Source organism: Hesperophylax consimilis, chromosome 7 (genome assembly GCF_061612785.1).
Source record: "Hesperophylax consimilis isolate HC1 chromosome 7, BYU_Hcon_1.0, whole genome shotgun sequence".
Classification (NCBI taxonomy): Eukaryota; Metazoa; Arthropoda; class Insecta; order Trichoptera; family Limnephilidae; genus Hesperophylax; species Hesperophylax consimilis.
In genome coordinates this window covers 22,470,801-22,595,774 of record NC_142842.1, presented here as the reverse complement: position 1 = coordinate 22,595,774, position 124,974 = coordinate 22,470,801, and the positions used below count along the sequence as shown (strand labels likewise).

Sequence of the window (124,974 nt, the reverse complement as noted above, 5' to 3'; positions counted from 1 at the left end):
TCACTTAGGACAGGTCTACTAATATTCATATGTCTATGACATTTAGTACATTTTCATCACACAGGAACACAGGATTCAGCACACTTTTTGAAGATTTTTTTATTATTTTTTAATTCTTTATATTAGCTTTCACCCATTAAGAGTGATCTTGGCCATACATCACAACATTTTTCTTATTAATAAATACAACAAATTACAGGATAAAATTGATTACACAACATGACATAACATAACGTAACATAAATAAACCAAACATAACATAACATAACATAACATAACATAACATAACATAACATAACATAACATAACATAACATAACATAACATAACATAACATAACATAACATAACATAACATAACATAACATAACATAAACATAACATAAACACAACAAAAACATAAACATAACATAAACATAACATAAACATAACATAAACATAAACATAACATAAACATAACATAAACATAACATAAACATAACATAAACATAACATAAACATAACATAAACATAACATAAACATAACATAAACATAACATAAACATAACATAAACATAACATAAACATAACATAAACATAACATAAACATAACATAAACATAACATAAACATAACACAAACATAACATAAACATAACATAAACATAACATAAACATAACATAAACATAACATAAACATAACATAAACATAACATAAACATAACATAAACATAACATAAACATAACATAAACATAACATAAACATAACATAAACATAACATTAACATAACACAAACAATAACAATAACAATAATAACAGAAACAATAGATAGAAAAAGAGTTATTAAAAATTAAAAAAATATGGAATAAAAGGGAAAGAACTGGAATGGTTTAAAAACTACTTAAGCAACAGACAACAAACAACAAAGATAAGAAACAATATATCAAATCCGATTGAAAATAAGCTGGGTGTACCGCAAGGATCTGTATTGGGTCCGATATTGTTTATACTCTACATAAATGATATGGTAAAAATATTAAAACATTGCAAAATAAGACTGTTTGCAGACGACGCACTAATTTATATTGCAGAAGATAATTATGAGAAAGCAATCAAAAAGATAAATAGTGACTTAGAAACATTGTCAAAATGGCTCAAACTAAATAAATTAAAACTAAATGTAAATAAGACAAAATACATGCATATATGCAGAACAAATACGCATGAGGAACCAAAGGTTTCTATGAATGGAGAAATCATAAAAAAAGTGGAAGAAATTAAATATCTAGGTGTTATTATAGACTCAAAATTGAACTTCTCAAAAAATGCAGACTATACAATTAAAAAAATTGCAAAAAAAATATCATTTCTTGGTAGAATGCGAAACAAAGTAAATAAAGAAACATGCCAGATAATATACAATACAATTATATCACCATACTTTAATTACTGTTCAAGTATTCTTTTTCTCTGCAATAAAGAGAAAATGAAAAAAATGCAAATACTGCAAAATAAAGCAAAGCAAGCGCAACAGATACACATGGATAAGAGACATGTTAAAGGAGCTGAATATTTTGACGGTGAAGCAAACTGTGTATTTGAATGTACTTATTTTTATACATAAAATTAACATAGGGATGATGTCTAAGGAACTGAAAAGAAAAATAAATTACAATAACGAGATACACGGACACGGGACGAGAAATTCTAAGAAAATTAGATTGCCAACAAGAAAAAACACAAGCACCCAAAAATCTCTGATGTACCAGGCCGTTCAACTCTATAACAAAATCCCGAAGGAAATTGCTGTGATAGAAAATATTAATAAGTTCAAACATGAATTAAGAAAATATGTCTATCTCAATTATTAATGTTTCTTTTTTGTGACTTTATTGAAATATTTAAATAAAGATTATGTTTGCCAAACAATGTACATGTTTATATGTTTATAAAACTATTAGCACACACGAAGATGTGAGCTAACTTAAGATTAAAATTAATAACTAAATAAATAAAAACATAACATAAACATAACATAAACATAACATAAACATAACATAACATAAACATAACATAAACATAAACATAAACATAAACATAACATAACATAACATAAACACATCACAAAATTATAAAAATAGGAACCTGTCTACAATATAAGTGGGCGCTTTTCGTTATTTAACCAAAGATTTTTCTAAAATTAGAAGCGTTTTTTTTTAAACAGAATTATGAAATTGGCATTCTTATAAACAAACACAGCATATGGAAGTAAACAAATGTGATTATAAAACATAAAGATAAACATAACACAAACATACCATGAACATAACATAAACATATCATAACATAACGTGAACATAACATATCATAAACATAAACCTACCATAAACATAACATGCGTGTGCATGGGTGTAACCAAAAACAAGGGAATCGCTATATGCACAGCGACTAGTCGACAGGGGGCGTGGCCAACATATCCGAGCATACCCGAACTGTTCCAAGTTTTTTTAAATGTTAAATTCCGTCAAATTAGTATTTACCTAATATGCATGCATTGTGTGCGTTGTGATTGAAATTTATTAGCTGGATTTTATTATTTTACTTTCAAATTTTATTTAAGTTAACTATTTCTGCGATGTTGAGCGGCTACGCTAAGTTTGTGTAACATGGTTTATGATGAAAAAGAAAATGTCCCTTTTTTACCGCCTGCTCGCGTCAAGGCAAGAAAAACATCCTAGTTTTCAATTAGTTTAGCGGCTACGCTAGGTTTGTGTAACATGGTTTGTGATTCAAAAGAAAGTGTCCCTTTTATACCGCCTGCTCACGTCAAGGCAAGAAAAACATCCCAGTTTTCAAATAGTTTAGCGGCTACGCTAGGTTTGTGTAACATGGTTTGTGATTCAAAAGAAATTCAGGCTTGTTGAAGCTGGAGTTTCCTCAGTACGAGATATGTCTATTGTTGGAGCAATTTATTAAACATAAATTTCAGGATGAGGCAGAACCTGATCGGCTCAATTCAGGGTTTATCTGTCATGTTATTAAAGGGGTTTGTTCCCTCAATGGTTATATTTTCTTTGTGTCTTCTTCTTCCTAGCACTATCCCAACTCATTGCCTAGGTAGGCTGTTGGGGTCGGCTCTTCTCGTTCTCAGGTTATAGCTTCTTCGGTTCTGAGTGTCGCTTTCATCTAGGCCGTTTCTTTGTAGGATTTTGGAGCATTGGGTCATCCAGGAGTTCTTTGGTCTACCTCTGGATGACTGTCTTTGAAGCTCCATAGACATTGCCTGCTTCACTGTGTGGTCTGGTGGTCTCCGTCTTATGTGCCCATACCATCTTAACTGTCGTTCCTCTAGCTTACTGTTTATGTCAGTGACACCCAGGCTACCACGAATGCGTGAGCTTTTAATTTTATCTTTTAATGATACTCCTGCCATCCATCTAAGCATTCGCATTTCTGCTGATTCGAGTTGCCTAGAGTAGGAGTTGTACATAGTCCAGCATTCGGAGCCATGCATTATCGCGGGTCTAACAATAGTCTGGTATGTCTTTCCTTTAAGTTTTATTGGCATTTTCGTGTCGCACAAAATTCCTGTTACGGATCTAAATTTCATCCATCCCACTCCTATCCTATGGTTGACATCCGCTGCACATCCTCCGTCTCTGTGGATGAGTGAGCCCAGATACTTAAATGAGTCACAGTTGGCTAATGTTACTCCATCCAATTGCATCGAAGGAGTTACAGCATTTGGGTCTTCAAATGGTAAATACGAATATTCCGTCTTTTTCCTGCTAATGTTTAGTCCATTATCCTCCAGGATCTTTCTCCACCTTTCCAGGCTATTTTGTAGATCACAATGATTTTCTTCTATTAGTACTACATCATCTGCAAAAAGCAAAGTCTTGAGAATACTGTTCATTTCTTGACTCGTTAGGTTATATTTTCTTTGTGTGGTGTAATGTATTATTTTCCATTAGTAAAATAATGTCAAATATCAAATATGCAGCTTATATGTATCAAATTAAATTCAGTTTTTTTGAAATATTTATATTTTTGTAATACCTGCATCAACTGTAAAGCGCCCCTGAGGTGATATCTCACAAAAGCGGCGCTATACAAATTGTCCAATAAATAAATGTATCAATGAATTTCCCAACTTCCTTCATTGCTTACTTATCCTTCAACATGCTATATGGCATCCAAATTTTCACATTGACTCCAAATAATGCTAGTTTTACTTTCCCATAGGTGTACTGTTTTGTAATGTAAAAAGATTAGATACTTTGAGTATATATAGGCCTAATACGAATCTGTACAAAAGTTGAACATAGGACCTACCACAAGTCTTTTATTGTCCAAAAGTTAATTATATTTGCAGGAATTAGAATGTGGTTGCCATACCAAACAGTCTTTATTAAGGCTTTGGAATCGACTTTATGATATTGGCCCTATAGTAATGTAATCTAACCAAATGAAATCAAGGTGCAAGAATCGTGTGAAATGAAAGATGAAAATTAGCTATCGGCTGCTCGGCAATATTCCGAAATGCTCGGCCGTGACGTCACAAAAAAAATCTGAACGGAGAACCAATTTCAAATAAAGCGCCGAAACACTTCACTTCGGGTATGCTCGGAAATGTTGGCCACGCCCCCTGTCGATTAGTCGCTGTGCATATAGCGACTCCCCAAAAACAATACAGAGACTGTTACCAATAGACACGCGCCAAAACTTGCCTTCCATTTTATGGCTGTTCAAGCTTGTCAAAACCATTCACAATAAATATTTAAAATGTACCTATTTATAATACAAGAATTTCGCCTGAAAAATGCGCATTTCGCGTTATTTGCGTGAAAATGGCAAAATTTACGTAGGTATTTCGCGTAAAATTGACGAATTTCGCATAAAAATTCTCGTTACAACGATCTCATATTATTATCCTGGATGCCAATTTCATTGGAAGGGGGGAGGTTTCGATGTAGGCGGAGAAGTAAGAAAGAATTTTGATGTTACTTTTAGCTTTTAACTTTGTACTTTACAATATTAGCTAGATATGCATTTGTTTGTGGCTCCCATTGCTCTATCAGAAACAAAAAGCTGATTGCATCTAACTTTGTAGTTATTATTATTAAATAAAACGTCTCTGAATGTTTAAAAAAACGAACACTTCTTTTATAAACAATGATATTAAGTTTTTCGGAACTCTGTACACATAAGCCAGACTTAAAAAAGAATCTCTAGTTGCTGGGTATCTTAGCGTGATTTGTAATATATGGTTTTTGCTAGGACAGCCGCGCGCATAACTGTGTCCTGTTTTTGGATTTAAAAAAAATATATTTTAGCCAACAGTCCATCAAATTGTTCTTCCGAAATTTGCAAACCATTGCGATAGAATTCAGTATCTTCTAACGCCATCTCTCAATATAGTGTTAGAAGCATCCAATTCGTTTCTCTTTATAATCCATTATCTGGCCCACGCACAGATTTTTTGCGCTTTTTCATATTCTTAAGTTCGTTCGGTAAAAGGTCAGAAATTATAGGGACGCACGCAGCGATAACTTCACTTGACGTCATCTTAATTGGTTCGAGTTAGATTGAAACGTCTGAAAGATATCTTGTTCAATTTTTGTCGTTCAATAAAAGTCCAACTAAAATCGCTCTGTCTGTGGAGTATTAGTTACGATCGTTCTTAAACATAACCGTTCTTATTTATTACCGTGATTAATTTTCTTATGATGAAGATGTATATTGTGTTGAAAATGCTTTTTTTGAGTTATGGTCACCGAGAGATTCATAGAGATTTGCGTATGACATTTCTACTCTACTTTTTGTTTCTGACCTCTTTAAAAACGCGTCTTTTGCCAAGCCGGGTGTGCATTTTCGTATTTTACCTATTTTTGAGTATCCAAATCTAAACAAGTAAGGATTTTTACATTTATGGCGCTATTTTTTATTAACAATAAATGTTTTAGGTCCATTGTTTTGTTTCTATTTATATTCTATACTATAGTTTGGGTAACACCGTTATCATATTTTTTGCCTCTTTTTCTTATTGAGTGCAAACAAAATCGGTTTTAATTTACACTCGTGTGTAAATTAAAACCGATAATTCTTATTAAACCGATTATTCGATTATGTTCTCATTAATATGGTTATAAAATTAAACTGTGTTGATATGCTTACCTTAATATTTTGTTAGTGTGTATTTGAGGTTAAAATCGTTTCGTTGCCTTTTGTTACAATATTATAAGCTGTATTGCCCGTGTTCTATGACAATTACAAGGGTATATTGGCATTTTAACAAATCTAATGTATGAACTTTTCTTTACAGAATGGATATCCGACCAAATCACACAATATACATCAACAATTTGAACGAAAAGATTAAAAAAGAGGAACTGAAGAAATCCTTATACGCCATCTTTTCCCAGTTTGGTCAGATATTAGAAATAGTTGCACTGAAAACATTCAAAATGAGAGGTCAGGCGTTTGTGATATTCAAAGAAATCTCCAGTGCAACCATTGCCCTGAGAAGTATGCAAGGTTTCCCCTTCTATGATAAACCCATGGTAAGTATTTGATTAACCTCTAGTGTGCCAATAAATCCACCATGGATTTCTGACGTTTGTACCTCATCGTGTGCCGGTAAATCCACCGTGGATTTGCTTGTAGCTCACCGCACTTGCCTCATTTTTATGGTATTTATATCCTTAAAAAATACACAAAAATATATTTTATTTGCTTGGCAAGGAAATAATTGTATCTTAATATTATTCTAGCTTGTTGTTTCTTCACTTGCAATATATTTATTTTGTCAATGAAAAAGCGCATCACAAATTTCCATGTTAGATGTCATAATTGAGGTTTTCAAAACCTGTAGTACTGTATTCATTTACAGGAGGAGAGCCTCTTATGAAAAACACTTATGTAGCTGGAAAATATAATAATACTAGAATATTTTCATTAAGCCTGTGACAGACCACGCTATAAGCGTGCTATATTCTCGTGACTTGGCATATTTCAGCATATCGCTCGCCATAAATTCCCATTGGTAGTGTATGGCGAGCAAATGATTAAAGAAAATACCTTAATACCACTAAAAATTCTGTCCAAACGGTTGGCAAAAATGGCTGCCCAGATGGCGGCAACGCCAGACCGTTTCCATGGTTATTATTCAGTGGCTTGACATTTTATTGACATTTGTAGGAAACAACAATTATTTCTCACTTATCATATCATAACCCATTCCATTGAAATAAAACACATTTTTGTTTGTACAATACTGTATTTAAGTATATTATTTTTTTCTGGCAAGCCTAGAACTCATGTCAAGTAAATCATAATAATAATCAATTTTCAAACTGTGGATACATTTTGCATACTATGTATTTTTTTGTACTCGATAACCTAATAAACTTAATTATACAATGTTGCGGGCACTGCTTCATCCATCGAGTTACATTCAATGTTCTGTTAACAAGACGTTCTTCAAAATGTTTTGAACACATAAGAGTTCTTGAACGACTTTAGATGACTTGGATGACCTCAGGTCGCATAGCTTTGAAGCACCTTTTTTTTCACTGCTACAGAAACCGCTTGGAGACTTGAAAGGTGCACTTAAACCACAAACATGTTACATATTCCAATGAAAATGGAAGGTACCAAACAAAACAAATCATAACGCAACTTGGGTAGGAACTTTCACACATAGTTGGAACAGATTTCTTAATTTTGCCAAGTGTAACCAAAGAAAAGAAAAGAATTTCCTTTGTTTAGGCCAAGATCTTAAATATTAATTGCCGGTACAGGACAAAGCATTGAATGGTGCTTAATTAAATTTTCTGCGAATATAAATATCAAGGTGTTATAATAAATATTATCATTGACAAGGTTAAAATAAATATTAAACCAAAATATATAGCGGCTGCGCTGCATCTTCGCTGAGCCTCTGTATTTTTTTGTTCATTGCAAATATTTGTACGACAGTAGCCCGTTTAATTGGTGAAATATAAAATTTGGCGAGTTTTATTGCCGTAAAGAATAAACTCCTCGGTGATACGATATTAACTAACAACGTACTTAAATATCGTACACCAAAATATGTCTAAACAATCACATAAATTGAAAAAATGTTTGATAGGAATGCGTTCCCAACCTGCCACTTGCCTTGAAATGATACTCCTGTCGTTTTTTAATGGAAGAAACACTTTATACTCGTTGGTTGAACACTTTGCGGCATCTTGAATGTTTATTTATTAAACTTTATATGGTTTTTAAGCTAATATTTTATAATTAGCCGACTGACAGTTTGAAAGAAATAGCCTATCAACAATGTCGTCACCACGTAATACTGGACAAACAATTGAAATTTGGCAATGTAGTTTAAAAAAGTGTAAGATAAGTGTAAAATTTTGATTGCAAAAAATTACTAGCTGTTTTAAAAAACATTGGTAATGAATAAACTGCATTATTCCAGCACATCCAATACTGCAAGACTGACTCCGACGTCATTGCCAGGAGCAAGGGCACCTTCCAGGAGCGTCCCAAGAAGTTGAAGCTGCCCAAGGTTCCCAATGAGGATGGGGCCACCAAGAAGAAGAAGTCCAAGGAGAACCGGCAGAACGCCGCCCAGCTGGCCCCCAACAACCTGCCCGTTGGAGCCACGGTTCCCCCTCTGGCTACCTTCGGGTTGAGTGGGCCCCCGGCGGAGCAGCCGCCTAACCAGATCCTGTTCCTCACCAACCTACCCGATGAGACATCAGAGATGATGTTGTCTATGTTGTTCAATCAGTGAGTATCTAACTTAAAATATGCACGTAAAACTATGTCAAACTCCGGAGTACTTAAAACACATTCAACTTGTAGCTAGACCGCAAGCAAAATGATATGTGCTGATAGGCGTTTCTTGCCAAGCGCGGAAAGTGTGTGATTTATAAGAAGTTTGCTAGCTTTCATTGGTGGTTTGTCATGCTGCACTTTGCCTCCCACACCGCACTTCACTCCAGACGATGCTATGGATCAGTCTTTTGTATTCGGTCCTAGTGGAGTAAATAAAAAATATTTTAAAATTGGCACGGAAAAAACACATTCGTACGAGCAAGCCATACTCAATAATTCATTACCCCTTGATGAAATATGACTTTTCGTGCTGTCTCTTGATTTAAATTTGTTCTTAGTTTAATTTTGAATAACTATGTAAAATGATAACAATATACTAAAACCAATTTAATCTTAGGTTCCCTGGATTCAAAGAGGTCCGACTGGTGCCCAACCGACACGACATTGCGTTCGTGGAGTTTGCCAATGAAGTGCAGTCAGCTGCCGCTAAGGAGGCTCTTCAGGGCTTCAAGATCACCCCCACGCACGCTATGAAGATCTCCTTTGCCAAGAAGTGAACCCTGAATCAAGTTTATATTGTGAAAGTGCTAAAAACATTGAAAACTTTTGGGAGTATGCTTACCGATGTGTATCAGAGAGAGACAAACCAAATTATCATTGTTTTGCTAAATAACTTATGTTTATTTAAATCAACTCAGATGAAATACAAATAAGTCATACATATTATATATATACACGTTGTTGTATTAAGATTACAAAATAAATTACTTCACAAATAAAAAGTTCTCTTGACATTGCACTAGGTCCAAGTAGAACTTTACTAGTTTGTATATATTTATTATAAAAGATTTGTTTCTATTCATAAAAATGATTTTTTAAACATCATTCAATCAAATTTTACACCTATGTTTACTAAGGATGGGTTGTTTCGGAGAATTTGAACAATTCATCAAATTTCAACGTTCATTTTCAAGTTCTGTGAAAGATTTTCTCAAGTTCTGTTTTTGATTCAGTTTTGTCAAGCAACTAGCCTACAATGATATAATAACAGAACTTGAATAAGTCTTTCACAGAACCCGAAAATGAACGTTGAAATTTGATGAATTGTTCAAATTCTCCGAAACAACCCGTCCTAAGAATAATAAATATTTGGTAAATGGAAAATTCAGAGCAACGAAAGTAAGCCGTAAAATAATGATCTTTAGAAAAGGATTACAAAAGTTTTTCATCGTAATATATAAATCATATAATCTACCTTGTTTATATAATAATATAAAATGTAGTTCATTATTTTACACTGGAAAAGTGCTCAATGAACTGATTTATTATAATGATTTGAGTTTACACTCGTTAAATGGAAAGTATTATAAACAATATTTGATATGTTTAGATTACTTAACATACAAGACTAGCAAATACGTACATCCCCTTTCCTCTCAAAAATCACCTCCTAGAAGATATTTAATATTTGCGGAATGTGAGAAACGTCAATTTATCACCGACACTTGAACATTAAATGCGATTAAAAGTACTGTAATGCACGCTTTCTGCTTGACTGTCAATTCTATCGGCACTCCAATCAATTCTAAGTCCACGTTCATAATCTCGATTGTATGCGAGGAAGAAATTTTAACTGTTGAAATAATAATATCATTTATACTCTCGTTTCAAATTTGTAGGCAATCCAATTTTTTTTTAGGTTTTTTCTCAAATTTTGTCACTTTGAATGGAGATGAGAGTATGGAAACCAGGTTTAAAAACAACAAAAAATCCTAAGAAAATAACATTATGGTTATAAAAATATTACAATATGGTTAAGATTTCAAATTAAAAAAAAACGATATGTAATAAATTAATAGGTTTTGACACGGCGGAAGAAAAATAGAAATGACAAACCTAAAAGGACTGTGCAAAAAACATTGATACACATCAATTTACGAAAATAGTGGACTCTAAATTCTACAGGGTCTATTACACATAATACATTTCAGTAGACAGTGAACACACCCTGCCGAAAGCTTTGTTCAAAACACCGAGTCAGTGTCTCCATCGTTGTGGGAGATGTTCACAGATCCAAACTGCTGCTGCCTGTGGAGTATTCCTAGGCATTGGAGTAGGCACTGCATGCTTGCTGCGGATGTGGCCTACAAGGGTAAAAAAACAATATCTAAGTATGGCAACATTGTACAGGTAAATCGTTAGAGATCCTTGCTTGTGTAGTGGTGTAATGGACGAATAAAAAACTAAATGATTATTTACCTTATTAACGTTTGACATTTGGATGCAAATTCAAATTTAAAAAATTTATTGTATAAATAAAATACAAAGGTTGTAGCTTCTAGGTACATCATATTTCTTATAATTAACCCAATAGAGTAAAAAATACATAATTTTTAATGTGTACATTATAAAGTGTAAACATGTACACCTAAACCGTGAGTCTAAATTTAAATGGTTTCTATAAGTTTAGTTCATCATGATTTGATTGCCTGTACACAGTACAGAAAAACAATCCTTGTTACATGCATGTAGTGTAAGTATGCAGGGGAATTAAATAATAATTAATTCATTCCAATTTGTTGTACTTAGAATAAAGAACACTAGGAATGCCTTCTATATAGAATTGAATGGAAACTAACACAATCTTTATTCATAGAGCAATGAACACCACTATACAGTAGGTACCTGAAGTCATCTTTTCTTTAGATAAAAGAACAAAACCATGATTTATGAAGATATAAATAATCACCTTTAGTAAAAGTAAATCTGGATCAGTGTGAGAGAATGGGCTGGTAACAGACTCAATGGCACGAGCTAATGCTGCATCACTGGAATTCAAACTCAAATATTATAAGCTATGTTCTGAAGACAGTAATATTAATACATTAACATTATAAGACATGAAAACAAAAATTGACACCATCGCTGTTTTTGTGCAGATTCATTCTAATTACGTGCCGTACATCCGACTACATTCACAGCAAAAATCGTTTTAAAATCTCAACCACAGATGACACTACTAGGCCCATGGTGACTGCCGGTAGAACGCTCTCAATTATTTAACAACCATTTTAAATGAAACTGATGGTTGTGCAATCGGCACTTGGCATAATTGTCATTATTATGGTGATAAGGTTTTATTTCTGCTAGAGTTATTTGTTAATATGTTGGGAATTTTTAATTTTAAAATAAAAATCCAATTAAATGGAATATTTCTCAATGTATCCGAAAACTAAAAACTGTTTTTGAAAGGTGATGAAATATGCTTTCAAATTTTATTATTATAAATAAACATAATTTTCTAAATATAGAAATTTTGAAATCAACATAAAAAAATGGCTCACCTTACGTTTTTTTTCATCTAAACACTGAACTAAAATTACTGATAACGTTAATTCACAAAGTTTCATAAATCTCTAAATTTTCTCAAAACGCGGTCGGAAACTTTAGTTTCGTAAAGGTGAACATTTTAATTCTTCTGTGGTTAACTTCTAGATTTGAATATTAAGCGTGGTGTTTTCTCTTTCTAACACCGTTTAGATCACATGAGCTGTTCTGAAAAGTGAAAAAATTGACTCTACGGGTGATAGCTGTTGGTTGCCTGAGGAGTTAATGAATTGATTAAAATACATAAAACATGTTGTCCATTAATTGAAATACCTTATTACATATAAATTTATTTGAATTTCAATGTGTATATGATCACTCCAGTCAAATGAAATGTTTAACAGTCTCAGAACTGACTTTTTCACATAAATCTATTTTTCAGCATAAGAGCTCCATCTATCTTCTATATAAATACAAATGTAAATGTTCGTTTGTTCAAAATCTTAAATCTCGGAAAGTTCTTCACTGATTGCTTTGATATTTTGAAACAATGTTGCATTTGAATACGCTTGTGTTTTTATTTACCTATATTATATAGATGTCAACTGTGACAGGCAAAAACATGCTTGTTTTGAAAAACAGCGCCATCTGTTGGAAGCAAAAACAACACGCGCTATTGTTTGTCTGTCTGCACAGACAGACAGCAAAGCATGGAGGGGTACAGCTAGTTATAAAATAAAAATCAGATTTTTTTTGTAATAACTGTATTGACACTACTTTCTCATCTAAGTATGTATGTACACATCCTGCGCTTTATATAATCCATCGGTAATGTTTCGTTTTTAAGCTTACAACATAATATTTGAATATTACTTTCCGGCCTGGTGGTTAGGTTAAGTTTGTTAGGTATATATGAACGATTATAATGTTTGTAGTAAATTATAATTTTACTAGAAACATATTATTGTAATTCAAACACCGAACTCACAATCTTGCTGGTTCATTTTAGCACAACAAATTATAATATTACTAGTTGATGTGTTCTCGGCGTTGCTCGGATATAATATGCATGTGTTATATATATAAACCCTCCGGAAGAAATTCTCTAAATCATAGCGAAAACCCTATCAAAATCCCTTGCGCAGTTTAGAAGAGCTAAGTGCACTAACAGACAGACGTGGATAGCGACTTAGTTTTATACTATTTAGAGATTCGGCTGCGTTAAAAGATTGTAAGATGCTATGTTTACCACAATTTTACTGGTTTTTCTTGTTAATACCTAGCACAATTATAATTTTACTAACTGTGGGTAGTAAGATTGTAGGAAAATGAATAGCGTGCGCTGATTGGTCGGTAGATTAATTGGTTTGGCGAGAAATCAGCCAATCACTGCAAGCATTATCACCCGTCCCCCACGCTTCCGTGGAGTACAATCTTGCTAACCACAGTCAGTAAAATAACAGTTTTATTAGATATCAACGCGAGGAAGCGATAAAATTGTGAAAAATCATAACATCTTACAATCTTCTCATGCATCCTAGTAAAATTATAATTGTGCTAATCTTGCAATATTTCTGGAAAATATATAAATTACCTACTCTACCTATTTAATCAATACGCACCTTAGTTCTGTTTGTTGCAATTGTTGCCTAACAGATGTCATTGCAACTTGCACGGCCAAATGTTCTCTTATTGGTAATGGCGGGCACTGCACTCCAATTGCCTGAAAGTAAATAATATATACATACACATACTTAGTATATAACACCTACACTGCATATAATTGGGGCGGACACAAAATTTGAATATTTTGGGGGCAATGCACAAATCATTGATTATTAACATATTTTACATTTTTTTTTTTTAAATCGCAACTGATGAAAAAAATGGCAACAATAGCGCAAATACCAACACGACAAATATAGAGTTAATTTGTGTGTTTTGCGTGGTGAGCTTCTCCTTGCAAACATGCAACTTTTCCATTAAAGATATTTTTGTCTCAACCAAGAAAAAACAAAATGGGTGCGCGCCGCCTTTCCCATTAGTGCAGATTTTTACTTTATGAGGGGGGAGCATGGAAATTTTTGAAGCGTTGGAAGTGGGTTATGGCGCAAATAAGGTTGAGAAACACTGCTGTATATAAATCTCGCAGTTGTATGTATTTTTAAGATCACTGCATAATATGAAGTTAAATAAGTTAGCCTGAGAATAACTTTAGCTAAAACAATAGACCCGATCAGCAACAGAAAAACTAAATAAGCCAGAGGTTCCCAAAGTAGGTGCCGTGGCACCTTGGGTTGCCACGGAGAGAAATCAGGGTGGCCGCGAGACGCCTGAGATTTGGGAGCAGTCGAAAATGAGTATCCGATTCTAAGTGCAAAGCTGAAAGGGTCTTTATTTCCTTTGCAACTTCATATCTGTGCGAAGCGGGATTTTCAGCGGTTGCTGTTATAAAGAGCAAATATCGCTCGAAAATAAATGTGGAAAAAGAAATGATAGTAGCTGTATCAAGACTTATTCCCCAATTCCACTCACCCGTTGCACTAAATACACACACCTCAAGAGTATGTGGAAGGTTTTTGTAATTATATTTGTGCAGTGAGCAGCAGGCTCACCCGTCGCACTAAATACACACACCTCAAGAGTATGTGGAAGGATTTTGTAATTATATTTGTGCAGTGAGCAGCAGGCTCACCCGTCGCACTAAATACACACACCTCAAGAGTATGTGGAAGGTTTTAGTAATTATATTTGTGCAGTGAGCAGCAGGCTCACCCGTCGCACTAAATACACACACCTCAAGAGTATGTGGAAGGATTTTGTAATTATATTTGTGCAGTGAGCAGCAGGCTCACCCGTCGCACTAAATACACACACCTCAAGAGTATGTGGAAGGTTTTTGTTATTATATTTGTGCAGTGAGCAGCAGGCTCACCCGTCGCACTAAATACACACACCTCAAGAGTATATGGAAGGATTTTGTAATTATATTTGTGCAGTGAGCAGCAGGCTCACCCGTCGCACTAAATACACACACCTCAAGAGTATGTGGAAGGTTTTTGTAATTATATTTGTGCAGTGAGCAGCAGGCTCACCCGTCGCACTAAATACACACACCTCAAGAGTATGTGGAACGTTTTTGTAATTTTTTTTTATTTTTTTTTTTTTTATTATCAATATAAAGTTTCTTTTACAGGTTTTTTTTTTCGATGTCTGTCTCACTAGGATAAACCTGTGTCGAGACAGACGTATTTGATACATTAAAAATGTTTACATATTTTTTGATACATTAAATATTTCACTACATTAAATGACATTGTGAAAAAGATAGAAAATAATAAATAATAATAATAAATGATACATTTGTTAATCAGCATCTAGTTGGAGTACATACTTATGTAGGGATTTTTATAAAACAATTTATCATGGATCTGTCTTGGCTGATGATCCAAGATTTGATGTCTGTTTTATATTTCAGAAAAAAATCGTTCAGTCTAATGGCTAGTGGGAGAGCATTATATAGCCTTGTTGCAAAATATCTAAAGTTTCTCTGGCCAAAAGTTGTTTTAGCGAAAGGGATTTGTAAGAAATTATGTCCTTTTGTTCTAGTATCACGAGCAGTTTGGATATTGTCAAAAGTAGTTTTGTGTTTGAAGAGGTATGTTAGTATGTTTTTGGCATAAAGTTGCCTAATGTCCATAACACAGATTTTCCTAAAGATTTCATCCGAACTGCTTGTGATTGGTAGTTTGAGGATAATCTTTATTATAAGTTTCTGAGCTTTAGATATTGGATCAATGGCGGCAGCGTTTGCTCCTCCCCATGCTATGATACCATACTCTATTAAAGATTGACAAAGTGCATAGTTTGTGCAGTGCAATTATATTTGTGCAGTGAGCAGCAGGCTCACCCGTCGCACTAAATACACACACCTCAAGAGTAGGTGGAAGGTTTTTGTAATTATATTTGTGCAGTGAGCAGCAGGCTCACCCGTCGCACTAAATACACACACCTCAAGAGTATGTGGAAGGTTTTTGTAATTATATTTGTGCAGTGAGCAGCAGGCTCACCCGTCGCACTAAATACACACACCTCAAGAGATGTGGAAGGTTTTTGTAATTATATTTGTGCAGTGAGCAGCAGGCTCACCCGTCGCACTAAATACACACACCTCAAGAGATGTGGAAGGTTTTTGTAATTATATTTGTGCAGTGAGCAGCAGGCTCACCCGTCGCACTAAATACACACACCTCAAGAGTATGTGGAAGGTTTTTGTAATTATATTTGTGCAGCGAGCAGCAGGCTCACCCGTCGCACTAAATACACACACCTCAAGAGTATGTGGAAGGTTTTTGTAATTATATTTGTGCAGTGAGCAGCAGGCTCACCCGTCGCACTAAATACACACACCTCAAGAGATGTGGAAGGTTTTTGTAATTATATTTGTGCAGTGAGCAGCAGGCTCACCCGTCGCACTAAATACACACACCTCAAGAGTATGTGGAAGGTTTTTGTAATTATATTTGTGCAGTGAGCAGCAGGCTAACCCGTCGCACTAAATACACACACCTCAAGAGTATGTGGAAGGTTTTTGTAATTATATTTGTGCAGTGAGCAGCAGGCTCACCCGTCGCACTAAATACACACACCTCAAGAGATGTGGAAGGTTTTTGTAATTATATTTGTGCAGTGAGCAGCAGGCTCACCCGTCGCACTAAATACACACACCTCAAGAGTATGTGGAAGGTTTTTGTAATTATATTTGTGCAGTGAGCAGCAGGCTAACCCGTCGCACTAAATACACACACCTCAAGAGTATGTGGAAGGTTTTTGTAATTATATTTGTGCAGTGAGCAGCAGGCTCACCCGTCGCACTAAATACACACACCTCAAGAGATGTGGAAGGTTTTTGTAATTATATTTGTGCAGTGAGCAGCAGGCTCACCCGTCGCACTAAATACACACACCTCAAGAGTATGTGGAAGGTTTTTATAATTATATTTGTGCAGTGAGCAGCAGGCTAACCCGTCGCACTAAATACACACACCTCAAGAGTATGTGGAAGGTTTTTGTAATTATATTTGTGCAGTGAGCAGCAGGCTCACCCGTCGCACTAAATACACACACCTCAAGAGATGTGGAAGGTTTTTGTAATTATATTTGTGCAGTGAGCAGCAGGCTCACCCGTCGCACAAATACACACACCTCAAGAGTATGTGGAAGGTTTTTGTAATTATATTTGTGCAGTGAGCAGCAGGCTAACCCGTCGCACTAAATAGACACACCTCAAGAGTATGTGGAAGGTTTTTGTAATTATATTTGTGCAGTGAGCAGCAGGCTCACCCGTCGCACTAAATACACACACCTCAAGAGATGTGGAAGGTTTTTGTAATTATATTTGTGCAGTGAGCAGCAGGCTCACCCGTCGCACTAAATACACACACCTCAAGAGTATGTGGAAGGTTTTTGTAATTATATTTGTGCAGTGAGCAGCAGGCTAACCCGTCGCACTAAATACACACACCTCAAGAGTATGTGGAAGGTTTTTGTAATTATATTTGTGCAGTGAGCAGCAGGCTCACCCGTCGCACTAAATACACACACCTCAAGAGTAGGTGGAAGGTTTTTGTAATTATATTTGTGCAGTGAGCAGCAGGCTCACCCGTCGCACTAAATACACACACCTCAAGAGATGTGGAAGGTTTTTGTAATTATATTTGTGCAGTGAGCAGCAGGCTCACCCGTCGCACTAAATACACACACCTCAAGAGTATGTGGAAGGTTTTTGTAATTATATTTGTGCAGTGAGCAGCAGGCTAACCCGTCGCACTAAATACACACACCTCAAGAGTATGTGGAAGGTTTTTGTAATTATATTTGTGCAGTGAGCAGCAGGCTCACCCGTCGCACTAAATACACACACCTCAAGAGATGTGGAAGGTTTTTGTAATTATATTTGTGCAGTGAGCAGCAGGCTCACCCGCCGCACTAAATACACACACCTCAAGAGTATGTGGAAGGTTTTTATAATTATATTTGTGCAGTGAGCAGCAGGCTAACCCGTCGCACTAAATACACACACCTCAAGAGTATGTGGAAGGTTTTTGTAATTATATTTGTGCAGTGAGCAGCAGGCTCACCCGTCGCACTAAATACACACACCTCAAGAGATGTGGAAGGTTTTTGTAATTATATTTGTGCAGTGAGCAGCAGGCTCACCCGTCGCACTAAATACACACACCTCAAGAGTATGTGGAAGGTTTTTGTAATTATATTTGTGCAGTGAGCAGCAGGCTCACCCGTCGCACTAAATACACACACCTCAAGAGTATGTGGAAGGTTTTTGTAATTATATTTGTGCAGTGAGCATCAGGCTCACCCGTCGCACTAAATACACACACCTCAAGAGATGTGGAAGGTTTTTGTAATTATATTTGTGCAGTGAGCAGCAGGCTCACCCGTCGCACTAAATACACACACCTCAAGAGTATGTGGAAGGTTTTTGTAATTATATTTGTGCAGTGAGCAGCAGGCTCACCCGTCGCACTAAATACACACACCTCAAGAGTATGTGGAAGGTTTTTGTAATTATATTTGTGCAGTGAGCAGCAGGCTCACCCGTCGCACTAAATACACACACCTCAAGAGATGTGGAAGGTTTTTGTAATTATATTTGTGCAGTGAGCAGCAGGCTCACCCGTCGCACTAAATACACACACCTCAAGAGATGTGGAAGGTTTTTGTAATTATATTTGTGCAGTGAGCAGCAGGCTCACCCGTCGCACTAAATACACACACCTCAAGAGTATGTGGAAGGTTTTGTAATTATATTTGTGCAGTGAGCAGCAGGCTCACCCGTCGCACTAAATACACACACCTCAAGAGTATGTGGAAGGTTTTTGTAATTATATTTGTGCAGTGAGCAGCAGGCTCACCCGTCGCACTAAATACACACACCTCAAGAGTATGTGGAAGGTTTTTGTAATTATATTTGTGCAGCGAGCAGCAGGCTCACCCGTCGCACTAAATACACACACCTCAAGAGTATGTGGAAGGTTTTTGTAATTATATTTGTGCAGTGAGCAGCAGGCTCACCCGTCGCACTAAATACACACACCTCAAGAGATGTGGAAGGTTTTTGTAATTATATTTGTGCAGTGAGCAGCAGGCTCACCCGTCGCACTAAATACACACACCTCAAGAGTATGTGGAAGGTTTTTGTAATTATATTTGTGCAGTGAGCAGCAGGCTAACCCGTCGCACTAAATACACACACCTCAAGAGTATGTGGAAGGTTTTTGTAATTATATTTGTGCAGTGAGCAGCAGGCTCACCCGTCGCACTAAATACACACACCTCAAGAGATGTGGAAGGTTTTTGTAATTATATTTGTGCAGTGAGCAGCAGGCTCACCCGTCGCACTAAATACACACACCTCAAGAGTATGTGGAAGGTTTTTGTAATTATATTTGTGCAGTGAGCAGCAGGCTAACCCGTCGCACTAAATACACACACCTCAAGAGTATGTGGAAGGTTTTTGTAATTATATTTGTGCAGTGAGCAGCAGGCTCACCCGTCGCACTAAATACACACACCTCAAGAGTAGGTGGAAGGTTTTTGTAATTATATTTGTGCAGTGAGCAGCAGGCTCACCCGTCGCACTAAATACACACACCTCAAGAGATGTGGAAGGTTTTTGTAATTATATTTGTGCAGTGAGCAGCAGGCTCACCCGTCGCACTAAATACACACACCTCAAGAGTATGTGGAAGGTTTTTGTAATTATATTTGTGCAGTGAGCAGCAGGCTAACCCGTCGCACTAAATACACACACCTCAAGAGTATGTGGAAGGTTTTTGTAATTATATTTGTGCAGTGAGCAGCAGGCTCACCCGTCGCACTAAATACACACACCTCAAGAGTATGTGGAAGGTTTTTGTAATTATATTTGTGCAGTGAGCAGCAGGCTCACCCGTCGCACTAAATACACACACCTCAAGAGTATGTGGAAGGTTTTTGTAATTATATTTGTGCAGTGAGCATCAGGCTCACCCGTCGCACTAAATACACACACCTCAAGAGATGTGGAAGGTTTTTGTAATTATATTTGTGCAGTGAGCAGCAGGCTCACCCGTCGCACTAAATACACACACCTCAAGAGTATGTGGAAGGTTTTGTAATTATATTTGTGCAGTGAGCAGCAGGCTCACCCGTCGCACTAAATACACACACCTCAAGAGTATGTGGAAGGTTTTTGTAATTATATTTGTGCAGTGAGCAGCAGGCTCACCCGTCGCACTAAATACACACACCTCAAGAGTATGTGGAAGGTTTTTGTAATTATATTTGTGCAGCGAGCAGCAGGCTCACCCGTCGCACTAAATACACACACCTCAAGAGTATGTGGAAGGTTTTTGTAATTATATTTGTGCAGTGAGCAGCAGGCTCACCCGTCGCACTAAATACACACACCTCAAGAGATGTGGAAGGTTTTTGTAATTATATTTGTGCAGTGAGCAGCAGGCTCACCCGTCGCACTAAATACACACACCTCAAGAGTATGTGGAAGGTTTTTGTAATTATATTTGTGCAGTGAGCAGCAGGCTAACCCGTCGCACTAAATACACACACCTCAAGAGTATGTGGAAGGTTTTTGTAATTATATTTGTGCAGTGAGCAGCAGGCTCACCCGTCGCACTAAATACACACACCTCAAGAGATGTGGAAGGTTTTTGTAATTATATTTGTGCAGTGAGCAGCAGGCTCACCCGTCGCACTAAATACACACACCTCAAGAGTATGTGGAAGGTTTTTGTAATTATATTTGTGCAGTGAGCAGCAGGCTAACCCGTCGCACTAAATACACACACCTCAAGAGTATGTGGAAGGTTTTTGTAATTATATTTGTGCAGTGAGCAGCAGGCTCACCCGTCGCACTAAATACACACACCTCAAGAGTAGGTGGAAGGTTTTTGTAATTATATTTGTGCAGTGAGCAGCAGGCTCACCCGTCGCACTAAATACACACACCTCAAGAGATGTGGAAGGTTTTTGTAATTATATTTGTGCAGTGAGCAGCAGGCTCACCCGTCGCACTAAATACACACACCTCAAGAGTATGTGGAAGGTTTTTGTAATTATATTTGTGCAGTGAGCAGCAGGCTAACCCGTCGCACTAAATACACACACCTCAAGAGTATGTGGAAGGTTTTTGTAATTATATTTGTGCAGTGAGCAGCAGGCTCACCCGTCGCACTAAATACACACACCTCAAGAGATGTGGAAGGTTTTTGTAATTATATTTGTGCAGTGAGCAGCAGGCTCACCCGTCGCACTAAATACACACACCTCAAGAGTATGTGGAAGGTTTTTATAATTATATTTGTGCAGTGAGCAGCAGGCTCACCCGTCGCACTAAATACACACACCTCAAGAGTATGTGGAAGGTTTTTGTAATTATATTTGTGCAGTGAGCAGCAGGCTCACCCGTCGCACTAAATACACACACCTCAAGAGTATGTGGAAGGTTTTTGTAATTATATTTGTGCAGTGAGCAGCAGGCTCACCCGTCGCACTAAATACACACACCTCAAGAGTATGTGGAAGGTTTTTGTAATTATATTTGTGCAGTGAGCAGCAGGCTCACCCGTCGCACTAAATACACACACCTCAAGAGTATGTGGAAGGTTTTTGTAATTATATTTGTGCAGTGAGCAGCAGGCTCACCCGTCGCACTAAATACACACACCTCAAGAGTATGTGGAAGGTTTTTGTAATTATATTTGTGCAGTGAGCATCAGGCTCACCCGTCGCACTAAATACACACACCTCAAGAGATGTGGAAGGTTTTTGTAATTATATTTGTGCAGTGAGCAGCAGGCTCACCCGTCGCACTAAATACACACACCTCAAGAGTATGTGGAAGGTTTTGTAATTATATTTGTGCAGTGAGCAGCAGGCTCACCCGTCGCACTAAATACACACACCTCAAGAGTATGTGGAAGGTTTTTGTAATTATATTTGTGCAGTGAGCAGCAGGCTCACCCGTCGCACTAAATACACACACCTCAAGAGTATGTGGAAGGTTTTTGTAATTATATTTGTGCAGCGAGCAGCAGGCTCACCCGTCGCACTAAATACACACACCTCAAGAGTATGTGGAAGGTTTTTGTAATTATATTTGTGCAGTGAGCAGCAGGCTAACCCGTCGCACTAAATACACACACCTCAAGAGTATGTGGAAGGTTTTTGTAATTATATTTGTGCAGTGAGCAGCAGGCTCACCCGTCGCACTAAATACACACACCTCAAGAGATGTGGAAGGTTTTTGTAATTATATTTGTGCAGTGAGCAGCAGGCTCACCCGTCGCACTAAATACACACACCTCAAGAGTATGTGGAAGGTTTTTGTAATTATATTTGTGCAGTGAGCAGCAGGCTAACCCGTCGCACTAAATACACACACCTCAAGAGTATGTGGAAGGTTTTTGTAATTATATTTGTGCAGTGAGCAGCAGGCTCACCCGTCGCACTAAATACACACACCTCAAGAGTAGGTGGAAGGTTTTTGTAATTATATTTGTGCAGTGAGCAGCAGGCTCACCCGTCGCACTAAATACACACACCTCAAGAGATGTGGAAGGTTTTTGTAATTATATTTGTGCAGTGAGCAGCAGGCTCACCCGTCGCACCAAATACACACACCTCAAGAGTATGTGGAAGGTTTTTGTAATTATATTTGTGCAGTGTGCAGCAGGCTAACCCGTCGCACTAAATACACACACCTCAAGAGTATGTGGAAGGTTTTTGTAATTATATTTGTGCAGTGAGCAGCAGGCTCACCCGTCGCACTAAATACACACACCTCAAGAGATGTGGAAGGTTTTTGTAATTATATTTGTGCAGTGAGCAGCAGGCTCACCCGTCGCACTAAATACACACACCTCAAGAGTATGTGGAAGGTTTTTATAATTATATTTGTGCAGTGAGCAGCAGGCTCACCCGTCGCACTAAATACACACACCTCAAGAGTATGTGGAAGGTTTTTGTAATTATATTTGTGCAGTGAGCAGCAGGCTCACCCGTCGCACTAAATACACACACCTCAAGAGTATGTGGAAGGTTTTTGTAATTATATTTGTGCAGTGAGCAGCAGGCTCACCCGTCGCACTAAATACACACACCTCAAGAGATGTGGAAGGTTTTTGTAATTATATTTGTGCAGTGAGCAGCAGGCTCACCCGTCGCACTAAATACACACACCTCAAGAGATGTGGAAGGTTTTTGTAATTATATTTGTGCAGTGAGCAGCAGGCTCACCCGTCGCACTAAATACACACACCTCAAGAGTATGTGGAAGGTTTTGTAATTATATTTGTGCAGTGAGCAGCAGGCTCACCCGTCGCACTAAATACACACACCTCAAGAGTATGTGGAAGGTTTTTGTAATTATATTTGTGCAGTGAGCAGCAGGCTCACCCGTCGCACTAAATACACACACCTCAAGAGATGTGGAAGGTTTTTGTAATTATATTTGTGCAGTGAGCAGCAGGCTCACCCGTCGCACTAAATACACACACCTCAAGAGTATGTGGAAGGTTTTTGTAATTATATTTGTGCAGTGAGCAGCAGGCTCACCCGTCGCACTAAATACACACACCTCAAGAGTATGTGGAAGGTTTTTGTAATTATATTTGTGCAGTGAGCAGCAGGCTCACCCGTCGCACTAAATACACACACCTCAAGAGTATGTGGAAGGATTTTGTAATTATATTTGTGCAGTGAGCAGCAGGCTCACCCGTCGCACTAAATACACACACCTCAAGAGTATGTGGAAGGTTTTAGTAATTATATTTGTGCAGTGAGCAGCAGGCTCACCCGTCGCACTAAATACACACACCTCAAGAGTATGTGGAAGGATTTTGTAATTATATTTGTGCAGTGAGCAGCAGGCTCACCCGTCGCACTAAATACACACACCTCAAGAGTATGTGGAAGGTTTTTGTTATTATATTTGTGCAGTGAGCAGCAGGCTCACCCGTCGCACTAAATACACACACCTCAAGAGTATATGGAAGGATTTTGTAATTATATTTGTGCAGTGAGCAGCAGGCTCACCCGTCGCACTAAATACACACACCTCAAGAGTATGTGGAAGGTTTTTGTAATTATATTTGTGCAGTGAGCAGCAGGCTCACCCGTCGCACTAAATACACACACCTCAAGAGTATGTGGAACGTTTTTGTAATTTTTTTTTATTTTTTATTTTTTTATTATCAATATAAAGTTTCTTTTACAGGTTTTTTTTTTCGATGTCTGTCTCACTAGGATAAACCTGTGTCGAGACAGACGTATTTGATACATTAAAAATGTTTACATATTTTTTGATACATTAAATATTTCACTACATTAAATGACATTGTGAAAAAGATAGAAAATAATAAATAATAATAATAAATGATACATTTGTTAATCAGCATCTAGTTGGAGTACATACTTATGTAGGGATTTTTATAAAACAATTTATCATGGATCTGTCTTGGCTGATGATCCAAGATTTGATGTCTGTTTTATATTTCAGAAAAAAATCGTTCAGTCTAATGGCTAGTGGGAGAGCATTATATAGCCTTGTTGCAAAATATCTAAAGTTTCTCTGGCCAAAAGTTGTTTTAGCGAAAGGGATTTGTAAGAAATTATGTCCTTTTGTTCTAGTATCACGAGCAGTTTGGATATTGTCAAAAGTAGTTTTGTGTTTGAAGAGGTATGTTAGTATGTTTTTGGCATAAAGTTGCCTAATGTCCATAACACAGATTTTCCTAAAGATTTCATCCGAACTGCTTGTGATTGGTAGTTTGAGGATAATCTTTATTATAAGTTTCTGAGCTTTAGATATTGGATCAATGGCGGCAGCGTTTGCTCCTCCCCATGCTATGATACCATACTCTATTAAAGATTGACAAAGTGCATAGTTTGTGCAGTGCAATTATATTTGTGCAGTGAGCAGCAGGCTCACCCGTCGCACTAAATACACACACCTCAAGAGTAGGTGGAAGGTTTTTGTAATTATATTTGTGCAGTGAGCAGCAGGCTCACCCGTCGCACTAAATACACACACCTCAAGAGTATGTGGAAGGTTTTTGTAATTATATTTGTGCAGTGAGCAGCAGGCTCACCCGTCGCACTAAATACACACACCTCAAGAGATGTGGAAGGTTTTTGTAATTATATTTGTGCAGTGAGCAGCAGGCTCACCCGTCGCACTAAATACACACACCTCAAGAGATGTGGAAGGTTTTTGTAATTATATTTGTGCAGTGAGCAGCAGGCTCACCCGTCGCACTAAATACACACACCTCAAGAGTATGTGGAAGGTTTTTGTAATTATATTTGTGCAGCGAGCAGCAGGCTCACCCGTCGCACTAAATACACACACCTCAAGAGTATGTGGAAGGTTTTTGTAATTATATTTGTGCAGTGAGCAGCAGGCTCACCCGTCGCACTAAATACACACACCTCAAGAGATGTGGAAGGTTTTTGTAATTATATTTGTGCAGTGAGCAGCAGGCTCACCCGTCGCACTAAATACACACACCTCAAGAGTATGTGGAAGGTTTTTGTAATTATATTTGTGCAGTGAGCAGCAGGCTAACCCGTCGCACTAAATACACACACCTCAAGAGTATGTGGAAGGTTTTTGTAATTATATTTGTGCAGTGAGCAGCAGGCTCACCCGTCGCACTAAATACACACACCTCAAGAGATGTGGAAGGTTTTTGTAATTATATTTGTGCAGTGAGCAGCAGGCTCACCCGTCGCACTAAATACACACACCTCAAGAGTATGTGGAAGGTTTTTGTAATTATATTTGTGCAGTGAGCAGCAGGCTAACCCGTCGCACTAAATACACACACCTCAAGAGTATGTGGAAGGTTTTTGTAATTATATTTGTGCAGTGAGCAGCAGGCTCACCCGTCGCACTAAATACACACACCTCAAGAGATGTGGAAGGTTTTTGTAATTATATTTGTGCAGTGAGCAGCAGGCTCACCCGTCGCACTAAATACACACACCTCAAGAGTATGTGGAAGGTTTTTATAATTATATTTGTGCAGTGAGCAGCAGGCTAACCCGTCGCACTAAATACACACACCTCAAGAGTATGTGGAAGGTTTTTGTAATTATATTTGTGCAGTGAGCAGCAGGCTCACCCGTCGCACTAAATACACACACCTCAAGAGATGTGGAAGGTTTTTGTAATTATATTTGTGCAGTGAGCAGCAGGCTCACCCGTCGCACTAAATACACACACCTCAAGAGTATGTGGAAGGTTTTTGTAATTATATTTGTGCAGTGAGCAGCAGGCTAACCCGTCGCACTAAATACACACACCTCAAGAGTATGTGGAAGGTTTTTGTAATTATATTTGTGCAGTGAGCAGCAGGCTCACCCGTCGCACTAAATACACACACCTCAAGAGATGTGGAAGGTTTTTGTAATTATATTTGTGCAGTGAGCAGCAGGCTCACCCGTCGCACTAAATACACACACCTCAAGAGTATGTGGAAGGTTTTTGTAATTATATTTGTGCAGTGAGCAGCAGGCTAACCCGTCGCACTAAATACACACACCTCAAGAGTATGTGGAAGGTTTTTGTAATTATATTTGTGCAGTGAGCAGCAGGCTCACCCGTCGCACTAAATACACACACCTCAAGAGTAGGTGGAAGGTTTTTGTAATTATATTTGTGCAGTGAGCAGCAGGCTCACCCGTCGCACTAAATACACACACCTCAAGAGATGTGGAAGGTTTTTGTAATTATATTTGTGCAGTGAGCAGCAGGCTCACCCGTCGCACTAAATACACACACCTCAAGAGTATGTGGAAGGTTTTTGTAATTATATTTGTGCAGTGAGCAGCAGGCTAACCCGTCGCACTAAATACACACACCTCAAGAGTATGTGGAAGGTTTTTGTAATTATATTTGTGCAGTGAGCAGCAGGCTCACCCGTCGCACTAAATACACACACCTCAAGAGATGTGGAAGGTTTTTGTAATTATATTTGTGCAGTGAGCAGCAGGCTCACCCGCCGCACTAAATACACACACCTCAAGAGTATGTGGAAGGTTTTTATAATTATATTTGTGCAGTGAGCAGCAGGCTAACCCGTCGCACTAAATACACACACCTCAAGAGTATGTGGAAGGTTTTTGTAATTATATTTGTGCAGTGAGCAGCAGGCTCACCCGTCGCACTAAATACACACACCTCAAGAGATGTGGAAGGTTTTTGTAATTATATTTGTGCAGTGAGCAGCAGGCTCACCCGTCGCACTAAATACACACACCTCAAGAGTATGTGGAAGGTTTTTGTAATTATATTTGTGCAGTGAGCAGCAGGCTCACCCGTCGCACTAAATACACACACCTCAAGAGTATGTGGAAGGTTTTTGTAATTATATTTGTGCAGTGAGCATCAGGCTCACCCGTCGCACTAAATACACACACCTCAAGAGATGTGGAAGGTTTTTGTAATTATATTTGTGCAGTGAGCAGCAGGCTCACCCGTCGCACTAAATACACACACCTCAAGAGTATGTGGAAGGTTTTTGTAATTATATTTGTGCAGTGAGCAGCAGGCTCACCCGTCGCACTAAATACACACACCTCAAGAGTATGTGGAAGGTTTTTGTAATTATATTTGTGCAGTGAGCAGCAGGCTCACCCGTCGCACTAAATACACACACCTCAAGAGATGTGGAAGGTTTTTGTAATTATATTTGTGCAGTGAGCAGCAGGCTCACCCGTCGCACTAAATACACACACCTCAAGAGATGTGGAAGGTTTTTGTAATTATATTTGTGCAGTGAGCAGCAGGCTCACCCGTCGCACTAAATACACACACCTCAAGAGTATGTGGAAGGTTTTGTAATTATATTTGTGCAGTGAGCAGCAGGCTCACCCGTCGCACTAAATACACACACCTCAAGAGTATGTGGAAGGTTTTTGTAATTATATTTGTGCAGTGAGCAGCAGGCTCACCCGTCGCACTAAATACACACACCTCAAGAGTATGTGGAAGGTTTTTGTAATTATATTTGTGCAGCGAGCAGCAGGCTCACCCGTCGCACTAAATACACACACCTCAAGAGTATGTGGAAGGTTTTTGTAATTATATTTGTGCAGTGAGCAGCAGGCTCACCCGTCGCACTAAATACACACACCTCAAGAGATGTGGAAGGTTTTTGTAATTATATTTGTGCAGTGAGCAGCAGGCTCACCCGTCGCACTAAATACACACACCTCAAGAGTATGTGGAAGGTTTTTGTAATTATATTTGTGCAGTGAGCAGCAGGCTAACCCGTCGCACTAAATACACACACCTCAAGAGTATGTGGAAGGTTTTTGTAATTATATTTGTGCAGTGAGCAGCAGGCTCACCCGTCGCACTAAATACACACACCTCAAGAGATGTGGAAGGTTTTTGTAATTATATTTGTGCAGTGAGCAGCAGGCTCACCCGTCGCACTAAATACACACACCTCAAGAGTATGTGGAAGGTTTTTGTAATTATATTTGTGCAGTGAGCAGCAGGCTAACCCGTCGCACTAAATACACACACCTCAAGAGTATGTGGAAGGTTTTTGTAATTATATTTGTGCAGTGAGCAGCAGGCTCACCCGTCGCACTAAATACACACACCTCAAGAGTAGGTGGAAGGTTTTTGTAATTATATTTGTGCAGTGAGCAGCAGGCTCACCCGTCGCACTAAATACACACACCTCAAGAGATGTGGAAGGTTTTTGTAATTATATTTGTGCAGTGAGCAGCAGGCTCACCCGTCGCACTAAATACACACACCTCAAGAGTATGTGGAAGGTTTTTGTAATTATATTTGTGCAGTGAGCAGCAGGCTAACCCGTCGCACTAAATACACACACCTCAAGAGTATGTGGAAGGTTTTTGTAATTATATTTGTGCAGTGAGCAGCAGGCTCACCCGTCGCACTAAATACACACACCTCAAGAGATGTGGAAGGTTTTTGTAATTATATTTGTGCAGTGAGCAGCAGGCTCACCCGTCGCACTAAATACACACACCTCAAGAGTATGTGGAAGGTTTTTATAATTATATTTGTGCAGTGAGCAGCAGGCTCACCCGTCGCACTAAATACACACACCTCAAGAGTATGTGGAAGGTTTTTGTAATTATATTTGTGCAGTGAGCAGCAGGCTCACCCGTCGCACTAAATACACACACCTCAAGAGTATGTGGAAGGTTTTTGTAATTATATTTGTGCAGTGAGCAGCAGGCTCACCCGTCGCACTAAATACACACACCTCAAGAGTATGTGGAAGGTTTTTGTAATTATATTTGTGCAGTGAGCAGCAGGCTCACCCGTCGCACTAAATACACACACCTCAAGAGATGTGGAAGGTTTTTGTAATTATATTTGTGCAGTGAGCAGCAGGCTCACCCGTCGCACTAAATACACACACCTCAAGAGATGTGGAAGGTTTTTGTAATTATATTTGTGCAGTGAGCAGCAGGCTCACCCGTCGCACTAAATACACACACCTCAAGAGTATGTGGAAGGTTTTGTAATTATATTTGTGCAGTGAGCAGCAGGCTCACCCGTCGCACTAAATACACACACCTCAAGAGATGTGGAAGGTTTTTGTAATTATATTTGTGCAGTGAGCAGCAGGCTCACCCGTCGCACTAAATACACACACCTCAAGAGTATGTGGAAGGTTTTTGTAATTATATTTGTGCAGCGAGCAGCAGGCTCACCCGTCGCACTAAATACACACACCTCAAGAGTATGTGGAAGGTTTTTGTAATTATATTTGTGCAGTGAGCAGCAGGCTCACCCGTCGCACTAAATACACACACCTCAAGAGTATGTGGAAGGTTTTTGTAATTATATTTGTGCAGTGAGCAGCAGGCTAACCCGTCGCACTAAATACACACACCTCAAGAGTATGTGGAAGGTTTTTGTAATTATATTTGTGCAGTGAGCAGCAGGCTCACCCGTCGCACTAAATACACACACCTCAAGAGATGTGGAAGGTTTTTGTAATTATATTTGTGCAGTGAGCAGCAGGCTCACCCGTCGCACTAAATACACACACCTCAAGAGTATGTGGAAGGTTTTTGTAATTATATTTGTGCAGTGAGCAGCAGGCTAACCCGTCGCACTAAATACACACACCTCAAGAGTATGTGGAAGGTTTTTGTAATTATATTTGTGCAGTGAGCAGCAGGCTCACCCGTCGCACTAAATACACACACCTCAAGAGTAGGTGGAAGGTTTTTGTAATTATATTTGTGCAGTGAGCAGCAGGCTCACCCGTCGCACTAAATACACACACCTCAAGAGATGTGGAAGGTTTTTGTAATTATATTTGTGCAGTGAGCAGCAGGCTCACCCGTCGCACCAAATACACACACCTCAAGAGTATGTGGAAGGTTTTTGTAATTATATTTGTGCAGTGAGCAGCAGGCTAACCCGTCGCACTAAATACACACACCTCAAGAGTATGTGGAAGGTTTTTGTAATTATATTTGTGCAGTGAGCAGCAGGCTCACCCGTCGCACTAAATACACACACCTCAAGAGATGTGGAAGGTTTTTGTAATTATATTTGTGCAGTGAGCAGCAGGCTCACCCGTCGCACTAAATACACACACCTCAAGAGTATGTGGAAGGTTTTTATAATTATATTTGTGCAGTGAGCAGCAGGCTCACCCGTCGCACTAAATACACACACCTCAAGAGTATGTGGAAGGTTTTTGTAATTATATTTGTGCAGTGAGCAGCAGGCTCACCCGTCGCACTAAATACACACACCTCAAGAGTATGTGGAAGGTTTTTGTAATTATATTTGTGCAGTGAGCAGCAGGCTCACCCGTCGCACTAAATACACACACCTCAAGAGATGTGGAAGGTTTTTGTAATTATATTTGTGCAGTGAGCAGCAGGCTCACCCGTCGCACTAAATACACACACCTCAAGAGATGTGGAAGGTTTTTGTAATTATATTTGTGCAGTGAGCAGCAGGCTCACCCGTCGCACTAAATACACACACCTCAAGAGTATGTGGAAGGTTTTGTAATTATATTTGTGCAGTGAGCAGCAGGCTCACCCGTCGCACTAAATACACACACCTCAAGAGTATGTGGAAGGTTTTTGTAATTATATTTGTGCAGTGAGCAGCAGGCTCACCCGTCGCACTAAATACACACACCTCAAGAGATGTGGAAGGTTTTTGTAATTATATTTGTGCAGTGAGCAGCAGGCTCACCCGTCGCACTAAATACACACACCTCAAGAGTATGTGGAAGGTTTTTGTAATTATATTTGTGCAGTGAGCAGCAGGCTCACCCGTCGCACTAAATACACACACCTCAAGAGTATGTGGAAGGTTTTTGTAATTATATTTGTGCAGTGAGCAGCAGGCTCACCCGTCGCACTAAATACACACACCTCAAGAGTATGTGGAAGGATTTTGTAATTATATTTGTGCAGTGAGCAGCAGGCTCACCCGTCGCACTAAATACACACACCTCAAGAGTATGTGGAAGGTTTTAGTAATTATATTTGTGCAGTGAGCAGCAGGCTCACCCGTCGCACTAAATACACACACCTCAAGAGTATGTGGAAGGATTTTGTAATTATATTTGTGCAGTGAGCAGCAGGCTCACCCGTCGCACTAAATACACACACCTCAAGAGTATGTGGAAGGTTTTTGTTATTATATTTGTGCAGTGAGCAGCAGGCTCACCCGTCGCACTAAATACACACACCTCAAGAGTATATGGAAGGATTTTGTAATTATATTTGTGCAGTGAGCAGCAGGCTCACCCGTCGCACTAAATACACACACCTCAAGAGTATGTGGAAGGTTTTTGTAATTATATTTGTGCAGTGAGCAGCAGGCTCACCCGTCGCACTAAATACACACACCTCAAGAGTATGTGGAACGTTTTTGTAATTTTTTTTTATTTTTTTTTTTTTTATTATCAATATAAAGTTTCTTTTACAGGTTTTTTTTTTCGATGTCTGTCTCACTAGGATAAACCTGTGTCGAGACAGACGTATTTGATACATTAAAAATGTTTACATATTTTTTGATACATTAAATATTTCACTACATTAAATGACATTGTGAAAAAGATAGAAAATAATAAATAATAATAATAAATGATACATTTGTTAATCAGCATCTAGTTGGAGTACATACTTATGTAGGGATTTTTATAAAACAATTTATCATGGATCTGTCTTGGCTGATGATCCAAGATTTGATGTCTGTTTTATATTTCAGAAAAAAATCGTTCAGTCTAATGGCTAGTGGGAGAGCATTATATAGCCTTGTTGCAAAATATCTAAAGTTTCTCTGGCCAAAAGTTGTTTTAGCGAAAGGGATTTGTAAGAAATTATGTCCTTTTGTTCTAGTATCACGAGCAGTTTGGATATTGTCAAAAGGAGTTTTGTGTTTGAAGAGGTATGTTAGTATGTTTTTGGCATAAAGTTGCCTAATGTCCATAACACAGATTTTCCTAAAGATTTCATCCGAACTGCTTGTGATTGGTAGTTTGAGGATAATCTTTATTATAAGTTTCTGAGCTTTAGATATTGGATCAATGGCGGCAGCGTTTGCTCCTCCCCATGCTATGATACCATACTCTATTAAAGATTGACAAAGTGCATAGTTTGTGCAGTGCAATTATATTTGTGCAGTGAGCAGCAGGCTCACCCGTCGCACTAAATACACACACCTCAAGAGTAGGTGGAAGGTTTTTGTAATTATATTTGTGCAGTGAGCAGCAGGCTCACCCGTCGCACTAAATACACACACCTCAAGAGTATGTGGAAGGTTTTTGTAATTATATTTGTGCAGTGAGCAGCAGGCTCACCCGTCGCACTAAATACACACACCTCAAGAGATGTGGAAGGTTTTTGTAATTATATTTGTGCAGTGAGCAGCAGGCTCACCCGTCGCACTAAATACACACACCTCAAGAGATGTGGAAGGTTTTTGTAATTATATTTGTGCAGTGAGCAGCAGGCTCACCCGTCGCACTAAATACACACACCTCAAGAGTATGTGGAAGGTTTTTGTAATTATATTTGTGCAGCGAGCAGCAGGCTCACCCGTCGCACTAAATACACACACCTCAAGAGTATGTGGAAGGTTTTTGTAATTATATTTGTGCAGTGAGCAGCAGGCTCACCCGTCGCACTAAATACACACACCTCAAGAGATGTGGAAGGTTTTTGTAATTATATTTGTGCAGTGAGCAGCAGGCTCACCCGTCGCACTAAATACACACACCTCAAGAGTATGTGGAAGGTTTTTGTAATTATATTTGTGCAGTGAGCAGCAGGCTAACCCGTCGCACTAAATACACACACCTCAAGAGTATGTGGAAGGTTTTTGTAATTATATTTGTGCAGTGAGCAGCAGGCTCACCCGTCGCACTAAATACACACACCTCAAGAGATGTGGAAGGTTTTTGTAATTATATTTGTGCAGTGAGCAGCAGGCTCACCCGTCGCACTAAATACACACACCTCAAGAGTATGTGGAAGGTTTTTGTAATTATATTTGTGCAGTGAGCAGCAGGCTAACCCGTCGCACTAAATACACACACCTCAAGAGTATGTGGAAGGTTTTTGTAATTATATTTGTGCAGTGAGCAGCAGGCTCACCCGTCGCACTAAATACACACACCTCAAGAGTAGGTGGAAGGTTTTTGTAATTATATTTGTGCAGTGAGCAGCAGGCTCACCCGTCGCACTAAATACACACACCTCAAGAGATGTGGAAGGTTTTTGTAATTATATTTGTGCAGTGAGCAGCAGGCTCACCCGTCGCACTAAATACACACACCTCAAGAGTATGTGGAAGGTTTTTGTAATTATATTTGTGCAGTGAGCAGCAGGCTAACCCGTCGCACTAAATACACACACCTCAAGAGTATGTGGAAGGTTTTTGTAATTATATTTGTGCAGTGAGCAGCAGGCTCACCCGTCGCACTAAATACACACACCTCAAGAGATGTGGAAGGTTTTTGTAATTATATTTGTGCAGTGAGCAGCAGGCTCACCCGTCGCACTAAATACACACACCTCAAGAGTATGTGGAAGGTTTTTATAATTATATTTGTGCAGTGAGCAGCAGGCTAACCCGTCGCACTAAATACACACACCTCAAGAGTATGTGGAAGGTTTTTGTAATTATATTTGTGCAGTGAGCAGCAGGCTCACCCGTCGCACTAAATACACACACCTCAAGAGATGTGGAAGGTTTTTGTAATTATATTTGTGCAGTGAGCAGCAGGCTCACCCGTCGCACTAAATACACACACCTCAAGAGTATGTGGAAGGTTTTTGTAATTATATTTGTGCAGTGAGCAGCAGGCTAACCCGTCGCACTAAATACACACACCTCAAGAGTATGTGGAAGGTTTTTGTAATTATATTTGTGCAGTGAGCAGCAGGCTCACCCGTCGCACTAAATACACACACCTCAAGAGATGTGGAAGGTTTTTGTAATTATATTTGTGCAGTGAGCAGCAGGCTCACCCGTCGCACTAAATACACACACCTCAAGAGTATGTGGAAGGTTTTTGTAATTATATTTGTGCAGTGAGCAGCAGGCTAACCCGTCGCACTAAATACACACACCTCAAGAGTATGTGGAAGGTTTTTGTAATTATATTTGTGCAGTGAGCAGCAGGCTCACCCGTCGCACTAAATACACACACCTCAAGAGTAGGTGGAAGGTTTTTGTAATTATATTTGTGCAGTGAGCAGCAGGCTCACCCGTCGCACTAAATACACACACCTCAAGAGATGTGGAAGGTTTTTGTAATTATATTTGTGCAGTGAGCAGCAGGCTCACCCGTCGCACTAAATACACACACCTCAAGAGTATGTGGAAGGTTTTTGTAATTATATTTGTGCAGTGAGCAGCAGGCTCACCCGTCGCACTAAATACACACACCTCAAGAGTATGTGGAAGGTTTTTGTAATTATATTTGTGCAGTGAGCAGCAGGCTCACCCGTCGCACTAAATACACACACCTCAAGAGATGTGGAAGGTTTTTGTAATTATATTTGTGCAGTGAGCAGCAGGCTCACCCGCCGCACTAAATACACACACCTCAAGAGTATGTGGAAGGTTTTTATAATTATATTTGTGCAGTGAGCAGCAGGCTAACCCGTCGCACTAAATACACACACCTCAAGAGTATGTGGAAGGTTTTTGTAATTATATTTGTGCAGTGAGCAGCAGGCTCACCCGTCGCACTAAATACACACACCTCAAGAGATGTGGAAGGTTTTTGTAATTATATTTGTGCAGTGAGCAGCAGGCTCACCCGTCGCACTAAATACACACACCTCAAGAGTATGTGGAAGGTTTTTGTAATTATATTTGTGCAGTGAGCAGCAGGCTCACCCGTCGCACTAAATACACACACCTCAAGAGTATGTGGAAGGTTTTTGTAATTATATTTGTGCAGTGAGCATCAGGCTCACCCGTCGCACTAAATACACACACCTCAAGAGATGTGGAAGGTTTTTGTAATTATATTTGTGCAGTGAGCAGCAGGCTCACCCGTCGCACTAAATACACACACCTCAAGAGTATGTGGAAGGTTTTTGTAATTATATTTGTGCAGTGAGCAGCAGGCTCACCCGTCGCACTAAATACACACACCTCAAGAGTATGTGGAAGGTTTTTGTAATTATATTTGTGCAGTGAGCAGCAGGCTCACCCGTCGCACTAAATACACACACCTCAAGAGATGTGGAAGGTTTTTGTAATTATATTTGTGCAGTGAGCAGCAGGCTCACCCGTCGCACTAAATACACACACCTCAAGAGATGTGGAAGGTTTTTGTAATTATATTTGTGCAGTGAGCAGCAGGCTCACCCGTCGCACTAAATACACACACCTCAAGAGTATGTGGAAGGTTTTGTAATTATATTTGTGCAGTGAGCAGCAGGCTCACCCGTCGCACTAAATACACACACCTCAAGAGTATGTGGAAGGTTTTTGTAATTATATTTGTGCAGTGAGCAGCAGGCTCACCCGTCGCACTAAATACACACACCTCAAGAGTATGTGGAAGGTTTTTGTAATTATATTTGTGCAGCGAGCAGCAGGCTCACCCGTCGCACTAAATACACACACCTCAAGAGTATGTGGAAGGTTTTTGTAATTATATTTGTGCAGTGAGCAGCAGGCTCACCCGTCGCACTAAATACACACACCTCAAGAGATGTGGAAGGTTTTTGTAATTATATTTGTGCAGTGAGCAGCAGGCTCACCCGTCGCACTAAATACACACACCTCAAGAGTATGTGGAAGGTTTTTGTAATTATATTTGTGCAGTGAGCAGCAGGCTAACCCGTCGCACTAAATACACACACCTCAAGAGTATGTGGAAGGTTTTTGTAATTATATTTGTGCAGTGAGCAGCAGGCTCACCCGTCGCACTAAATACACACACCTCAAGAGATGTGGAAGGTTTTTGTAATTATATTTGTGCAGTGAGCAGCAGGCTCACCCGTCGCACTAAATACACACACCTCAAGAGTATGTGGAAGGTTTTTGTAATTATATTTGTGCAGTGAGCAGCAGGCTAACCCGTCGCACTAAATACACACACCTCAAGAGTATGTGGAAGGTTTTTGTAATTATATTTGTGCAGTGAGCAGCAGGCTCACCCGTCGCACTAAATACACACACCTCAAGAGTAGGTGGAAGGTTTTTGTAATTATATTTGTGCAGTGAGCAGCAGGCTCACCCGTCGCACTAAATACACACACCTCAAGAGATGTGGAAGGTTTTTGTAATTATATTTGTGCAGTGAGCAGCAGGCTCACCCGTCGCACTAAATACACACACCTCAAGAGTATGTGGAAGGTTTTTGTAATTATATTTGTGCAGTGAGCAGCAGGCTAACCCGTCGCACTAAATACACACACCTCAAGAGTATGTGGAAGGTTTTTGTAATTATATTTGTGCAGTGAGCAGCAGGCTCACCCGTCGCACTAAATACACACACCTCAAGAGATGTGGAAGGTTTTTGTAATTATATTTGTGCAGTGAGCAGCAGGCTCACCCGTCGCACTAAATACACACACCTCAAGAGTATGTGGAAGGTTTTTATAATTATATTTGTGCAGTGAGCAGCAGGCTCACCCGTCGCACTAAATACACACACCTCAAGAGTATGTGGAAGGTTTTTGTAATTATATTTGTGCAGTGAGCAGCAGGCTCACCCGTCGCACTAAATACACACACCTCAAGAGTATGTGGAAGGTTTTTGTAATTATATTTGTGCAGTGAGCAGCAGGCTCACCCGTCGCACTAAATACACACACCTCAAGAGATGTGGAAGGTTTTTGTAATTATATTTGTGCAGTGAGCAGCAGGCTCACCCGTCGCACTAAATACACACACCTCAAGAGATGTGGAAGGTTTTTGTAATTATATTTGTGCAGTGAGCAGCAGGCTCACCCGTCGCACTAAATACACACACCTCAAGAGTATGTGGAAGGTTTTGTAATTATATTTGTGCAGTGAGCAGCAGGCTCACCCGTCGCACTAAATACACACACCTCAAGAGTATGTGGAAGGTTTTTGTAATTATATTTGTGCAGTGAGCAGCAGGCTCACCCGTCGCACTAAATACACACACCTCAAGAGATGTGGAAGGTTTTTGTAATTATATTTGTGCAGTGAGCAGCAGGCTCACCCGTCGCACTAAATACACACACCTCAAGAGTATGTGGAAGGTTTTTGTAATTATATTTGTGCAGTGAGCAGCAGGCTCACCCGTCGCACTAAATACACACACCTCAAGAGTATGTGGAAGGTTTTTGTAATTATATTTGTGCAGTGAGCAGCAGGCTCACCCGTCGCACTAAGCACACACACACCTCAAGAGTATGTGAAAGATTTTTGTAAATATATTTTCTTACCAATAAATGTAGTTGTTTATTTTAAATATGAGTTGTATGAGTTTCTTACCTGGTTTCTTCTTCATAGTCGCACAAATATGAAATTTAGCTACCACAGATAGATATTATATGACTAGGGTGCCGTGAGAAAATTCAAATTTTCTAAGTGTGCCACGACTTGGAAAAGTTTGGGAACCCCCGAAATAAGGTAAGTTTGCAGGCCCAGGTTTGTTAGTACGCATTAATTAGTCTGCAAGCAAATCCATGGGCCCCTTCTTTAGGTTTACAGTGTAGCTGGTAGGGCTAAGTGGTTGTAACGAATTATAAAATCCCTCGTAACCTTAACAATAAATAATATATCTCACCTTTGTGTGTGACTCCGCGATAGCTCTTAGTCCATCCACCCATTCTTGCCTGGCGCGGGCATCTGCAGCCCGCAGTTTCATCATGTCCCCTGATGCACAGTTTATTGTGAATGTCTTGGAATCCTCATCACTTGGACACACCACTGCTGCTGCCAAGTGTGCCTAAATAGTAATAAATTAACACTTTACAACCCTGGGATATGTTAGGTAGCTACTGCATTATAATATAACGCAGTATCTACCAACACTATTATAAGAAACTGCAGTGAAAAAGATTTTGACTTAAAAAAAATATTGATACTCATCAACACATGCTGATTCTGAATATATAAGTTTTTTTATTTCTTATTATATGTTTAATCTATAAATTGTCATTTAACCCATTGGCATACTAATTTTTATTTGTGACATCTGTGCACACTTGAGAAGGATTATTACTGTGCAGTATTGCATCCCATATTTCCCCAAATTAAACACTTTTTATGATTTTATATAGATTATAATTATATTGTGAACTATGTAACTATTGTGAACGTATGTGGGAAAAGTTTTAGTCGCCCCAATGGGGTGGGCAATATGCCGATGCGAAAAAGGTGCAGCCCCCAATCTTGGCGGCAGGAATGCCGATGGGTTAAAAACTATTCAAACACTGTCCCATTAAAACACACCGTTTGGTTGGTACGACTGAACCTGCAGTTTCATCACAACCTGTGAGTATTATATCTATGGTGTACATCATCCACATCAGGGTTGCTAATTCGTGGAGATTTCCCTAAATTGCGGGTAATTTCTAAGATTTTCAAGAATTGAGTTTTTTTCATGAACCTTATTGTGGGGAAAATGCGGGGATTCTGGGTGGGTATTCTTGATTATCCAACCATATTGAAAAATAATTGTGAGAACATACTATATTTCGTTTGTGTTCGCAGCAAATTTAAAAAAAAGTCTATTTCTAAGGCCTGAATGAAAGAGAAAATGACTAGATAATTAAAAAAACAACATTCATTTTAATAGAAATCGGATTGATGAGTTTTATTTTGGAGGGAAAGGAACTTCTGGGGAATTTGAAAATCTCTTCATTGTGTTCTCATTCTCTGTTGTGGGTATTTTTAGAACAACAACTCTGGCAACTTTGGTCCACATTTACATTTAAACCAATGAAAATACTTGCAGGTTTTTAAACACCCGTAAATTGTTAATCAGGTGTGGTCACAGATGCATTTTTGCACTTAGATTCAATACGTTAACATTAGTGACGAGATGCTAACATTTTACCTAATGTTCTTTAACCGCTTCTGTGCCAAGAGCGAGTTTACTCGCATTCTTGGCCGTGCCCAGCAGGCCAGCCATAGAAAAATAGCGAGTTTACTCGCTCTTCTTTGATCCTCTGTTTCATACATGTGTCCCGTTTTTTTTTTAAATATATTTATCTAAGTGAAGGGAAGCAAAAACGTCGAATATTGAATAAATTTGGTAAGTCATTTAAATATCCTTTCAAGGTGTAATGTTTTTAATTTATAAAAATAAGATTTAAAAATGATTTATTTTGATTAAAAATTCACGGCCTGCTGTGCACATCTACACTTCTACCTACTGGCATTAAAAAGGTTAATGTTAAAAGTGGGTAATCTTAAGAATAAAAACGTCTTGATTCCCGTACAAAATATAGCGCCGGTTAAAAAAACACATGGGTTTTTTGAGACTGGTGATTAGTGTCGTCACGTGTCACGTCCACAGATTTGATGCGATTTTAAGAGACCCGAAAAAATAAAACTTATTTACATGTACTATTAAAACTAACTATAACAATAAAAAATATATACAGGTATGTTAGAAGGTCACTATTGAAAAAAAAAAAAAATATATATATATACCTACTGCAGTTCCTCATTTTTATTGCCCACATTATCAAATAATGTTTTAAAATAAAATTATTGTATCAATAAATTTTTTTTTTTAAATTATCAGAGTATTATTTTTTTAGTCAATTTCAAAATTGGTTGTGAGCAAACTGATTGTGTGAAGAATTTAGATATGCGATAAAGTACATAGGTACCTATAATATAATGTTTATTATGACGAGCCACAAAGTAAATGCTTATTACAAATATGGAAATTATTTTAATTGTCATTTCAAAATTGGAACTTATCTCTCAAGAATTTAGACTATCCCGTGATTTTTCAAGGATCTGCGCCAGTAAATATATAATTAACTTGCATAAACCATCAGACTATTTATTTTAAATAAAATATGTGATACTGGCCACAACTGCGAGAAGTCATTGGGACTATGCCATCCCTATTTGGGAAATGTTGCATGGCTATTTTAATTTTACACAAATGATAACCAACCGTTTATTTCACATTAATAGTTGTTTATCAGTTGTGTAAAATTAAAAACATATTTATTAGTAAGGCTCTAGATAGATAGCCATTTTAAGCAAAATTTCGAGTCTGAAAGCTGGTTTCTCACCAGGGCGATACTGAAAGAATCTTCCATCTGGAATATGGTGCTAATATACTAAAAGTACATTATTTTTATTCCAATTCTTTGAATGTGAAATTATTACCCATTTAAAAATATTTCTGGATTTTGAACTTGCGACATTTGGGTTCAGGGCCAAGGTTATTATCATAAAAAAAAAACTTTACCATCATCCATGACCAATCCAGGTAGCAGAAATGTCAGATCATAAACTCTGCATTTGACTGATTAGACTTGGTTTGGTAGTCAATCAACCATCTGAAAAACTGTATTTTTGTATATTAACTAAATTCAAATTAAAGAACACACCTCTCCCCTTGGCGGTTGTCCTGGTATCACAGTGTCGCCAGGTCCTTCACAGAGGTAGTAACTAAGCACCCCAGCCTCAGCATCGACCGAGAACCAGCGTTGCTGCCAACCTTTTACTACATTGGTATACTTGTAGAGCTGGCCCGACAATTGACGGTTAACACCAAGACCCGACTTTGTGGTTAGATGAGATGAAGCTTCCATTTTGTAAGGATGTCAGCAACTATAAAGAATAAACGATTTACAACACAAAATACACGGGCTGATATGAATTGGCAAATGTTAATAAGATCACAATATCTACAGTTATATTCAATAAATCACCGAGTACAATACATGGTGGTTATATCACAGTTCTATGTCCAGAAACTCAAGTATTAATATTAATTGTTAAAGCCAATATAATTAAACATAATATATTAGAAACACAAGTTATGTACACATTTTTGAAAATTAGTAGAGAAATTCTTACCTTTTAGATGTTGAAAATTGCGAATTGAATATATTTACAAATAATCTAACATCGAAACATATTTTGTGTTTAAAAACAATGTACACCAGTATTTAAATGACTATTCAGAACATATTTATTTTTACTTTTGACGCAGGAAAATAATAATGTAACAAGATTTCGGAGATTTTATGACACCTAACGTCAGATTTTGTTTGATTATTTTGACGTCAGCCGTCAGCGCCGTCAGCCTTTTGAAGTTTGAAGCCACAAAGCAAAAGGGTGTTTTTCTGAACATGTTCTGAACTATTAGGGGTTAGTTGTGTAGCTGTGTCCTTCAAAATTATGTCAAAGACACATTTTTAATATTTCTATATTGTTTGTAGTAATTCGCAAAAATATTGTCTATGTTTGTTCGTGACCGATTTTGGCTAATGTTTATCATCAATAAATTGGAGGAATGGTTGCACGGTTATTGATATTGTGAAGTTGTGGAATGTGTATCTAATACGTGTATGAAATCTGGGATCTGCGTTTTACGCGACCGATACATAAACAAAGTGAGAATCAATATTATTACGTTTTACTTCGTATAGAATTATTGCTTTGTTGAAAATAGTTATTTCAAATTCGTATCAATATTTACTTAAGTTCATTTTTAGTAATTTGTGTACGCTAACCGATTTTTATTATTTTTGCAGAATGCCAAAAATACCATACAAATCTAAGAAAAAATATGACGATGACATTGTGTCTTTTGAATCCTTTTCCTACGACACTCCTAAGAGTGGAAGCTCAAAAGACGATTCCTTGACATTGAACGATAATATTAACTACCAATTGTACTATGAGAAGGGCAGAAGTGCTGGGGAATCATCCGGGGTGCAAGATAAAGTGGAACCAGAGTTGAAGGAGACTTCTCTTTCGGGAACGAGCTCCAAACACCCTCTAAACTCAAAAACGAAAGGAGAATCGAGCCAGGGAAAAGTGTATCCTCAAAATGGAAAATACGCTTTTCTCAATCGGATGAAGCACTCAGTCCCCAAGAGACCTGATTCTCCAAATAGTGATTCAGATAAGGGATTGAAGTATGAACGCTTTTCAGAGAGGAACACAAACCGGACTGGGTGGTGTAGTAAGCTTCCAGGAGTGGGTTCAGGCATCCTTGTGCTAACAGTGGTGTGTGTGTTGTGCGTTGTGGTGTGGTGGGGGGTCTGGGGGGTGGTGGGAGGTGCTTGGGGGGAGGAGCACTACCGCCGACTCTGGGAGCGTGCTCACCCGCACCACAACCACCACACACATTACTCCCCGAGTGTGATTGTCCACCAACAGCTAGAGCGCCTCGACCCTATCGCTCCATTCGAGCCCAAGTATCATGATCACAATAACCTCAGCACCAAGAACAAAAATGCCTCAGAAACCATCAAGCTAAAAAATAAATCTGATTTGAACGATCATGAATTAAAGAAGAAAGAAATGGAAACCATGACTGACTTACCATCAGTTGCTGACGATGATCAGTGTACCTCTGTGCATGATGATGGAAGGTTTGATTGTTTTCCCGAAGGAGATGCCTCTGAACAAGGCTGCAAACTGCGAGGATGTTGTTGGATTCCTCACAACCAGAGAAAACCGAACTCTAATCACTACCGAGTAAATGGCCTCAATGAAGAATCTTTCATAGGACTCCCCTACTGCTTTTACCCTCCTCAATACCGCAGCTATCACTTCACCAACATAACGGAAACCAGACATGGAATGATTGCATTCCTCGAAAGGCAATTCCAAAGTTCTTATCCTGATGACGTTAACATTATTGTCATCAATGTTAAATACCTTTCGGAAGATTCTCTTCAAGTGAAGGTTCCTAAATGAAGTATTATGTTTTCCATGATTTAATTTCTGTTACACATTTTTATTAATTTTTTCATTTTATTTTCATAGATCTATGATGCTGAGAAACAAAGATATGAACCATCATATCCTGAAATACCGACATTGGGAGGATCTTTCGCTAATTTAAAGTATCGCGTCGTGTTGGAAGCTTCAAAGTTGGGTTTCAAAATAGTTCGCACTTCGGATGAAACTGTGATGTAAGTTATTTCTTTTAAATAATATTAACACATTTCGGCCGGGAAAGGTAGTTTTACCCGTTAGGTCGATTGATGCTTAACGCCGGAAGGGTAGTTCTACCTTTTGCGCCGGCCTCATTTCAATGGCAGAAAAGATGGAATTATTCAATGTTTTTATATGAATATTATATACCAATCTCTTTGTAAAAGTCCCAACTATATGTATATAATTATCGAATCGTAATGCAAGTCTTCTTTTTATATTTATCTTCGTGCCTTTCGAGTACATCGGTATTTCTTCAAAAAGATAGTATATTATTTGTTATTGTAATAATTCAATTTCTGGAATGAGGGTTTTTATGACCGTGAAACCCGATTCGAATCTCTATATCTGTTCCGCCCCACTCAACTCCTATTTGCAAGCGAGCGAGAAATGTCGGGCGTATTTAAAGAAAGCCAGAATGGGCAAATACCGATAGGCAGACCGTAGTAAACATATTACAAGGTTAATTGAGTTGCATTTCAAATAAAATTCGATTTTCGCTTTGTACTTTTATAGCTTGGATATGCTGAGTTACTAAGTAGAAATTTTTAATAAAATATTTTCGAATATACAGCAATTTAAAACAAATTAAAGAAATTTGCGCGGGACCTTTATTTTTGCCCGGAGACAGTGTAGCGCCAGAGCAAAAAAAACCCAGCTGAAATGTGTAAATTACTCTCACCTTCAATACAATTTTATATAACATCTTTCTTTGCAGATTGAATAGTCAAGACGTTGGTGGTTTTATATTTTCAAACAAGTTTCTCCAGTTGAGCTTTTTACTTCCCTCTGCAAACATATACGGTCTTGGAGAAAACCAAGGTAGATTATTGAAACCATCCAATTGGCAACGTTACACCTTGTTCAACCATGACACTGCACCAACTGAAAATGTAAGAAAAACCCTTACCTGTATAATACCTAAATACATAGAAAATTGCAACCCAAATAATAGTACATACAAATGATCTCTTTTCATGAAATTAGTTAGCACATATTAATGGAAAATCTCTTGAATAGTTATTAATTTATCGCATTATTATTTCCTCACATTGGACTAGATAATCAATGTGTGTATTGCAAGCACCAATTTATCAAAATCTTATTAAAATTATTGCACCCTAAAGGGAAAAAAAAGATTGGCGAAAGAATTAAAATGTGTAATAATTTATTGTCAATATGTACTTTTATTCTTTCAGAAAAACTTGTATGGCAGTCATCCATTCTACATGGTAATGGAGAATTCTGGTGCCAGTCATGGAGTACTACTATTGAATTCAAATGCAATGGGTATGTATTTGTTGCATAAATAAGTATTATCTGTTTTTAATGAGATTAATAATAATTAATATTGTAAATAAATTACAAATTATTTATACAGTCACTAATCACCCATGCCTATATTACTAACAGTCAGGAGGTACAGGATTCTAAAAAGAAATAAACTGATCCGATAGATAATGTGTGTCACACTTTTGTTGTTCATTTATGAAAATTGATAACATTATTTATTTGCCTTGTGACACCAATTTTCTATGTATCAGATCAAATGACAGAGGTCAATTATTTATCATTCATATGTACACAAAATTATAATTTGAATGCTTTGACTTCCCTGCTTGTAAATATTGTGGTAGGATTATTAAGTAGTAGGTGTGTTCAATACACAATGGCTGGGATAATGACCTAATGTGAGCCAAGGTTAGATCCAAGTAGAAACATCCTCAATTCGGTATATGTAATAAGTCAATATTTTAAGGATCATTATGATGTTTTATTGAAAACACGTCTATGTTGTTGCACAAAAAACTGTAAAGTAAAGAGTCGTCTTAAATTATCTTCCTCCTATCCTTTTTTTTTACATTTGCTGGTTATGGGAAAATAATATCCCTCCGGGCCTGTGTCATTTTTGGGGTTGCTATTTGGAGGGTCTTTATAGGGAAAGGAAGGAGAAAAAGTTCTGGGAATGAAAAAGGTATGATGGGTGGCTAGGAAAGTGGGGGTAGATGTGTCCAAGAGTGACGGATGTATGAATCCATCCCTCCCACTGCAATGCAAGGCGATGGGTCAAGAGAGTCCGGTTGAAGAGGTCAAAAGGTCTCCTTCGATCAGTCTCTCCCAGTCCGACCCGCCACGCAGTTGGTTATTCAATAAATGGTTCCCCGGGCCGGCAGTACCCATACCCGCCTCCCACATTTTATATCCTAAACGTATCAGAATAAAACTAGAAAGAGTTTTCTACATCTCTTCTCTGATTTATGCCTCTTCTTGTGCTTGAGCCTTTCCATACACAATTTACCCAAAAATAACACATACCAACTGGAACTTGTACTGGGTACGGTGACTGGGCAGGACTTGTAGCAAGTATGAAAGATAGCCGACCACCAAACAAGCTTCTTTATAATAAGCCTGCAGGACGATAGTGTTGGGAGACCTACACATAGTTGACTGGATAGTGTGGAGGCCAAAACTGTATCCTTGCACGTAAGGAACCGGAGGGAGACGGTTGGGCAAAAGCAGGAGGGCTAGAGAGTTGCAGCACTGATAATGAAGATGTATAGAACATAAATTCCTAGATTAATGTGTAAAATTATTGAATTATTTATTTAATTTTTTTCAGACGTCATTCTGCAGCCTGCACCAGCCATTACATTCCGTCCCATCGGGGGCATATTTAATTTCCTGGTAATGCTGGGTCCCGAGCCGTCCCGTGTTGTTTCACAATACACAGCTTTAATCGGCCGTCCGTTTATGCCGCCATATTGGTCACTGGGTTTCCACTTGTGCAAGTATGTAGGAATATTTAATTTTAATAATAGATTGATAGATGCTTAAACTTGATTGTGGGATTATTATTGTACGTTATTAACCGGTTCGTTGACACCGTGCCCGATCGGGGACATTCGGTTTTAGTTTGTGTTGTATCTCCAGGTTTCTCACAAACATACTAAATAAAACTCCGGCTCAAAAAACACTTCAACTCTTAATGTGATAGATTAACAACGGGCTCTGATATCTTATTTAGCAGGCGGTTGGAATAGTATGGACCCCGACCTTGAGGTTCCCATCTAATTTATTACTAGCTGTCCCCGCCACGCGTTGCTGTGGCTCAGTCTGTCTGTGTAAATAGAGAAACATTAGCGCCTTTAGCTTTTACGTCCAGCAAATGGCGCTGTTTAAAAAAAAAAATATTTTTACCTGTCACAGTTGACATCATAATAAAGATATATAAAAACATGCACATTCAAATACAACATTGTGTCAAAATTTCAAAGCAATTGGTGAAGACCTTTCGGAGATTTAATATTTGAACAAACAAATATTAACATTTTTATTTATGTAGAAGATAAATTCGTTCTCTACAATGCTAGACAGCCAACGCCACCTATGAATAACCTAATAGACTAATATCTAGCGCCATCTATTTGTGAGCTCTTACACTAATACAGTAGAACCCCGTTAATTCGAACCCCGATAATTCGAAAAATCGCGTAATTCGAAATTTTCGCAAAAAAAATTTCCGCTGAAAAATTTTTTCATAAAATTTTTTTTTAATTCGAAATTCGTTAATTCGTAATTCGAAATTTATTTTTGTCCGCGCACGAAAATTTGTTCGTGTAATTCGAAAAAATTTGATTTTTGCGAAAATAAATCATAATATTTCGTAAATCTGAATCTAAAAGTCAGCCGTGGCGGTAAAACGCCGAAAAATGTATTTTTACGTGGTTATAAATCGTCCTAATTAGTATTATTATTTTGTAAATCTGAATCGATTTACACTGGAATATCGTATTTTTTCAAATTTATTTCGAATATCCGAGTTTAAAGGGCCGAGAAAATACATTTTACGCGGATATATGTCGTATTTTTACGAGTTTACGCCAAATATCTGAATTTAAAGGGTCGGCCGCCACGAAACTCGGCCGCGTAGTTTCGATTTACGCGTAAATATATCGTATTTCATCACCGCGACGGAAATCGGACGCGAAATTTCAATTTACGCGGAAATATATCGTATTTTTACTAACTTTACTTCGAATATCCGAGGTGAAAAAATACGGTGCGACGGAAATCGGCCGAAAAATTTCGATCCATGCCGAAATATGACTTATTTTTACGAATTTACTTAAAAGATCGGCCGCGACGAAAAACTGCCGACAAAATTCGATTTACGCGGAAATATATCATATTTTTACGAATTTATTTCGAATATCTGAATTTGAAGAGCCGGCCGCGACGGAATACGGCCGCGAATTCTCGTTTTACGCGGAAATATATCGTATTTTTACGAATTCAAATTCAGATATTTGAAATAAAGGGCCGGCCGCGACGGAAAATTACCGCGAAATCGCGATTTACGCGGAAATATATCGTATTTTTACGAATATCTCAATTTAAAGGGTAGGCCGCGACCGAAATCCGCAGCAAAATCTCGATTTACGCGTAAATATATAGCATTTTTACGAATATCTGAATTTAAAGGGCCGGCCGCTACGGTAATCGACCGCGAAAATAAAGAAATAATTGGTATTAATACGAATTTACAACTAAAATACCACCCGGATTTGAAGAGGCGGCCGAGAAAATCGATTTTCGGCGTTTTTTTTTTTTTTTTTTTTTCATAAAATTTCGAATTACGTGGGAATTCGTTAATTCGAAATTTGATTTTTGATGTCCGCTGGATTTCGAATTAACGAGGTTCTACTGTATCTAGGATATTACAGTTTGTTTATGTCCTCAAATTCTGTAGCAAAGAACATGTTAAATCATAGTTGCAAGAATAAATTATTATAGTTTTACCAAGAACAAAAGATCGTACCCTAGCATCGTCCGGACTAAGCTTGGTGTGGAAAGTGAATGCAGCATGTCAAGCCACTAACGAATGCTAGCAAAATATTCTGTTTGTTCTGTTGACATGTTCTATTTGTTGCTGTGGTATTTTATTTTTCGTATTTGATTACAGGTACAACTACGGGAGTTTGAATAAAACCAGAGAAGTATGGCAAAGAAACCGCAATGCTGGAATTCCATTTGTAAGTATTGTTGATTGAACATAATTGCGTGATTTATATTTATGCATTTACAAGCATCCATGTGTTAATCTGTAAACAACTGCGTTAAACAAAGTTTATCCGTTGCTGATATTTTAGTCTTTGTTTTTGCAGGATGTCCAGTGGAATGACTTAGATTACATGGATAATGCCAATGGATTTACTTATGACAAAAAGAAATTCAAAGGATTGCCTGCGTTTATCAAAGAAGTGCATGATTCAGGAATGCATTATATTCCGTTGATTGGTAAGTTGTTTTTTTTAATAATTTTTTTTTAAATTTGAATATCGCATAAGAGTCGCAACCATATGGAGCCAGTGAGACTATGGCATCCCCAATTGGGGTATAGGCTGAAACTAGTGGGGAGGGAAATAAGATGAGTAAGAGGAAGTTGGGGAAGTACCTAGCTCTTCAGATTTAGTTACCAAACACGGCTAAAGGCATTTCACGCAACTTTTCAATTCTGAATGGTGGTTTTAACACTAGGACGATACTGAGGGTATCTTCCCTTCTGGAACGTGCCGCAAATATACTATATATTATTTTAAATGGACAAATTGTGATATAACACAAATTTAATCAAATATAATTTACTTGTGCTCGCTTTACCATTATTATTATTATTATTATAAAACAATAAAATAAAATTAAACAAAACAACTAAACAAAAAAATTCATAAAACTTTTTTAAATGTGAACCAAGAAGATCCTTGCAACTGCCGGAAATTGAATGAAATACAATTGATAAAGTACCTAGGAATGATTATTGATCAAAACCTAAATTGGAACTCCCAAGTTGAAAATATAAGCAACAAGTTAAAAAAACTAACCTATTTTTCAAAACAATAAGAAACATTTTAGATAAAGAACGACTAATTAAAATTTATTACGCCTTAGGCCAATCTCATCTACAATATGGTCTTATCGGATGGGGAAGTTCATGCGATTCCATTCTAAAACCAGTTCTCATAGAAAATGTGCATTCAAAAACCAGGATAAATTTGCACACACAAACTCGAGTCGATTCACAAGATCCTCATTACAACGTACTTTTCACCAACCTACAACTAAACCGACTTTTGGGCAAAAAAAATTGCAATATTTCTCTATAAAACTATTTAATATCCAAAGACAAAGATTAATGTTATGTTTTTCTTCTGTATGTTTAACACTTTACATTTCTTATGTATAATGTTATGTATTTCTTCTATTATTTCGCTTTATAATTTACCTCTTGTATATTTTGAAAGTTTACAAAAATTGCTTTAAAAAAAATTATTGTACAAGAAAAACTTGAACAAATTTATAATTCACACAAATGACCATGTACAATTTGGCCGTAGAACGCGGTACCCCAGTAAAGTCACATTCTTTTCAAAAAATGGTTTTCCAGAAGTCATTAAACACTGCAGTACTAAATTCTTGTAAACATACCATATAACAGTATATGTATTTACTGCCGACTTCTTTTAAATTAAATTTTTTATTAAAGTCTAACAAAAATTCTTTATATCTGACAAAATTTTATTTTTAGATCCCGGTGTAAGTGCATCTGAAGCCCCAGGGACCTATGCCCCATTTGATAAAGGATTGGAACAAGGTGTCTTCATCAAAAACGTCACTGGATATCCGTTTGTTGGAAAGGCAAGGAATATTCTACCACGCTACATAACCGTTGCAACCGGCAAAAAATTTCTAAATTGTGATGGGCCACATTAGTAAAGCTCTTAGTTATGGTACCATAGGGCCAGGCGGCGTACTGGTTGAAACATGTGTACGTGAAGGTACCCTACGTTAGAAGCTTCCACACGTTCCATCAACACTGGATCCCTTCCTAAAATCCGATTTCTTTTCCGTCAGAATTTTTTCAAAAACAAACTCACACTCGTATGAAGCCGGTTGTGAAGGGTTAATAATATGTTCTTAATTCTCTGAGAAATTTAATACGTAGTGGTAAATATATAAAATTTCAATCTGCGTATGTTTTTGCCCGCAAAACTTGAAAAGTAGTCGATCGATATTGCTAAAAGTTTGTTCATAATTCAAACATAGTGCCACAAATGATTAAAGCAGGGGTAGGGAACCTGAGGCCCGTGAGTATTCTTGATGCGGCCCGCGAGCACTTAACCCATTGGCATCAAACCTGCTATGTCTTGCTGTATCGTTACGTCTTAAACTTAAACCAAGATGGCACGGCGGATCTGAAGCATATCGGCTTAAAAACGGAAAACGGAAATACAGGTGACATCTGGATTTCAAATTTTAAATGCCAATGGCTCTATAGATAATGAAGCATTCATTTCGTAGTATTGGTAATAATATGTGGTCAAGTTTTTCCCTGATAATTACAAATTATGTTTTATTAGCAATCGGCGTCATAGTAATTTTTCAAAATGACAAATGTTTCTGGTATCGTTTAACATTGATCGAGAAATGACTATCATACCAAATTAAATTTTTCATTGTACATAATTATATACGTTGATTGACCAATGTTAAACTTTTTGGTTTTTAAGTAAAAATAATTTAAGAAAAAAACTTATTTACCAAAAAAATAAATTATATCCACATTTACTCACCTTATTATAAAAATTTTTACCCTCAAAATTTATATTTTTACGTGACTTGATCCAATACTGAAGCAAATTTTTAAAAATCATTTATTTTATACATATGGTTTAAGAGTTATATTAGATTTAGTACACCACTGCAGAATTAAAAAATTTGGTACAAAATTAATTTGGAGGTGAGGGCCAATTTTTTTTACAAAAATTCAGCCAATAAGTTAAAAAAAATGAGAATAAAAAAAAGTTTCAGAATGCGAGAATGGTTACACATAAACTGATACATTTTTTAGACATTATTACAAAACCGAGAGAAAGGTATAATATAGCTGACAGGTACTTAAGTATGCACTTATGTTACTAGAAAGCAATTTAGACACAAATGAATAGGCCATCCAACAACCCTTTTTAATTTAATTTTAATATCTTATTATTTTACTAATAAGAAATTATGAGGTAATTCTAATTAAACTGGGGACGATTCATCTGCAGACGCATTTAACTTTAGAAAATTATTTCCAAATTACCGACTCAACACAGGCACCTTATAACTATGTACATATATTAATGTCTCAACACAGGTTAGCCAAGTGAGGCGGGTTACAAGAAACCTCAACTTATAACTACATACATGCATTTCTATTCTTTACATATTACTTACTGTTTATATATTATTTTCTGTTGTTAATTTTATATATGTACATACATAACTCATTTATAAACCAATGTACACTATATTTAACATGTGTCTTTAATTATAGTTGAAATTTTTTTTTACAATAAAAATATAAATGTTATTATTATTTTGCAGGTTTGGAATAAGGCATCAACAGTTTGGCCTGACTTCACCAATCCCAACACAACCAGCTACTGGCTGGACATGCTCTCTTCACTGCATAAGGAAATTCCATTTGATGGAATTTGGATTGTAAGATTTGCTATTTTTTATCACAAGCTTTCATCTTTTTTAAATGCTTCGGAAGGTGAATCAGCTGTATTATGTGGAACTTAAATATGCAATCAAGTTTGACATATGATACAGTGATAATAAACATTGTTAGGCATTTTAAAACACCTGTTGTTATCTTGGTGTACTAATAAAAGTCTCAGTTTATTTTTAATTAGAATGTTTATTGAAGGAAACACAATAGCGCGTTTATTCACAGAATAATACGAGAAAGCACTAATAATATATTTTGGCGCGGAATGCGGGCAACTAACTGGGTCAACATTACTAGTTTGACGTTTCTCCGTTGTCTGAATACTGAATACTCGCTGCGTCGGGCCTATTTATATAGTCCAGCCGACGGCGGTAGTAACTACGCGTGACCGCTGGTAAACTGGAGACAACTCGCTCAGTCTGGATACTTCTGGTAGTTTCGATCGTGCTGGAATTATGCCTAGGTGATCGTCTAGACCAGTGCTCCGCAACCTTTTCTCACCTACGACACACCAAATTTCTTCCTAGAATTCCGCGGCACACCAAAAGCTAAAATATATAGATATTAAATTGATACATAAATTTTACAATAATTTCTTGTTTTTTATTTGAAAAGTATACATACATACATATAACTATAACATGTTTATTTTTACGCAATCTTAATAATTATTATAAAATAATAATAAATTAATGAGCGATTAATTGTTAAATTAATCTGCGCTTGTTTCAATGAACACAAAAGTTTTATATTCGTATCGATTTTTGACAGCGCAACCCGAAGTTCTTGGTCAAGACCTTTTAAGCATGGCTTATCATTTTTAATTAATATAAGCGTTGAAAAACTTTGCTTACATAAATATGTCGTTGAAAATGGAAGTAGTGTTAAGAATGCTTTGACGGAAATGTGAGGATATTCTTTTTTAACTTTAATTTAGAAAACATCTAATGGATCTTCGGAGAAGTGAAGTTTTAATGTCATGTCATTATTTAAATCTGTAAATTCCACTCGAATTTGCAGAGGCAGTGCTTCCGTAGAATTTATTGCATTGGTTGCAAAAGGATTTCGAATCCAATCGTATTGTTCCATATTAATGGAATAAAAATATTCACCAAATTTCTGCTGAAGCATACTTAAATGTTGTTGGGCCAGATCCACAGTTAATTGTTTGTTTTCAATTGTACTATGGTTGATCCTTTGGTACATTTCCAAACATCCTTTTTGCAACTCTTTCTGCCAAATTAAGTTATTAAGTTCATTCAAATGCTCGAATATATCAGCCATGTATGCAAGTTTGGCTATCCAGTAATTATCATCGAGGTGCTTATATAGTTTGGGCATATTTTGATTTAAAAGAAACTCACACACCTCTTGACGAAGCTCAAACAATCTAGCCAAAACTTTGCCTCGGGATAGCCAACGAATTTCAGTATAAAACAATAAGGATTCATATTCGGCTCCCATTTTTGGACAGAGTATTCCAAAGATTCGCGAGTTTAGGGCTCTTGATTTAATTATGTTTACGATTTTAATGCATTCATTCATCGTGTTCAAAAGTTCCTCCGGTAAATTTTTGACCATCGATGCTTCTCGATGTATGCAGCAGTGTGTAAATTGTAACGTTGGATTTTTTGTTTTACATAAGAGACAAAACCCTTTTTACTACCCGTCATTGCCGCAGTGACATCCGTGCAAACAGCAATTCAATTGCTCCATTTAATATAGTATATTTTGAAGAAATCATCGGTTACTTGAAAAAATTCTTCACCGGTAGTTCGCTCTGGAACCTCCTTACAAAATAAATAATGTTCTTTAATAAAGTCCTCGTCAACGAAAAGTACAATAGCTATCAACTATGCTTTATTTTTAATATCGGTTGTTTCGTTGATGAATCGAATCAATCGAATGAATCGAAAAATTTTCAGCCAATAACAGTTTTCTAATCAGTGTTTCTAATATATTGTGAATACGTCTTTTAACAGTATTTGCAGACAATGAAAAATAGACAATATTATGAAAAATATTTTGTACTTTCTACATAATGAAATATTGTAAAATGTCAAATACATTGAATTTGACCGCGGCACACCTGTGTCCGGCTCACGGCACACCGGTTGCGGAGCACTGGTCTAGACCCTTCTGGCGAATGCGCGAAATGCACCTAACCAAACTCGCAAAGTATTGTCGTAGGTAGCTCGCTTGAACGTCGCGAGTGGGTAGCTCGTAGACAGGTAGCTTGTATTGTTTACCTTGCGCAATTAATTGTGCCTATCAAAATGTCTCAAAATTTCGTAGCCCATGCATTCTAAACCGGTCGGCTTTCTGGACCACTCTAGCAGTATCGATCGCTACACACCAATATTTTAATTCCAATACTGTCATCATTATATAAAATGCTTTAAGATATGTACATATACAACACAGATGAAATTACTAATAATGATGTGGTGCTTGTAGATAAAAAGTTTTTTTGTTCATTTGCTAATTCCTCTGTTGGCTACCTGAACAGTTTTTGGAACTGTACAGATGTGTTTAAAATTTGTATTGTATTGTTTGTCCAGGATATGAATGAGCCATCTAACTTCTTATCGGGACCTCTGCAAGGAACTTGTGCCCCAGAAAACCTGCCTTATATACCTGGCGTCGATGGTTCGGTCGGTCTCAAGTCTGGCACCATCTGTATGGATGCTAAGCAGTACGGGGGCGAACATTTCGATCTGCACAACTTGTACTCATTGACAGAGGCTATGACCACCAACTTGTAAGTATATTTTATAAAAGTATATTTAATAAATTCTTTTTCTTTGTGTTTGAGACTCGCATATTAACATTTGCCATACAACAAACTTGTCAATAAAAAAATGTTACAATCTTTCTAAATATTTTTCAGCGCGTTAATTGAAATTCGAGGAAAACGTCCTTTTATCATCACTCGTTCATCATTCCCTGGATTAGGGAAGTATTCTGGAAAATGGAGCGGAGATGTCTTCAGCGAATGGCATGATATGAAAATGTCGATTCCACGTAAGATTTTTTTTACTGAATTTTATATGTCTCCCGTGGTTGTTTTATGCAAAAACTGAAAGTCTGCATTTAATTTTTATTACTACATGTAAAATTATCCTTTTTCTCTTTCTTTTTCCCTCCATGATCCATCTATCTGTATGTCAACAATCAATTTGTTTTTTATGTAATTATTGTCTCTTCAAAAATAGAACACATTTGAATTTTTAATAAAATGTTTATCCAATTTTTCTTAGAGAAGAGATCCCTTTCAGAGAAAATCCCTATCCCAATTTTATTATTTTTAAATGTCGTAATTTTTTTTTTTACAGAATTGTTAAGCTTCAGTTTGTTTGGAATTCCGATGATGGGAACAGATATTTGCGGCTTCATTGGAAACACAACGATTGAACTTTGTCAGCGCTGGATGGAGCTAGGGGCTTTCTACCCTTTCTCAAGGAACCACAACTCTGATACATCCAGTGTAAGAATTTTAATATTTTTATGTTTTTACAATATCAGATTGGCTCAGTTTTTCTTCCTGTCTAAAATTTTATGCAGTTTACAAAATAAAAATTATGTTTCAGGAGCAAGACCCTGTGGCCCTTGGTCCGAAGGTGGTGAATGCAAGTAAAATAGCTCTCACGGCTCGCTACACAATGTTGCCATATCTCTACACCCTGTTCTGGAAAGCTCACATTAATGGCGACACTGTAGCAAGACCTGTATTCTTTGAGTAAGTGATTGATAGTTTTTTCTCCTTTATGCTACTTTCATTTTGTATTGCTACATTTAATTGATATCACAATTGTTAGCATAGATAATATTTTTAATTAATTAATTGTCTTTAGGGCAATTTATTATTTGATTATATTTTGTTAATAAAATAATATGTAATTAACTCGAATTATATTCTACCTATTGTTTAGATTGGAAGATATTTTTGTATTATTAAATACAACATCTATTTAAATTTCATGATTTGAATGATTAAATCTATGCAAATCATGGAACTAGAAATTATCCCACTTGCTGACATCCAATCAAGTAGAAACTCTGCAGATAGGTTAGGATTGGTGGCAATCACGCATACGTATGGTGAAATATATGCATTTCTCTGAAATTGGATGAAATTATATACAAAATAAATGTCGGTCCTACCAATTAGGATTTGGCTCAGTTGTTAGCGCGGTTGACACCAGACCCTGGGGAGGAAGGTTCAATCCTCAGTCAAACCAAAAAATAAATAAAAAAATTAAGTTTTAAAAGTTCACAGTAGTTAGAGGCAGCTTTTCCCTGGCGAGGAAAGTTCAATCATCAGTAAAAAAATATTATGTGTTTTTAAAAACATGTATTAAGAGGAAGCTACAAGCCAAAAATGTGTATATTCTTGGTATACCTTATATCGTAGGTAATAGGCATTAAAATCGCTTGACAAACGGAGTCTAGAAACGTCCGATTTCAAGCAAAAAACTGGTTTTTACTTATTTTGCAAATAATTTTATTAGAAAGCAAAAAGTTAATCAAGTGAAACTATCACAGATAATCTTAGCTATAAAACTGTATTTTTCCTTTATAAGTTGTTTCCTTTATGCGTTCATACATTTCTATTGAAAAAATATTTTTTGTAGTAGTTTGCATTTATATTTTTTATTGAGTAATTTATTTTTTTATTTGTATTCTACTCAAGTGAAGCGATAGGAAAACCTTCAATTTAACTAAAGCGTTTTTTTTGGTTGTCATAATGTACACCAATTCGTTATAAAGATTAATCAAAATAGTGATTTGGCATTAAGCTTCGCCTTAATAAAATATATTTTACAGGTTGATTTTTTTAATATGCAATATTTTCAGTGCTGAAAGGCCACCATTCATACATTATTTGAGATATTTGTTGAAATGGATTTGTAAAATGTATGTTGTGACTAGATTTGAATAAGCAGGCTTTTTTAACATTAACCATTCTCCTTTTTCATTCCTTTCACCTCACAACATTCTCCAATATGTATAAGGATTGCCATTTTCTTTCCGAATCCCAATAGTGTGGCCAACACATAAAAAAACCACCATTAGAAAAGTATCTAACTCATTTTTGCTATGCATATTTATAAAGCTATGTAATTATTTCAGGTTTCCTCAAGACAACTTGACCTACCCCTTGGACCAGCAATTCCTCTGGGGGTCTCACTTGATGATAGCGCCTATCCTGGACCCGGGGGCCACCTCGGTGAAAGCCTACCTGCCCAAGGTGCTGTGGTACAAGTTCAACGGGCTCAGTCTGCTGGGCTGGTCGGGCTGGGGCACCCTGAGCGACGGACAGACGCAGCTGATCCGCGGTGGGGCGATACTGCCCCTGCAGACCCCCGAGATGAGGAACAATGAGCCAATCAATACGGGGGTCATGCGGAGCAAGCCGCTGCAGCTGCTAGTGGCGCTGGATTCGGCGAGGAGCGCAAAGGGGGAACTGTATTGGGATGATGGAGATAGTTTAAGTAAGAATTACAAATTAGCTAATTCTTGAACCCCATGAACAAAATAGAAATACTCTCTGACTAGACGTAATGCACTAATCATATATGTAGCGATTGCATGCCTCATCTATACCACGGTCACGAACGTGGTCTATACCACAATACAAGCACTTTATTAAAAACCAGTTTGTACCTTCTACTGTTTGACAATCAACAATCCATTCAAATGGCTTAAAGTCAAGCAATGTTATCTATAAAAAACATACAAATAATTATAGGGCTTGAAATAAAACAAAGTTATCTACAAAAAAAAACCTACCAACAATTCGAGAGCTTAAAGTCAAACAACGCTATGTACCTACAAAAAGACTTACCAATAATAATAAATTATTTCTGGTATGTTTTTTCGTACATAATGTTGTTTGAAAGTTGTTTGTTGTATTTTTTTTTTTGTTAAGCCCTAACATTTATTATTAATTTGCATGTTTTTTTGTAGATAATGTTGTTTGACCAAGCCTTCAAAATGTTAACCACTGAGTGAAAATTATTTTATGTTGTTGATATCGTCGGTCCTAAAGAACAATGTCAGATGTGCAAATTTGTAGTTTTGCAGTAGAGCTGTTTAAAGTTTCATTTCTGCATTTTTACTAATTTCTTGATCTCAAAAACAATAAAAATGCAGAAATTAAACTTTAAACAGCTCTACAGCAAAACTACAAATTTGCACATCCGACAATGTTCTTAGGGACCGTCAATGTGAACTAATATTGTTTGTAAGCCAAATTTTAACTTAGCTGTCACTCAGTTTGATTGATATAAGTGCAGGGCCAACCCTGTGCATCGTAATAGGAGCAGTCCGCTCTGGGCGCCGACTTGCCAAGGCGCCGATAATACCTAATACAGGTCCCTTGAGGTTTTTACTAGCGCCAGGCTCCGTTTGGCTCAGGGCCAGCCCTACATAAATGTATCTAATGCTTTTATAGAAGTCATCAGCTTTTATGATATTTTATTTTTATGGTTAATTTTCAGATACTTATGAAGAAAGAAAATACAGCCTGGTAAATTTCACTGCCTCTTTGGGAGTACTCTCCAGCGAAGTCGTTTGGTGGGGATATGGAGTGCCATCCGTCAACAAGATCCTTATTCTTGGACAGATAAACCCTGTCACAGCCGTTTATCTCAATAAGAAGTCCATTAATTTCACTTACGACGTGTCCAAACACGTCCTGACGGTGGACAAACTCAACCTTCCATTAGATAACTCATTCACACTAAGGTGGAAATAGTCCAAGTAGTGTCGTGTGGAGAAATATCACTTTGTAGAAGATTGTGTCGTCAGTCGAAATGCACCATGTCTCACGTCCAAAACAAAATTAACACCCTTGTTTCAAATAATGACATTAGGGTATTAACCAAACCTGACACCGAATTGTACAACGCATGGGTAAGGTATGCATGTATTTGTATCAAATTTTGAAACAATTATGCGATTAGGGTTTTAACCAAAATTGACTCGGAATTGTACAACATGACAAGAATTTACTAAATTTTGACACAATTGTGACTTCAGTGTTTTAGCCAAAATGGTTACCAAAGAATTGTTCAACTTGATAAATATATAAAATGGTACATTTGCATCAAATTTTAACCGACATTGTGTCATTGGGGTTTTAACCAAAATCGACACCAAAGTGTTCAACATGATATGGTACATTTGTATCAAATTTTGATACACATCACAAGAGTTTTAGACAAAATTAAACATATACATTTGTTTGTATGAAATTTTGTCACAATTGTGTCATTAGGGTTTTAACCAAAATCACCAACACCAAATTGTTCAACATGATAATGTTACATTTGTATCAAATTTTGATATATACAACTCGAGTTTTAGATGAAATTGAACATATTAGCACACACAACGATGTGAGCTTAATATTAATAAATAAATAAAGTGCGTTTGTATCAAATTTTGACACAATTGTGTCATTATAGGTTTTAATTTAAATTGACACCAAATGGTCCAATGGTATGGTCCCGTAATAAGACCTACCTAGTCACAATGAAGAAAAAAAAACAGCATACCATTTTTATAAGTTGAGAGTTCTAATCAGTTTGGTTGTGCTTCTTAGCTTTTTAAATTACAACAATCTATTCATTTTTTTTAAATCTGCATTGTTTTACTAAATTTGCTATCTAAATAAAATTATTACTGGAAATGCCAGTATTCTATACAGTTAATTTTATGTGCATTCATAATCTTTGCAAGTTAAAACTTTTTTTTGTATAATCAATCAATAATGAATGTTCATTTTACCAATAAAAATATTGGACATACATGCACTTACAAATCTGATTTCACTTATTATTTTTTTTTAATAACTTTTATTACGTTCTTTAATATGTATATTATTAATTTTTTATTATGTGTAGACCCTATTTTATAATTTGTATTTTTAGCAAAACATGCTGGACTGATTTTAAATAGAATGCTCAAGTAAAACAATTAAACAGCCAGTAAAAATTGTTCCTGTGTATATATATGTTTTAAAAACCTCTAAAAGCCTTAGCTTTAAGAGTAATAATAATTAGTATACTTCTCCATTGAGCGTGACTTGGAGAGAGAAGAAGCGGATACCCACTGTGGATTTGAATGCCTGTCCAGTTAAGCTTTGGGAAATTTACCATTTTGATATAAATTGGTATGTATTTGATCTCTTACTGGTAAGTTTGTAGACCTGGAGCTATTGTCTCTTGTAAGATTAGCTGCGTAGTGTGAAGTGCACCATGAGCTATGTAAATGATTTACATATTTTATTATGTAGAATAAGTTCAGGCAACCTATGAACAACTTTAGTTGCGGGCAACAGTTGCGTTGCTTCGTGAGACTTTTTGAATTTGTATGGAATTTTAAATAGTCGCCAACTATTGCCGCAACTAAAGTTGCTCTCGTGCTCCTGGACTAATATGAAAATAATAAAACAAAATCGTAGGGTTGTAATGCAGCACAATTTTAGATATTTTTTAAAATGTAGAATCTATGTAATTTTGTTTGTAGAAATTTGGGATAACCATTTGCGTGCTACAATTTAGAAAATCATTATTCAATCATGATTTCTTACCCCTTATTGTCGATTTACGTAACATTTTTTATTGAGCTACCAAAGTTATTTTAAAATTTAAAAGCTGTTCTTTGCTAACGGTACTAAGCAATAATTCAATACCAATTGTTGTATTTATTCGAAAGAAAAAACTTACTAAAGTTTTTTTTTGATTTATTGACACTAATGTCTTTGTTCTTTCGAACTAACTTTTTATTTAATACACAATGTAGTTTAGAAATAGTTTCCTCTTTCTTAGGGTATTAAAATCCAATTATTATAATTATCAGTAAGATAAAGAATCTGGTGTATATATTATATTTAATTGAATTTATTTTTCAAGCCTGGATAATGTTTTCATCATTTCAACAAATATAAAATGTTTGTAAACATTAATTTACATCTTAGAAAGTTGTTTACATTGCACAGTTTCAGACATCCACGTTATAATTTACAATTATATGTAGGTAACTACTTTCCGTAAAATTAATATTTTGTGTAATTTTCAGACACAAAATTATGTTTTATCTTTTGTTTTCACGATTATACTGTTTTAATGATTTGCATATCATATAAACAAAAATTTAATACTCCTTAATTCTTGCCTTGTGTGATTTATGATGTTCATGATAATATGCCATAATAATAAATAATGCCATGTATAGAAGAAAAAGGTGTTTATAATAAAAAATGAAAAACGGAATTTCAGTGTGATGTTTTATTATTTGGTATTTGTGATCACAACAGTATGTGCTGAAATTATATTATTTTCATTACAACAGACAAATATAGTTACATTACGTACGGATATACAGGCAAATCATTTTAAAGAGGACACTTTGAATCTATTTGGGCACACCGATAGTATCGAAAGTTTCAAAAATGTTTTTCAAGCCATCCAGTATAGAACACCCGCCTGCAGAATTAATATATATTAAAAACATAATAATTGAAATTAAAGTAATTGATTTCACCCAGCACCAGTACTTTTAGAAGAAAATTGTTTAAATTGAGACTCTTAATTCAAATTGATAATTTTCTATTTGTTACATTTTTTGAGCTTCCTATAAAGGTGCTAGTAAACGAGCAAAATATTATTGTCTATTTCTGAACAATTGAAAGTCAATAGTCTTGCATGGCATGGTGTTGGCCATCAACTTTGTTGTCACCCATCAACACTGCTGTAATGTATACAAAAAACCATCTACAAACACCATAGCTTCCACCAAACTTGTATAAACTGATGGAAATACCTCACCAGCCGAAATTGTTGTAAAAAGTTGCTTATTTACTAGAACCCTAACAAAAGCAAAAATTAATCATAAAAAGCATTTCAAAATTAACCTTCAGCCTGACCATAATTTCTTGATAAAATTAGGTAGTGATTTTTATAAACGTCAAGCTTTAAAAAGGTAAATAACTTTCATTTTTTTATCCATTCAGTGCAACACTACACAAGCAAGAGTCTATTCAAAATGATTTACCTGTACACACACTTTTAGTGAAGTGAATCCAAAATTACATACCGTGGAGTATTACCGTGTTAACATTTCTCTAAACATGACAATATAGTAATCAGAAATAAAATTATTCTGACCCAAAATTTTATTGTGATGTTTTGATAGTCTATTTCAATAATTTTTGTACATAATAATATTATGACAAGGTCCTTGTAAATATGTGATTTTTTACAAGATTAGGTATCTATATACATAATTGTTTTAGTATTGTTGAATCAGAATATTAGTACGTACATTATTCCTGATTTGTTTGAACCCAAACAATGATGAAAAAAGTACTTTTTACATTCCAAAAATGCATATATTAAGTAACTAAAAATTATCTTAATTCTCTAATTTCTTTGACATTCTCTTTGGAAAATATTACATAAGAGGCGATGGAACTGATTTAAATAGCGTTTAATAAGGTATACTCTAGAGTTTAGGTACTGACGTGGAACAAATACGTTGAGATGCCAAATAGTGCTTTCAAGGAACATAAATATCTTTTTTATCAACATTCACAGCACTCTGGTTTATAAATTTGTTCCAAAATATTTGTCTTTATGTTGAAAAAATTAACCCTAGACGGGCATCTACAACAATGGTATCACTGGGAAAGCTGTGGCCAATGGCAGAAATTTACAGTCAAAACATTGTCCAAAGGCGTTGAAGTCGGCATCTAGTTAAAGGTGCTTTCTGTCACCATAACTAACGGAAGACTAGATTGACGCCATCAAATTTGATATTAAACTTATTTTATTAACAATTTAGTCTGGAAAAACTGGAACTCAAAATCAAAGTGAGTACAAAGCCTTTACAAACAATTTAACTTGCGCATGGCCTGGTACTGGGTTAGTACGTACGGATTACTAAAAATATACAAAAGGCAATCCCTCTGTTTTAATATTTGTGCAGGGAACTAATACGGAGCAAAAACCTTGGATATGTTTCCAACCATCCTTATGTCAATAGTCCGTAGCTAGCCGTGTCACATAATGTAGAACATAGCAGTGTATTCTACACACAACTTCTTTGTACTGTTTTCTCGCTAAATTTAATTCTAACTCTTTTTCCTTTACCTTTTCTAATACTCAGTCATTAACCCTTAAAATTAATATTGATAAAATTGAAGAAAAAAAAACATAGGTAACACATCAAAGCTATTATCTTATTATTTGCTTTTAATTTTGGCAGTATTTTTCACCTTTCTCTATTTTGTAATATTTATAAAACAGGTTGTTTTCAATTGAGCTTATCGTTTAATAAATAAATTATTTTTCAAGAAACAAATTATTGTTGAAGATAATAATAACAATAAATAAATATACAAGGTTAATTTCTTTCTCAATCTTTGGTTAGCAATTTAAAAAAAATTTTGGTGGGATAAACATACAGAAAGTTTTCTCTTTGGATCAGCATTTATAACAATTTTTAAGTAATTGTTAAGAGTAAGCAATTTGCTTACAGATGAGACTTTTGGTATAATAAAAAAACTAGGTGAACACATTAAACAATCAATTCGTATGGCATTACATACTAGCGAACATGGCTATGTCAAATAGCAAAAATATACATAGATACATGTATCATGCCATGAAAGTGATACTTTATACAGGCAAGACTGGCTCATAGGACCAACATCATAAAGCTTATAGCTAAACCACATAAACGGGTTTCAAGAAAGAATTACAACAGCGTCAACATAACATTGATAAAAAAAACTGACATAATTTATTATTTACAAAATTAGAACACTGATCCTGACCATTTTCATAATAAAAAATAATAATTTAAAATTGATGTTTGATTAGAATAATAATATGGCACTAGAATGAACCATTCCCATCTGAGAATGTCCATTTGAAATCTTCAGACCAATCGTGTCTGACTGCGCAAATAAATAGGGAAGTTTGTAAACTCTATTACCTTTTATGCAATAAACAAGCAGTTAAATAATAAATCTGGGTTTGCAAGACATATTAGTAGTAAACACACGGTTATTAAACTTTTGAAATTATGTACTGAACTGAAAGACTATTGCCTTAAAGTAGTCATTTGAAGTAAAATGACCAAACTGTATACAAAATATTCATGATTTAAATTAAAATTAATGATATTGCAATATTGCAACCCTTCTACATAAAACTATGTACAATTAATTACCAATAAAAAAAATACAATTGGCTAAATAAATAAGAAAATGTAGAAAAATATCTGTTTTCATTGATTTAAATGAAATATAAAGGGAAAAATAATAATATATTTGATTACTATTGCACCTGCAATAGATTCAAATTCATTTTGTCTATTCAATCTAGTAGCTGAAAATATGTACGAAAACAAGTTACTTATTTTGATTGAATGAAATACTGTATACAAAATTCAACACTAAACCAGACAACCACTCACTATTTATTACAAATAATAAAATATTAATATTGTCATTGATTATTTTGCTGTTTTAATTAAATAAATAAATATCTCCATACAAAAATAGGTAGCTTGTAGAGCAAAACTTTGTACTTAAAATTTTTACGTTTATACGACCGGGTTTGAAAATAGCTACAGTAAGGTGAATCTTTCATATTACATAAGATTCGTGATCAATCGGTAACCTAGTACCTACACAAAGTATAATTTTTTGTCTAGATAAGAGACTAGGAGGTGTATAGAATTTACCATATGTTACTAAAACATACTATTGCGTTAATCTATTATATTGTGATGTTAAACTAAATACGCACCAGAAGAAAATGGCACCATCGAAGAAATTAATAATTAAATTTGTTCATTTGTATTCACTACAAACAATATGGCCAGCTTATAATTTAATTAAATGGTGATTTGAATGCACAGTGTACACAAAGCATGGTAACACTTTTAATATGAAAATGATACCAAATCTTGCACAATGGTGGTCACCCTCCATTCCACTATTTTAACTGGTCAGTTCTTCTAATAGTTCCTCTGTGGACTTTTGTTCAGTTTTGAACTTTTCCATAAATTGTGGCGGCACCGTCCACTCTAGGAATAACTGAACATTCACTTTGAGCTTCTCCGCCACACTCATGGAATCGTCTTTGCAAGGAACGTGCCCCGAAGATTCCAGAGAGTCAATCAGTATATCGTCAATCAGTCGTTTATTAAATCCTGAAAATGTAATTCTATTTAAGTACAAAATTTGAAATTAACCATTAACCATCACCAAGAAATATTCCTTTTTCTATTATTTTCGGTTAAGGAAAAGAGTTGTAATTTTAAACTAAAAATATGTAGATAAGATTACATATAAAGTAAAATACTTAAAATGGGCATTATCATGGATTAAAACTTGCATAAAAATTCCAAGAATTTAGCTTTATCTACCCATTTTAAGTACCTTACAAAAGGCACCACCGATTTACATAATACTATATTACAAGAGAAATAAATATGATAAACGTAAATTTAAATAAACATATCATCTGTATACACTTTCACCGATATTTCCTCTAACCCTAGAGTTTTAGAAATAACTCATCAAGATAAAATATCAATTAATTGCCCAATAATTACTATTATTGACAAGTCACGATAACAAGACCCAGACACCTTTAGCGGAATATATTTAACAAGATTAACAGCAGTAAGCACCAAACTCAACCCCAACACCAAATTATCACAAACAAATAATTAAAAAAGCTGGACTAACCAAAGTGGCGGTGAGAATGGCAGCACGAACAGGTTTCCAAACAATTCCAATTTGTACCTAAATAAATCATTAAGGACAGATGACACACTCACAAACAAACAAAAAGGCACACAGATTTGCAACCCATAATCTGTAAAATTATACAAACCTAATTTTTGCAGTCTTTTGCTACTGGATATCTTTTTGAGTAAAACAGCGAGCAGCAGACGCATCTTGGTGAGAGCCATCGGCGGCTCCACGGGCCGGTAGGCATCGGCTATCTGCTGTGAGAGCTGCTCCTCCGGAGACATGTCGCTACCCAGGGGCTCACTGTCACACTGCAGCAGGTGCAGCTCTAGTTCTGACTTGGTATTGAACACGGAGCCGCAGGCCTGGTGGCAGTAGGCGCGTCCGTCCCCGTGCACAAACAGCATGTGCTTCTTCATGTGGGGCAGCTGCGCAAAGGGCGCCGTGCAGATGCGGCACTTAAAGGGCTTTTCGCCCGTGTGGTGGCGCGTGTGCAGCGTCAGCGCAGTGGAGTGTGCAAAGGCCTTCCAGCAAACGCGACAGCGGTATGGCCGCGCCCCCGAGTGCTTGCGCTGGTGCACTGTGAGTTGGGAGCGCTGCGCGAAGCAGCTTCCGCACTCCGCACAGCCGTGGGGCTTCTCGGCTCGGTGCGTGCGCAGATGCTCCTGCAGATGACCTTTCAGAGACTTCTTACACAGGGGACACTTGAAGGGCTTTTCTCCATTGTGGAAGCACGCCAAGTGTTTCTTGATTGCGTCTGCTCTTATGAATCTCTTCCCGCAGAGGTAGCAAGTGTAATCTCTGATGTCAAAGTGGCCCTTGATGTGGAGACGTAGCTTGGCTCCGCAGGTGAAGGTGGCCTGGCAGTGAATGCAGCTGAAATTCTTCTCACCCGTATGGGTGCGCACATGTTGCTTGAGTTGCCCCATACGAGCGAAGCGCATGTTGCAAGATTCACAGCTGTAAGGTTTCTGCCCCGTGTGAATCCTCATGTGTAGCCTCAGACGTTCCTTTATTAAAAATGTTTTTTTGCAATGTTCGCAGATGAAAACTATGGGGTTCTCAATAACATTGGAATGGTATGAGGATATGTGGTTTTTCAGATTGCCAGCTTGACGGAACTCCTTCTGGCAATGGGAGCAGACGTGTGGCCTTAGCCCTGTATGAATGAGGCTGTGTTTGCGGAGATCGTTCTTGCCGAGAAAAGCTTTGCCGCATGTGTCACATTTATGATGGCGTGGTTTAAGAGCTGCACTTTCGCTGATCTTTTTGCCATTCTTCACTTCAGGTTCAACCTTTTTAGGAGTCTCTGTAATACCATTTGTTGAAATACTTTTAGTGAGCTTATCATCGGAGACGACACTTTCAACTTTAGGGCTGAGTGTGTCTTTTTTCTTGTAAACTCGTTTGGGTTTATTCTGAATTTGGGGTACCCGCTTGAGTTTTAAGTCTTTGGGCGGTGTCACTATTTCAGCTTTAATTTTAGATTTATTGGTTAAGGGTTGTTCCTTAACCTTATTTTTCTTTTTCGCAGGTAACTTTTCTTTGGCTTTGAGATTAATACTTCGAGTTTTGGTTTGAAATTTTACTTTGGTATCTCGGTGAGGCCTTAATTTAGCTTTCATATTTGTCATTTTATATCACTTTTTACAAACAGGAGTAGAATACAGTTAAAAACTACAGGTTAGGAGAATTTAAACGCGATGAATTGGCAAATATTTGACTAGAACTGGTAAATGAAAGAATGTTAGTAATACGTGATGAATAATTAAAACCTACACTATCTACAAATATGATAGCCTTACAATGGTATGAATTATTATTTACAAAATTAACCCCTTCACCAATATGAATACTATATAATATTTCACGGTCTTGTTAGTTATGAGTGCGTTAAGCAATTCACAGAAGATAATAATTTACTGTTTCCATCTTGAAGAAATTTCCTGAGAAAGAGCGAGGAGTCTCTGAAACATACATGCAGTTTATTAAGCCCATAACCGATAATATTCAAATCTATAAGAAAATGTAAGGTATACAAGTTTAAATTAAAGAAAGGAAAAATCGAAGCAATTTACTAAATAATTATGTACCAATGATTTATTGACAAGCTGTCAAAAGTTGGAGTTTTAAATAGTAGCTGAATCGTATACCAATTATTTGAACATACCGTTTATTAACCTGCAAATAATATGTATGTAATTTGTGCAATTATGTACTAGCACAATAAAAATATCTCCTTAACGCCTACATCGATAAAACAACTTATCTCCACACGGCCATTTTTGTCATTTATTAATGTTGCCAAAGTTTGTGCCTATTCCTATTATATTATTTTACAAATACAACACAACCAAATGATATTAAGCTACAGTGTTGAGATATTAGAGTGCCAGTAATTCAATACAAAACCCCTTAGAATTAATTCCAACCCTAGCTTCAATTTCAAGAAACTCGAGTTTTGCAGTGTTCATATTAAAATACTTACTTCATTATTTTAAGCATACTTCACGGAAGGGGCGTGGGGAGTTTGAGCAGCGTTTTTTTCCGTTTCTAGTCGCTTCAATTATTAACTCGGGTTTAGCAATTCATAAGTCCGGTATATAAATTGATTTTAAGAGAATATAGAGGTTTTAGAGGTTTGAAACATTATCAGTAGGGGATCGAAACAAAACGATGCAACAAAATTTTACATATTTTTTTATTTACAAATATAATATTTTTATGATAATAAGATACCACTGGAAGAAAAAAAAATAACATGCTATTGTAGAAACGGTGGGAGGCGAAAACTACGTTATTAAGTTAGTTTGACGTGGAGCAATTAAAATTCATCGCGTTTTGGCGCAACTGAATAGTAAGCAAAGTGGAAACGGATAACGTTGTAACCTTGCCGTTACACCTATAATGTACCACTGTATTGATGATTGATGCTACAAACATTGATGCAATGTGGATTTTATAATTATTATAGAAAAAAATATCGTTAGAAGAAAACAAATCAAGTCTTTCCGTGCGTGCAACTCTTTATGATAACATCTAACCAACGCCGAACAATTACTTTAATTTGTCTATGGTTTAATAATATTTAAATGTCAAATTTTGACATTGAAAATATCTGTGCATTTTCCGTGTTGTAATTTTGTATTTTCCACGATTGAGTGAGTGGTTTATTTATGCTAACGACCTAATGTCTAATTAATGTATTGAATGCTAGCATATTGCTTAAAACGAATACATTGCTTTTTCGTTGTAACAATGCACTTTTTAGCTACATGATAATGCTTGTAGCTGTTTAAATGGAAGTTTTCTTCAACATAAAATTCTGCTACAAGGTTTTTCATTGACTCTTTGACAGCTTGTCATTTATTCAATAAAGCAGGTATATTGATTCCGTTTGGTGTTATTTAAAAAAAATCTTGTAAGTGTTATTCGTCAACAAGTTTTAGTAGTATAACATTGTTTTGTAATTTTCTTTAAATTATTTACATGTATGTTTCAGAGTACCTTTGCGGAAAAATCATTAACTCCTATCTCGCACTAACCGTTATTAACATTTCATAGTATCCCGATTGGGGAAGGAATTTATCATCTTAAAAATCATTACCAATATTGTTGTCATCCACTGCTGGGTGGAGGCCTACCCAATTTTCACTCCTTTCTGCCCTTTGTTCTTCCATCAACACAAGTTATTTTTATATTTATTTCTATGCTTTACTATCGACTTTTTAAAGGGCTATAGCTTTCTAATAACAAAGTTAATATTATAATAAGCTGTAAATTACGACGAAGTTCATTAAAATTTATTTATATAAGATGAATAAATTAACAGAAAAAATACCCAAACCTTGCCAAGACGAAAGATGCAACTGTATTAATAAAGAAATAATCTTTGTTGAAACTGAGGAAACAACCACAGAAGATGTTGATAAACTTACTAACCGTGAAAATAAATGTGAAGAGTATGGAAAAGCTTGTTCTTATAAAAATAGCCTTAAGCGTAGAGAAGTACAATCCGGTGTACAACCATTTACTTGCTCACATTGCCAAAAACGGTTCCCACTTGCAAGCTCCCTGAAGAAACATATGGTAGCTGCACATCTTGAAGAAATAGAGCCCCTCGCAGTGTACGTTTGCGGATATTGTCAGGAAGAATTCCACTCTAAATCACAGCTAAGGACGCATTTAAAAAGTCATTTCAATATCAAGTCAAGGTGCCCAGATAATTTATTAAATTCACCTCAAGAGTATAGAAAAGATTCTAGCAAAGAAGATGTTATAGCCATTCCTTCACCAATGAAGAAACGCCATATTTTAAGCATATGTGGTTATTGTGGGAGAGAATTCCGCAGGAAACATCAACTGAAAGTTCACATGAAGATTCATTTCAGGCCCAAGCCCGAAGGATGCTCTTCCATAATAGTTCAGTATAAATGTCAAGTCTGTGAAATGGAGTTTATATCAAAGGCACAAGTTAATCAACACAAACTTACACATCCTGATATTAAACCATTTTTTTGCTCCCCTTGCCAAAGATATTTCCGACTGCAAAGTAGTTTTAAGGAACACGTGGCATGTATTCACCCAGAAGACATAGAAAATCCCCAAATATACATATGCGGTTATTGTGAAAAGGAGTTCTACCTTAAGACTCTATTAAGGCATCATTTGAAATATTATTCCAGAAGAACACCTGAAAGTTGCTCTAACCGTATTGTTCCTAGTAGAGAGGAACGAATTAAAAAGATGGAAGAGAAAAAAGTAAATGCACCGAGGTATTTATGTGATAAGTGTGGAACAGATTACTCGAGCAGGCAAACACTTAACCTGCATATCTGTAAAAAGCATGCCCCGGTTGACACTGGTTTAGAAGTAGTTTGCTCACATTGCCGAGAACAGTTCAGCAGTTCAGACAGTCTGAAGACGCATATGGCAACTGTTCACCCGGAAGAAATCAAGGTCCCCAATTGTTCTTTATTCATATGTGGTTATTGTGGGAAAGAGTTCCCAACTAAGGACGGGCTAAGGACACACATCAAACTTCACTCTGAAGTTAAGCGATCCCCAAAATTTGTATGTGAAACTTGCGGAAAAGAATTTCCAGCAATGAGCAAACTTAAAAAGCATAGCTTAACACACTCCGGAATAAAACCATTTCTTTGTTCGCTTTGTACAAAGGCGTTCAGCCAGGCGTGCAATCTGAAGAAGCACACGATGGCCGTCCATCCTGAAAATATTGTGGATCCAGATGTATTTGTATGCGGATTTTGTCAGAAAGAGTTCCATGTTAAGGAGCGGCTAAAGATGCACATGCGTACGCACTCAGGAGTCCGTCCCTACAAATGCTCGACGTGCCCTATGACCTTTTGTCGACCCAGTCAGCTTAAATTTCATCAGGTTTCACACTCCAAAGATAAACGTTTCTCATGTCCTCACTGTCCAGTAAAATACATTTCTCAGTATAAACTCCGAGATCACATTAAAAAGCACGAAACTTTGAAACTTTCGTGTCCTTGTGGGAAGAATTTCGTTAATGTTCGAATGCACAAGAGCCATATGACTAGGTATCACACAGATACTTATCTAGATGTCACTTGCCCCGTGTGTAACAAGACTCTGAAGGGACACTTGAAAGATCATATGCTAATTCACTCAGGAGAGAGGAAGCACAAGTGTCAGGTTTGCGGGGCGGCTTTCCTAATGCCTACAACACTCAGAGTTCATCTACGCACACACAAGGGTTAAATTCCCTATGCATTAAAAGTATACTAATTTTGAAACATAATATTATTTGTTTAAACTGTTCTATTTGCTGCACATGGGTTGGGTATATATACTTTATGAGTATACTATGCACAGGAATACTAATCTCAGATTTACTCGATCTGTTTTATGCATATATTGTGTATAGGAATACTATCTTGGGTTTATGTATCTTAGAAATACTAATCATTGAAATAACAATCTAAGGGCATAATAATCTTAGAAATGTGTACTTATCTTTGAAATACTAATATTTAGAAATGCTAAGCTTACGCATACTAATCTATGTACTAATTTGTGCCAGAATTTGACCCAGCGACTTTCGGCTTGCTAGTCGAGAGCTTTACCCTCGACTACTAGACTAATCTTCTGTGTACTAATCTTATCATTACTAATCATAGGTGTAATAATCACATAATATAATATTTTAAAACTATTTATGTACTTATATATCCGTGTTTATGTCTCAAAATATATATTTTTTTCGCATAGGGTTACGCATAGGGCAGGCATAATAATATTTTATCAGTTACGCATAGGGCAGGCATAATAATATTTTATTAGTTACGCATAGGGCAGGCATAATAATATTTTATTAGTTACGCATAGGGCAGGCATAATAATATTTTATTAGTTACGCATAGGGCAGGCATATATTTTGCCACAATTTTATTTATGTATCTGAACTGTATTATTTACTATGTGTAGGCATACAAATAATAATAATCTCTTGTCAAAAAAATATGTATATATAAATATATTTTATGTGAATAAATTCAATTTTACATTCTAGGAAATATTCTTTCATTTTTAAGCATTATTCTATTTATCCCAAACACCCCAACCAAGCATTTTTCAAAATAATAACAAGTTTTATGATCAGACAAAAGCCACAATCGAGTCCTAGAGGATCTATGGCACCCCCGATCCCCAATATTGGGGAATTTTGTGAGGCGTATGGAATGGGTACAGGGTGGGAGAAATATATTACATTGGGGAGGGGGTTTTGTTCGATTCGATCCGATCGTTTTTGGTTTGATCTCTGTCATTAAAATGTTAAAATAGTACAAGCACTATGTAAAATCAAAACACTTGAACTACTGATTCTGACCAGCAGGATTCTTGTGTTGTGTACCCATATAAAAATATAAAAAATAAATAAAAACAAATTTTAAATACCTTAGTAAAACCACTGGTTTCTGTACAATATCAGTAGAACTTTAATATTATCAAATATTATATATTATATCTCAAATCTAAAGCTCAAGATGGAAATTACGCTGACCCAGAAATTCCATATAGAAAAAGCTGTCGAAATTCGGGTATAAATTGTGGGGAAAATCAACATCCCATATCCCTACATAATAATTCATGGGATCACTATGCTCGGTAATTGTGGTTCTGACAAAGGAGAAGAAAAGTATCTAGATAAGCTAAAACGATTTTAATATTGCAACGAAGTGCCAGATTCCATCGCGAAGGACACTACATAATTCTGCGTATACTCATACTAAAAAAACGCGAGCTGATCCACGAATTGTGGGAAATGAATCCGCTGCTTGCGGTTGCTTCGTTCCTTTCCCATAATTTGTGGCTCGCTTTCCGTTTTTTATAGTACCTACGTGTATACGCAACCTAATATTCTTGGCCGACAAAATCGGTAAAATGCAGCATTATCCCTTTTCCAGAAAACACTAATGGCACGCCACTGAAAAGTACTTAAATAAATAGCATAGGTACCATAGTATATCATTATGATTGCATTAAAAAAATACATTTACGTAATTTTTCTATCAAGATTGTTCTACAATTTGTTATGAAAAAGAGAGATTGCATTTTTTTTGCGTATTTAGTGAATGGAAACGTTGGGATAATTGACTTTTTAGCTATTGTATAAACTGAAACAATGGCGAAAGTTGGATGGTAAAATAAGTGCGGACAATAATACCGCTCAAACACGCCGCGCACGCCGCGCGCCGGTGCGATGGCGATATCTTCACGACTATGACGGCGCGGAGGTTGTTGATCGCTTTTTTCTCTATTCTATTCTTCAAAACATATTATTAGGTTACGGTAATCCTTTTAGCACTAGACAGTGCAGTTGTGCAGTTGTGCCGTAAATCGCCGTTTTGTTTTCTTGACCCCTCTCCCACCAATACCAGAATCTGGCTACGCTCGATACCTACCAATTTGCTCAATTTTAATATTTTGTCAACGTATCGTATTTGCTCTAAGTTCCTAACCCTTTTTTTAAAATTTGGCTTTTATTTAGGTACCTACCTAATTTCCATTATATTGTCACAATTCCATATGTACGAAATTAAATTAATTACTAATGGTAAACAAATGCCTCCCGCATGGCATATAATTTAATTCTCCCTCTTTTGGGTTAAAACATTTCAACATCGCCCTGTAGGTAGGTACAGTGTACCTACCTACAAACAGGGGAACTAATCGCCACAACGTTATGCGGCGGGTTGTGGACGAGACTGTTGGAAAGGAGGAGATAGGAGGGAGATAGAGAGAGGAGGAGATATAGAGATAGATTGATTGCGTAGTTTGTGGATTTTGCGCAGTTTGAGGATTTTTCGTGGCTTGTAACATAGCCACAAAACTGCTTCCGTCTGGCTTGTGTTCACACGGCCAGGCCCCAACACCTTACAGCCGGCCGGAGAAATTCAGCCGGCCTGGAGCAGGCGCACGCGCCCCAACTGCCCTTTTCAAGGCAATCTTCGCAATTCACTTACGTCGTCCCAACTGCCTTTCTCAAGGCATTCAGCAAATTACGCAACTAATATAAATTTTTCTCGTTTCAGAATAATTCAACCCAAAAATGCCGTACCACCGCACGCCAAGAGGAATAGCGACTTTTAAGCGCAACAAGCCCCTGTCCATGGATTTCCCGGAGGGTGCCACAGGCTGGAGATTCAATCCAGATACACACGAGCAGGAATTCGTGTTTGGATCCTCGCAGATCGGCTCCGGCTCGGCAACCGGATCACCAAGAGCCACATCACCCATGGTAGAGGAATGGACGAGGGCTACGGCTTCAAAGCGCCCCCATTCCCCCCCAAAGCCCATTTTTCGTCTGGTTCACGAAAACAAATATGAACCCTTACATAAAGTAAGCGAACCGGCCCAGGATATCCCGTCGCCACCGACGAAGAAACGCCCGACGCCACCAAGACCAGTGGCGTCCACCAGCAGAGACCAGGCGCCCACCAGCCGAACGACTGCACCGACTCTTGGGAAGAGCACACGAGTCCCGCCCGTAATCATGACCATAGGGTCAATGACGCACGGAGACATCACGAAGGAAGTTCAGAGGCACATTGGAAGTGCCCACTTCAACTTCCGGTATGCCAAAGGAGGCAAAATCAGCGTTGTGGTGAGCTCGGTAGAAGCCCACAAAAAACTGACAGCAGCCCTACGTGGAGAGGAGAAGCCTTTCCACACCTTCACCACAGAAGCAGAGAAACTCAAGAAGACCGTCATCAGGGGACTCCCGAAGTTGTCACCAGGTGACATAATGGAAGACCTTGAGAATCAAGGCTTCCCGGCAAGGACTGTGGTCATGATGACCACCCCGGGAACAGAATACCCGCTTTACCTGGCACACTTTGGCCAGGAAACAAACATGGGCCACCTGAGAGCCGCGGTGATCTACCTGTGCCACTGCAGGATTACATTAAGAAAGTACCGAAGCAACCATCTACAACACGGAACACAGTGCCACAGGTGCCAAAATTTCGGACATGGGTCCAGAAATTGCGCACACGTCGCTCGCTGCGTCAAATGCGAAGGAAGTCACGCCACACCGGAGTGCCCGAAAACAAATCGAGAAGAGCCGGCCGTCTGCTGCAACTGCGGCGGAGCCCATCCCGCAAACTACGGCAAATGCCCCAACAGGGTGGCATACGTAGCTGCTCTCCAGCGAAGACAGGAGCAATCCAACGCCCAGAGGCGCAAAGAGGCAGAGCCCCGGGCACAGAGACCCGCGGCCAGAGTTGACGGCCGATCCTGGGCGGACGTAGCGGGCCGAAGCAACCACCAGCAACAGGCTCCTGAACAACAGGAACCACCAAGAACCACACCAGAACAACGCCAAGCGCCAAACACCGGATCCTCTGATGACGAGGACATAATGATCCTACTGCGAGGCCTCATCAGGGTACGCGAAAAATTGGCCTCCTGCTCATCAAAGACAGAGAAACTGATTATCCTAATGGAGCTCCTCAAGGAGATCACACCGTGAAGCTCCATGAGAAAAATAACAGCGATGACGAAGAAATAGTATCCTTTTTTAATATAACAAAATATGTTTTTTCTTCCACAGGAATTCTCTAACAAACTTTTTTGCAGGACCACCGAAGCGAAAAGGACGCAGCCAAAACATGAAAAAAATGAAATACTTAAATTCAGTAAATCACAAAGTCAAACAGCGTAAAAAGTTCAGAACTTATTGTTTTCTTTTTCTTGTCATTTGTATGAGGTTTTTTATCCAGTTAAGAATTTTTCCTCATAAAACTTATTAATGTAACATAAATTCAGTCAATTAAATACAACCATCAGATGGTGATAGTAATAAGGCTAATCAGCCGCAGTACTAGTTAGTTAGAAACATGAAGGGTATTGTTATAAGCCCTAGCTAGTTAGAGGATTACGAAAGAATCCATAAAATCAAAAAAAAAAAAAAAACTGTTGGAAAGGATTTGGTAAGGCGGGCCTTGGAGAGGATTTAATGAAGGAGGAAAACAGTTGTTGGTATATCATTTCACATTCGAGTAGTCTTACAAAAGAACGAGTCTGAGAAGCGGCCCGTTCTCATGAAGCCACATCAACTAGCCTAAGATCCCGATGCAACAAACCCTACGTCATCGAGTACACAGATGAAACTACTTTGTAGTGAGAATATGCGTTTAGTAAGCATTAAAAAAGTTGGTCTGCCGGTGCGCCTCTTAGAGGGTTCTACGCAGTCATGGAGATAGTGGTAAAATTACGTCATTAGGTACTGAATGGGAATGGTTTCTTACGATAGGGGTCGATTAGTAGATGAGAAAAAAACGACCACCGACCGGCTGAATCACTGAATGTGACGTAGGATTTGTTGTATCGGGAATGTATTCGCTAAACTGTAAATATGGTTTTTCGCAGGGGCTGCTAACTCCTCCGAACGTAGTTCATTGAAATACCTGTAAAACAGACACAGCACACATGCGTTGCGTTCGTGAGAGACGGCAATAAAGAAAGTTACACTTAGTCGATATTCGAAGATTTTAAGCATTTTTTCAGAAAAATCCCCGTAAAATTTCTCCATGCTTTATTCACAATTATTCTACCTACCCACGGCATTTAATTATTGATGAGGTCAGGAAGAAAATATAAAGGTTACTACCTACTACCATCAGATAGATAACATTCGGATTTGTAACAGTAACACACAAAGTTGAAAGTAAAAACAACAAAAGGCGCGGAATCGAGTTCACCAAGATGCGATTGTAACACTATTGTTTACCAAGATCAACAGACCCGGAGGTAACATTCATATTGCATCGGTTCCTGAGACAATACGAATTAGAAAAGTAATATCCCAATACCCCAAGATTTTCATTGAACCAAAACCATTTTTCTCACTAAACAAATTTAAATGGAATAAATAACTTGGCGTCTTGCTTTATTTTTTATCGTTAATTGAATATTTCCAAGCTATATTTACACAACAAATCTGTGCAAATATCATGTCGCCCGAGCTCCCCGTTGATAATAAAATGTGTCGCAAAGGCTATCACCCTATTAGAAGAAGCTTTCATTTTGCTAATAGCATCTTATTTCATCTCGAATTTCACATTATTGTGAAATAAAAAGAAGCAGAACACATGGTGACAAATCATGGTTAAGGAAAAAAAATAATAATATAGGTACTCAAGAACGTGGAATAACCCTTTCGTATAAGGAGAGTGTCTGTTGCGGGCGGCGAGGATTTCATTATACAAATCTACAGTTTTATTCGGAGTTTGATGACATTTTGCACACTTGACCTTCAAAAAAAGAGGAAGGTCGCTGTTTACATCAGATTTCGAAAAACTCTGCCCTGTGCAAATCCGGGGAATTAAGCTAGTTGTATTATAATAATTCTTCTTAATTAAAAACAAAGTTGCTGCCTTAGGAAATCGAGTGAGCACTTTGGCGCCACCTTTCATGGGTAGGTATGTATTTAGAATATTGTTTTTCAAAAAATCTTACGAACATTGAATCTTTACCTATGGAAAAATCAATTACCAAGTAGGTATGTACCTACCTAATTAATTGGTATTTAAATCTTAGAACTTGTTTGGATATTTCGTGGGCATTTGAGTATTTACTGTGTTTTTATTTAATTTTCACGTGTCAGTTATTAAATATTCAGATAACACGTTCATATCTGAAACTTTCAAAGTAGCAACATAGTTATTTTTTATGGTATAGGCATTAGGCAAGTACATGTGTATGTGTGTGTATATATGTATATGTAAGCAGTGAGAACATTTAGGAAGCGGTCCGGCCCTTGTCTGCGAGACGCCTTCTCGCTCTAAATAGTTCCTAATGAAAAGCGGCTAAACAAATCTTCTTCAGTGTATTATTCTGCTAAGGTACGTTCAACCTTAGTCTAATATTTCCCCGGAGGTAGTTCGTTCGCTAAGGACGGAAGTAACAGAAGAAAGTTCCTAGTTACTTGAGAATGGACTCATGTCTCAGTCGGCGATTGTTCTCTGAATACCACGGAGTTTAGTGTATACCTACCTTTATGGTGTTAAGTATTAACCTACTGAGACCGTGCGTTGGTTGCTTCTCGAAGTGTGTGTTTTATTTTGATTACTAGGTATCTACTTTATTGTGAATTGAAAAAATTGAACTGAAAATGATGCGAAAAATGTGGATGCTGTTTATCCTTACGATGGCGAATAGCAAAGCTGAGGATAGTAAAGCGAATTTTTCGGATGATAAAGGTAGGAAAAATATTTAAATACTTACGAAAGAATACAGGGACTACTTACAACAAAAATAGGATAACATCATTTGTTTAATATTTATTTGTGCAAAATATTTTTACATTTTCACAATTATGTATGTACATACTCCCATAAAAAGCGATGCTTGTGCGTGTGGAAGGAAGGTGTTATTTATTTAGTTTAGGATTTTTTAATATTAATATCCGACTTCATGTCCGGGTTAAATCTTCCCCACAGGAAAAACTAAACCCTTTTACACACTTTTCCACAAATGATCATCTAGTCAATCCACATTACCTATGCAAGTGCATTATATAAGCATAATAAATACAAAACAATACAAGAACAACACGTCAACTCACCAGAGATCAAATGGGAAAATAATTCACCGACTCCAGATATTTTCATATCAGAGGGTTCGGCTCGGTAGAACTCCTAACTGGACCTATAAATCCTACTGATCTCTCAACATAAATATTTAAAAAATCTTTCGTAATCCTACATGTATTTAAAATGACTGATTTTTTTGCATTTTTATATATAAATTGTTTGACAGATCTAGTAGAAGTAAAAAGGATAAATAACTTTTTGTGAATTGCCAATGTTCATTTTCCCATAGAAAAATATTTTCCACACAAAAAAATTCAACTTTTTAATCTAAAAAGTAATTTAACCCTTAAGGCTTATTTGTTGGTTTAGCGAACCAAAAGCTAATATCCGTCTAGAGTCTATTTGTTCGCTCTTTTGAACAGCTCATATGTTCTCATGGAAATCGTTGTATCCCCCTTACTATCGTGGTGAAAAATATGATCTAAACGGTTTTAGGAAAAAAAAATGACGCTACACATTAAAATATAAAAGTGAGGTGACAATAATGTTTATAATACATTTGATTAAAAACATGTATTTTTAGTTCGTTATAATTTATTTTAGCCAGTTTTTATAGGAAAAAAGTAGGATGAGCCATTTTAAAAACTTTTTTACGTTTGTATTTTAAGGATTTCAAAAATTATATATGTACTTCAATAATACAATTTATAAGCGTTTTCATCTCCTTTAAAAAACAGTTTTCCGTTTTTGGATACGTTAAGAAATGTCCAATTTATTTGTATTTTATTGAGACGCGGAAATAAGCGCAAATTCCCCCACCATTTGACAGCGTTGTTGAAAAACATAATAGACAAAATGGCAGATGCCTGAAGGGTTAAAACGTTGGAATTTCGAAAAAGGTTATGTGTCTTTTTTACTTGTTCTTAAACCTTTATTTTCTGGTAATTTATTGAAGAATTTTATATCTAGGTATTTGTGGTTCTGTTCACCCAAAGTTTTTTTTACATATCAGAATCTTCGACATGTATTTTTGCCTGAGATTTGCTGTGTTTCTGAATAATACGGAATTGTTTCAAATATATTCTTTGTGCACTTACATAGGAACAGAGTATTTAAGTTTCTAACCCTAAAAATGGCCAAAAATTTATTGGACCAAAGTGAAAATCTAATATTATATAGTAGGTACCTATATTGCCATGTAGGAATATTTACGTATCATCTATGTATAATGTAGTAGGAAAGTTTATATCTACTCATGTACACTACCACCACTATCAATTTAACCAATTTTTACAATTGTTACTAATTTTAAATTCAAGTATTTAAAACACAAAGCACTCTTTTCAGGGTGAAATGCCTAAAACCAAAAAAAAAAGTATTTAAAAAAAGAAACAGATAATTAATAGGTAAATGTACGGTGTAGGTTGGTTGGTTTATGATCGTCATTATTTCGGATCAGTGACTTCGATCCGGTATTACGGTCTTTGGTTAATTGTCAACACAATATCAATGTTACATAAAGTGCTTATTGTTGGAGGTAGATATACACACTATTAGAGGTAGGTACCTATACACACTATTTTCTTCATTTTGTTTATTTTGCTAGTTTACTTGTAACAAAAAAAATCTTTTTTGAGAAATTACGAAAACGAAAAGTTCGAATTGGATTTGGGCAAAGCGTGCAAATGACAAGATTTTATTCAAATTCGGTAGACCGAAAAAAGGTCAGATAAAAGAGAGACACATTTGTTTTTATTTGTAAACACCAAAGATAATAGATGTATTATCTTTGATTATATCAATTCTGCTTAAATTAAACTCACGATTCAATTCTACATTGTTCTTTTTATGTATTTTTTTCATTCTTCAGCCTCCTAACAAAAACCAAATAATTATTAAACTAAATAAATTATTTTTTATTCATCCCGAACACCACTACCCAAGCAAGGGTCTCTTTAAAATGATTTAATTGTAATAACCGTGTGAAAAAATTCATCATTCAATTAAAAATATAGACTGTGGATAAAAATAATACCTTTCATGAATACATTTTATGATAGTATTACGCGATAACAATATATATTGGCCATTTTTTGTCTTTTCTTCTCAGAACAGTGAGTTTAGAGCCCCCGGGCCTTCACCCATAATTATTTTTTAGTTTATTGCCTCCCTGTATTACATACTTACATAAGATTATATGAATGAATAATAATAGGTATTTAGTGAAGTCTAGCCCAGTAAATAGCTTTATGTTAGGAATTATCGGCCGGGCCATAGGAACCTACCCCGATCATCTAAATATGCCTGTAAAATCTGCAATCCACAATGTAGTCCAGTCAGTGGGGGATAAAAAAGGGCTCCACCTTGCAAAAGGTTAGGTAGTAGCGATTTTCACATATGTTGTTAAGATTGGGACTCTAAAGAAAAAAAAAAGTTTTCGACCTTGGGGGGGTCGAGCTCGATCCGCCATCTTGGATTGAAGGTGCCAAAATTTGGTTTTTTCAAAATAATTATGAAGTGGTTGATTTTACAACCAAATTGTTGAACGCAAACTTAAAGACAACTAAATTACCTACATTTTTTTGTTAATGGTATTTTTTTGTAAATCTAATATGTAACGAGTTACAGCGGTTGAAAGAAGAAAATTTTGACAAAAAATTGTAAAACTCCAGTTTTCTTGATAAATTTTGTACGAACATATTACACAATATCATTTTAACGTATTTCTACGTTACAATATACTTATATAGCATCATCCGTGTACTCGATGACGTTGATTTGTTATAGTGGGATCCTAGTCTACAGCTGACATGGCAACACTGATTGAGTCCTGGTTACAGGACGTTGCCTGGATGCTCATGTCTGCAGATGTTCTTTTCGATGAAACAATGCCAGTTCAAGTTTCACAAGAACGATTTTTAGCCAATGAAAATAACAAAGTCCGTCTGATTTCGATGCTTACAAAGCAATTTATACAGGATGATTTTACAGTTAAGCAGGCTGAAGAAGATGCTGATGAGTTGATTGTCAATACTGCGATTTCCTTGTGTTCATCATATGACGCTGTTTTCATTATTGGTGAAGACGTTCATCTCCTAGTTCTGCTGACAGCATTAGCACCACCCAAAAGTAGTATATATCTTCGCAAACCCGGGAGAGGCAAAACTTTTTAAAGACTGTGTTCCGCGAATAGTGTGAAATACAAAGAGGCGGCTGAGAATATTCTGTTTCTTCATGGCATTTAAGGCATTTAGCGGCTGCGATACAACATCGTCCTTCTTCAACCAAGGAAAAACAAAATTTTGTTCGCTTGTGCAAAACGACACAAGACTCAATGCCATGATAGGAATCTTCAAACAACATGATGCAATACCAGAAGACATAGCAGTTGCAAGAACACGCTTTCTTGTTGCTTTGTACGGGGTACTTGTATAGATTAGGAAACCTTGGAAGAAGTCCGCTACAAACGTTTCGCATAGTCGACAACAAAAAGCAAATTCAATCTTGCCTCTTTGCCACCAACGAACGACGCTGCACGGTACCATGCATTAAGAACGTACCATCAGGTCCAAAAATGGTATGGAATCCAAAAAAATCCAGAAACTGGGGCTGGAAACGTGACACCAACGGGCTTGTTCCAGTAAGAATGACAAAGAAACCAGCACCCGAGACTTTATTAAAATTTATTTCATGTAATTGTAAAAAAGGATGCGGAGTTGCATGTAACTGCACGAAAGCTGGATTGAAGTGTTCTATTGTATGTGGGTGCTGTAATGGTCAAACATGCTGAAATTCGCTAGAGGTTCACATCGATGTCGAGGACAAAGAAGAAGAGATTTTGTCAATGAAAGCCCAGAATCTCAGTATCGCAGGCAATGAGTTAGATGATGACATTGGTGACGAAGACTGTTATTAAGTAACATAATTTATAGTAACATAATTCATAGTAATGTAACATAATTTCGAAATCTACCATCGCTGGTATATCTGTGGAGTAGACCTACTGGAGAAACCAAAATAAAAAAAATGCGCCATGTTCTATACCTCATGGTGGTGTGGAAATGAGTTTACGAAGTTGGGAATTTCATCATTTTTTAGAAAAATATTCACATTTCCGCCACTGTAACTCGTTACCTATTAGACTTACAAAAAAATACCATCTTCAAAAAATGTAGGTAATTTAATTGTCTTTAAGTTTGCCTTCAACAATTTGGTTGTAAAAACGACCACTTCACAATTATTTTGAAAAAAAACAAATTTTGGCACCTTCAATCCAAGATGGCGGGTCGAGCTCGACCCTCCCAAGGTCGAAAACTTTTTTTTTTCCTTAGAGTCCCAATCTTAACAACATATATCAAAATCGCTACTACCTAACCTTTTGCAAGGTAAAACTCCCCACTGACTGGACTAATGATGCAATCTATAAAAATCGTCATTTGTTCAGGTCCTACAACTTTAAGATGGCTTTAACAGACAGAAATTGTAATGAAAAGGGTAATAAACAAGTACTTACTCCAAAAACCACTTTTCTACTAATAATTACTTACCTTCTTTCAAATCTCAACCATCAGAGTAATAAAGATATGTTATTTTTAACAATCAGCCCAGAAAACAACAACCATCCAATTCAGATCGACGGAGAAGATTTCAGGTCAAAAAACAGTTTAAACTGCGGAATGAAAACGAAACTAGGACAAGGGTTTGCCTTTATTGCCATCAACACAACTTGCTGGATTCTTGTTAGTTAACGCGACTAACCTAGATAGTAATAATACGTAGGTACTATCTATGTATTTTCAATTAATGAAGATTTAGGTAAGTACAATGAAATCCAACAAGTCGATGATTGTGTTTAATATGGTTTCCCACAGAAATTGAGAGTGAGATGGCTAGTAAGGGGAAAAAGGATGATAAATAAGTGTAATATTTGGAATCAGGTCGCTTACAATAACACTCCTTATATAGATGGCGATAAGGTTTACATTAATTTAAATTAAGCACCAGCCGCTTGTTTTTATTCATGCAAGAAAAAACATCGCCAAAAGGTGTTATTTTGCAAAGTTCGGGGACAAATATTGAAATGTTTTACTATCGTTTTCTAAAAAACTTAATTTTCCATATTATACAATAAAACCATAACCGAAAATGGGTTCGTAAGTAGTAGATTTTAAACTTTAAAGCAGTTTCATAGGCCTGATACTTTATTTTTTTGGGCCTATAAAAAGACAAAAAGGCCAAGATTTGATCTAGTCGCAGTATTTAATTCAAGTATCTAAAATATTTCAAGTGATCACGAAAACAGTCAGAAAATAGAATAACCCTATCTCAAAAACAAACTGCTATAAAAGTGCAGCAATTTGGCAGGCCATATACCTACCACGTACCTGCTAGCGGCTGCGCTTGTCTGATGACCCGGTTGCGTGGCTAATTCGGATAATGTGTCTGTACCCACTGTCTCTGTCTATGTCTATATATTATATTCTTCCACTTTAATTTATCCTTTCCATATAATTTAATTTAAGATCTTTCAAAATAGAGTAATTATTTTAGCTAGCTTTCACTCAATCAAATCGCTTGCGCCTGTGGTGGCAAAATTCCAACACCGTTGAGTCCGTTGACTCTATTCAGATTCGTTTACGTCTCATAGGGGAGATATAAAAATCTGTCAAGGGTAAACGTTACGTACGTTATAATCTATGCGTTCATAGATGGCGTATTTTATTAAAATACAATTTTTGCTTTCAAATAATGAGACGAATTATTTTTTTGCGCCAATATACAATATGAATAGTAATAAATAGTTTTGTCCGAAAATAAACTCAATTTTTTGAAGAACGGTATACAAGTACAATATTGTATCGATGATTCAATCCAATTTTATATTTTTATGCCTTTCTTGAAAGAATTGGGTTTTTATAAGAACAACACTATTTATTCATATTCGTATTGGGTATGTACGTACGCAAACAAGTAATTCGTCTTATTTAAGTGAAATAAATTAATAGCGCCATCTATGAAAGAGCAGATTAAGAATTCTTTTACCCTTAACCACTCGAGCGATTCGTTGTATATATGTACATTTACCATATTATTTAATTAATGTCATTCCTCCAAATATTAATGCGAAAAGATATGCACTGCTTACTGCGGTTTAAAGTCAATGAATCCACCTATATTTCTCCATCTATCCCATATTTTTAGGTTCAATAAATTAGCCACATTACGACCAGTGATTGCTCAAAACGTTTTTGCAAATTTTCCATAATATTCCAAAAATCGCTTGAGCGGTTAACATTACCCCATTTGGTAAAAAATGCGCGCGATTTTGACTATGTACTATGAGTGCTCCAGGCAATGCATGTAGCCGTGGAAATTGGCATACTTTTGGCAAGATTCTCGCACAGTTTCTTTTCCAGTCCAGTCTCTTCCAAGTGCTTAAACTTTACTTTCTACTTTTCACAAAGATAAGATCCCCCATATGCCACATACCCAAGTCGCTCGAGATTTATAGTTTCGGAGATAGAATCATTCCAGTAGCTGGGTAGGTATATAATTTACAACTATTACCTACCCGGCGAAACGTGACCATCAGAGGCCAACATTCAGAATGGAATCAAATGGCTTCAACCGTGTTTGGTGACCAGCTCTGAATAGCCAGGCACTTCCCCCACCTTCCTCTTCCGCTCCATACTACCTTCACCCTCACATCGTACCTCAATTGGGGTTGCCGTAGTCCTCAGTGGCTCCAGGCGTTGGGACTCTTGTACGGTATTCACATTTAAAAAAGTACGCAGTGTAGATAATATCTAAACGTATTATAAAAATCGGAGAAGAAGCCATAACCTATAAAAGCAACAGCGTAAATAAGTTGTGCAATTTTTTTAATTAAATTACCGACAAAAATAGCTTCATTCCAATTTTTTTGCAATGCTCTGTAATAAACTATTTTCCCATCTCCACGCGCATTCAGCATGACGATAAGTGTGCACACAATAATTGAACGACTCTTCTCCCATACTTACAACATATACCCGATCTTGTTGCAATTTTTGCATTATAAAAATAAATGATTGTCTCGACACGACGTGATCTTTTTTTTTTTTTTTTTTTTTTTTTTTTTTTTTTTTTTTTTTTTTTTTTTTTTTTTTTTTTTTTTTTTTTTTTTTTTTTTTTTTTTTTTTTTTTTTTTTTTTTTTTTTTACAGTATTACCGCACAAGAGTCCCAACTGCTCCCGTCTGGAGCCAGTGAGACTATGGCATCCCCAATTGGGGTATGATGTGAGGCTGAGGGTATTGGGGAGGGGAGGGAGATGGGGAAGAGGAAGGTGGGGAAGTACCTGGCTATTCAGATCTGGTCACCAAACACGGCTAAAGCCATTTCAAGCAACGTTTCAATTCTGAATGGTGGTCTTACACCAGGGCGATACTGAGAGTATCTTCCACTCTGGAACGTGCCGCAAATATACTATATATTATTTTAAATTAATTAATTGTGAAATAACACAAATTAATCAAATAAAATTTATTTGCGCACGCCGGGTTCGAACCCGCGACCTTCGGATCTGTAGTCAAAAGCGTATACCACTAGACCACGCCGGCCTGCTCCAGTTAAGTTGATTTTGCCACTATAAATAATCAAGTAGGGTCTGAACGTATCACGATAGCAAGATAGGTATAGGTACTCACGCTGGCCCAACGGGATGGGGGCATTTCCGTGGGTTTATTATTATTTCAGTGAAAATATTTTATTTCGGGCTAAATGATTTGAATTGTGACAAATTTATCGAAAGGTGAAGGTGGCTTCCTTGTGACGCACTTTTTCAGTGAATGAGAAAATAATCACGATAAGCGATATTAAATAAAATCTCCGTGTGGGTAGATTGACAGATTTATTTTTCTTTAACTCCACACAGGAAAGGAAAATAACTCCTAAGGAAAATAATTTCCCCCAGTTCATTAACTTTAACCTACTTTCCCTCAGTTTAATCTACAAGTACATTTCTCTTTTTTTCACACAATACTGCGGCGGAAGAGAGGGGGGGGGGTTAACTCCCTAACCCCCCCTTATATACGCCCTTGTTCTCTCTAATATACTAAATATATGTCTACTTTTACCTTAGTTTTATTAATTTATTACGTATGTACATTGTCTGTGACTTTTATTTGATCATTTCGTGTTATAGGTCCTAATACTTACTTATTGTATAATTGGATGATACTCAGATAAAAAAAAAAATGACACGGAGAAAAACAAGAAGTTTTTAAATTGCACATATTTTTTTTCGTTTTGTACCTGCGCTGCGCCGACGTTTTTCTTTCCGATTCAACTGTTGCTTCTGGTTTTACTTCCCCTTGGCAGTGGGATTTTTCGGGAAAGTGGGACCCCTCGAAAATTTGACTTATTGTTGCGACAATTGTAATAGGTACGCCACTCACCCTGTGATGCATTCCCACACGAACGTCGTTCCCCATTACTGATAAGATTGATTTTGGATCTGACTGTGCCAAGGACCTAAAAAACTTAAAAGAAGTCTTAACAAGTCATGAACCTAATATTCGACATGGTGACCGGATACCTCATCAAATGAAAATTCAACACACATAAAAAGTGTTATAAAGTCATGAACAGTGATGAAACAAAAACTAGGTTAAATAGGTTACATAACTCAACACTTTTAATGACTTTATATCACCTTTTAAAGGTGTGTTGAATTATCATTTTGAGGAGTTATCATAGAACCATTCGAAAAATATTTGAAGCCGCGGGATGAGGGGTAAGATGTGTACAAAAATGCCTTTACCTACTTAATTTTTTGAATAACATATTCCATTCCTATGCGGGCGCAATTGCCCTGGACGGAACAATTCGAGAACAATTTGAAGCCAAGGGTAAGGGGGAAAATGTATGGAAAATGCCAACACCTACTTAAATGGTACAATGTCATGGACCTAAAACGCCCTAGACAGAGCATTGGTGCGGCTTTTGTATGAATGGTATTGAAGCCAAAACTAGGGTAAGGGGAAATTGCCTGGCAGCCATCTTGTAAACTATCTATTAACTAATCTGTATGCAAAGTGGTGCGCAATGAACTATTACTATTACTTTCTTTTTCGTTTTTAATGCAGTTATAATGGCTTAAATAACGTGTCCTATTTAATTTAGGTTTTTGCATTTTCCATACATTTTCTCACTCACCCCTCGATTTCAAATTGTTCTCGAATTGTTCCGTCCAGGTCTTTTAAGGTCCATGTACAATGTATATACCATTGATAAGAGAGATGGGGCACAAATCAATGAAGCGCCCAGAAGTGTCGCCAACATGGGTCATCAACACAATTGGAAATCTCATCTACGCACAGGAGCGTGCGCCTCGTCTTTCGTTACTTTCATTGATAGTCCGTGCAGTTTGCTCATTAGCTAGATACCCTTAGATGTTATAACTTCAATCTATTAGCTGTCTATGGTACTTAATAAAAAGTTATCGAAAACTTTTTAATGTATTTTTAGAGACCCGATTCCTGACATTGTTTGCCTTGGGCGGCGATGGGCGGCCCCCTCCTCTGCCTCTACGCCCCGCCCCTGGCCCCCCGTCGCTCCCCCTGCAAGGCGGGCGCTGCGCCTCGCGGCTCGAGACCGCCCTGGACCACATCAAGAGGCGGCAGATGTCCAAGGCGAGACACGAGGAGGCGCCGGTGAGTTAAACCACCTTCAACACACCAAGATGCAAATCAGAACTTGTGTTACCATCAGGTCACTGCACCCACGCAATTAGTGATTTTAAGGTTTTGTAAGAATATTAAAATAAATTAAGGAAAAAAAATGATACCACACTTCCCAAAGCCAGTGGAACGATGATATCTCTTTTGGGGAATGTTGTAATCCTGATGGAAGCCAGGAAAGGAAAAGAGTTTTTAAGTACCTGGCTGTCCACATTTAGTTACTAAACTTAAACAAAGCCATTTCATGTTTTGTCAACCAATACTCCTGAAAATATCTTTTACTTTGGAATGTGGTTTAAAAACACTATATTAAGAATAAGTAGTAAGCAAAATAGCCCAATCAAAGTAAATAATATTTTATTAGCCCACGCTGAGTTTCAAACCCACCACCTCTGGGTCCAGATTTAAGGCGTTTATCACTTTGCTTCGTAGGTTGTAGAACTACTACTACAAATACTCCTATGTACTTAACTATTAATGAATTTAAATTCGTATTTAACATGTTGGAGACTATTTTGAGTGCTCAGATTAATTGATTGGGTTTGGTACAGAACCGACCCTGTGCAGGTGCAATTGGAGCAGTCCGTTCTGGACGCCGACTTGCCAACGAGCCAAGGCACTGGTAATACCTAACACATTGCCCTTGAGGTTTTCACCAGCGCCAGGTATTGTTTGTCGTTTGTTTGGGCGGCCCTGGTTTGATAATATTACTGATCGTCAATTAGTTCAGTAATCTCTTAATTCAGCAGCCTTTTACATGGCGCCTGCACTAATACGTTTTGAGCCTGATTGATAGGAAGAGATAAAACTTCAATAAATAACAAAAAATGCAGTCTTCCCGGTGCGTACTTCTAAACATACGGGAACATAATTACACTCTGCATTGTGTGAATGTGGACAGGTTCAAATCTCAGTACATATTCATACGAAGAAAAGAACCATAAGAAGAAAAACAGTGATTAGAGTTGCCTAACGATTATTTATAATCTATATTTTTGATTACAGGTACAAATGATCAACCTGGATGGGTACAGCTTATCTCAACACATGCGCAGCGCTCCTGTCAACATGTATGTTACCCGAATGCGGGTGAGGTTGCCTCAAAACCAAAACTGGGTCAGAATAGAAAGATGCTTCTTTGATCCGAAGAATGGTTCACTGGAGACAAGGCTTCTCTTTAGTGACCTGACAATCAGTGGCAGCGTCAACTTGCACGGAGGGAATGACGATTTAGATAAATCAAACAATCTACGCGAAGGTAGTGGAAGATACGATAGAGATACTTTCTATGATAACCGGGACTTCCAGGGACGAATAAGATACAGAAGTGACGACAGTGAAGATGACGATCGTTTGAGGAGTCGGGATGATTATTACGAAAGAAGCAGGAGAGATTGCAACATGATTCTAAGACTTCGCAAAGCAGGAATTGGTTTCTTCACACAACCTCTCAACCAGTCTCCAGGAAGGTTCAGCGTTAAAACTGATTCCGAATTCATAGAACCAGGATTCATAAGCGTTTATGCATACGGATGTGAAAAATACATATCAAGGAGAAGAGACCAACAAAACAGAAACTATCAGGACAATGATTACAAGAACCGACAAGATAACAGATTAGATAAGCGACAAAAGAGACAGATCGATGAGTTTAAATTTGAGCCGTACGCTTACGATGACAGAGACCGGGAACTTTACTACGAGCGATCTAGACAGTGGGAACGAAATGATCAGAACCACAGAATGGAAAAATCAAAGCTTTTTAGCGATGATGAACAACTTGATGACTTTGATGAAATTTCTAGAGAAATGGAAGATATCTTTACCAAAGGGATAAGATCTTTGTTAACAACCTACATGCAAAAAGAATTGCAGCCTGCCATTAAAGAAACCTTGATGAGGAATCTCGGATATACACTGTCTTATGGTAGGTGATTATAATAAAGAATAAAATAAATAACTGTACCCAATCTTATTATAATTTCTAATACAGTTTATCACTATAATAAAAAGTTTTAAAAATAATAATCTCTCTCTAGGATACATAGATTATAATATTATGTTTTTATCAGTAAATAAAGCCTGTGACAGACCACGCTACAAGCGCGCTATATTTTCGTGGCTTGGCCTATTTCAGCATATCACTCACAGCATACATTCCCATTGCTAGTGTATGGCGATATGCTGAAATAGACCAAACCTCATACTCATAATGTTGTATTAATAAGATGCTGATAAAATTTGTGTATTTTGGTATTATTGTAAATAACTGTAAATACATACAAGTTAATATGAGAATATTTGTACTTCAGCCAGAAGTACGAAGTATGATGACAAACAAATTTTTATGAATAAAACTAATATTTTTATAAGATGTTTTATTTGTATTACGTACGGCGAAATAAATACATAATATACTAATTGTAAATAGTATGTATACAAATATATATTTTTATAATCACCCAAAAATTAATCACGACAGAATTATAATGTAACAAATGAGAAAAATGTATATTACACAACATTAATTTTATTACTTAAATCTAACGGTTATCACAATTTTTCTTTAATGTTTTCACCCCTTGTCAAAACTAGTAGATGCCTAGGTAGGTGATCACTGAAATCAATAATATTCTAATGATTTGTATTTTTGTGTAAAATAATCTTAAGAGTGATGCGTTAGGTATTATCAGCGCCTTGGCAGTTCGGCACCCGGAGCGGGCTGCTCCAATTGCGTCCGCAAAGGGCCGGCCCTGAATCAACCAACAATACAATGAAACCTTTAATAGTTTCAATAGAAAGATTTTAAACATCAAAATATAATTTAGAAGGCAAAAATAACACAATTAAACTTGTTTTGTTTTTTCTATCCAAAATGAGACACATATTTCGTTTATTTGGGAGAGATTATTAGGAGAAGGTTCTCAAATAGGCTACATATTTTATTGACTTAATATTTTAGAAAAAAATATAGAGGGGAGATATATTAAGATAAAACTAGAAAGAGACCTCTACAATATAACATTGTAGTTTCTACTTAATTGTTCTAAAATTTCTTTGGATTATGATAATAAATGCTGCTTATTTTAGAAGGATCTTATAATAGATAGTATAAAAAAACAAGGCACTTCTAAAACACAAATTGTTCACTTAACCTTTCCGGGAGTATGGACGCTAATGGACGACGGTACACACTTTCGCCAAAGGAGTATGGACGACAGGGGTTGCATATTCATATTCGATGCATATTCTGTAAATATGCATCGAATTGCTATCTATGGGCATATTACTGTTACTTTATACCAATTTTAAACATTTTAAATCATTATCGACAGAGATATCGGCTGTTATTTATTTTGCATACTATCTTAAAATTTAATCAAAAAATATAATTTTTATTTTTGTAAAAAAAACTCACTCTCCAGAGCACGGCCAGCATTACATAACTTGCTCCCGGAAAGGTTAACCAGGAAATGTGTGTAAATGTTCTCCACCACAAACAAATTCCGAACTAAAACTAAAAAATCCACACTAAAACAAATGAAAGATTATTATTACCTTTGTAATTTATTATGAAGTTGTAATATCGAAGTTTTATTTGATCTAAGATAAAAGTACACCAACATCACTAAATGATCAACCATTATTATACTGTTGAAAGTGGTGGCAGATGACTTCAAAGCATGTGAAATGAAGGGCAGATACTATCATGGCCTTCATGAGACTAGGAACTAGACCTTTATACAATGCTTTGAAGCCTTCTGTTTTGACAGTGTGCGTAATACAGTTCAAAAATCCCTTGCAATAAAACTGTTTTCCGAAGTTGAGGCGGTGATTTTGAAAGCCTTGAATTTGCATTCTCTTTTTGGCTAAGTCAAATGGATAAATGGTAAGTTTAGCGAGAAAGCCAGCGATGGAACCTGCGTAGAAGCTAGATGAAAACGATCCACTTTCTTTACTTTTATAAAAACTTAGGAAATAAACATTGAAAATGTTATAAAACATAAATTGTGCACCAGAGTGGGGCGCTATTTGAGCAATTGTTGGGAAGAGACCTTTAAACATAGCCAGGCGGCCCTCAACGGAATACATATGATGTAAAGTATGCCACACTCCACGGTATACTCGGGAATTCTTTTCTTCGGCAATAAGACGCGTTCGCACTGTATCAAATGGAAAAGAAATTACTGTTGCAAAAGACCCAGCAATGGCGCCACAGCTAAAGTTGATCAATGGGACGAACGATGTTGGTATATTTGTCTGGGATTTGTAACACTTCTCCGTGAGTATTTCGTAAGCCCAAAACTGAGCTACTCCATACGATATCGATAGATATTGAGCTGGGATGTGTCCACTCCATAACGCTGTGAAGGATTCCTCTTTCAGTATAACTCGCAGCGCCTGTCCGATGGATGAGTATTTGGAGCCCACTGCGATGGGTTCAACTTGGAGTTGAAAGCGTATTTTTAGAACATCCAAGGGCTGCGCCACACAGCGCGTGATGGCCCCCGAAGCTCCTCCGGCAAACATGTATTGCCATTGCTGCAGCTTGTCTGCTTCTTTCTCGTACCCCACCATCTCTTACACTACAATTTTTTTTTAAACATTTAAAAACAACACTTTCAGGTTCTGTCACAAAGAAAACCCGAAATACTTTTAGTTTCCTAGGCAAGGTTTATTTGAAATCTATTTATAAAAATACTCCACGGTTTAAACGTACATTTGCACAAAATTATGCTACCAGCGGTTTGAATGATTACATATAAAGTAAATAGATTCGTTTTATCATTATGATAAAACGAACAATTATTTGAGTAACCCCTAAACCATCAAAACCGTATAAATTTGAATGACATTTATAAATGTCAAAAATCAAATAACAAAAGTATTGCCCGTATCGAGATAATGCAAATACCATAAATAAATTGCAAATACATTTAAAATGATTCGAACTTCCCTGTTACGGGTGGGTAGGCGTCAGCTATAAAACTAACAATATAAATTATTTTATGCCACCGTAAAATTGCTCAAGCTAATTTGTTCGGCTTTGGCATAAATAAACCACTCACGGCTTTGGGAACAGTTCATATGGTATCATAGAGATCGTTGCGTCTCCCTTACCGTCATCGTTAGAAATAGGAACTAACCGGTGTTAGAAAAAAACATGGACCATTGTATTCATATATAAATACATTAGTTAACCACAAAATAATTAAAATGTACACCTCTATGAAACCAAAGGTTCCAACCGCAATTTGAGAAAAATGTAATCATTTTTTTATATGAAACTACAAAAAAGTGAGGTGGCATAAATGTTTATAATACTTTTATCTAATAAAATGTGTGTTGTTTTTCGATATCAGTAATTTTAGTTCATTGTTTAGTTAGACGAACAAACGTAAGGTGAGCCATTTCCAAACCTTTTTAATGTTTGATTTCTAAATTTTTATTTCAAATATGATGTGTTTTTAATAACAAAATTAGAGGTGGTATTTCATCACCTTTTTAAAACAGTTTTTAGATTTCGGATACATTTAAAATTTTTTCGTTTATTTGGATTTTATTCAGAAGCGCAAATACACACAAATTCTTCCACTTCTTGACATCATCTAATACCCAATTCAGACAGGACGATTTTAGTTGATCAAATCTGTGTTGAATGACACTTGAAAGCTTATCGACGAAGTGTGAACATCCTTACAACAGAGTTGATCAAGTTTTTAGTAGACGGGCTTTCAACTTTCGTTGTTCAAGTAAGAATCATCGCTCTATTTTCCCGCCCAATCGAAACGTGTGAACTTATGTTTCAAGTCGTTTGCGATTTTTAGTTCCCTGCGGTCGAAAGTAGACGTTAGACGTGATTGGTTTATTTATGCGTTAGAGTCGTAAGACGTTCCTAGTGAGTGGTTTATTTATGCGTATCTACAGCGGCCGCTACACTACTCGCTTCGACGCTTCGACGAAGTCCTCGACGAAGTTAGCCGAAGTTCGAAGTGCGTGCCCACACACTCGTGCAACTTCGCGAGTAACTCAGTCCAACCAGTCAGTGATTGGTTTATTTATGCCGTGACGCTTCGAGTCCTTTGACTCGGGCGCATTTACCGACAACAATCGGAAGTCGGAAATCGGAAGTTCGTGCCCACACTATCGTATTCGGTCAACTTCGATCAACTTCGCGAGTAGTGTAGCTGGGCTATACTATCATGGCATCTACTGCAATGAAGAAATGTATTAAGTGGTCGGATGATATGATGTTTAGTTTTATGGATCTATATCAAAGCCTTCCCTGTCTTGGGATCAGAAGCAAGAAGTTTAGAAAAATTGAAATGCCCCTGACACTGCAATTAATATAATCTATTTTATGGTCCACATACGACGTTTCTGCGCTTTTTCATATTCTCAAGTTTGTTCCGTAAAAGGTACGAAATTTTAGGGACGCACGCAGCGACAACTTCACTTGATTAATAAACTGAAACGTCTGAACGAAATCGTTTAATAAAAGTCGTTCAACTAAAATCGCTCTGTCTGAACGGCGCATTTGCCAGAGACCTGAAGGTTTATGTAGAATTACAGTCAGTTACTAGTCCGCTAATACATTACCCGAATAACAAAGTAGGTAAGTACACGGTAAGATTATTTTTCTTATGTCGCCAATCTTTAGATAAGGTACAATGAAAGTATAATAATGAATAATATATTCATGCTCTCCAAAATCTTTGAAACAAATTGAAAATTTATTTAGAACTGATTTACGAATCCGAGAAGAAAAATGATTCTAACAAATTATATGTATAGGTATTTCAATTAGGGTTTTTACAAGCACAAATTTTCCCCAAGAAAAGTATGACGACAAATATGACGCTTAATAAATAGGCCCCAATGGTCGAGTGGTTTAAGACGCGTTTCCCGGTAAGATATCCTGGGTTCGATTCCTAGTTATGACCGTTATCGTTTTATTTTTCTGAGTCTTGTTCTGTGTCATGTTTCGTTTAGATTAGTCTCAACCACCCAGTGAGACTATTCCAGTTGAGCATCCCCAATTGAGGTATGTTGTGAGGCTGAAGGTAGTGAAAAGGGGGAGGAGATGGGAAAAAGGAAGGTTGGGAAGTACCTGGTTATTCAGATTTGTTCACCAAACACGACCAAAGCCATTTCAAACAAAGTTTCAATTCTGAATGGTGGTATTAAACCAAGGCGATACTGAGAGTATCTTTCAGTCTGGAATGTGCCGCAAATTTAAAATATATTATTTTATATGAATTAAATTTAAAGTAGGTAGTTTAAATTTTAAATTAGTTTTTGGGTTTATTTAGAATTATTTTAAATGTAATAATTATATTTTAGCTTTTATTACGCATATGTTTTCTACATTACTGTGTAATTTAAAAAAATAAATGTTTCACACCTTATGGATTTTTTACCGTCTCCAAAATAAAGAGAAAAATAACTTTATACATTTTTTAAACTAAAATATAGTTTGTCCACCTGGATGCTCCAGGAAACCAATACATAGAAAATATGTAATATCTACTGTAGTAAGAGGTTTTAAGTAAGTTTTTTTTTATGTAAATTTTTTCCAAAAATAATTTTAATTTATTTTTGGAGCACTTCAGAGACCTGTGTGATGAATATAAATTATTATTATTAATGTCCATTTTCTTTTAGTATTTACATATATTTCTATACTTTCTTTCTAAAAATGTTTTTAGTAAGGTACTGGACCATTTTTTTTAGTTTTGAACATGATAATAAAAATGAATCAAAGATATTTTTTTTACTTGGATGAAGGTCTTCGTTCAATGCGGTCCAGGAAATTAACGTATCATACATAATATGTGTTAACCAAATATGGTTATTAAAAAGAAATAATCCATATAAATAAAAATGTAAATGTTCGGTTGTTCAAAAACTTAAATCTTCGACAGTTCTTCACTGATTGCTTTGAAATTTTGACACAACGTTTATTTCGTTCGAATACGCGTGTGTTTTTGTAAACCTATATTATATAGATATCACTTGTGACAGGTAAAACGTGTTTTTTTTTAAACAGAGCCATCTGTTGGCCATAAAAGCAACTGACGCTATTGTTTCTCTATCTGCACAGACAGACTGAACCACAGCAACGCATGGCGGAGACCAGCTAGTAACTTAATAATTCTTTGTCTTTTATACATCTTGTATGTGCTATCTCTTCATACATAAATTCAATCTACATCATTATTCAGTCCTTTATGTTTTCTTAAATATCTTACGTCAATTTCTAGAATATATTTTGTAAATATTTTTCCATACCTACAATATATATTTAAGTATTCGTTAACTATTAAAATTATCAAAACATTTTATATTTTAAATTATAAAAGTATATTATATTTTAAATTATTTTAGTGTACTTAAACAAAATGACTTAATTTATATTTAAAACCATGTGAACGTATCACAGCTACTCCAGCAACCCCAGTAAGGACAAATTTTTTGTACTGTTACAAAAAGAAATAAATAAATATTGGAAACGAATCTTTAAATAATATTTGAACACAACAATTGTTCATATAATAGTATCACATTCATGAGCATTGTTTTGGTGAGAGTTGTTTCAATTTCAATTTAGTACCTACACCTTATTTTTATGAACAATTGTTGTGTTCAAATTTAGTACGTGCACCTTATTTGTATGAACAATTGTTGTGTTCAATTTAGTACCTACACCTACACCTTATTTTTATGAACCTATTTTTACCTTTGCTACCCCATTCATAACATAATGCGTAAACAAATTATAAAAAACATATACAAATTTACCGTAGGTATTTCAGTGTTCCAGTATTGAAACCTTAATTTAAAAAACTTTTTTTTCTTAATGCTACGATAATCAAACACTAAAATAACATGATATCCGTATTTCACATTTTTTCACTACCTTAACCTTATCAGGAACCCAATTTTGTTATCCTTAATGCTACATTTATCTAGGAGGAATGTAATTTTTTTAAAAAAAAATACCAAACGGTTTACTTATAAACATACCATATCCTCAAAAAACACCATTTGAGAACACCCTGCGGCGTAATAACCCAAAAATAAATCACGGTAACACTTGTTGAACTGCAACAATCTTTCAAATGATATAAATATGCTGTAATTTAACAGAAGGATTTTCACTGACTTTGTACTTCTATATAAATATGCTGTAATTTAACAGAAAGATTTTCACGGACTTGGTACTTCTATATAAATATGCTGTAATTTAACAGAAGGATTTTCACTGACTTGGTACTTCTATATAAAAATCTAAATGATGCATTTGATAGTCAAACTGGTTTTTATTTATTTTGTAAATAATTTTATAAGAAAGCAAAAAAGTTAATCAAGTGAAACTGTCACAGATAATATTAAGCTATAATGCTGTATTTTTTTAAAGATTTCCTTTACGCGTTCATACATTTATATTATAATTTTTTAAACTTTTCATGTAAAAGCCCCTTTGAAAGGCGTTTATAAATAATTAAAGTCCATGGGAGTTGGCACGGACACGGATAGTTATACATATATCGATGCGTGTGGAGTGAGGGGAAAAGCATGCTATGGTGTTCAACGATGGCGGGGGACGATAGTGGGGCGTGATGCAGAATAATGACAAATATTCTACATTTTATTGTCAAACTGTAATAAGTACGTGGAGATTTTACTTATCTACCTACGTGATATTTTCCATGTACATAATCTAAGTCTATCACATTACTACACCCGTGGCCGTGCTTTTCGTCGATGTTGTACATTTTTCTTTCAAATTCCTTCAACATCGTGTCATTGTTTGTTTACTGTAAAACATAATTGTAGGTATATTGCATGATTCATGATTCACGTTTATTTTTCTTTTTAAATTCTTCTAACATCTCGTCATCGTTTACTATTTTTTGTATCAATAAAATGCACACTGTATTTTCTAATATGTAGAGTAATTTTCCCAACTGTCACGAAATACGGAATTCTTGCCCATGTTATAAATATAAGTAGACTTTTATTAAAAATACGAGTATGAAGACGAAAACTAATTATGAAATATATATGTGATCACAGTGGTAGTCCAAAATATACGGTGTGGATATACGGTGTGGATATACGGTGTGGATATACGGTGCGGAGACCAAAAATTTACGGTGTGGATGTACGGTGCAGCAAGCAAAAATATATAGCGTAGATAACGCAGAGACCAAGAATAAATTAAAAGTGAACGCTTATATTTTGTATGTCAGTACGGAGACTTTTTTATACAGTTTAAAAATGCCAGTTTACAAAATAGAATGTGATTTACATTACGTTATACATATCTCTATGTAATTAATAATATTAACATTGTTTGCTTCCTGTTCTATACACGGTGTTATCCCTTAAGTACTTTCATCACATTTGTTGAGTTTGCAATGTTTTCTGTGTATTTCAAATGCGCTATATGCATCTAATTTTTTAATTTTTCGTAAAAATAAATACTAAAACTAGATAACATTATCTTTCCGGTGTATAAAATAAACATTACTATTTATAAATAATAACTTTTTAATATCAAACGTGAAAAATGTTGTCGAAAACGCTAACAGCATTTTTACTTATTTTTTTACTCCAATCATAGAAAAATTGGAGAGCTCGATATTTCGAAAACACATTCGTTTTGTTTGGGAAATTTTTAAGAAAACTGTACCTTCACTTTTATCTCGTTCATATAATAAATAATAAGAAATAATTTTAAAAATTAAGCCGATTGCTAAGATAGCGGCGCGAAATATGAGTTTTTCATATATGCTATTTTTAGGATTATTAATTAATGGAATTCAGATTTGAGATAAAATGGAAAGAATTATTATTTCTCTTTCTAACGTCAAAAAAATATGTTTATGCGCATGATTGAAAAAAAGATAAAAATACTTTTATAAAATATGGACAACTGGTCATATATGACCCTCAAACACTGGAGGGGTTAAGGGACATATTTGGCTTACTTTAACCAGTCATTCCTGTGAAAAAAAAGTCACCGAAGACCAACATTTTATTTTAATTTTTCACACCAAGTAATATCAGGAATCACTGGTTAAAGTAAGTCAAGTACGTCCCTCAACACTTTGTAGAAGCGAACGTTTGTGTTTAGAAGAGATGTGAGCATCATGATGAATAGCATAATTTGATCTTGAATACATCAAGACAATTCTCATATAGGTATAGGTAGATGTGGAAAAAGGATCTCGAAAAACACACGACAAATAATTTGCACCCGTTACTCATAAGGCATAATTCCTCCAAAGAAAACAGCTTTCGCTCAGCAACAGTTCTCGCCCGGCCAGTGTCCGCTTTTTATTTATTTAAAAAAAATTCATCCCACAAAGTAGGCCTCGATAAAAAAGTTCATTTTAAGAAAACATAAATTCATCTCTGGCAATGCTATGAAAATAGTACATATTGAGGATATAAGACTTGGAAAATAATACATCATATTATCCACAGGAGGCCCCGGCTAGGTGCCAAAATGATACACATTTAGACGCAGAACTTGGAAAAAATAGTTTTTATGGGAGTGTAAAATGTTACTTGTGCAATGATGGAGGACTTATCTAGCAATGGGTTGAACTCGCGACGCGTTATCCACTCGGCCATTAACCGGTTAATCTGATGTTTTAAAAGCTTCCGTTTTAAACAATACTAAAATATTATCGTTCAAGAAAATACTAATGGATGTTCGTCTAAATATTGTTGGGGAAAGCAATTATTGGGTTTGCACTTTGTTTTGGTTTGTGAATGCAAATCATTCATATTCCACTCCCTTCACCCACACCACATACCTACATCGATTGTGGAGAAAATTCGCCTGCGACGCTTTTCCGTGTCTTTGTGAGTGTTGAAACTAATTTTAATTTTAGTCACTTCGCTTCCGTTAATTATTCCAGTTGGAGTTGCAGTTGGGATGCCATAGTTCCACAGGCTCCAAGGTTATTCAGCAATTTTCAATTTGAGAGACGGGTACGGGTACCGACGCCTCGGGAACCATCTATTGGATAACCAACACCTCTGCCATAGGTCACTTCAAATAGTTCACTATGTTTAGTGACTTAGCAGGGGCAGACGCATCTGTAGCCCACCAACTGCGTGGTAGGCCGGATAGGGAGAGACTGGTTGAGGGACCTTTTGACCTCTACAATCGGACTCATAGACCCATCATTTTGCACCCCAGTGGGAGGGATGGATCCATATGTCTATCACTCCCGTCCAAAGAGCGTCCCCAAATATGACATAGGCCCTGAAGGGAATTATTTTCTTCAGAGCCTCCTGTGTGGAGCTAATGTAAAGAATGAAACTAATGTGTGGTATTCGCAATTCTGCTTAAATTTCAAATCAGTTTGTTTTTTTTTAATATAATTTAATAATTTTGATTTCGTAGAAGTGGAATACGCACTTTTATTTAATTCGCCTGTTCTTTTTGAAAATATTATTGCCTTTGGCATGGGTTCTTAGTCCAGGGCAGCCGCTAACCGCCTGAACGCACGCGTGCAAAACCGACTATGCCGCCCCCTACCAAGTGTCTTTTTTACAGTGCGAGATACCACGAGGGACTAAGATTCCCCTGTACGCGATCTCATACTCATTCTCATTAATAATTACATCATTATGAATGTCATAACATTTATTGCAAGCATTGTCTCGCAATTATTATTTTAATCATCCTAAACAACGCCATCTATAGATATCTGAGGGAGTCAGTACAATCTGACTCCCTCAGATATCTATAGATGGCGTTGTTTAGGATGATTAAAATAATAATTGCGAGACAATGCTTGCAATAAATGTTATGACATTCATAATGATGTAATTATTAATGAGAATGAGTATGAGATCGCTGTATTTGCCGCCCCTTGAACTTGCCGTTCTTACCAGTGGCAGTTTTCTCTACAGTAAGTTTATGCAACTCCCAAAAAAATGAGGAAATAAGACAAACTTGTGTAATACTTTTATCAAACTTAAAACAATGCGCCATTCAAATTCCGTTCTAACAATTCCACCCGCCCGAATGATACTCGTACCTACTGAATGAATCCCAAACCTCATAGGTGCGTTTTGAATATCAGCACCTACGGGACCTTCCATCACATTTCAGGTTCATACAAAACATACTAGTGGTGCCAGAGCAGTAGACATGCAAACCTTGGCAATCTTCTAGCTGCCTGAGTGCGCAGCAACTACGAAGTTTATGATGATTTATAAATTATTTAGCGATTATCGTATTTCAAGGTGTTATTATTAATTGTTAAATACTAAAATAAGTTAAAATAGCTGAATATGTTCCTTTTTTTGTTTTAAAAAAACGAATAGTTTGTTGTGCACATTGTGGTTTTCACATTAAAAACTATTTTTTGTAACGTACATTATATTCTTTATTCACAGATGTTGTAATAAATTGCTGAAATGTTGTTGCTAAGTCGCTAATCTCTTATGAAGTGGTATTAAATTTTCAATAAAAGATATAAATTTGTTTTAGACCACTTTAATTTTAATTGTACTCTACCGGTTTCGGAAGCACCCTTCCTTCGTCAGGAAAATACAGTTTTAACATTCTCCTGACGAAGGAAGGGTGAACAATTAAAATTAAAGTGGTCTAAAACAAATTTATATCTTTTATTGTTAATTATGACGAGCCACAAAGTAAATGCTTATTACAAATATGGTATTAAATTCCTTTAGATTTTGGAAAAAATATATAATATGCAAAAGACCAATATAGGATGTTTTGATCTGAGTTTTTTTCCCTTTTAACCTCTGAATGAACTCTCAATGAGTTAGGCCACGAACCGCCACTCTTTCTTACTATTTAAAAATGTACGCCAATAAACAGAATAAAAAATTTCAAGTATTTTTAATAAATGTAATAATTAGACAATTGACTTAGTAGTTTACCCTCATTACATAACTTAATGCCTAAATATGACGTCTTGTCTTTTTTGTCAAAAAGGTGAATAATTATCAACGACTAAATAAAATACATAAGAGAGGACCTGGTATACAAATAAAAAATTCTGTCCGAACGGTAGCACAAAAATGGCTGCCAAGATGATGGCAACACCAGACCGTTTCCATGGTTATTATTCATTGGCTCGACGTTTATTTACGTTTTACAACAATTATTTCTCACTCATCATAACCCATTCTATTTAAATACAAACACATTTTTGTTTGTACAATACTATATTTAAGTATAATAATTTTTTTCTGGCAAGCATAGGGCTCAAGTAGTATCAAGGAAATAATAATAAATTTTCAAAATGTTGATACGTAATAAGTACTTTAAATTTATTTTTTCCTAACCTAACCTAACATAATTATACCGACGTGTGATGTTGTGTTGCCGAAACCTTCCTCAATTTTTTTTGAACACAGAAGAGTTCTTGGTTGACTTCCAACCCTCAGGTCGCAAAAGCTTTGAAGCAAAAACATTTGATTCAACGGGCACCACTTAGAAACCTGAAAAGTGTACTATATCACAAATATTTTATGCATATACCTATGAAAATGGAAGTTAGGTAGGTACTAAACAAAATAAATCGTAAAGCAACTTGAGTAGGAACTTTCAGCAAAAATAGTGATTAAATAATATTCCATCCTTAAAGTGTAATAAAGAAACGAAAATGATTTCATTTTTCAAACTTAACCCCTTTCACAACGGTCTTAAATATTGATTGCTGGTATATGATAAATCATCGAATGGTGCTGAACAAATATTTCTACGAATATAAATAAAAAGGTGTTATGATAAATATTATCTTTGATATAATTAAAAATAGATTGTAAAACCAAAAAAATATTAGCACCCGGGCCATACCGCATTTTCGCTGAGCCTCTACATTTTCATTGTGCAATGCCAATATTTGTATGACGGCCGCACGTTAAATTAATGAAAGATACATTTTGCGGTTTTATTGTCATAGAGAATATGCTTCTCTGTGAATACAATATTAACTAATAACATACTTAAATATCATACGCTAAAACATGTCTAAACGATCAAATAAATTGTTTTTTTTCGACAGGAATGCTTCCATATAATTCACTTGGCTGAAAATGATATTTCTGCCTTTTTATTTTAAAATCTGTTATAATCGTTTGCTGAACACTGCGGCATCTGAATGTTTATTATATAAACTTTGGATTGTTTTTAAGCTAATATTTCATAATTAGCCAACTGACAGTTAAAACATGGGCTGTGAACAATGGCGTCTACATGTAATAGGTACTGGACAAACAATTGGAATTTGACAATGTGGTTTTAAAAAAAAAGAACATAGGCGATGTGATTTTAGCCTCTGTCTAACACTGATGCGAGATGGCAAGAGAGGAGTGCAACTATGCGGTGCTAATAAGTCATCTGTATTATTAGGGCACTTCCTCTCTTTATTCATTCATTGAGTCATTGATTTATAAACTCCACGGCAAACGATGGAAATATGATGAAAATGGAAAAGCAGCGAAAACTTTATGGCGCCAAAGTTTACTTTTAAGAGGAAGCTACAAGCCAAAAATGTGTATATTCTTGGAATACCGTATATCGTAGGTAATAGGCATTAAAATCGCTTGACAAACGGAGACTAGAAACGTTCGATTTCAAGCAAAAAACTGGTTTTTATTTATTTTGTAAATAATTTTATAAGAAAGCAAAAAATTTAATCAAGTGAAACTGTTACAGATAATCTAAGCTATAATACTATAATTTTTAAAAGTTGTTTCCTTTATGCGTTCATACATTTCAATTGAAAAAATACATTTTTTAGTAGTTTGCATTTATATTTTTTATTGAGTAATTTAATTTTGTATTTGTATTCTACTCCAGCTAAGCGATAGGAAAACCTTCAATTTATCTAAAACATATTTTTTGGTATTCATAATGTACACCAATTCGTAATAAAGATTAATTTAATTTAAGCTTCGCCTTAAAGAATTTTAGATGCTTCAGAAATGAGATTTTCTTTTTTATGGTTTAATTTGAGGTCAATATTTTGGAGACCTTTTATAATATTTTTAGTTACCTACTTATATATTGAAAAAAAAAAAATTACCGGAACGTCATTGATGTCATTGTCCCAAATAGAAATTGAACGCTTTGTCTCCCATGTAGGAGAGTGAGTCAATGGTCATCCAAGAATGCTGCATTTAATTTCCTAATATACCCTTCGTTACCTCACCGGAAATGAATTAAACGACTCCGAATGTCAGACCTTCTAGATCGAAAGGTCATTTATCTTTATATGACGAATTTTGCACGAACCTAAAAATGTTTCTGGTAGCCTGATCACTTGTTAGTTAGTTAAATATTTAATCGAATATACCCGAGTTTCTGACGTGAAATAGGCAAATTGATAATGTTGGGTGGACTGGGGAACGATGAAACAATTTTACTTTAACTATGTGTAATGGAGTATCTTTTATATTAACAGATAATAAGTTAATGCTAGATGAATTCGATAAGTATAATCTATCTAGTTCCCAAATAAAATTTGTTAGGTAGTGACAACTCGTACCGGTAAGTTACAATAACCACTTAAAGAAGATGCGGACATGTGGTTCAATTGATCTCACAGTGTGGACGATAGAAGCAGTATGTGGGATTTTCGAAACGTTCAAAAAATTCTTTGGAATAACTGGAGTAAGTTTAACCAGTGTTAAACATTTTCACTACTATAACAATACTGAATGAGATCGTGAATAGTGATTAAACATGTCACAAAAAATAAAAATAAAACTATAAACATAATTGTGTTGAATGAAACATCTGTATAAATATGTGTTATTGTTTATGTTTAAGTGCTTTTAATTATACTAACTTTGAGTATTTGGCAAAATCAACATAGTTTTACCTCGATATTTTTCTGGAGCAAAATAAAGCGGCAATAAAAATAAGTTTTTATTTTCTTGCGAAAGTGCTTGTTTTAATCATGACACTGATTCAATCATGACGATGTTGAATTTACCTCTGACCTTAGAGCATTTTCTCTGTGTAAAATCCAATAACAAAGAAATTAAAAATTGAAAATGTTATGAAAATCTTTGAATTTGTGGTTTGTGATGATCATATTACCAATTATCGTATTGTTATATAAACAAAATAATTTAAAATTATCGGTTAAGGGATCATAATGGTCCATTAAACAAGTAAAAAGTATCTATTTTAAGAAAAAAATCGGTAGGTAGGTTGGTAGGTACCTAATACCATTAGTATCATTATAATTATTTGTAACCTCTTATCATCTAGAAAAAAATGCTAAAATACTTAAACGATACCATTAAAACACCTATTTGTAAAGAAAGGCACTAAAACAAAGGGCGTAAAAAACAAAACAAATCAAAAAGATCGGTTAAGGGATCATAATGATCTATTAAACAAGTAAATAGTACCTATTAAAAAAGTTAAAATGGATGATAGTGATCTATTAAACAAGTCAATAGTATCTACCTATGTATTAAGGCGATGCACTACGTCGTGTAATATTTTGAATCGAGCCGCTATCAATAACACACCTTACGTAGATGCGATAAGGCTTAAATTCCCGCTTCATACCATCCAGGTGGAAATTTATGCAAGAAAAAAAAAAGTCCAAAAGTGCCTTTTATTTTATTTTGTGGATGTTCAGGCATAAATATTTGAATGTTTGATGATAATAAATTGAATAACTTAATTTGCCACATTATACAATAAAACCATTACCGAAAATGGGTTCGTAAGTAGGAGATTTTGAACTTTAAAGCAGTTATCGTAGGCATATACATTATTTTTTTCTGGGCTTATAAAAAGACTAATATGTAAAAAAAACTCGATTATTTCAAAGGCCAGGATGTATTCTACTCGCAGTATTTAATTAAAGCATCTGAAACATTTCTAGGTGACCAAATTTTCAAATCAAAAAGTCACGATTTTAAATTACTAAGTAGTGCATCGCCTTAAAATGAAACAATCAGCAGCTAGTACCTAGTACCTAATACAGGAAGTATCATTACAATCACAACAAAATTCAGTCAACACTTAAATGAAACGAATTAAACACCTATGTGTAAATAATGGCACCAAAACAAAGGGGTACCTACCTACTTCTTAGGGTACATTATAAAAATCAACATTACCGAACGATGGATTATCTAAAATCAGGTCAACTCATATTAAACATACCTATTTATAAAATTATCAGACTCAAGATACATCAACAATAATTATTGAAATTCACAATCATGGTACATTCTAATTCTTGTATCGTGCACTCTTCATGAGCCCAAAGTTTACATAATGTGTGGACCCAAATTTCACCTGGCCTATTAGAATTATATTCTTCACCACATAATAAACAATTAGCATTTTTATTAGATCTCGAAGAGTTATTTCTTCGTATTCTTCGACTTATTTTTTATCGTGCTGGCATTTTATTATTTCTATTGAATCGGTTTCTTCTTATATTTTCTTTTTCCGGAGTGTCTGTGTAAATAGTGGACCTCATCTTCTTCTTTAAACCTCTGGCAGTTATTTTCTTTTGTAGCGCTTTCAGGAATGGTCGCACGCTTTCTGGAATAAACGTTTTACTTGTTGAAGGTACGGACAAGTTGTAATAATTGATACCCGTACTAAAATTGACAGGTAATTCATAAACATAATTCTGTGAAAATGATTTCTGAGGGTCAGTCATGTTAATCTCAAGAGGATCAGAAGCTGTACGTAAAGATAGTATATTATTCGTTAAACCCACCAGTCATTAAGCCTCTCTGAGTAGATGGAACAACTGTTTCAGATTCTATAGCAGAAATTGGCTGCGAACTTACCGAGCTTGTCAAATAGATGGAACAGCTGCTTCAAGTACTGCATCAGAACTGAACTGTGTAGTCTCTGAGCTTTAAATTGCCGCTGCGTCACCTTCAGGACTGCGTTAAGTATTTGGATTTGGCCCATCCGTGACGTGAGGGTTCAAATTTGATTCAATGAGGTTGGATATGGTCTAGTGAGGTCGTGTGATTTCGAACGTGGTCAAATAGGATCGACTTCGTCAACTATATTTAAAATTATAGAAGTACATATTGTGGGAAGAAGTAATGATTTGAATATCTGACCTATTTTCGAAGCTTTCTCTTTAATTTTGAAATTTTCTCTCAATGTGGATCATTGAAACATGTGAAAGATTGAAACGTTGCAATCATCCTCCGACAAGTTGCTTCAAACGTACCCAAGATTCATTTTCTACTTCAAGGTAAACAAAGAAGCCATTTAAATAGACATCAACGCAAATGCAACAGAAAGACTTTAAAATAGATAAATAAGAGAATAGAATAAAAAGTTTGGTCTAGCTACGAGAGTAACATGAGTTATAACATAAACTAAAATTTCGTAAATATTTTTTTGAGTACGAAATCGTTCTTATAATATCTTTGACGAAATCCAATAATGTCGCACGACTGTGTAACTCGCCGGTATTAACTATTAATTATTCCTATAATGGTAATCGAATTACCTGTATGCAAATCTAATTCAATCATTTTTGTTTCCTGAACAGTAAAAAAATATTCTTAATGCTGGTCTCACACGAGAGCTGTATTCTCTTAATATTTGTGGGTTTGGCCTATTTCACCATATCGCTCGCCATTTAATTCCAATGGAAGCGATATGGTAAAATAAGCCCACATATGAGAGTATTTATAGCTCTCGTATGAGACTAACTTCAACCTATCAATGTTTAAGAGCAAAACTATTTGAGCTTATATTACGGTCATTCAGTTTCCCCACAAATGATGCGCATTTAATTTTCACCTGGTTTTAAAAAGATTTATGTTTTAGATATTTCAACTATGTTTATAACGTGAACAATTTTTTTTATTTGATATATATATAAGAATAATTTTCCATAATGCGTGAGACCCGATTATTTTCAATATTACAATACTATGTAACATTTTGAATGCCAGGTAACGTTGAGCACGGACCAATAATATAATATATTCTGATACATCAAAATAATGTTTAATATCACAATTTTACTGACTTAAGTTTTTTTGCACTCTGTCATTGCTTTATTCAGGTGTAGCTAATTTGTAGCTAGGTACCTACCATTCTCTTCGTTCATTTCTAGCGTTTTCAGTTCGTATTATATATAACGTCTATAAGCAAATATAATAAATAAATTAAATATCAAAAATGCACAGAAATTGAATCAAACGCGTAACATAAAACAAATAATTTACAATAAAAAGTCTTCCTACCTCGTTACATTTTAATATTTTTGTTTAGTAATGAGATAATGCTGAAGACGGTGAATTATATTTATTAGAAATTAAAAATATACAGACTTTAAGCGTTACTTCGTTGCTATGCTTAGTTTAGCCAGGTATTTTAAAACCTTCCACTTCACCTCAAAAAGTTATTTCAACTTCACAACATTCCCAAATGGGTAGGTACAAATGCTTAGTTCGGTTGTGAAACTATTTGCCTGTCTCTGTGTTTCATTCCTCTACAACATGGGATTCTTCAAGACTCAGGTTCACTCCTTTCTTTCCTAAAATAGATCCTCCACAAAACACCCCAAAGGTGACATAGGTCATCAGGGAAATCAGGGCCTTCTGTGTGGAGTTAATAAAAAAATTCCTTAGATTCACTCCGAGCGGAACTCTCGTGCGGCATCGGAAAAAAATGCCTTAGATTCACTGATTCCGAGCGGAACTCACGTGCGGTATCAGAAAAAATACCTTAGATTCACTGATTCCGAGCGGAACTCTCGTGCGGTATCAGAAAAAATGCCTTAGATTTACTGATTCCGAGCGGAGTTTTTATTTTTTTATTTTTTTATTTATTTATAATGTATTACAAAAAACATGGTAAGTAACACATTATTCCCAATGAGTTGAGATAAAACTCATTACGGGAAGTACAGACACATAAAATACATTTTACAAGGATATTACACTTTTAAAAAAATACAACATATTGAAAAGGAAAAGAAAAATAAATAAAAAAGGAAAAATACATTGTTAAGAATAGAGATTTTAGAAATACTGAGAGACATCTATACACATGAAACATAGTAAACCAACACATGAAAGCGAGCGAAAATTCACTGGTTTAAAAACATTTTCAGGAAATAATCTTTAAGCGTTTTAACAAATATTTTTTTGTTAGTTACTGATTGATTTATTTCATTAGGTAATGCATTGTATTATCTATATGCAATATATTGTAATGAGTTAATACCAAATTTTGTTGTGTGGGTAGACGATACTAGGTGTATTAGATTTTGGGACCGTGTTTTGTGCTGGTGTATGTCAGAATTAAATGCTGGTTTGATGTTAGTGTGTGAGGATCTATGTATGATTTGTAATATTGTACAAGTGATATTGTATTTAGGTAGAACCGTAAAAGGAAGTATGTTTGTCTTTAAATATATATCTTTGATATGTGTATCCCACGGTAGACGGTAGATATTCCTTATTGCTCGATTTTGAATCACTTGTATTTCTGATATTTGTTTTTTAGTAATAGTGCCCCAGATACTAACCAAATAACTCAGATGGGAGTGAATCATCGCATAGTATGTGGCCCTTAGTAGAGATGTAGAGAGAAGACCTTGGAGTCGGTACAGTACGCCGGTTATTGGGGATATTTTAGATTTCACATGCTCAACATGGGAATTCCACGAAAGTTTAGAGTCTATTAATAGCCCTAAATATTTCGTGACTTCTATATTTTGGAGCTTCTCAGTTCCAAGTGTGATATTCATGGGCGCATAATCCTTATTACCGAAATTTAGGTAGTGCGTTTTTTTTATATTGAGGCTCAATTTATTAATACGCAGCCAATTAGCTAGAATTGAGACATCTACATTCATTTGAGACTCCAGGTCACTCAGGCTTGTACTGTGATAATAGATTACAGTGTCATCCGCATAAAGTTGGAGGTTTCCAGAGATACCACATTTAGTTATGTCATTGACATATAGCAAGAAAAGCAGAGGCCCAAGAATTGATCCCTGTGGCACTCCACATGTGATTTTACCTAAGCCACTCGAGACACCTTTGACTTCAACAAGACAAAATCATCTAAGTAGCTTCGGAGGAGATTTAGGGGCTTCCCAACAATTCCCAAATATTCCAATTTCTTTAAGAGTATTTCATGATCGACCGTATCAAAGGCTTTTTTGAGATCTATAAATATGGCTGCCACATATTCACCCTGGTCTATATACTGTTGAAGGTTGGAGATAAAATCAAAGGCGGCACATTGAGTACTAGAATTTTTCCGAAAGCCATATTGTTGTGGTGTAAGGATATTATTCGCAGATATGTATTTTAGGAGTCTATCTTTGATTATGGTCTCAAATACTTTTGAAAAAACCGATAGAAGTGATATAGGACGGTAGTTAGAGATACATGCTTTACAGTCTCCTTTGTGTATAGGTATTATCTTCGCTAACTTTAATTCATTTGGAAACTTTCCCGAGGACAGTGACCAATTAAAAAGTTCTGTAAGGTGACCCGCTAATTCTTCTTTACAAGTCTTAAGAACTGATGGTGTTACTCCATCGAGTCCCGGTGCTGCTTTCAGCTTAGTTTTAGAGATGATCCTCAGTACCTCATCTTTGTTTGTCCTAGCCATGTACAAGGATTGGCAAGCCTTCGGTTCCACAAATACGGTATTACAGTCATCCGGGAATGACGGAATGGTAGCTGCTAGCTTTTTTCCTATTGAGAGAAAAAACTCATTAATTGCGGATGCTATTTGACTCGGATCCTTAATTACGCAGTCATTTACCACGAGGGATTCTATTTCGTTAGTTGGTTTATGTGTTCGGTTTGATAGAATAGAGTTTATGATTTTCCAGGTTTTAGTGGGGTTATTTTGGTTTTGTTGAAAGCTGTTCGCATAATATTTGTGTTTTAAATTTCGCCTATAATTAGTAATGGTATTTCTCAATCTCTTTTTAAGTGTTACAAGAGTAAGATTACCAGGGTCTTGTTTCCACTGCTTGTGAATCTGGTTTCGTTCTTTGATTAATGTATTTAATTTGGAATCAAACCACGGAGTATTCAGTTGTACCCGACTTCTTAATCCTGTTTTTGGTGTAGTTGTACCTGATTCTATTGCCTTTTTAATGTGATAATTGAAACTTTTAAAAGGGTCTTCTGAGTTGCTTAAGTTGATCGTGAAATTGTTATCAAGAAGATAGGATTTTACTGACATACTGTTGATGATAGGTCTCGTAATCCGGGATTTGGTTCTATTATTAAATTATTTTTTTAAGTTGTTCTTATAATCAACAATAAGTATATTATGGTCACTAAGTGGATCATCAATATTCGATATAGTAGTCTGAATGTTTTGCCTATTTGATAAGATGTGATCTATTAAGGTGCAGCTTGTATCAGTGACTCTCGTGGGAAATGTTTTGTTATGTATTGAAAAATTGTAAGATTGTAAGATTGTAAGATGTTGCAAAAATTTAATGAAGAGTGTGTGGATATGGATATGTCAATGTTAAAGTCTCCGAATATTAATGTATCTTGTCTACTTTCGTTCAGTATTTTTTCTAGATGTATTAGAAAATCCTGCATATTTGTGTTGGGTTTTCGATAGATAGCATAGATGTTAACTGGTTTCCTATCACTGCTACTAAGCGTTATACCTAAAAAGGAATTTTCATTTGAGAAATTTTCAATAATTGCACACTTCATAGTATCAATCACATATATTGCTACGCCGCCTCCTCCTTCGTTGGGGCGAGAAGCAAAAACACTTTTGTAACCATTCAGGGAGTAAAACTTTTCCTCTCCAATCTTAAGCCACGTTTCCGTAATGACGAGCACGTGTACAATGTACCGCGAACTTCTTACTTTTTCTTCGATCTCATCAAACTTATTACGGATGCTTCTCGCGTTCATATACATTATTCGTAGACAGTTCGTCACGGGATTATAATTCTCGATGGTGAGGCACTTATGCTCATGTATGTTACACTCCATAATCTATAGTTGCAAGGTCGTTCTTGAGTGCAGCGATGTAGGTCGGGCAGTTGTCCCTATCTCCAGTTGAGTGATCAGCAGGCTTACCAAATCTGGTGCATGTCGCGCAAACTGGTTTGATGGTGGAATTTGGGCAGGACTCACCAGTATGATTCTGTTGAGCACAATGTCCACATTTGGGTTTGGTATCTCTGCAATACTTGTATGAGTGACCAATCATGTAGCATTTGGTGCAGACAGTAAGGCCAATAAAATCTCGGACGCGGCAAATAGTCCAGCTTATAAATACTTTCTCTTGCTCGACTAGAAATTTACGTACGGTAGCGGGTACTGCGTAGATACGGTGACAAGCGTTACCTGTGCGAGCACCAGCCAGGTGACTTTACTTACAGCCTGCAATAGTTTCTTCAATGTCTTCAACGTTGGGAATACCAGTGAGAGCCATCCTTAAAAAATCTTCGTCGGTCAGGTCCCGGGGAACATTAAAGAATATCAGTCTCGGTAGACGCTTTGACGGTAGTCGGGCCTTCAGTTTGCTCGAGTTGTCGAAGCAAGGTGCATTTAATAGCTTTTGTTGTTCGCCCGTGGTTGCCGTATTGATCAGGATGCCTTTATTTCTTATTTTTTTTATTCCCGTGACCCGAACGCCTAGTTCAGATGGCCGAATTGTATCTTCAATCATTTTTTTCGTACCGTCACTGTCCTTTGTGGCGTCCGCATCCGTTGGAAAGATGCAAACGGCAGGTCTTGGTGGTCCGACGCGATGTCCTTGTTGAGTGATTGGTGGGGGTTGGTGAGCATCATATGGCTGTTTTCGGGCGATGTCAGCAAAAGAGAGGGTAGCCTCCGTTGCCACTGCCACTCTCCGCATTACAGGCCCGAGATCAGACTCTAATTGTATGATTTTTTGCTCAAGGTGCCTTTTTTCCCTCTTCTCGTGGCGTATTTTTATTTCTGCCATTCTAAGTTGTGCTGTAACTGTAGCTAAATCCGCACGCATCGTCTCTCGCTCCAACAACAGCTGAGATACGGATCTGAAAACTTCCGATACGTTTCTAGCGATCCTCAGCTGCTGGTCTTTTGAGACCTTAGATTGCTTCTCTGCTAACACAAGTTGAAGAGCTGTCAAATGTGCTTGGGTTTCATTGAGCACATCTACTCCTGAAGCGCAAGGATATTCCGCTTCGGTGACGTCCGAGCCTTTGGATGACGTAACCGAGCTGTTTTCATCCGCATCCTCAATCGTGACGCACTTTCCTCCTATATCCTCTGGACTAGGAGACATCATGGTGCTTATGTGTCGTTTTTTAGGACGATTCATTATTAAACACTACTTTATAAGGACACATAAAAAAAAACAATGTTTGAAACAAAGTATTAGTTCTGTTCAGCTTTGCGCCTGAAAATTCGTAGGTGGGCAATCGGTCTAGCTCTATGTAAATCAAAACAAAAGTCGCCGTATCGAGTTTTTATATCACGATTTTTTTTATATTTGCACTAATTGAGCACAAATAACTTTAAACAGTTTATCACTATGAATGTATCTACGAAATCCACTATCGGTTTTACCGAAAAGTTTCTGTTTTATTCACGAAATTATCGGATATGTTTTTTTGTAGGTTTTGGATAATTTTATTTAAAAGAAAAAATACACAAATGTATACTAAAAAGTATTTTGCGAGATGAGAGTAATCTCTTTCGACGCACAATTGTCACTTTAAAAGGATTTAATACAGAGAATTTAGATAGTTTCGATTGTAAACAAGGGGTATCACAAATTCACAACACAAACGCAACCAATAGGAGTTCTCGTGTGGTATCAAATAAAATAAACAAACACGGCTTTCGTAATTAAAATAGAAACAAATAATTATATATAAGCAACAATTAGTCGCCCGAAATATTAATACAAATTGAAAATATCTCCCGAGTAAAAATAAATGCCGCCAACGGGTTGTTTATAATTATTTGTTATCCCTTACGCTATGCATAAAACCTTGTTTTATAAACATTAGTTTATCATTAAAAAAATAAATGATAATAATAAAAATAACAAAATAGAAACGTTTATTTTATGCAGTGCTTTTGGTTTGACACGTTGCAATTTATTGCACTGCAATATTGATATTGCAGTATTGCGCATGTTTTCACTCAACAATCTTTAAAAAATCATCGTAATTTTAGGTGAATTCCCATTTAGTTCCCGGTTAATATCCGCGTTAGTATAAAAGGGAATGGTATTCCCGTGAATTTCCCATTAATTAATGCGGAAAATTCGCTTCGGTTTTCCGAAAAACATGCGTAATTCTACCAGAGCAAACTTGCTCTGAGATTCCGCAGACAGCGTCTAGGTTCTAGACAGCCTGGCTGGCGTCCGGTTTTATCGGCAATACTCACCAACCACATATCCGAGGATACCTCAGTGCTCGCAGTACGTGGTATGCCCCTCTCCGCTAGCTCAGTCGGAATGTACAACTCACAGGGACACCACATGTACCGTGCACACCTCACAGGCAGACAGGTATCTCGCCAATCACAGGTGGATATCCCAGCAAATTATCCTAATATAACTGTTTGATTGGCTTGACTCAAACCAATCCTTCTTTCGCAGCAACTGAGCTTGCTTGAAATGGCATTGTTTATTGTGTAATCCGAGAATATAATGTTTTAATAATAATAACACATTCCCTTTTCTATGTGCGTATATATACTACATCAGTAATTGATTGCCAATGTAAGTTCAACTATATTTGATTGTCTCGACGCAAACCTATCCTTATTTCCTGGAAAGATCTGCACGGGTATTGTTTAGTATCTAATTCGATACCATAGCGTTATAAATAACAATAATACATGCACCATTTTATTTATTACTCTCGATGGTATTATTTTTTGAGCTGTAGAAATGCCATCCCTGATACGTACGTGTGGTTAAACCATATGTTTTCGTATTACAAATGGAAAAACGTAAAAAATGCAAGGCTGAAATATATATTTATTATTATTGTTAAAATTCTATTTGGCTAAATTGTGAGGCTGAAAGTATGGGGAGGGGATGAAGATGCGGAAGAAAAGGTTTGCAGATCTGGTCCCAAACAATATTTGTTTAACAGTGTTTTCTTCTTCGTTTGGTAGGATAGGGATGCTGAGGTCATCTAATGGCAACCGGCACGGCGTCGTGTCGTTCAGCATGGAACTGATAGAGTTGGTAACATAGATAATAGAAAAAAGGGAGATGGGCCATTAACCATTATTAGTATTAAATCTCGCACACAAAAGTTTCGCTAACACCGTTCACTCATATTACTGTAAATAACATCTACATACAGCGGCGCCCTTCCCTTTTTTTACCTACACACCAAACGCGTAACTTTCATTGGCCTCCGCCGCTTTGACAGTCCGTGCAGTTTGGTCGTGGCTTGGTGGCAGTATTATCAATTGGTTGGCAGTCTTCCATAACGTCCGTAATGTTAGTTCTCTAAATTCATTCACGTCATGCAGATTTCAATTAGTCTCCATTAGTGCATCATTTACCATCGGCTCTGACTTCGCCGGATGCGGTTTAGTATTGTCCACACTCCTCATGGTACAATAACAGTTTGGTAAGTATGTAGACCATGATGTAACCTGTCACCTGTCGCTTCCTACCAACCATAAAGGGTTCGAATTAAGTCGCTTATATGAGTAAGCCGAAGATTGATTAAGCAAATTTCATTGTGAATGAAAAATCTGTTTTCTGTAGCATAAAACTCTCGAAGCTTGACTTCTGGTGTCATGAAATTTGCACTGCCTTCTACTACAGTCTCTATTAACTAATTGATTGCGGTGACGTCCGTGATCTTAAGAAAAAAATTACACGCCGTAAAATCGTAGATGGTATAAATTCCAAAGTCAAAAAAGCTGCATACATCAAATAAAAATGATTTTCCAAAACAATATTTAGCTCAAGGGATTCTGAACATATTCATCATATGTTCAGAATCGGATAATAGGGTACACAAGGGTTAAAATCGCTTAAAAAAATTCATCGTTTTTTGAATGGAGGACACTGGCGTCCCATCCATAATGGAAAGGTTAATTAAAAATGTGCCAAGACACCATTATGTTTGTTTAAAATTTCTTAATTGTTCTCTGTGAACAAAAAAATTGTAACTCGAAAGAAGCTGGACAACAAGAAATTATAAACATATTATTTCAAGATATTGATTTCAGGTGCTTACCGAAGCCTTCACGAAAAGAGATATTAGGTTTTATTACATTAAAATGCTCACTTGTAAAAGCCTCGTCTATTTTTAAACATAGAATTAGTTCATACGATACCCACTTAAATGTTTTTTATTCGATCAAGACGAAATTTGAACGAAAAAAACCACAGGTGTTGGCGATAGTCTATTTCTTAGTGGCTATAATTTAGAGCATTAGCTTTGAGGGACCGAGGTCTTCCGGACCCCCCATTTTATCCACTCGCCCTCCCACGGAGGCTGTGTGCTGTGTAGTTACCCCGACAGGATGTGGCTCTTCCGCGAATACCAAATAAAAATCAAAGCCTCAACTTACAGTTGAACTTCTAAATTCGTTCTAATGTATTTCAAATGAGAAATTATTTGCCATACGCAAAAATAAAATAAAATCCTGTTTAAACAACATTAGAAATAATAATGTATTTTATACTCCACAAACGAACACAAAACAAATGCAAACACACTGCAGTTTCATTGGACATCGTACTTTCAATCTTTTACCGAAAAATATTCAAGTGATTACTAAACTTCCTCAATATTTAAAAGAGTTAAAATTATGGCTTTTCGAAACATCAGTTGAAATTTTTTTTTAATTTAATTTGTATCAAGTTATGTTTCTCATAAAATATTCACCATACATTACACTAAACACTTATAACTTCACTATAAACTATTGTAAACACTTTTTATACAAACCGCTTAGACAAATTGTAATCTTGTTTTTGTTTTATATGCCCGTAGTTTGTTTATTTCTAGGTACAATAATATAATAACTTAAATATATTACCCACGCACAGGCCGCGCCTTAGTGGGTTTCCATTATTCGTATTGATTTATATAATATTGTATGTAATTAATGTAAAAATTAGGAAAAAATAAAGGACACAAAAAAACGGATTTGGCCTTTAATACTGCCTATTTCCACAGTTTTACAAGTTTATCGATGGCAACCATACTTATTAAAATTTAGTTTTTAAATAGTTCAAAATTTTATCTTTGCGGATATTTTGTATAAATTCACAATTATTGCAATATCAAACATTCAGATGTGTCTATTCTGAATTTACAGTGTATGCTTTAAAACATCTTATCGTTTTATGTTTAAATCAAATTCGATCTAAAATTTGTTCAAAAATGCAAAATAGCTTCAAAAAGGAACTGGAACATGAAATAAAATTTAAGCTTTTGCCCGGAATAAAGTTGCATCCAATACAATTATTAATTGAACACTGATTGAATTGCTTTTATTCACCACTTTTCATTTAAAACTCTTCAAAATTATATGTTTATTTAAGTTCAAACATAAAACACGATGAAACATAATTGGTTTCTTTTTTCCATCTTTCTCAAAACAATGAAAACATATGTGTTCAAGCAATATATATGGGATTGGTAGGTATGCATTCGCAAAAACTTGTCACAGTTTCAAGACACCAATATGTTTGGATATAACGTTATTCCGAGCGAGGGTTCAATTAGTAAACTTCATCTGTTAATGTAAATATATTCAGCACCGATTCTAATTCATGTAAGAAACTATTTATTTTATAACATTAATAAATGTTTAATATAAGACACCGAACGAACTAGAGTACTAGAGTAAGAACGCCAAAAATGTTGATTACATTTTAGGCATAACATTTTAATAGGTTTTTAAATTGACTCCTTGCCTCGGGCTACTGGAGTGCATTATTTAACAATACAGGGTGAACGCGTAAACATATATTTACGTGCACAAGTAATGCAAACATAATACAAACATCGACTGAAAATAATTTCATTTACACATCAGGCACAAGGTATATTAGGCGTTCATTAATTCACACCGGGCACTAGGAATGATTTATTATATTTTCATTAATGCACATCGAGCAGTGAGTTTGACAAACTTTCATTAATGCACATCAGGCACTAGACATGATATATTATACTTTCATTAATGCAAATCGAGCACTAGGTTTGATAAACTCCCATTAATGCACATCGGGCAGTAGCTTTACCGTCCCAAATATGAAATCGCAAACAATAATTTTATATAACGAACAATAAAGCATCTTGTTGTATTTTTTTGCGTCGAATGAACATATTCTTAGTTCAGGAAGAAAATTACGTCTCGAGCTAAAAAGTTGAGTTGAGTCGGCCCAGAAATCTTAGACAGAAAACTTTGTGAAAAATTTATGCCGACCATCCGAGAGGCAAGCAGATTTCAATAGGATTTCAAATAGTAAATTACATCCTGTATATGATACACTCTAATCTCTAATAAAAAAACATTATTTATAGGGCTGAAACGTTTGCCTCTATACGGGGCATGAGCACAGCGAATATTTTAAATATATTATTTCTGAATTCCTTTCGATGAATTAAAACAAAAGTGTATGAGAAATGTGGATTGGATATCTTGCGGAGTTATGCCGGGAATCCGTGGAAGCTACGTACGCAGTCTCGTCCCGCTGGGGGCGGTATGTACTGAGCGCGAGGGCTTTCCGGTCTAATTTCTCCCACGAGTGACGTCACCAAATGAATTACCGTTGGTGCAGATGCAGGAAAGGTGGCGACATGACGTCATTTTGACGTTGAGGCCTAATCACCCTTGAATTGCAGTCGGTAAATGATGGTTATGTCTCTTTACTTACGCAGTTATGAGCATTAATGTGCCGATAAGTTTTACGGTTGAAATCGTCCTAATGTAACACCCATTTTTATCATTAGCTGCAATATTATAACATCTATTATTTTTGTTACGGTGTATTCAATACTTTTACTGACAGGCAATTGTATTTTCCCTTTTTTATTGCCGTGGGAATATTGATGAATAATTGGTCATATTTTGCAATTATTCCATCTAGATTTGTTTGGGGTGGTGTATAAAAGGTGGAAATTTAAAAAAATACATGTTTTAGTAAAAATATTTTATTTGAACTCCTTTCAAATATTAAATAATCAAACAATAGGAAAAACAATGTATATATTACAACATTGACAACAAACATAACATAGGAATTTGAACAATATCTTTACCTAAGTTTAACAAAATGGCACATATTCACATTAAATTGGCATCGCATAAGTACCTAAATTTGATAATAAAGAAATTGAGCAATTATTAACAACCTTCATTTTTGATTTTTTCTCATTTCCTTAGAAATTATATATTTGAAATAATTTATTCATCTATAATCTATGTCCCTGATTAAGATTTATCTGAAAATATTTACAAAGTTTTATATCAAGAATGCAATTTTTAAATACATTAAAAGTAGAAACAATGTTATCTAATTATTCAAGGAATTATGAAAAAATTTCAAAATTTAAAAAAGTATTATAATCGAGCTGAATAGTTATAAACTATAAAACTATTTGTTTGAAATAGAAATAAATAATAAGTAGTAAGAAATAATTCTTTAGCCTACATTTATTTTATAATATCTAATTTACAAAAATTATTAAAATATGGCACTTTTGAATTACTATCTATCTAAATTAATAAAAAAATAAGCGTTTTGGATGAAATATTTTAAATAAATACCTAATACTTTTATTATAGTTAAAATATTTGGTGGCAACTTAAGAACTAATGAGATTTAAAAAGGGTCATTTTTATACAGATCTTTTTGACAATATATGTATATGTATACCTCAATATGAGAAACATGAAATATATGTATAAACTATTATACATAATATTTCTAAAAATGCAATTGATATTAAACAAATTATACGTATGCTCCAGTCATACAAATATTGTTTAATTAAACTTCTATTTTAATTTTTTATTTTTACCTTCAATTTTTTACTGAAAAGTTATGTATTTTCTTAGTAAATCCACATTTTCAACAGAACAAAAATTAATGTATCACAATTTCTTAAAAAAATATTATTTACATTTTTACACAAATTGATAAAAGGCAAAAACCTTCATTATTATATGAATGCGAGGATTGAGCTTGTAAAAACATTATTTTGTTTTTAATATTACAATAAAAATAAAGTAAGTACATCGCCAGGTCAGTAATAGTTTTCTCTACAAGTGACCATATACGAGAGAGAAATTAAACATAAATATAACAATTGAAATTAGTCATTTAACCATTAAATAACATTTTCTTCTCGCGGTCACTAACTTAACATCAGGTGAGATCACACCATAGTTAATACTAGGCGTTTTTAACACTTGCCTTATTATGGGATTTACGTGAGTACTATTTGCATTGTTCCATTCATCAATGACTCCAATGAAAAGTTCTCAGTCGAATCGCTGCTCATGAGTGTCCTCGGTTGAGAAGTTCCAATAGGATTATTCTGTGATTGGCGTCTCGGCTGCTGTAGCAGCAGAGCCTTCTTTGATCTTCATGCAGACACACCCCACGTCCAGGGGCTCGGTCCAGTTGGAGGATCTGTCCAGAGAATAGAGGACCACGTCGTCGGTCAGCTGGGTGCACGCGTATTCGTGGTTGCAGCACCTGTGCTTTGTGGGCCGCAAGCAGGTGACTATCTTTATCTCCTGCGGCCAACGGGTCACATTCCTGTTGACATCCACTGTGAAGGGGCAGATTGTCTTCGAGGCGGCATTTTCCAGTTTCTCCCTTGTTTGTGATGGGGTTCCATGGTTGAAACCATATAATTCTCCGCACTGCAGGAGCACAACAAACAAAAACACAAACACTGCGTTGAAACAGAACAACATTTTTCCGGATAGTTTGGGAAAAGACATGGTGAAGTGGCGGGTAACTAAGTAAGTTCACTGACGTCGGGTGCTGACTGAAGCAGGCGCGCGGAAGTACCAGATGAGCTTTCGCTTTGCTCTCAAGGTTCACAATGAAGATGTTTCAAGAAACCCGCGGATATTTTATACCACAGCGCACAGCTGGGGCTTCGCCATTTTCCTCCTATGTATGTACAATATTAAATTTGTTCAATCTGCTCTGGAGGGGATACTGATACTGCGCGTGCGCCTGCGTGCTTTACTGCCGAGGTATTTACCTCAATGACGAAAATCTCAAACACCTCGTTACTTCTCAAATAATACCTAATCGTTCAAATGATTAGTAGGTAACTAACTGCCACTGAATTCACAAAAAAAAATCTTTTTGCAGTCAATAATATTTTTTTATGGTTGAAAAATTAAAAATATACATTTCAAAATATATTTTTTAAGCAATTTAATGTCATCACAATAATGATCAGAATTTAATTACCAGTGACTAGTGATTCTAGGGATTCTACCAACGTTATAATATATTTTTTTCCTTGATTGACACAATTAATAAGCAGGTACATTGCTATTTAAAGTGAATGAGAACAAAATATATAATATCAGCGAAAACACGTTCAAGGAATAAAACACACAAAAAACTTGCAAATGCTAATTAAAAAACGATAGAAATTTTTAGCTTCCGCATCTAAATTTCTTCATTTAAAATAATTGTCTCTGTAGTGAACATAGTTTGATATATGGTCGTCTGTTACTTGTTTACATACGTTCAGATTCCTAATTTTGACGAAGCAAACACATTTTTGAGTTTGTTTATTTTTTAAATTATATTTAAAGCATTCTTAACCCGATATGATTTGAGATTTTCATTGCCAAAAGCATTATATATATTATTTATATATGCAGATGTACACACATATATATAAATATATGTGTGTACATCTGCCCTGATAATGGCTATGATAACGCTGTCCGCAACGTTCGCAAAATAAGTAGGAAGCGCAACTCGCAACCACCCTGCAACCCTCAGCCTCACAACATACTCCAATTGGTGATGCCATAACCCCCGTGATTAGCTGGAACCTTTGTGTGGTATTCACAATACAATCAAAAATCTTAAATAAACCTATTAAATTCTTCAACAAACGAGTTCAACATGGAAAAAAATACTGTCTGGATCATCTTCCAATTAGGATCCTGTGAGATTCCGAATTTGAACGCCTCAGTGTTCGCGCAATGACCCAAAATTGGTTGTATACGAATTTAATGTAAATATTGGAGTTTCCAAGGAGACTCTAATTGTTAACTTGCGCGCCGTTTCAAAACTGTTGTAGATTTTTTTAACGAGTTAGGAATTTTTCTTTCTCAATCTGTAGAAAAGTGTACGAATTTGGATATAACAAATGATTGTTCATTAGAAATTTCACAACAATAAATAAGATCTCATCTGTTTATTATGTTTATCGATGGAGTTTCCTAACTAATAGATAATAGCGGTTACCTTTAAAATCAACAAGTGATGCAATATTTTGATATTGTTCAGATGTGGTTCATCAAGTAGTAACTTGAAGAATAAGCCACGTAATTCATTTTTTCAAATGGAACCAATAAAGGAATATTTGGTAGTTTTAATTATTTCTTCTGGCATTCAGAGACAATTAACTTTCTAAAATTGAAACAAGATAATTGAGACTTGTCTACATCAAAGTGTAAAACCACGAAATATCTTATTATGAATTAAAACATCCAAAAATAATGAAAGGCTGATGTTAGCGCAATGAAAAGGTTGACAGATGGAGGCTTTAACGGACGGTGAAAGAAGATGCAGAGGTTTGCTAAGGAAGAGGTTTTTGAACGTTTCATTCTCTCCATCTGTCTACTAATGTGGAAAAAAATAAGTAATTCCAATTAAGTTAAAAAAATAAATTAATGCTAGGAAAAAATAAATGTTTTAGGATATTTTATGTGTTATTGGTCTCCTCCATAAAAATAACAAATACGAGACGTTAATTTTACTTGAAGATGCCGGAGGTACACATTATTTTTTGGGAAAAAGGACTATGTTTTGTATTATTTTTTTTGATTTTAGTAGTAACCCAATGTTAAAAAAATCTTTACGTCACTTTAAGAACACTGTATTTCAAAATCTCAATTTTTTTTTCTAGAATGATTTTTTTTGGTAACAGATACTTTAACGTATAGGTACCTAAATACGTTTTTAGTTAAATATTTTTGGAAAGAATATACGAAGTTTGCGGTTTTTTAACGATATAAAAAAAGTATGTAGATGCATATAGGCAGGTTATTCGAGTATTTGTCAATAAATTGAAAGGCTGTACGTCGTAATGATTCCTTACTGGAGTCTGATGAATCAGTATTTAAGTATAGTGGTTGCGATTCAAGTAACAGACCCCTCGTATTATTCTAGTCTTGATCGGCAGATTGTCCTAACGCTCAATTCAACGCTAAATTCATATTTGATGTACACATTAACGACATTAAGTGCAAATCATTAAAAATGATGGGATTTATTCATAGAATATGTAAACCTTTCCAAGATCCTCAATCAATTCTAACTCTTTACAATGCCTTAATTAGAAGTAAATGGAAGTTGAATATGGAAGCTCTATTTGGAATCCACATTACTGCAAATATGAAAATATTGTAGAATCCATTAAAAAAAAATGCTAAGAATGTTATCCTTCAAATGTAGATTACATGACCATCTAAGATCATATGACGTACGTCGTGATTACTTCAAGATTGATACACTTAAAACTAGAAGGCAATTGACTGATCTCATATGTTTACATAAAATTATTCACGGTCAACTTGATACTACATTATGTCTTAGCAATATTAAAATAAATGTCCCCAATTCGCATTGTTTAAGGCGCCATAATATTTTTCACCTGAATACATTTATAAATAATATCGCCTACTTTAGCCCTCTGACCCAGATGTGTCGACTATATAACAAGATAGAGTGTGCTGAAATAGATATTTTCGTCGATAATTTGTACGGATT

General features: G+C 36.0%; 6 protein-coding genes across 9 annotated transcripts; 3 read left to right on the top strand and 3 right to left on the bottom strand.

The window, feature by feature from the left end:
- Positions 1-5,790: 5,790 nt before the first annotated feature.
- Positions 5,791-9,580, top strand: snf (U1 small nuclear ribonucleoprotein A snf). Its single transcript, XM_089633829.1, has 4 exons — positions 5,791-5,889; positions 6,302-6,539; positions 8,447-8,760; positions 9,206-9,580. Exons 2-4 carry the CDS (start codon positions 6,303-6,305, stop codon positions 9,363-9,365), a joined length of 711 nt encoding a protein of 236 aa, XP_089489955.1. The 5' UTR covers positions 5,791-5,889; position 6,302; the 3' UTR covers positions 9,366-9,580.
- A 199-nt stretch (positions 9,581-9,779) lies between these two features.
- Positions 9,780-41,970, bottom strand: LOC149422485 (oxysterol-binding protein-related protein 11). Its single transcript, XM_089633830.1, has 6 exons — positions 41,747-41,970; positions 41,275-41,497; positions 38,481-38,642; positions 13,758-13,858; positions 11,558-11,636; positions 9,780-10,952 (listed from the first exon to the last, which is right to left on the bottom strand). Exons 2-6 carry the CDS (start codon positions 41,476-41,478, stop codon positions 10,833-10,835), a joined length of 666 nt encoding a protein of 221 aa, XP_089489956.1. The 5' UTR covers positions 41,479-41,497; positions 41,747-41,970; the 3' UTR covers positions 9,780-10,832.
- Positions 41,971-42,150: 180 nt separating this feature from the next.
- LOC149422484 (lysosomal alpha-glucosidase-like) lies at positions 42,151-61,029 on the top strand. The gene is made up of 16 exons (XM_089633310.1): positions 42,151-42,285; positions 42,427-43,588; positions 43,670-43,818; positions 44,559-44,733; positions 45,040-45,130; positions 46,461-46,629; positions 48,804-48,873; positions 49,006-49,138; positions 50,427-50,536; positions 52,268-52,384; positions 54,959-55,158; positions 55,288-55,421; positions 55,733-55,884; positions 55,988-56,136; positions 57,531-57,892; positions 58,901-61,029. Exons 2-16 carry the CDS (start codon positions 42,428-42,430, stop codon positions 59,155-59,157), a joined length of 3,429 nt encoding a protein of 1,142 aa, XP_089489436.1. The 5' UTR covers positions 42,151-42,285; position 42,427; the 3' UTR covers positions 59,158-61,029.
- LOC149422483 (uncharacterized) lies at positions 61,030-68,473 on the bottom strand. Of its 3 annotated transcripts, XM_089633313.1 has the most exons (4): positions 68,345-68,473; positions 68,098-68,141; positions 66,317-67,817; positions 61,030-65,627 (listed from the first exon to the last, which is right to left on the bottom strand). In XM_089633313.1, the coding sequence occupies exons 3-4, from the start codon at positions 67,806-67,808 to the stop codon at positions 65,416-65,418; spliced, it is 1,704 nt and encodes a 567-aa protein (XP_089489439.1). In that variant the 5' UTR covers positions 67,809-67,817; positions 68,098-68,141; positions 68,345-68,473; the 3' UTR covers positions 61,030-65,415. The 3 variants fall into 3 exon arrangements, with proteins under 3 accessions (XP_089489439.1, XP_089489437.1, XP_089489438.1); XM_089633311.1 differs by having other exon boundaries at positions 66,317-68,141; XM_089633312.1 differs by having other exon boundaries at positions 68,098-68,465.
- An 817-nt stretch (positions 68,474-69,290) lies between these two features.
- On the top strand, positions 69,291-91,305 carry LOC149422482 (uncharacterized). Of its 2 annotated transcripts, none has more exons than XM_089633828.1 (3): positions 69,291-69,335; positions 88,765-88,949; positions 89,982-91,305. In XM_089633828.1, the coding sequence occupies exons 2-3, from the start codon at positions 88,920-88,922 to the stop codon at positions 90,909-90,911; spliced, it is 960 nt and encodes a 319-aa protein (XP_089489954.1). In that variant the 5' UTR covers positions 69,291-69,335; positions 88,765-88,919; the 3' UTR covers positions 90,912-91,305. The 2 variants fall into 2 exon arrangements, with proteins under 2 accessions (XP_089489954.1, XP_089489953.1); XM_089633827.1 differs by having other exon boundaries at positions 69,317-69,556.
- Positions 91,306-91,376: 71 nt separating this feature from the next.
- On the bottom strand, positions 91,377-93,800 carry Tpc1 (Thiamine pyrophosphate carrier protein 1). Its single transcript, XM_089633826.1, has 2 exons — positions 92,444-93,800; positions 91,377-92,131 (listed from the first exon to the last, which is right to left on the bottom strand). Exon 1 carries the CDS (start codon positions 93,552-93,554, stop codon positions 92,613-92,615), a length of 942 nt encoding a protein of 313 aa, XP_089489952.1. The 5' UTR covers positions 93,555-93,800; the 3' UTR covers positions 91,377-92,131; positions 92,444-92,612.
- Between the last annotated feature and the right edge of the window lie 31,174 nt (positions 93,801-124,974).

What these genes read in the sequence shown, in the direction of transcription:
- snf (XM_089633829.1), top strand. Translation starts at nt 6,303, where the DNA reads ATGGATATCCGACCAAATCACACAATATACATCAACAATTTGAACGAA. An exon ending in CCTTCTATGATAAACCCATG is followed by an intron (nt 6,540 to 8,446) that starts GTAAGTATTTGA and finishes GCATTATTCCAG; the next exon opens with CACATCCAATACTGCAAGAC. An exon ending in TTGTCTATGTTGTTCAATCA is followed by an intron (nt 8,761 to 9,205) that starts GTGAGTATCTAA and finishes ATTTAATCTTAG; the next exon opens with GTTCCCTGGATTCAAAGAGG.
- Tpc1 (XM_089633826.1), bottom strand. Translation starts at nt 93,554, where the DNA reads ATGGTGGGGTACGAGAAAGAAGCAGACAAGCTGCAGCAATGGCAATAC.
- LOC149422484 (XM_089633310.1), top strand. Translation starts at nt 42,428, where the DNA reads ATGCCAAAAATACCATACAAATCTAAGAAAAAATATGACGATGACATT. An exon ending in ACTTCGGATGAAACTGTGAT is followed by an intron (nt 43,819 to 44,558) that starts GTAAGTTATTTC and finishes CTTTCTTTGCAG; the next exon opens with ATTGAATAGTCAAGACGTTG. An exon ending in GCAAGACCTGTATTCTTTGA is followed by an intron (nt 56,137 to 57,530) that starts GTAAGTGATTGA and finishes TAATTATTTCAG; the next exon opens with GTTTCCTCAAGACAACTTGA.
- LOC149422485 (XM_089633830.1), bottom strand. Translation starts at nt 41,478, where the DNA reads ATGGAAGCTTCATCTCATCTAACCACAAAGTCGGGTCTTGGTGTTAAC. An exon ending in GACAACCGCCAAGGGGAGAG is followed by an intron (nt 38,643 to 41,274) that starts GTGTGTTCTTTA and finishes ATTACTATTTAG; the next exon opens with GCACACTTGGCAGCAGCAGT. An exon ending in TCGCGGAGTCACACACAAAG is followed by an intron (nt 13,859 to 38,480) that starts GTGAGATATATT and finishes ATTTACTTTCAG; the next exon opens with GCAATTGGAGTGCAGTGCCC.
- LOC149422482 (XM_089633828.1), top strand. Translation starts at nt 88,920, where the DNA reads ATGTCCAAGGCGAGACACGAGGAGGCGCCG. An exon ending in CGAGACACGAGGAGGCGCCG is followed by an intron (nt 88,950 to 89,981) that starts GTGAGTTAAACC and finishes TTTTGATTACAG; the next exon opens with GTACAAATGATCAACCTGGA.
- LOC149422483 (XM_089633311.1), bottom strand. Translation starts at nt 67,808, where the DNA reads ATGACAAATATGAAAGCTAAATTAAGGCCTCACCGAGATACCAAAGTA. An exon ending in CAAAAGACTGCAAAAATTAG is followed by an intron (nt 65,628 to 66,316) that starts GTTTGTATAATT and finishes TTACATTTTCAG; the next exon opens with GATTTAATAAACGACTGATT.